The following is a 144,179-nucleotide window of genomic DNA, read 5'->3' on the forward strand; positions in this document are numbered from 1 at the left end:
ACAATGATGGGAACCCTTAAAATTCGTATAAAAAACTGAAATTACAGTTAGGCTGCTTGCATATTTCACAACTATATGTTTTCCAATGATCTATTAACCTAAACTAAAAATTAAATACACATTAATTCATCAACAGTGATATAACTTCAAGGCTGAGAAAAATGCACTAATCACAAAGAATTTCAATTAAATGATATCAAGGAGTCCAGAGAGAAGAAATATTTCCTGTGGGAGAAGTTCTAATTATAAATAACTGTGTATTGGTTTAAAGACTAACATACACCTAGCTTTACCAACACTTGTGAAAAAAATTACACATTACATACTTTGTTCAAAGCCTAATATGAAAATTGTAACAAATCCTCTACTTAAAAAAAAAAAAGTGACTACCTGAAAAAGATTCATAACATCTCATTAACAAAGCAAAACTGTTAAACTGAAAAGGTTCACCTGTTTCGGTCTTCAGTTACAAACAAAAAAGCACTGATAATTCACTATAACAGCTTCTTAAACAATTAAAAAAATATTTTGTCAATTGAAAAAACATCACTGAATCAATGAGCTTTTGATCATTTTATTCACAAAATATAAGCGAGACTTACATCCCTTTCTGGTGAAAGTTTTCAAATAATTTTATGGGTAGGGCCTTGAGATGTATCAATTATAAAACATGTTAAAATGAAAACATTTTTTAAATTTACAAATACAAACCAATACTTTATACAAGAATTCTCTATAAAGTTCGTCAATCAAAGTAAAAAATAATTTGTTTCAACTGAATATATGGCATGTCCAGTTTATGTCATTTTGTAGAATTATTTTTGTTTTGCTGGAGACTTTTCTCTTCGCCGGTCCTGATTTTTCTTTGATTCTCTGGATTGTTCAGAGTATCTGCTAGATTTTTCCCATCGTCTATCGGCACCATTTTGATATCTATCTTCATCACTTCTTGAGCCTGAGTGCTTTCTATTCATTTCCCTTGACTTTGATCTATCTTTTCTTCTGAAATTTTCACCGTCTTTATTTCGGTGTGTATGCTTCTCATTTTCAGAAAAAGAATTTCTTCTCTCTCCTCTCTTCTTTTTGGGATCACCATGCTTATTTTCCAAATCTATATGCATTTCTTGGTCTCTGTCATTCGCAACTCTACTGTAGTTATTTCGTTCAGAAGGAACATCTTTGTCTGATGTGTACTTTGTTATAGGATCTCTCCAATTTGAATCTCTTGAATTTTGATCTCTGTGTTTTTCTGACCTTCCTTCTCTCTCAGTCCTTGTTTCCTGGTGCCCGTGTTCTTGTCTTCTTTCTTTTTGTTTCCTATCATTTGTTTGCTGGTTTCTGATCAATTTATCTACCTCTTTACTTCTGGTCTTCCCATGTCCCTTCTTTCTTACATCATTAGCTGCGTGTGTAAAATAAAACACAGTTAGCTTTTATTTCAATCTTAATTTCATAATTATAACAATCACATTTACTGATACAGTGTAGGTTTACTAACTCAGATAAACTAGGTGCAAAGCCAAATTGATTGAATAGAAAGTCTGATGACACAGTCTTACCAAATGCTTAATTTTATTTTATTTTTTGAGACAGTTTTGCTCTTGTTGCCCAGGCTGGAGTGCAGTGGCGCAATCTCGGCTCACTGCAACCTCCGCCTCCTGGGTTCAAGTGATTCTCCTGCCTCAGCCTCCCGAATAGCTGAGATTACAGGCGTCTGCCACCATGTCTGGCTAATTTTCGTATTTTTAGTAGAGACAGGGTTTCTCCCTGTTGGTCAGGCTGGTCTCAAACTCCTGACCTCAGGTGATCTGCCTGCCTCGGCCTTTTAAGAATATACAATATTTCAGGCCAGGTACAGTGGCTCATGCCTATAATCCCAGCACTTTGGGAAGCAGAGGGGGTGGGGGACAGATTGCTCGAGCCCAGAAGTTGGAGACCAGCCTGGGTAACGTAGTGAAACCCCTTCTCTACAAAAAATTCAAAAATTAGCCAGCTGTGGTGGTGTGAGCCTGTAGTCACAGCTACTTAGAAGCCTGAGGTGGGAGGATCAATTGAGCCTGGGAGGCAGAGGTTGCAGTACGCCAAGAATGCACCACTACACCCCAGCCTGGGTAACAAAGTGGGACTCTGTCCAAAAAAAAAAAAAGGGAAGGGGAGGGGAGGGAGGAAGGGGAATATATAATATCTCAACATTAGTTACCAAAGTACTGTTTTGATCTTGAGATTTAAGACAGTAAACAGAAATTTTATAGCAAATGTAAAAATTTTAGAAAGCGACTCAAATGGTACATTTCTACTTAACAAATTGAATCCAAAAGCTGAAATTCCAGCCCATAGAGTGTTATTAATAGGACTATTAAGTCAGATCAAAATACAATGATCTCCCAAACTAGCATTCACTTCCTAAACATAGTAGGAGTAGAACAACTGGGTTTGCTTAACAGCATGAACATGTATTTCTCAATGAAAGGCCTCTTCCTGCAAAAACAATAGTTCTCCCCTCTGTTACTATCAGAGAGGCACTAACTGCACCAACAAGAGCAGATATGTTAAGATTTACAGTCATGGGCTTTATTAGAGCCACAAAGTCTTAGTTTCTATAGAAACTCTTCTGAAAAGACCTCAAACAATTTGATTTTGCTGATGTAATCACAACTATAAATACAAAATGGTTATACTGAAATAACCACTTTAAGCAATAAAACAAATTTAATCAGTTTATCTGTTATTTAATTTGGGTGCACAAATCAAAGATGCTAAGATAACAAAAATTTCTGTCAAATTCATACATAGGCAAGAAAGAGAAAATATGATAGAAAAGTGCCTCTTGTCATCCTAATTCTACCTAAATCTCACTGTACCAGCCTCTATTTCTTCCGCTAAATGCATATCTTTGGCACACGGTACAGTCAGTTGGTTTGCCACTAAGGACCTATTTCTCTGGTTCCTATCAAACAGCTCAGCTGAGCTGCAGCTACCCAAGCAGAAACCATCTGGCTCTGTGCTAAACCAGCATCCCCTTGATCCTACTGTACACCACTGTCGGGCTTTACTGATACTAAAACCCAGCCACAGAACAACAGGCAATCTCTTCTCGTTTGCTATGTTTGCATTATAATTTCCTAATTTTGGGGCAGTTCATGCTGCTTTTATGCTATTTAATATTTTATTAATAAAACAAAGTTCTCTACTGAAACTGTATGAGAAGGCAAATTAATTTTGAATCAGCAAGCTTCCTTACTGCAGCAATTCATGCTGTGTTATCATCTGTTCTCAAAATGGATACCATGAAATAACAAATTCTGTAGAATATAAAAATGGTGAATGTTAAATGAACAATGTTTGTACACTTCAATTCATGAATAAAAGTTCCTGTAAGCAAACAATCTTTCTCTGATAATAAAAAAAAAAAGCCCCACAATTCTGGATGTCACACAGTATGTAAAACACTTTGAAACATAACAAGCTATGGAACAAAGGTGTAAAGATTGGCCTTTCAATTTAAGGCTACAGAGGAAAGTATTGATGCCATATTTGATGAAATATTGCATCCAAACAAAACAAAATGAGAAATGACATGCATGTAGGATAAGCAGACAATCCCTTACTTGGACCAAGATACTGTAATGAAAGAAAGCAGAGCTGACCTTGGGTAAAACAACACAGATCTTTTCAGAAACTGTGAACCAGATCAAACTTTGAAAACATCTTTTACTATAGCATTTCCACTTCCAGGTAGGATAGAGAAGACTGTGGCAAACCTGTGCTCCTGCTGAAAATAACTAGAAATGCCAGATATAATTTAAAAATGTTGCATTGAAAAACGTTGAAAAGCACACAGAAATCAAGTTGAAGGAACTCCTAATTGCCAAAGCCAAGACGATTTGAACAAAATAAATGACAGTATTGGACTTTAACCCACAGGATAAGATAAATAACCGTGAGTCTATATTGATATATACAGTTGACTAAATAAATAAATGAGGGAAGCGGGACAACACTTTCTTATAGAAGAAATACAATTACTAGATGTAGAAGAAAACAGACAAATAAAAAATCACCATTAGGAAAACACCATAGTAAAAATAAGCGTTGCAGACAAGATCCAAAGATGGCTGTTAAAATTAGTGAGTAAAAGCTGGAGGAAAAAGAGATTTGCATAGTATCAAGTTACCTCCCTACAAGACATTTTCACAGAGAAAAATAGTTTCCCTGAACACATCCAGTGGACACCACCTTACTCAAGTGATCAAGGTTGTCACCCAAAATAAAATTATGAACCTCTTGATAAGATGCACTAAGAACAACACATTGTTTCTAATGTACTCTTGCCAAAAATGTCTAATCTCATTCTAATAAGGAGAAAACATCAGACGAAACTCCATACTGAGGGACAGGTTACAAAATAAGTGACCAGAGGACTTCAAAAGTGTTAAAGCTATTAAGAACAAGGATAGCCTGAGAGGAACTATCATAGAATGCAGAAAACTGAGAATACAATTAAATGCTAGCAGAATCCTGAAATAAGAAAAACGACATTAGTGGTAAAACTGGTTTTCAAATCACATCTGTAGTCTAGTCAACAATGCTGTTCCAATGCTAATTTCCTAGTTTGATAAATGAACCAGTGTTATGTAAGATGCTACCAGTAGGGGAAGTTGGAATGAAGAGTATATGGAAATTCTCTGTATCGTTTTTGCAACTTTCCTAAATCTAAAATTAGCTCAGAACAAAAGGTTACAGTTACAAAGTAAAAAATATAAAGGCATCAGAGAGCTAGTGGAAAAACAAGGACCAGAGGGGCCAAGATGCAGGAGAAAGCAGAAACACTGAGAAGTAAGTGATGTTCTACAGCCACTTTCTCCCTGGGAGCATCTGCTGATTCAGGGATGCTACTGAGGGACAGAGACACCAGAGGTCTGGTAGCCTTGCAGGGCTAGAGAGACAAGAATGGGACTGGTTATTTGCAATAATACATATATGTACAAAAGATATCATATCTAGAATATGTAAAGAAAACCTACAAATCAACAGAGAAAACAACTTAATTAAAAAAAATTGGTAAAATACTTGAACAGCCACTTGACAACAAAAATCCAAATGGCCAATAATGGATAAAATGGCATTTAACTTCTTTAGTTGAAATGCAAATTAAAACTAAAACCACAATGCAGTACCATTACACATCCACCAGAATGGCTGAAATGAAAAAGACGGTCAATTTGAAGTATTAATGAGAATGGGAGCTACTGAAACTCTTATACATGGCCGGTGGGAGTGTAAATAGGAATAACCACTTGGAAAACTGACAGTATTCACTAAAGCTAAATATATGCACATCTTATGACACACTGACTCCACCTATAGGTACATACCCAGTAGAAATGTGAATAAATAAATAAGATCATCAAAAGATATGTACAAGAATATACATGGAAATATCACTTGTAAATCTAAAGTCTGTTGAGCAAAAATGATAAATATATATTGTGGTATATTCATATAGTAGGAAACTACATAGCAATATTACTGAATTAACTATAACTAAATGCAGTAATGCATCTAAATCTCACAAAGATAATAAAACCAGACATAAAAAGGAGTCCATAATACATAATGCTAAAGGTAAAAACAGGCACAATTAATTTATGAAATTACAAATCAGAATAGTAGCTGCCATGAGGATGGAAGGAGTAGTAACTGGGAGAGGAAACACAGAGAACTTCTGGGGTACCGGTATATCTTGATCTGTGTGCTAGCTATGAGGATGTGTTCCCTTTATAAAAATTCATATAGCGTCTGAAATCCACATTGAATGTATATATCAATTACAAACAGCTTTAATATTAAAAGTAAAAAACTAAAATTTATTTAAAATAAAAACATCAGGATAGCTCCTATAAACTAGATTACAAACATTATGAATGGATGGTTCATATCAGTCATCACTCAGATAAGTATCTGCGAATGAAATATTTTCATTTCTATGATGAGGATGTCAAAAGGTAATCCCAGCATTATAAATGTTGTATTACAGACTGCAAGAATGATAGATGAGACCATTTGTATTAATTGTGGCTTTTAAACAACTGATCTCTAAAACAAATAAGCAATCAAATTATTTTCTTCCTTCATATATATCAGCAATATATTTATTAGAAAAGAGCAAGCCAAATTACAAATAAGCTTCAATACCTGAGGCAGAGCTATGACTACTGATGGATGAAGAGTCGCTCTCTTCACTGGAAGACTCTGAACTGCTATCACTGCTGTCAGAATCAGAGTCGGATGAGTCAGACTCTGAAGAGGAGGACGCTGAAGAGGAAGAGGATGGGGAGGATTTATTTTGCTCAACATCTGGTTTCTGCGCCACAATGACCTTTGGTGTATTTTTGAGATGCTCACGCAGTTCATCCCTAATTTAAAATATAATCTGTTAGATTCTATTTCAAAGACAATTATGAGATAATTTTATAATCTGAACATAAATTCTGAGAATAATCCTTACGTTAAACCTCCAAGACCTATAGAAGTAAAGAAGTTGATGGCAAACCGAGTGTTTCTTGGATTATCTCGGGGTAATAATCCTTCAAAGAATGGCTGTAGAGTTCTAAAAAGGAAAAAAATAAACAAAAGAGAACACATTGCTTAAAGATAAAAAGGTAAAATCCTTAGTCATTTTTCAGATTTTTCATATATTAAATTACTAAATGAAATACAACCAAGTAACTAGTTGATGTCATTTATTAGGTTAGGCTACGTGCTATCTAAATGAAATGAGTAGGGTCAAGTAATAATGTACCAAACTTGATTTCTATCATTATACAATGTAGGAGGTTTTTAAAAAACTTTTTTTACACACACACATATAGAAAGATAAATATATACACATATATACACGTGTGAATATATATAGTGTATATATATATATACACATATATACACGTGTGAATATATATAGTGTATATATATATATATACACACACACATATGTATATATAGTGAATATATGTACAAAAAATTTTAAAAACCTTCTCTGTTGTATGTACACGTACACACACATACATAGAACTGTGCCAAGTACTGGGGGAGAGGTGGAAGTCATCAACAAAAGGGAGAAATCAAGGATGAAGACCATATAATTACAATACATATGGAGTGAGACAACCAGAAAGACACTAACAATACAAGGTGGTTTTGGACATTTGGTTTTCAGCACCACACCGAGTAACTACTCAGTGGAGTCAGAAAAAAACTTTCTCACAGAAAAAGGTACAATATAAGAAGAATGATTAAGAGTTTGCCAGATAGATCAATAAGACAGGAAAATGCCAGCAGTGGAAACTGAGGTAAGGAAGCATGAAAGAGCCAGATGTGTTTAACAAGCTTGGCAGTGTTGGTATGGCTGGAGTGCAGCTTGCTGAAGAGAGAGAAGATGAGCCTGGTCAAGTAGACAGGGACCAAATAAGTAAGTATATGAAGCCAAGAGAAGTGGATGGAATAGTCCAGAGACAGTGTGTGGAACCCAGGAACACTGAAGAGGCAGGCTGAGGAGAAGACTGAGAGAGGAAGTGAGAAGAAAGTGTGGAGCCACAGTGAGTAGGTAGTCAACTGCATAAGTGAGGCAGAGAAGTGAAGAGGCATGCAGCCTGAGAAAGACAACTGAATATGGCAGGTGGTCACTGAGAAATCTGAAAGGATGATTTCAGTAGTGTCAATGGAGTAGAAGTCAATCTAAGTGGCAATCTGAACAAACAGGAAATAAGAAAGGTGAGAGAGGATTACATAATAGTCCTGAAATAAGGCTCTAGTTCTATGTAATAATTTGAACAATTATTAATAGATGAAATATATACTCAAAACTGTCCACTGATAATATTAGTTATCATTCTAAGGCTTAAAATTAGGGTAAAAAGAAAATAAAATTATAAATATCACTGGAGAATTCAAGGGAGCATACAAAAACAATTCTGTATTTTCTAAGAAAATCTAAAAAGGCATTAATTTGAACTCCACTTAAACTAAAAACCACCACTAAAAGTTGCATGTTGTCCTGTGTGACATACATGAGATTCACAGTGATTAATGGATGAAGAAAGTCTCAGGGGGCTTAGCTCTTGTTTTTACAATCTCGGATGGGCTTATGTCTGCTACAATGGGAGAAAACCAGAGGTCAATAAGAATAAAAAGTGCTTAATGGCAAACTTACTCATCCTTTAATCTTGCATTAAGTTTAGGAAGACCCATGTATTCACACAGTTCCTGGAAAAATATTTTGACAAAAATTCTACTGGATGATGTAGTGGTTTCTTCACTCAGTTTTATACATTCAAGAACCTGAAAATTAAAATAAAAAAAGACAAGTATATTTTAATTTATAAAAGACAGGACAGAGTGACCAATATTTGTAGGTTTAAGTGTTTCTCAAAATTACTGTTTATTCCCATCTTCCACCAGAGTTATCTCTGAATATCTCCCCTTATGCTGACATAAAGTTTAAAACTACTTCTCTATACTAACTTTCAAAATGTTAAGATGCTACAGAAATAGATTTCATTCTCTGTTTTGAGTAACGTGCTTTTTATAGCAGGGAAGATATCCTTTCTTGAGCATATAATGGTAAAGATTACTAGCTCCTAAACCTTACTCATCAAAATGTGGTGTATATGAAGGTTTGGGGCAAAATGCCACTTAGCACATTAGGCTACAATTTTGTTTAGCACATATAATATACGATTAAAAAAAAAGACAGAAAGTATAATGGTTTATTCTGAATATTAAGACTGTGGCTTAAAAACTGAAATGCCTAAAGAAATATTTTTAGGGCAAATAAAAATAAAAGTAACCTCTAGTTTTTATGGGTTATGTGTTTGGGGGGCCCATTAGTTGGTTAATTGTTTAAAATTCTCACTTCATTTTCTTAAAGAGGGGAAAAAAAGAAGTCAAAAATTATTATAATTAGTCTCCTAGGTTAGATTACAAATGCCTATTAATGTAGCTGGACATACTTGGTACTTAAAGTACTATAAAAATCTAACCAATGTTTTTAAGTTTGAGATATTGCCTCATTCTACCATTAGTAGGATGGCATTCTACAAGATAATCCTGTTCTTTCCTCCTGGATGTAATTTCTCTTCCTTCTCTTCTCTCTTTCTTTCAATTCCTTTAGTAATTTTGCTTTTCTTAGAATCTAAGACTTTTTATTTTGTATCATTGCTATGGGCATATCTTACCTCTGGTCTTATACTGTAACCCTCTTGAATGGAGGGGCCATGTATAATTCACTCTGAATACACAGCACCTCTCTCAATGACTCAGTATATAAGTGGTGGCTAACTAACACTGGTTGAATAACAGCTGTAAAATAAATGCCAGCTTAATGAACGCCTTTCAAATTTCAATCCAGTGCACATTTCCCTATCAAGAATATATCTTTCTTTGTTCTATGACTATAGGATATCCTCTCTATAGCTTACCTAACTTCAATGTCTGCTAAAAAGAACACATCCTTCTAGAACAATCATTTTTTCTCAAACCCAACAAGAGGACCCATGGAGAGTTATTCCCTCAGGAATCAAGGGAGAGTAATTCAGAGACACATTTACCACCAAAATAGTGGCATATGTGGATGTGAGTGTGCATGCATGTGTGTGTACACAGAGGAGATTAAAACCTGCAGTACTTTTCCTGAAGACACTCCTAGCCATCACTATTGAGACACTGGCATGTTTGGACTGTTAATATAATACAAAGATAGTATTTCTTGTATATTATTTACCTAGCTTTCTGATTCCTTATAACATGATGATAATCTCAAAGACAGCAGTTCTACACATTTCATTATAGGATAAATATGGCTAGCTTATACGAAAATCTATTTGAGAACAGGGAATTAGGAAGGAAGTATAAATATTGACCCATGTACTTACACTCCATGGAAGTGAATCAGTGTATAAAAGGTGAGCAAACATCTTAGCAACATTTCTCAATTTGTTTGTTTCCAAGCGATGGATGGTATCATACTGTTCTTTGAATATACCTTCAAAGGATTCCATATACTCTTTCTTTAGCATGCAAAATCGCTAATAAATAAAAAATCAGTACCATTAAAAATTTAATGTTAATACAATTATGAGCATATTAATCCTAAATTTACTGAATCAAAACTTTATTAATATGCTTTATATTTTCAAAGAGCATATATCACTAAATCCTTTTGTGCCATATGATGCTTAAAAAAGAAGTTAATATATATGGTTTCTAATTACCTGAGATTTACATGTTAAAACAAAATCATACATGTAGCTGATCACATGAGGGTAGAGCTTAAAGAAATATTTTAGATCATGCTTTAATTGTGCTGCCTGAACATGTACTTGACTTTAAACACTGCTTTGAGATTTTGAAAAGACAGCATTTACTTGTCGTCTATTGGGAAATTATTACAAATCATGGAAAATTCCAAAAAGCTCTGGAAAAGTGATATGCAAAGTTAAAGCACTGCAAAAATGAAGTAGAAAAAGAGGAAGGTGAAGAGAGTGGGAAACCTGAGGAAGGAGAGAATAATTTGCTTTTAGCAAAAGTGGTAATATGTTGTTAAATGAGACCAGACCATAAAGCAGAAATCATTAATTTACAATATTCGTTTTAAGAATTCCCTCAGTAGAGGCTGGAACTCACCCCAGCTAATAAGCCAAAAAATTTTTCGTATGTCCTCTGTTGGGCACAGCAATCAAGTATCATGTTGCAGAGTTCTTTCTATTTGGGAAAAAAAAATACATTAATGATTCAAAACACAAAGAGACTAAATATTGTATAATTTACCAGTATGATAGTGTCTGCCTGCATTTTTAAATAAGGGTTTAAAACAGTTCAAAAATTTTGTAAATAAAATAAAAACCTCAATCTATGTTAAACTCATACTTTTTTACAGCCTTGGATATGGCTGACAGCTTCCACAGTCATTTATGCTAATTACATTAATTATAAAATTCTAAATTCATGATAAGTATGAACCACATCAAGAAAATCTAGTATAGGAAACAGACATATGAGGGAGAGATTTAATACACTGCATTCTTAAAGGATTCTATGCAGAATTCTTTTAAATATAGACTCACCAACACAACATCTAACAATTCAGTTACATATGTCCCAAGGATATGAACTCAATTGCTAAGGAATATATTTAGCATGGAAAAGGCAGGTCATTATTAGTCTTTACAGAGGCATAAGTAGGTACAACTTCAACGTTAACATAAAGTTAACGCTGATAAAGAAACCTCAAAAAACACCTCTGCGGATGAATTTTCTCACCTCAAAATAAATGTTATTCATATAGACCTATCTATATGGATCTATACAAATAAATGGAATCATTCCATAACTGCTAGTGTATTGTTCCAATTAGCTATTCAGGTGCCATGTAAACCTCTCTGAAAATTCTGTTAAACTAATGGATAAATGCCCAGTCAAGAAATACTATCATCACAGATGATTTCTACTTAACAAATTAGTTTCTTAATTAATATATTAATTCCTGAAATAATTCAAATGAAATATGTATTGATTATAGCAATGTCATAGATGAAAAAACTCAAGCAACATAAGGTGAATAGAGACAAAATGAAAAAAGGTGTTAATTCATCTACGATCAGTGTAATCTTTTCTATAAAGATTTATCAGAAACTTAAAACAATTTTCCAAATAGAGTAACTGTAATATACCTGCTTTGTGCAAACAGAAAGCAAGCATATAAAAACGTGTTGCTTTTTAATTTTTACCTTTATATTTTCAATGAACAATTTTGACATTTTGTCATATTTACTAACACAGGATATAACCTAACTAAAAATAGTAAATATTTTTAAAAAATTATATAATTAAGTATTTACTGCATATGTTAACAGTATTGTCAGAGACTCCAGAGGAGGACTTAGAGCAAGAGGTAGGAAGGGAACCTTGGAGAAGCACAGAACAGATACTCTAGAATTATGCTGTTCAACATGGTAGCCGCTAGCCATTATGGCTAGTGGCTATTTAAATTTAAATTATGTTAAATTATACATAAAATTAAAATTTTAGTTCTTCAGCCACATTACTAGTCATATTTCAAGTACTCAAAAGCCACATGTGACTAGTGACTACTGTACTAGAAAGTGCAGAATATAAATACTTCCATCAGTACAGGAAGTTGTATTGGACAGCACCACTTTAGATACTGATACTCAAGGAACAATCTACTCAAAGCTCAAAGGCCTCACTTTACAACATAGGGCTGGCTACTTTCAGATGCCATTATATTGTGCTATATATAAATATAAATATATATAAAAATAAAGATAAGTCTCAAGTTATCTCAAGTTATCTCCACTAAATATTTATAAATGTGTAAGTTCTGAAAAGGTGTACTTTATCAAAATTTCATAAAGTACTAAAAACTAAAAAAATAAGGCTTTTCTAAATTCTACCAAATTATGTTAACTTCATATATGAAAATTCACTTTCAACTTTTTTTTTTTTACCAACATTACATTTTATAATATAACAGTTAATCAGGTTTTAAACAACAAAACATGGTAATATGCTGATAGCACTGCTATGCACTACTTGCAAAACAAATTACCTTCTTCCCCAGACTAAACACAATTGTAAGAGTTATTCCCTCTAGCTTATAAGAATTAAATATTTTAACATTTTAATTATTACAGCAATTTTAGGAGTCTTTTGAGTACATGAAAATAAATGTACTAAGATACTTTTCCAAATATTATCAAAATATGCTGAGGTTATTTCTGGAATAACTATCTTCTCAATGAATATTAATACAATTTATAATGGCTTAATTATCTTCCTCAAATAACATGACAAGATCATACAGTAATTTCAGTGACAATTATAATTTTAAAGGTTTTAATGTATTAATTTCCTTCCAATGATGGCTTATCAAGCGTGGCCAGTGTACAAACAAGCACACTATTACTAATATACCAATAACAAAACTTTGAAAGGGAAAAAAAGGAATCTTTTACATTTAAAACGATAATTTTTTGTCAAAATTCCGTATCACTATATTTCAAGAATTAATCTATATTCTAGAACAAAGACTGGCAAATCTTTTCTATAAAGGGCCAGATAATAAATATTTTAGGCTTTAGAGTCCATATGGTCTCTGTCAAAACTACTTATTCTGCGGCTGTGGTGTGAAAACAGCCCATTGACAATATATCAATGAATGAGTCTTGCTATATTCCAATAACACTTTATTCATAAAAACAGGCAGCAGGCCTCCACCGCAGGCTGCCAACCTCTGTAACACATAAACATTTTTAAAGGCTTTGGACAAAGAATTTATATCTAACAGTAACTTAGCTCCGATAATCAAGAAGACCTAGAAGAACTAGAAACTGAACAGCCCATCAGAGCTGATACATTCACTCTGGCATCTGTGCCCGGTTTACCACGTTTAAAGCAAAGTGAGAAAAATACAATCACCAAAGCTATGGCTCAGTTTCTAAGGATGTAATATCTAGATGGGAAGGAAGCAATATATATAATATACATTAGAAAAAAAAAACAGAAGAGCAACTTTATCTACTTAATCTGATCTTCATTATCCTTGGCATTAGGGTTCTCATACTTTGAAAAGTGAAGTATACCAAGCTGTAAGACAGTGAGTCCCATGGAGCCAAGATGGAGCTATCTTGTGGTGTGCCTGACATATAGTATCTGCTGAATACATTTTCATTAAAGGAATTAATGAATGAAGACTGGGAGTGGTGGCTCACGCCTGTAATCCCACTGCCTTGGGAGGCCGAGGCAGGCGGATCACCTGAGGTCAGGAGTTTGAGACCAGCCTGGCCAACATGGTGAAACACCATCTCTATTAAAAACACAAAAACTAGCCAGGTGTGGTAGAGGGTGCCTGTAATCCCAGCTACTAGGGAGGTTGAGGCAGGAGAATTGCTTGAACCTGGGAGGCAGAGGTTGCAGTGAGCTGAGATCATGCCACTGCACTCTAGCCTGGGCGACATAGCGAGACTCTGGCTCAAAAAAAAGAAAAGAAAAAAATTATATAAATTTTTCTACATCCAACTAGAGCAATGTAATATGTGCTGTGATCTTTAACATTTCTACTGCAAAGAATGCGTTAGTCACAAGCTCGCCCAACCTGTGGCCAACAGGCTGCATGCAGTCCAGGACAGCTTTGAATGAGGCCCAACACAAATTCATAAACTTTCTTAAAACATTATGTTATTTTTTTGCAAATTTTTTTTCTTTAGCTCATCAGCTATTTTTAGTGTTAGTGTATTTTATGTGTGGCCCAAGACAATTTTTCTTCCAATGTAGCCCAGAGAAACCAAAAGATTGGATACCCCTGCAGTGCATCCAGAAGATGGACCACATAATCCATTAAAGAACAAATTTCCTACTATATTTAAGTCAAAATTTGATTTATAGGCAACAACTTAGAAATTCTACATAAAGTGCAGTGTTTCCGAGACTCTCTTTTCACCACATCTCATTTGAGCAGAAAATTTAATTCACTGGAGTGAACAATACATCTGAAACACCCTAAGCTTTGTGTTATCTTAAAATGATATAAAACCTACATTAAAAAATAAATATTTAGTACTGAGGTATTGCTTCAATCCACAAAACTTACCCATTAACAGCCTTAAACATTTTTAAAACCAATATATACATTTCCTAATAGAAAAAGTATTAACATACTGTTTGGCTTTCAGGAAACTCCATTTTCAGCAATTTGTGAGCACATTCTTCAAAATCTAAACTGTGGAAATGATCACAATAGGTTAAAAGCTTGCAACATAGACTGTGCACTCTTATACACAAGAATCTTACTTTAATAATGGTTTTAAATCATCTTTTTTAACTGTAATTTCATATTGTTGTACTGTGTATATAAGGAAAATATAGCTCTTAACTCTAGAGATAAGTGCCAATACATACAACATGGATGAATCCTTGAATTATGCTAAGTGAAAGAATCCCGACACAAAAGACTACATATAGTATGATCCCGTTTATACAAAATATTCAGAAGTGACAAATCTATGGACACAGAAAGTAGATTAAATGAGTAGAAAGTGACTGCTAATAGGCTCAGGGTTTAGTTTAGAGTAATAAAAATGTTCCGGAATTAGACAATGATGATGGTTGTACAACTTTGTAAATATAATAAAACCACCTGCAGTCATGCATCGCTTAATGACATGGTTATCTAATGAGAAATGCATTCTTAGGAAATTTTTTCATGTGAGAACATCACAGAGTGTATTTACAAAAACCTAGATCGTACAATCTAATATACCTAGGCTATATGCTATGGCTGTTGCCCCTACGCTACAAACCTGTTCAGCATGTTACTGTACTTCTGAATACTGTAGGCAACTGTTAACACAATGGTAAGTATTTATGTATCTAAACACACCTAAACATAGAAAAGGTTTAGTAAAAATATGGTATTATAATCTTATGGGACCACCATTGCCTATGTGGTCTACTGTTGACTGAAAAACCATTATATGGCGCATGACTGTAAATTGTACACTTTAAAAGGGTGAGTATCATAGCATGTGAATAAAATCTCAATCTTAAAAAGGCAAAAATAAAAATAAAAAAGAGGTATATGCACTGAATTGTATTACTTTCTCAAACCAACCAACTTCAAGCCATAACTAATCAGATAAAAGGGTTTCCATTCTATGTGAGTTTCTTCATTTTAAGAAACAAAACACATGATGTGTAAGTTTCTCTCATTTCTGCAATCAGATAATGCTTATCGAATGTTTTCCCACTACAAACTGGTCACTCAAATATGACGGTAGTAAATTCTTAAGTGTTAGCAATATCTTTTCCTTCAAGCATTGGAGGATAATAACTGTATATAATGAATTTATTAAATGTTCTGACTTGATAATCCCATATTACAGCACAAATCTAAGTACTCTAAATCTGGGTAATCAGGTCCAGATCTCAAAGAGTGCTTCCCAATGCTCAAGGTTTTAAAGAGACATAGCTGTTCTGTTCTACAATTAGTTGTTAAATAAATCTAAGAAAGAAAAAAATCAATAACTCTATTCAAAAGCTTAGATAAAACAACAGGTAGAATGGTAAACAATGAGGACAAAAAATAAAAGCTTTTAAAAGTTAATACTTTAAAAAAATAATTACAACTACCTAAAATTTTTAAGAAATACATTCTTATTCACAAATGTACACGTAAATTACAAACAACTGGAGGTAAAAACACCTAAAGGATACTATACTGATTTAGGTTTATACACAGGATTTCAGAAGGATTTAGAGACAATCTAATTTGACTCTCATTTTTATAGATGAGAAAAATGAGACTTAGGTATTAGTATTTGAAATTTGCTCCTGGCCACATCGTCCCAGAAGTAGAACTTGAACACAGGAATATTTACACTTTCTCACCCAATATTTCATAAGAAAAGGCTATAGTTAATACTTAATTTGAAAAGTCATTTCTTGAAATGTATATCACGTGCTTAGAGAAGCCAGGAAAAGTCCTAATTGAGACAGCAGCAACCACAGGTCAAGTTTCTCTGCTTACATTAAAATCTCAGTGTGGAAGAGTGAATGATATATTATTCTATCATAACTCTATCTACTTTTACTAGACATTGCCAATTTCTTATATTTTTCTATACTGCTTCCAAGAGGTGAAAGGCGTACCAGGAGTTCAGCATAACATTAGTGCTTAATCACTACTTTTACAAGGTAGCTTGGTTCATCCTAAACACAGGGCATCTACATTTTATAAATAACGCATATAAAAATAGTAAATATAAAATAACTTGCAAGAAAAAAATATGCTTTTACCCAGTATTCATATGAACAGAATTTAAAATATCATCAGTATAGTTCACCTAGGAGAATTAGCAAACTCAATTTGTTAATTGTTTATTGATTCAGAAATAATGCTACTATATTTGCATTTCTGTGGAATGCCCACACCCTTACTTTTGATAATACAGCATAAAACCCTCACTAAGTAATGATTATGGACTTAGTTTTGCAGTTCATCTATATTCCTCAGCTTCCATTACTTAGAGGGTTTCCTAAGCACAACAGGGTAATAATCCAGGATGGTACAAGGCAATGAAATAAAAAAGAAACCTATCAGGAAAGAGATTATATAACAGATAATATTAAACAGTATCTAACATTAAGATTAAAATACTAAATGGTAATTGATACATTTTAATAATACAGCAAAACCAAAAACACTTAAAACAGATGTGACTTTTTCTTTTCCAGCTTTTTTAAAAAACGAAATTAGTACTGAGACAAAATCCTGAAATTTCTGAAAAAACAGTCAAGTAGTTGATGAAGAAATGTTACTACTTTTCTTTTATCTACTAAGTGAAGTATCAGGGAGAAAGTTAGCTATATGACAGTCTGTTTTTCCTGTTCTTGTTTTATTTTGAAAGTATTTAATGACCCCCCTATTAAATGAATTAAATTTTCTTGATATTTTAGTTCTCATCTTAGGTTGCTAAACCAAATGAGTTTCAGGTTTAACACAAATTAATAGCAATTGAGGAGAGGGTAAAGAAAAAAGAAGACATTTACTGAATTACTGTCTTCTTTACGTGATGCCAGACTCCAAGTTGTGTTTACAAATGGTTTTGTTGATGTGTCCAATATCAGAAACTCTAAACAGGTGGGGACATGGTAGTCCATCTCCCGCTGATGTTACAACTTCAATAAAATAAAATCAGACTGGACTATCGTTTAAAAGCAAGAACAAAGAGGAATGTTTTATTTTTAATAGCAAAGGCAATTGTGTAGCTTAATGTTTTATGCATATAAAAAAGGGTATTTAAGGAGCCATAACAGAAGGAAGATAAGACTACTGGTGAGATTAGTCAACAAAAACAAATTTAAAAAATAAAATTTCCACACAGTTCAGTTGCCAGAACTTCGTTTTTGTTCACAAGATTTTCAAAAGTGGACTGTTTAAGATGCCCTCATAGCCACCTGGCTTGATTATTACATCCTATTCCTGATTTTTAGCCTGGTATATAATAAACATAAACTTCCCCTTAAGATAATCACTGTTGATATGTTAACATATTACTTCTAGAATCTGCCTATTTTTACAGTTAAGAAAATACTACAAGCACAATTCTATATAGTTATATAGTTTTTATCCGACTTAATATTACATCACACTGTTTGCTCACATTTAAAACAATTCTCTATTAACCTAATTTTCAGTGGCGGCATAGACTGGACATTTTGATTATTTGTGGTAGAAAATAAGATTGTCTCCATTTTTTTTTTTTGCACTAAACAATTCTGTATATAATTATGTGTCCATATTTATATCTTTAGGAAATACAGTAATAAAAACAAGGGTCAAATAGCATGAACAAAAAGCCCTTGATTCACATTATGTAGCAGGGTGGCTATAGCAAATAACAATGTTGCCAGATTTTGAATGTTGTTACCATAAAGAAATGATGAATGTTTAAAGAGATAGATATGGTAATTACCCTGATTTGATTATACAATGTATAATCACCCTTACGGTATAAATATGTACAATTATTATGTGTCAATTATAAATAAAAATTAACTAATTAAAATTAATAATGTTTAAAAAAAATAACAAAAAATCCCCACAGAAAATCAACATCTAAGACAGGAGTTACTGCTACTAGGACTGACACCACTATGTAGTAGTGGCTATTACTTGTTTTTTAATGCTTTAATTTTTCAAGTCTTTTGTGTGATTCAGAGATTATCAAGGTTATGTTTCTTTTAAATAATTATTCAAAGAGCTCCACTGTAACTCTTCAAAGTTAATGTAACTGCAACACTAACACAGTAAATCTGCTGCTCACAACTGATGACTGTTGGATTTCTAAAAGGACAAACAAATGAAAGGTCAAACCCAAAGAATATTTACCTCTGACAAAATATTTCTCACTTTTCACTTTAAGTTTATATGAAAAAATATTTAATACTTTTTATGTGAAGAGAAAATAAGTAAGGATAAAGCAAAAAAATTCCCAACCAATGTTTTGCTGTTTAACATTCCTCTATTTGAAGATAAACCTAAAGCCAAAAAATGTTCAGACTGAAAACAGATGACTCCTACTTATGAATCATTACTGCTATTACATCATACTAAATGGAAATATACTAAACCTAGTAATGAAAGAAAACTGAGGAAACATTTCTCCTCCAGTGCAAAATGTAAACAGTGTGCCTATTAAATCAATAGGTTGATTCACATACAAAGTACCAGATGCACTAAGATTTAACATCCTCATTTATTTCTCTTCAAAACCAAATTCACATCCTTCAAAGGGAATAGGTTTTGTTTTCATGACATCACATCACACTACTTCTTACTTAGCATTACTTCACAGAGTCCTCAAAATCTTCCTAAGTCTAATTCCTACTTCTGTTTATACTCATTGACATCTGCAGAGCAAATCACTGTCCAACAGTCATCACAACAGTGCTTCTTTGCCTAGAATCAGAACTAGAAACCAAATTTTAAAAATGTTAAATATTATATTTTCATTATAAAATTGGGTACTCTGCTATCTTGTAAAACAGAATTATTTTCAAGTTTTTATTAGTGGCACTTAACTATAAGAAATGATATAGCTAAAAAACCATCTAATTAGGTAACACAATTAGACCTTCCCATTAAGTAAAAACAATTTGCCTGTAAAGCAAAGAACCAACAGAAAGGTACTACGAGCTTGGGCATGGGATGGGGGAGAGAGTCTAAGAATGCTGAGATGGTGTCCAGTTTTCTGTTATGAGACCCTAAAATGTATCCCTGATCTCTTTACCCATCCCTTATCAAAAACAAAAAAAGGATGAATTGAGATATGATGCCTTACCTTGACTGAATAGCAAGATAAATTGTACGACGAAATGAGACCAGGTTAATTTCTGTTTTGTCATGAATAGTTACTTTTTGTCCTGAAAGAAACATAACAAAATTACACAACTGCAAAAATAAATGTGATGAAGTTAAAATGTATCTCTGTACAGCATTTTCTTCAAAAATCTATTTAGAATCAATACAAATTTAATAATATTATCTTTTTACTGTGTAAATTAGTATTTATAGAATTGAAAGTAACTATTTCAAGTCTTTTGCTATATCACAATGTTAGCTCAAAGAAGTCCAGAACCAAGCCAAGAAAACTATTTTTGTTTATCTGTTATCTGCTCATTTAGACACTATAAAAGGCTGCACTCATGCTGTTGTTTGGTAAAATATTATTTCTAGAGTTATAAACCATATCTTGATAATTTAGACGCACTATATAACTCATGTGTAAAAATTCAGTTGCAGAGAACACTAGATCATCACGACAGGCTGGATGAGTCCAACATAAATACATATATTTGTTAAAATTTTCTCTTATTTAATGCATGAAAACTTTCCTTATAAACATTTAATAGTTTTTATCTGAACAGTAAAATGTAGTACATGGATAGAAGATAATTTTAATTAAAAAAGTTGGAAAAAATTAAATCTATTTTTACAAAATATGTTATAGAAGAACAATTGTACTATAAGACAGAGTATTTATTATGCCCTAAAAGGCAAATGTATACTTTTAATATCTTCACACATGCAATACATGTAAATAATGACCAGTTTATTTATGTTCTGATGTATTTATTAACTGTGCCTTAACCAAAGTAAAGTTCCGAGCTTATTTCTGTGAAATAAGGTAATCAAAGCTGAAGAGGAAGAACATACTACTTCTGTGTAAATATAGCTTTTGGCATCTTCACTCTATTTTGCCAAAATGAACAGCAAATATGCAGTCACTCTCATTTGTCACATTCCTGCCAGGGCTACATAAATCACATGAACTCAATAAGAAAACATGTTTTTCGTTGTCTAGAATATAATCAAAGGCATAATATACTAAATTAAAATTGTGCTGATGTTAAAAAATGAATTTGTTTAATACTTTTTGAGCAGTTTCTCAGTCTTGGCAATACTGGCATTTTGGGCTAGATCATATCTTGTTGTAGGGGGCAGTCTTGTGGTTTGTAGGCTGTTTAACAGCAGCCCTAGTCTTCACCCACTAGACGCCATCAGCAGCCGTCCTTGCTCTCCCCAAAGATTGAGAACTATTGTTTTAGAAGATTACATTAGAATTAATTTTAGAGTATCTTATAATATTATTTGAATATGCTACATGTTTACCTTCTTCATCTTCTTCTCCCTCTTCCTCTTCTTCTTCCTCGTCCTCTTCACTACTCCCAGCATCCTGGTCTGTGTTCGAGTCAGTATCTCCCTCATCAAGAATTTCTGTAAAGTACAAAGTAAGTTTAGGAAAAAAATGTGCAAGTCATATACACGTATTTCATTCTGAGAAGATAAATTCTCAGTTCGTTGAAATCCACTGTGGTGTAACAGTTTGCTAGCCAACAAAGATAACCACCAAGCCTCGTGTTATTGCCTAGGTTGTCAAAAAGCATTATAACTGATTTGACTAAAGAGAGCGTATGTATCACTCTTCTGCCACATAAAAAGTGCGCATGAAACAAGGAGATGAGAAAAACAAAGAAAAAGTAGACGATCGTTTTTGAAAAGAGCAAGAGCACTGGCAAATATTAGGAATAGAAGTTAGTATATGGGAGTCAAAATATTGTTTCATCATCAGAAAGAAGACAGTCCATTACAAAAAGTTAAGGCTAGATACAGAAAACAAGAATTTAGGCTAAGAATGTACTTGGAAAGACAAAGAAGGGAGAGAAAATAATTGCATAATTTAGTGTTCACTTGAAATAAATAGTAATGAGATTTTTATTAAAATACATAACTCTAAATTGAACATTACAATAAATTCAAAGACTTTTCATATATAAAACAGAAACAGAAGTTTAAAAGCCTTTAAGACAACTGATAAGACAAGCACTGTATTAGATGATCACTTTTAAAAATACAAATGATATATTCAGAACTGGATGAAAATACTGATGTATATGAGACTACATAAGGCCAGTCATTATGTTAAAAGCAAACAAATGACAAAAACTAAAATTATATTTTGCCCAATGGTGCTCTGTTAGCCTGATAAAAGACTTTGCATACCTGACCAACTCTTTACTTTCGCATTTCTATTATAATCAGAGGGCTTTTAATACAAAGTTCTGGGACCAATTCACTTTAAGAAAAATTCTTAGCAGAGAACTTCACATTATGAGACACAAATCATTTTACAAAAATGAACAGTAGTCATGCAGCCCTTATCTGACATATAAATCTCAAGAATATTTCAAACAAATGTGAATTCAAGAGATAATCTGAAGTATCTAGTTTATTACTATGCAACATGGCTTAGACAGACTTTTAAAAGAAACTATTTAGTATTCAATAGTAGGAAGACAGGCATTCCTGCTGTTTTCCCAAATGCTGTTAAGATCTAAAACACAAGTACACCTGGGTCAGTCGAAGGTGCTAATTACTAAAGCTGTGCCCACTTCCTGCTGGGGCCATTTTTTTATGCCAGCTCTAGAAGAATGTTTTACAAAACAATGAAGGTCAAATGAATTGTCTAATCATTTACATCATCCTCTTCTCATCTCTCCACTTTAGACTCTACTTATTAGAATCACTTAGGCAAGGACAATTGGATTTCATTAACTGAATAAAGTAGTGGTTTCAAAGCATGGTCTAGCAGTCCATGGGGGATCACTGAGACCTGTCAGGTGGTCTGGAGGTCAAAACTATTTTCATAATAATACCAAGACAGTATCTGCCCTTTCACTGTGCTGACATCTGTGATGATGATCCAAAAGCAATGGAGGTTAAAACTTCTGTAACCTAAGCACTAAACAAGGCATCAAACTTCACTAGTAATCAATGTATTCTTTACTGCCGCCCTCTTGAAGTAGAAAGCCAGTTTCATCTGAGAATGTCCTTGATGAATTTTATTAAATCTCAGCCCTGAATATAGGACTTTATCCTAATCTGAGTGATGAAATATAAAGTTCATATATATAGCCCTTCTGTTAAAGACATATATATATATACAATGGTGACAGTTATGTCAAGGAAAACCACTTGTGTGACTGCTTGCTTTGCAAGATGAATTAGCTATTTTTTTCATTTTTACTTGAAAAAAATGGCCAACTAACTATAGTTGTTAGATTTGGCCAACAATTTCTCAAATGCAAACAAACTGAGACTGTCACTTTGGGGAAAACAACTAACAATATCTGCGACGATGATAACATTAGGGTTTTCAAGAATTTTGAAAAACCTGTATCCATCTCTGTGAGCTTGAGAGTTCCCCGATACTTAGATTTTTTTGGACGAGAGCGGTGGTAATATTATTAAATGTGCTATCTAGGTATTACATCAACATGTTAATTTGATCTTGATAATATTAATGTTAACATTTAAAAGATGTGCATAACTCAGTGAATTAGTATTTTCTAAATGACTAATGCAACATTACAAAATCATGCATGAGTAAAAGATTTATTTAAAGTGACAAATGGATTCTAATGCAACACTATCAAAGTTCATTGATATTGTTTCAGAATTCACACTGCAATTAATCTTAAAATTACTAGTTGTTAAATATTGGCATTTATCGGAAAAGGCTGTTAAAATATTGCTCCCTTTTTCTAACTACATATCTATCTGGGGCTAGATTTTCTTCACATACTTCAATTAAAACAACCTACTGCAATAGATTGAATGTAGAAACAGATATGAGAGTCCAGCTGCTTCCCATTAGGCCAGACAGTAAACTTTACAAATAAAATTTTATAAAATATATATATAATACAAAATATATAAAACATCATTCTCACTAAATTTGTTTTGTAAAATAACAATTTTTCTTTTTTTTTTTTTTTGAGATGGAGTCTCGCTCTGTCGCCCAGGCTGGAGTGCAGAGGCGTGATCTTGGCTCACTGCAACCTCCACCTCCCCAGTTCAAGCGACTCTCCTGCCTCAGCCTCCTGACTCGTTGGGATTATAGGCATGCACCACCACACCCAGCTAATTTTTATATTTTTAGTAGAGACAGGATTTCACTATGTTGGTCAGACTGGTCTTGAACTCCTGACCTCGTGATCCGCCCACCTCCGCCTCCCAAAATGCTGGAATTACAGGCATGAGCCATCATGCCCGGCCCGTAAAATAACGATTTTCATAAAAATATGTAATTTATGTTAACATATACTAGGTTTGCTATTATTCCGAAATAATTTAATAAATATTCTTTTATATTGTTTTAACCTTTAATATAGTAAATAGCAATAGATACAACCCACATAAAAAGAAGCTCTTTGGAGTTGTCAATAATTTTCAAGAGTGTAAAGGGATCCTGAGACAAAAGAATTTGAGAACTGCTATAATAAAAGAAAGTACTACTTTCCAGGCATTGGCCAACTGCCTAGATGCTAAAGAAATGGATAGAGAATTCTCAAGTTTAAAAAAGAAAGAAATCAAATCAGGTGTATCTAAGAATTTCACAAAAAACATTTGGCATTTTTCAGGGAGACTGTAGGAAAAGAGGTTCACAAGAAAAGAAGGCAAAATGGATCTATGGAGTTCTCTGTTTGGAAATGAAATTATAACAGAAAAAAAGAATCTGGCATATTACAGTGAAAAGCTCCTAGGAAATCAGCATCTAAGAAGAGAAACTCATTATTATTATTATAACAGATTTTTAGGATAATGCATAGGAATGGAAGATTTCTCCCAATTTTACTTTTCATTTCAACCTTCTACTTCTAAGCACTACTGAACAATGGGATGCAGACAGAGACAGAGTTCTAGGTTTCTGCTTTCTCTGTATATGAGACTACATAAGGCTGGTCTTTAAGTTAAAAGCAAACAAATGACAAAAACTAAAATTATATTTTGCCCAATGGTGCTGTTAGCCTGATAAAAGATTTTGCAAAGCTAACCAACTCTTTACATTTCTATTATAATCAGAGAGCTTTTAATACAAACTTTTGGGGTTTAATACAAAGATAAATATTTATTGCTTCCACAGCAATAAATACTTCTCCAGTAAAATTACAACTCAAGAGAAATAAGCCCATAAAATTATTATGTAAGTAGGCCTGAGTGTTAGCTTTAGGAGGAAAATAATACAAATGTGAAAATAGTAACTAATAATAGCTAATAATAGCTATCATTGTAGATGATAATACACAACACTGTGTTTTATATATCCTTCCATAAAAAGGTAACATTTAGTCTTCCAACAAACAAGTAACTTGCTACAGGTCACTCAGCTAGTAATGTCAAAGATAAATTACACATCAAAACCTGTCCAAAATTAGTGCTTACAATATACCAATGATGTACAAATGAAAATGATCAATTTATTTTATCAGAGAGGCACCAATACTATGATTCATCCTACCAGAAGGATATCAACCTGACCTCAAGAAACAATGAAGTATATAGCACTTTACAATAAAGTATACCACTTAATTGAATACTAAACTGGGTGGCACAGAATGTAAATGGTAGAGAAGCTAAATAAAGGCAACCACTAATCTACGAATGTTTCTTAAGATGGGTGAGACGTAAGTGTTGCATAGTTTAGAGGGAAAGAGGAAAGAACAATGGGGTAAGTAATTCAGAATGAAGTAAAAAACCCTGGGCAAGCACCAGGAAAAAAATAATGCCCGAGGAAACAGCTAAGAGAATAACTTTATAAGACTAGCGATTCATTAGGTGGGGATCTCTAAATATTTCCTATCAGTATTACATAACTACTTAAATTGCTTCTACTTATCCAAACTAAATTATTTTATAAAATTTTACATACCTTTCTTAATAGCTTTGTACTTCTCTTCATTCTCCATAAAATTAGGATCCATCTTGAAAACATCTAAAAAAAATTTAAAAGTTAATGTTTATTTTCTATATTTACATTTGTTGGTAAGCCTCTTTCCAACTAACATGCCCCGGACTTACTAAGAACATCTTCTGGATTATAGTCATCCTCCAGAGGGAGCATATGGGTGAACTGATCATCTTCTTCCACCAAATCAAGACCTTCTAGGATAATGGGGTGGTCCTTGAATCCATCTTTCCGTACAGCAAACATCACTTCAATCATATACTGAACTCTTTTGTCAATTTCAGACTCATGCAGAATGTTTCGAAGGCGTTCAAATATAGCTAAAGGTTAACAGAAAGAAAAGACAATAAAATAAGCAATAAATATTATAATAAAAACTTAACATCAAACTATGAATGTACACTTACCATTGATTCCTCTTGGTGACACTTGTGTTAATTTGAGGCCACATTCCTTAAGAAAACCAATAGCTACTTCAACGCTATCATCTGTTGGTCTTTCCAGGAGCAAAGTGAGCATCTCTAAGCATAAAACTTCGTGTGCCTTAAATAAAATACATATACAAGGAAGAAACAAAATGCTTTTACATACATTAAATTATTTTTATAATTTATAAAAATTAGTAAATCTGTTTACAATAATTATATTGCACATATGATGGGCAAAGTTTTATAAAGCATACTCCAAATATGGGATACAATTTTTCTATCACTTTTATTATCTATCTACTAAGAATTTTCAGATGACTGTTCCAAAAATCTTAATTTTCTATGATGAATACAACTATTTGAATTATCTTCAGAAGAAATATTCTTAGCCATTATGTACGGAAAGTGTCATAGATAAAATATGTTAAAAATCATATACTACTTTCTAATAAGGTAATTATTTTCATAATTACTACATAAGAAATAGTAATATGACTTATAATACCCTTCTCCATGATCACAATTCTTTATATACATTTCCCAATTCATTCTATCAGCAACTCTATTAGACACAAATAGTCCTTAAGTTACACGAATACTAATTTTATCAGAAAATATCTTAACAACTTCTGGAACACAACAGTTTTGAATAGTCTATCTTTTTTAAAAAAATTAAATCAAACTATTACTGGCCACGTTCAAAAACTGACATTTATAAACAATGCCAGGAAGAGTGGGAATAAAATTCTATTGAGAAGCTTTGCTAAGAGAAGAAAACAAACTACAAAGAATGTTTAAAACACCATACATATGCCTTTCTAAAGTCAGACAGTGATTTAAGATGGTGAGGAAAGAAGTTTAAATCTCAACTCAGGAGATATCTTCTTCCAGCTGTGCACAACATCAAAGACACCCACTACTTCTTTTTACTAGGGGAGGAGGGGTGTCAAACAGTCTTAGGTCAGTGTCCTGTACCACAGCTGGAAGATGCAAAAAATTTATCATATAGAGTGTTTTATGGCAACGCCAAAAATCTCTAGTCTAAGTGTAATACACATTTAAAAACGGAAATATATCTCTGTGGTTACAGATGTGAAATTAAGTTTCCATGGTCTTAAGTAGCAAGTTATCACTGTAATAATATGATGACTAATTAGGTCAAAATCTAAAAGATTTCTAAGAGTGAAAGAATTTTCATGTAAATAAGAATCAAAATATTTAATATTAGTGAAATAAGACTAAGCATGACTTTAAAATTCTTCCTGTTATACATGATATTAAATTGGAAATGATAATATATATCTGAAGGAAACTTTTGAGTATGAGCAAGAACAATTTTACCACTTTCATGGTTAAATAAAAGCTAAATCAAAACCATCAAATAATGAATATAAAATAAACACAAACTGAATAACGGCATGATAAAATCACCTGCATTTGAAACAGATTAAAATCGATCAACTCTATTCTATCAAGTGATTCTAAAAATATATGACTATACCTGTGTGGTTGCAAGGAATAGAGGTTTTTGTAGAATATCAGATATTTATTAGATTCTCATGAACAGCAGGGAATGAAGTGGAGGAGATACCAACTTTATTGTTTTATAAAAATGAAGGGAATGGTTCTTCAAAGGAATGGTTTGCAGTCAAGTAACCATGTATAGTATTAAGTCAGATTAATTTGATAAATATCTAAAGTGTTTTGATCAGCATCAAAGTGTTATGTTAAAGAATATTAAATACGGCCAGGCGTGGTGGCTCACACCTGTAATCTCAACACTTTCGGAGGCCGAGGCAGGTGGATCATGAGTTCAGGAGATCGAGACCATCCTGGCTAACATGGTGAAACCCTGTCTCTACTAAAAATACAAAAAAAACTAGCCGGGCGTGGTGGCAGGCGCCCGTTGTCCCAGCTACTTGGGAGGCTGAGGCAGGAGAATGGTGTGAACCCAGGAGGCAGAGCTTGCAGTGAGCCAAGATTGTGCCACTGCACTCCAGCCTGGGTGACACAGCGAGACTCCATCTCAAAAAAAAGAAAAAAAAAAAGAATATTAAATATATTTATTACAGTTTTAAAATGAAAATATCATCCAACATATTTATCCCAAGGACTATAAAGCAAAGCAAAAATAGAGAGGTATCAGTGAAGTGGCATCAACCCTCTGGTCTAATGCCACTGAATGGGACCAAGTATTGAAGATAATTACTTACCACATTTTGGTTAATAAGATGCGCCACAAATTTTGAAGCAGTCAGGCAAAGTTGCTGAAAAATAAAGGTGGAAAGTTAACCTATAAACTAAACCCAATTTTCATTTATTTACATAATCTATGGCCTACTAACATCATCTATTTAAAACATGTACCACACAAGTATAATTTTTACATTATAAGAAAGTTACAAAATAAAACACATGAAAGAGTATCCCTTCTGGTTAAATAGTTATAGTTCTACAGTTATAGCCATCATTTTTGTGGCTCATCAATAGTGGCCAGGGATATTTAACAGAACAAAGAAGTTCTCATGAAAGACAGTTTTTAAAAAGCATTATGTTATGTAGTTGTGTCAAAATCAACCTTGCTTACTTTTGTTGATACTGGTTTATTAGTTTGTTCCTATGTATCATTCTACTTACAAGCCATTCATATATACCTTGTCATTTCTTCGATAGCCTTTTCGAAAATTAAGAATTAACCTTTTGAGGATTAATTCTCCAATTTGTGGAAATTTTGAGTTGATAATTGCCACTAATGCTGCATAAACATGGGTGAAGATTGGAGAAGCACTCTGTGCTTGCAAAACAGACCTGGACAGCAGTCCTCTGTTTAAAAAAGAATTTAAAAAGGAGTCAACAAAATCACCAAATTAATTAAACAAAACAAAAACTACTAAAATTCAGTAATATTTCTCTATAAGTAATCATAAAATCTAAATCAGAACTAACTGGAAAGAGTTTGTCTTACTAACAAATAAAAATTGTTTTTCAGAAAACGAAATGTGAATTTGTGATTTTGTAAAATAGAATGAAGATTTTACTGCAATTTATCACCAAAATTTTACTCTCTACATATAATTCCTCTTTTCCCAGTCTGTTATATCTAATCATGAATTTGAGGCTTTTAAGGTTCATATAAATAATTTCTTTAACATTTTCAAAAAAGTAAACAAAAGCAGACCTGTTTCAAAAGTATAAAAGGTAGACAACAAAAAGTTTCTACTACAGATCTGTCATTTTTATAAAATTAATTTTATGATTAAAGACAAATTTGGGTTTAAATCTTTAAGTCTAATTTTAGTAGAATAAAATGAAGATGTGGAATACTCCTGTGAGAAATAAAGAAACAAATTAAAAGCAATGCCAGATTAATGCTAAAACAGTAACAGGAAATTAAAAGGTACCTACATGTAACTCATTTTGAAAATGGTCATGTTTCTCTATGCATTTGATGAGGAAGGGGAAAGGCAAATTGGGCAAACTAAAGTTATTTTTAGCAATGTAATGACAAGTAATTATTGGATTGCCAAAAGTCAGGAAAAAAAGTCTTAATGGTAGTTTTAGATATGACAACTGAATCACTAGAGTGGAAAATGAGAAAAAGGATGCAGCTTATAAATTATAGTATCTTTAGCAATCCATAACTCTTCTAAGTCTACTTTTTTTCTAAGTAAATTGGAGAGATCTCTGCCCACTTTTGAGGATAATGGCTGTCTCTTGATCAACTTTCTCTACCTCTAAAACTTGCTGCTCCTACTTTATACCCCCACCTTTTTTGGAGAGGTTGGGGAGAGACAGGGTCTCACTCTGTCACCCAGGCAGGAGTGCAGTGGGGCAATCTTGGCTCACTGGAAGCTCTGCCTCCTGGGCTCAAGCAATCCTCCCACCTCAGCCTCCGGAGGAGCTGGGACTACTGTGTGCCACCACGCCCAGCTAATTTTTGTATTTTTCATAGAGACAGGTTTTCACAATGTTGCCCAGGCAACTCCTGGACTCAAGTGATCCTCTTGCCTCAGGCTCCCAAAGTGCTAGGATTACAGGCTAGGATTACAGCGACCGTGCCTGGCCACTACATTCCATATTTTTTAAAAGATGAATCATAGTCATGTAAAATGACATGAGAAAACAGCCCTCAGATTTTAAAATAATAAATACAACATGGAATAATTCTATTTTCTGACCCTTTTAAATATCACCAATTGCTTAAAGCCACATATTATAGAATACAGTGATTCCCTTCTGCTTTTCTAAAATGTATTGCTCATCTTTCCCATTTCTCTCACATTCCCATTTCACTCTCACTAGAAATTAAATTGGAATAAAGGCCATATATGACGAACCCATAGCTAATATACTCAACAGTGACAAGCTGAAAGCTTTTCCTCTAGGATCAGGAATAAGAAAAGGGTGCCTACTCTTTCCAATTCTATTCAACATAGTACTAGAAGTCCTAGCCAGAGCCATTAGGCAAGAGAAAGAAATAAAAGGTATCCAAATCAAAAACAGAGAAGCCTGTTTGCTGTAAACAGGATCTTAATACAGAAAACCCTAAAGACTTAACTAAAAAATTGTTAGAACTAATAAACTAATTTAGTAAAGCTGCAGACACAAAATCAACATACAAAAATCAGTAGTGCTTCCATATGCTTACAATGAACTCTTTCTGAAAAATCAGGAAAACATCCCATTTACAATAGCTATGAAAAAAAAACTTAGGAATAAATCTAACCATGGAGATGAAAGATCTGTACACTAAAAACTACAAATTGCTGATGAAAACATGGAAGAACATGCATGACATCCCATGTCCATGGACTGAAATAATATGTTAAAATGTCCACAGTACCCAAAGCAACATACAGACTGGACTCAATCCCTATCAAAATTCCAGTTACATTTTTCACAGAAATAGAAAAAACAATCCTAAAACTCACATGGAACCACAAAAAACTCCAAATAGCCACAGCAATCTTGAACAAAAAGAACAAAGCTGGAGGCATCACACTCCCTGACCTGGAATCTGCTACAAAGTTATAGTAATCAAAACAGAATGACAATAGTATAAAAACAGACACATAGAGCTACAGAGAACAAAGAAACCAGAGATAAATCCAAACATTGGCAGTCAACTGATTTTTGACAAAGATGCTAAAAAGACACAATAGGGAAAAGACAGTGTCTTCAATAAATGGTGCCAAGAAAACAGAATACCCAGATGCAGAAGAATGAAAATAGACCTTAGACCCACAGCATATACAAACATCAACGCAAAACAGATTAAAGACTTAAACATTAGACCTGAAACTGTGAAACTACTATAAGTTTCTAAAAGAAAAATACAACGGAAAAGCTCTGAGACACTGGTATAGTTAATGATTTTTTGGATATGACCCCTAAAGCACAGGCAACAAAAGCAAAAAGAGACAAATGGGATTACATAAAACTAGAATGCTTCTGCACAGCACAGGAAAATATCAACAGAGTGAAGAGACGACCTACAGAATGGGAGAAAACATTTGCAAACTATACACCTGATAAGGGGTTAATATCCAAAACACATTAGGCATTCAACTCAATAGTAAGAAAACAAATAACCCAATCTACAAAGTGAGCAAACAATAAGAACAGACATTTTTCAAAAGATGTACAAATAGCATATATATATATACATGAAATGCTCAACCTCACCAATTATCAAAGAAATACAAATTAAAACCACAATGAGACATCTCACAACTGTTACAACGGCTGTAATAAAAAAGATGAAAAACAGCAAGTGTTGCCAAGGACATAGAGAAAAGAGAACGCTTGTACACTGTTGGCAGAAATATAAATTAGTATAGCCATTATGAAAATAGTATAGAGGTTCCTTAAAATATTAAAAACAGAATTACCAGCCAGGTGCCGTGGCTCATGCCTGTCATACCAACACTTTGGGAAGCCAAGTGGGGAGGACTGCTTGAGCTCAAGAGTACGAGACCAGCCTGGGCAAGATGGCAAGACCTCATTCTCTACAAAATATTAAAAAATTAGCCCAGTGTGGTGATGAGTGCTTGCGGTCCCAGCTACTTAGGATGCTGAGGTGGGAGAATTCCTTGAGCCCAGAAATTCAAGGGGGCAGTGAACTATGACCATGCACTGTACTCCGGCCTGACAATAAAGCAAGACCCCCATCTCTAAAATAAATCAATATAAAAAAAATTTTTTTTGATTGTAACTACCATTTGATCCAGCAATCCCACTATTGGGTATATATACAAAGAAAATGAGATCAGCATGTTGAAGAGGTATCTGCACTCCCACATTTATTGCAGCATTATTCACAATGGTGAAAATATGGAAACAACTAAAGTGTCTGTTGTGAATAAATGGATAAAGAAAATGTATACATGTATAATGGAATACTATTCAACCATAAAGGAAATCCTGTCATTTGGGAAAACACAGATGAACTTGGAGAACATTATGCTAAGTGAAATAAGCCAGGCACAGAAAGACAAATAATGCATGACCTCACTAATATGCGGAATCTTAAAAAAAACTGAACTCATAAAATCAGAGTATAAAATGATGGTTACCAGAGGCTGGCGGTTGGGGGAATTTAGATGTTGGTCAATGGACACAAAATTTCAGTTAGGAGGAATAAGTTCCAGAGATTCATTCTACAATATTTTGACCATAGTTAATAGCCATATATTATATACTTGAAAGCTGAAAACAGAGTAGATTTTTAAGTGTTCTCACCACAAAAAATGACAGGCATGTGAATGCATGTTAAACAGCTTGATTTAGTCATTCTACAAAGTACATATATATCAAAACATCATGATGTATACCAAAAATATACACAATTTTTACTTGTCAATTTAAAAAAGAAATAAAAAAATTAGTTTGAGGTAGTATATTTTAACATTCGTTATTCCTCATGAGTTTAAATTATTGGAGGCATTAATGTCTGCAAAAACCATTATGTGAAATCAAAGCTTCTCAAAAAGCAAAAATTCCATACAACCTCTAACAGCAAGGCACAAGTTATTTCTTAGCAGTCTATATTTTTATAAGTCCTGCATTTTAAATAAATATTCTCAATGACCTTTGAAATGAAGTAGCACAATAAATCAATGATTATTGTTCATGTAGATATTATATTCCTTTGAAAAAATTACTTAGAAATACTACAAATAAAATAGCTGATACTTACCTTCCTCTAACTATATTTTCTTGAAGAAGCTCTTGAATAATAATACTTATGTTGGAAATGTTGACTTTGTTGATAAGGCCATTAATTGACTTCTTTAGGGCCTCCCAACTCATCCTCTGGTATGCTAAGCTAAAAAGAAGTGATTTTAATAAAGATTAAAACTTAATTACAATAATAAGAAGCTATAAGAACATAAAAACTACATAGTGTTCCTTAATTTTTAACATTATTTTCATGAAATGACCCCCAAGTACAGTAAAATATATGATGCCTATCAGGATAAATAGATTATATCCTGAACCATATTTGATTTTCTATACATATGCTTAAGTATACACCATTTTCCTTTAATAATACAATAAGATTATGTAAGGATATATAAGGATAACATTTTGTTCTTATGCCTAGTACATTTAATTTATTAGTCAAATTCAATAAATCCTTATTTTACATATAATGCTTGATTTAAACTTGTCTTTAATGGAAACCTTTAAAATAAGTGCAATTAAAAAAAATTTAAATGGTAACATGAAATACCCAAATATAAGCCGCAAAAAAAATTTGTATGTCCCTTCTCATAAAAAGATGACAGAGACAACAAAATTAAATGTTTTAAGCCACAAAGAAATGGTAACTACAGGAAAAGGGAGTCACATGAAATCATGGGGCTGAATTACCATTCAGTGTATTTTAAAGACAATCTCTATGTTGATGTAGTAGTCCTACAGCTATACCAGTTGAATGTTAGATAGCTGTACTGCTTTTTACCCTAGATTTTGGGGAAATTACTTGGCCTCATTGAGTTTCTTTAGGTTGAATCGGACAATGTCTAAGATCTTTCAATGCTCTACAGTTCTATGGGTTTTGTAACTGCTTTTCTGTGGAATCTGATTTCAGCTGCAGGAAGTCTTAACCTTTTTTCTTCCATACATGTCTCTCTCGGGAAGTCTGGTGAAATCAGTAGACTTTTTGGGATGATATATACAATGAATAGGATTACAAAGGATACGAATCATACTAAAATTCAGTTTTTGAAACATGAGAAGAACAAAAGTTTGATATAATATTCTATGTGCTTCATAACACATTAAACAACAAGAACTGGCAGTATGCTTAATAACTACTTAAATTTCTAAGTAGCATGGCCATAATCCGTATCATGAAATATCTGTAACAGACTGTCAATACTCTGATCTATTGCCTACATTCTCAAAAGAAAAAAAAAAAAGCTAAACTTTAGAGAACAGTAAAAATAAAGATTCAATTTTTTCCCCAAACACATTCATGGACTGATTGCTTGAATTCTATTCATGGACCTCTTGAGGGGCTTCTAGGTTAAGAATCCCTGTTCTGGAGTGGTACAACAAGGAAGGTTGGTGAGAGCAGTTCCTGGTGGGAACGAGTATTGTATCACTGACATTGTTTAGTATTGCTAGCATGGTGAGGATAAAAAACAGACTCACTTTGCAGTTAATTTTATTTTGTTTCTAAATTCTCTATAAATTATGTACCCCCTTACTGCCTGTACCCAAGGTGGACTATTCCACTGTTTCATAACTCCAACCTTTTGGTATCCCACTATCTCTAGACACAAGATGCATGGCTTAACAAGTGGCCTGATTAATAAGATGTTGCTCATATACAATCACCACCTATCTTATTAAACTAATCAAACGGCTACATCAAATACAATTATACATCCTAATTAGGAAGCCCACAATTCACGTATCTACTGAAAGCAAAGACTATGGCCTTCTCTTACAGATGTCTACTTCTCCTTGTGCCCTTTACAGCCTACGAACAGACTTCAACAGTATATAAAATTATCTTAAAGGAATCTGCTTTAAATTGCATGTATTGCTGACTCTCCTGTTCGCTTTATTTAAAAGGAAGCAAGACTTGGACTGACAAAGTTTCTAGTCTTTTACAATCAGGATTGCTTTGGACTGGACTGGAGAAAGTGAATACCTTTCAGTAATGCTGCCACTACTGCCTTGTGCATGAGCAAAACGTTTACATGATAATGAAGGTCCTACTAACCACAGAAGCCATCTCCAAATTCCTTTTCAACCTAACACTTCAAATATCACTGCCAAGCGCTAAAATATGACACATAAAGAAAAACTTATTAGTTTTGAATTTAATGTCATCAAATACCCCTTTCTGGCTCTTAAATTCGGTTTTAATTTATTTCAAATCTTCATAGCTTCTTTTAGATAAATGACATTTCTTATTTTTTTTTTTTTTTTTTTTTTTGAGGCAGAGTCTCTCTCTGTTGCCCAGGCTGGAGTGCAGTGGTGTGATCTTGGCTCACTGCAAGCTCCGCCTCCTGGGTTCATGCCATTCTTCTGCCTCAGCCTTCCGAGTAGCTTGGACTACAGGCACCCACCACCACGCCTGGCTAATTTTTGTATTTTTAGTAGAGACAGGGTTTCACTATATTGGCCAGGCTGGTCTCGAACTTTGGGAGGCTGAAGTGGGCGGATCATGACATTTCTACTTCAAGTTAATCCTTGAAACAAATTTAGATTTAACTTAAATAAGCTTCTCAAGCACTTTTCAAATTGCTATTAAAACGCTCATGAAAAGATGTGGAAATATTCCTGTCTGGCTCACCTTGCATCTGTTTTTCTTAAATTATAACTATTAATACCTTCTATCCCAATCTTTTAACTAGTTATCTGGCAACTGAATAATCATTTCAATCTGGGACCATACTTTCCCTAGTTATCAACTCATCCTATTAGAGAAAAATATCTTAAAAACTTAGCTGTACTTTCCTAAATAGCTCCTCACCATCTCAATTATTCTGAAAAGGGAAGGAGTGTTTTAAGTGTGACTGTTCATATATAAATTTTGTCTGTCTGCCTTAGAGTAGCAAAAATGTATAGTCTAATATATCATGATCTGAAGAAAATGTACAAAAAGAGATAATTGCCAGCTTCAGTTTTATACATAAGTACAGAGGTTGGCAAACTACACCCATGAGCCAAATGCAGCTGACCACCTGCTTTTGTAAATAATGCTTTATTGGAACACAGCCATGCTTATAATTTTCTACACAATGCCTATGACTATTTTCACATTTCAAGAGCGGAGTTAAGTAGCAACAACAGAGACAAAATGACTCACAGTGTAAAATATTTACAGTCTGGGCTTTTACAGAAAAAGTTTGCTGACTCCTGGTTTACAACAGGAAAAGTCAATTTTAGAACTAAAATGTCAGTATTACTCTTTTCTACAAAAAACAGACATTATCAATACGAATGCATCCATGAAACTATGAAAGGAACAATAGTTTGAAAATACTATAAAAAGGGTAAGCAATCTTTTCCTCAAACTTTTTAATTCATTCATGCAAAAAAAAGAAAAAAGAAGTAATGCGCTAATATAAGGGCACGTAGTGTGTGGCTCTCCAGTGGAGCTATAAAGTAAAGAGGTCTCTAATTTGAGGTCTCTATCACTATAGACTAACGTAAATTCTCAAGAGCCAGGGTTAATTAAACCACAGTTGACTTATTTTTCAACGACAATTTCATGGCTTTGTATACTGATTGATATAAACATGCCTGTTTTTATCTGTAATCTGTTCCTGCATCATCCTGAGCTTTGCAGGGGGAATATATGCTCCACCAGTGCGAGTAAGAAGAGGATCCAGCTCATCTTTCTTTTTCTTTGTAGCAGGTTCATCCTGAGCAGAGGAACTCTGAGTTACTGATGTTTCTGGGTTTCTCCTCCCGGGAGATGGGGATTTCCGAGACCTTTTCCGATCCGTATCTCTTTCTCTTTCTCTGCGTTTTTCTCGGTCCCTGTTTCTGTAATATAAATTTTTTTAAGAGCAGAAAAGACAATATAAAATACACTCTTAGCAATTAACTGCACATAAATGAGTCAGACCATAAGTGGGTCCCACAAATTCAGACTAGGAAAAGTGGTCTAGAATGGTGACAAAGTGTTTCACAGAGAAAATTCAACAAATTAGGTCCTGAAGGCTTGACAGGATTTAGATTGGGGGCAAGTCGGCAGGAGGAAGGGGAGACGAAGGATGACATTTTGCAACTAGTAGAAGAGGGAATAATTATTGAAAGACTGAGCAGGGGTGTTAAGGTCAGAATGAGTAGGACAATCAGGAAACAAACGATTATGTGTCATGGTTGTTGGAAAGATGAATTAGAGTTAGACTAAAATCTTAAAACATATGTAAAGACTTTAAGGTTTTTATACTGGAGGTGATGGGGAATCATTAAAAGTTTCTCAGTAGGAGAGTGGCATGAAAAGAGTGTTTTAAGAAGACAAATTAGCCTGTGGTGTATATGACAAATTGTATAAAGGAGAAGAAACCAGAGTTAATCTCCAATAGTGGTTACTTTAGTTGTAAGACTACTACAGAATATAATATTTGAAGTTGTTTCTTGACAGAACTAATATTTTTCTTAGAAATCTCAGAATATTGGAAGCTTCTGCTTATTTGAGACAATGTGGGGGGAAAAATTTTTCTAGCCACAATGTCTTCCCTACTAATGCACCTGATTATCCTTTCTTAAGCTGAGGCTTTTAAAACAATCAAGGTACAGTTCTCTGAAACCATCAAGAACTAACGGGAAAGAGCGAATCCTTGCTTTTTGCTATCTTTCCCCAGAGCAAAGTTTATCCACTGAGCTGCTTTTTACATATACTGCCTTGGAAACCGAGATCATTCTGTTTGTGTTTTGGGTAACCATGAGTTATATATAATATAGTAAATAAAAGTAAATTTCATATTATCACTGCATTACCAGGAAACTGTGGGATAGATTTCAGCTAAATCTAAGGAGTATGTTTCAGATGGTCTTTTAAATATATAGTAATAAAACCTACACGGAGACTGAAAAGCAGTCATCTTCCCAGGTAGCTGTGGAGGAACAGATTTTTTTTGTTCATTTGTTTACTTTTATTTTAAGTTCAGGGGTACAAGTGCAGGTTTATTACACAGGTAAACTTGTGTCATGGGGGTTTGTTGTATAGATTATTTTACCACCCAAGTATTAAACCTAGTATTCATTAGCTGTTTTTCATGATCCTCTTCCTCCTCCCACCCTCCACTCTCCCTTCACCCTCCATAAGGCCCTAGTGTGTGTTGTTCTCCATGTGTTAATGTGTTCTCATAATTTAGCTCCCACTTATAAATGAGAACATGTGGTATTTGGTTTTCAGTTCCTGTGTTAGTTTGTTAAGGATAATGGCCTCTAGCTCCATCCATGTCCCTGCAAAGAACATAATCTCATTCTTTTTTATGGCTGCATAGTATTCCATGGTGTATAAGTACAACATTTCTTTTATCCAGTATATCACTGATGGGCATTTAGGTAGATTCTATGGCTTTGCTATTGTCAACAGTGCTGCGATAAATATACACATGCATGTGTCTTTATAATATAATTATTTATATTCTTTTGGGTATATACCCAGTAATGAGATTGTTGGGTTGAATGAACAGTTTTGAAACTGAGGTATAAGAGACTTAAATGACTCCTAGGGAGGATAGACAATCTGTATACACCAAGAGTGAACAGATGGGGGAAAGAGTGATTTCAAATATAAACCTCAATTAGTCACAAAGGCAGATGCTCTAAGTTCTCTGCACTAATTTGCAACTGAATTGCTTCTTCTTGTGAATATACATGTTCCAAGAGAGTAGCTACAGCAGGGATTTCCTGACATTGGTTATGATTCTTCTGAGAAACATTAGGTAAGAGAGCTAGCTGGCTGATAAAATCAGATCCCTACCATTATTGTGTTTGTTCCTTTATAGTGCAGAAGTAACAAAATATTCTAAAAGTCTAAATAGAAACATTTTTGGACTGTTAGCCTTTATGTTCTGCATAATACCTAGCCTGCTTACTTCATAGTGTGACTGTGTGGATAACATGAGACTTCATTTTCATATACTAGACCTAACATAGAGTTATACTGAAGTACTACAGTCAGGGATTGTGAAAAATACAGAGGCTTTGGAGCCAGAACTGAGTTCAAATTCCAGTTTCAACATCTACCAGATGTTTAAATGCAACCTCAGGTAAGCTACTTAATAAACTCAAAGCCATTTCCTTATTTGTAAATTGGAAAAAATAGTATCTAGTTTCTAAGAGTTTTAACAGTATTTGGGAAAATATACAAAAAGCTTAGCTTACCAATTATGGTTCTAGTAGTCATTCTCATTAAGGTGACAGCAGACAAGCCTGGATTTTGAAGGTTAATATAATCTGACATTATAGGATTAGGTATATACTAGAAAGTGATGAAAAGGAAATTTTTGGCTATAGATATCAAAGAATGTGCTTAGCTCCAAACTCCAAACTGCAGAGGAATTTGGTCAAAATTCCTGTAGGGGGTATAATATTGGTAGTAAAGGGGTGGATAATATCTGAGAGACATCAAAAAAAGATATTGATTTTAGTGAACAATAAAACATGAGAGTCAAGTTTTGGAAACTAGATGACTAATAAGGGAATATAGGAAAATCAGGAGAAAGCTGGTTTTATGAAAACAATGACAAAGGCAGGAAGATGTCTATGAAGGGATAATGAAAATGGCTGTTACAGAGACAAATCACAGTTCCTTTATAAAATACTAAAATAATGTTGGTTTTGTAAGATTAATTAGAAATACACTCAGAATCAACCACGTTGTTCAACAATAGTTTACCTGAACTCTTCCACTGTTTTCCATATAAAGTGCCAAGGGTTCACCGCTTATCACTACTCAAACTGATATGCTCAAGAAACTAATATTTTAAAGTTGTCATTTTCTTAGTATTTACTATGTTCAGACATGGTAGTAGGACAGACATTATTTTTAAACCTAAACAACCAGACAAGATACATGTTATCATCCTCATCTTATAGATAAGGAAACTGAGGCTCAGAAGAAGTTTGTTAAGAAATTTTACCAAATTTCTGTAACTAGTAACTAAAACTTGAACTCTAATCTGCATGAATATGGAATCTATTCTCTTTCTACTATGCAACACGGCCTCATTAAAAAGTGTAAAATACAGACATCCCAAAGTCAATTTCAAATGACCTGGAAATTGTCTGCATCACTACTCCTCTCCTAAGCAAAGATACACGCAAGTTAAGGAAATACTACCCATATAGTGACTTCTGTTTTAAGTACTTGAGAGTATTTCCATCTGCAGAATGCTAGTTAACATCTCTTCCCTATATTGAGCATCTCAAGTATCTGCCCCACTATTTTCTTTGAGACTACCATTACTTCTACCTGGAGAGTCTCTCCCCACATGTACTAAGTAACTTTTAATTCCATTATACTTTCTCCTGATCAAATACATACAGAGGCCCTTTAGTGAAGTTTTAAAGGGAATTATTAAAACGCCGACATCTTTCTAACACAGTAGTCACCCCTTATCTGTGGTTTCACTTTCTGAGGCTTCAGCTACCAGTGATTAACCACGGTCCAAAAATAAGTGACTACAGTACAATAAGATATTTTGAGAGAGGCAGACCACATTCGATAACTTTTATTAGAGTATATTCTTATAATCGTTCTATTTTAGTATTAGTTACTATTGTTAATCTTTTACTATGCCTAATTTATAAATTAAACTTTATCATAGGTATGTATGTATTGGAAAAAACATAGTATATATATATGGTTCAGGTATTATCCACAGTTTCAGGCACCCACTGGGGTCCTAGAACACATTCCCCATGGATAAGTGGGGACTGATGTATTCTCACTGTAAAAACTATTACTAATTTCTACAAGGGAGAAAAAGAATTGAAAATAAATACATATCAATAACAAGGGGTTATAATACTCTGCCTAGTTTTCAATGAAACATGAATGGCACTTAATGTCTGACTCTTCTTAAATATTACCCCCAGGAGTCTCCAAACACTCTAATTCCAATGTTTCTTGCTATCTGCCTTCCATTCAGTTCCCTTGCCCATTTCTCAACCAAGGAAATATTGCAAGTCTTGTTAGCCAGAGGAACAGGTGGGTAACCATGTTCTCTAAAGCTCAAGTAAGAATCCTTCACATGTACAAAAAAACTACAAATTGGAAACTTAAGTCTCAATGTCCCTCTGCCATTATGCAGGAAAGTAAATTTAGACCACTCTATATCATACAATATAAATTTCTTTCATTGAGTAAAGAATCTCAAAAAATAACATAAACCAACCCCTCTTGCGGTACAATACAATGAATGAGCTTGGGCTTTAGAGTCAGACAGACTTAGGCTTGCCACTATTATGTTTCAAAACATGAACAAATTACTAAACTTCTCTAGACCTCAGTTTCTTCAGCTGTAAAGCAGACCTACTTCACATATTTACTGCAATAAGAAGTTAATTCACATAAAGCCCTTATTAGAAAGCCTAGCACCTAAAAACATCCAATTAATGTTAGCTAGTATTATTTTTGTTTTTATTACAAATATAGCATAAAGAAAGTTTAAACAAATATAATTTTCTACAAGTTAGAAATTCCCAACACTAACCGTGACTCCATGCTACTATCATAAGAACGTCCTCTTCTTGAATGCTCATAGTCTGATCTGCTGTAATCAAAGTAATCTCTATCCCGGGGGGATCTTTCTTGTTCTTCATATCTAACATAAAATAAGAAAACCAAGTTGCAAATTAAAAACAACTATGTTATAAATATTTAGGAAAGTTATATATTGGTAATGGTAAAGCAACTCTATGACTGAACAACATCGTGTCAAACTGTTCTTAACAGCTCATTTTGCTAACACCCATTCATTCCATTAGAATTACAAAAGCTTTCAGTTTGTACACAGCAAAACAACTCCTAGGATTCACTTAACCAAACTTACTTGTTTAGTGAATTATCCTGATTCACTTTGTTCTCAGTAGGAGACATATATCTGGATATCATATATAGTTAGGATGAAAAAGGCTATCCTACAACTGACTCCTTTTGCTTAGTTGGCTTGTTTATCAAAACACTGAATGTATGAGACCAAGGTCATTGGCTGGCCTCCATAAGGATCAGTTTAATTCCATACCAAAAGACCACATTCATCAGCTGTTAATCTTGAAAATGCATTACTGGACAGCAATGAGAATGGATTGAAATTATTAGCAAACAAGGATGGATAGCATCAGATGTGTTATTTCAATCTTAAAAGTCAATAAAATCAGAGAACCTTAAGAGAAGTTAAATATATACATAATAGATACATAGTAACATAATCCATATTTTATATACACATCTACAATTAAGTTATACACACAAATACCTGCGTGTGTGTGTGTGTCTGTGTGTAAAGAGTTTTTTTGTTTGTTTTTTGTTTTTAAATATATAGGGAGTAGACAACTGGTGAAAGATAGTAAGTAATCATGAATCAGGGCAATTAACTTGATGTTCACAAAGCAAAGTTTTTATAGATATTTAGCAGAGTAGAATAAGAAAGTACATATGGAGTAAGGAAGCCTAGACAACTGAAAGAAAGTTTGAAGGGTGCTTCTTCCTTCATAAATTATTTTTAATGGGCATAAAAACTTTTTTTTACAGTCATTATTTTTAATAGACCATATGCTTAATGGTCTTTCAATGATCATAAATGAAATAATTGTAGTGCTAATATGAATTCATAATGCACATTAATGTTAACATTTTTGGATCGCTGACCTTAACATAGTTATAATATGATATAATCCAGCGGTCTCAAACCTTTTTGGCAACAGGGACTGGTTTTGTGGAAGACATTTTTTCCACAGATGTTGGGGGGTGAGGGGATAGTTTCAGGATGAAACTGTTCCACCTCAGATCATCAGGCATTAGTTAGATTCTAATAAGGAGCACACAACCTAGATCCCTCGCATGCGCAGTTCACAATAGGGTTTGTGCTCCTATGAGAATGGAATGCCACAGGTGATCTGACAGGAGGCGGAGCTCAGGCGGGAATGCTGGCAGGCCTGCTGCTCACCTGCTGTGCGGCCTGGTCCATGGCTCTGGGGGTTGGGGACCCCTGATATAATCTATATAAAAATATTTTAAAGATAATACAGAGCTATGTACATGTAAGAGATAATACTAACAGTAGCAAAAGCAGCACTTCTAAATAGTGTAATTTCAACTCAGTTTTCCATTTTACACTTTCATTCCATTAGTATTTGAAACATTAAAAATTACTCCCTTTCACATAAAAATTACATAATATCTGGAATTATTTACTAGAAACTCCTAGAAGAGTCATTTAAGGATGATTCCTCCTACAGCCCATTCAAGTAATATTGGTTATAAAACCATTAAAAAGAAGTTATCCACCCTAAAATTAGAAATCTAAGAGCTAAATTATTACATAAACCTTACTATAAAAATTTACATTGCATTCAGAGCATATTAAACTATTTACCTGTCTTCTGGAGAGGAGTTCCTCTGATATGAATTAAGGTTTTCCCTTCTGTCATGACCAGAAGAAGGCTTTAAAAGAGGAAAAGAAGGGGAAAACATTTCAAAAATTATTTATGTTAATAACACAGACTGAAATACATGGCTTAGAAAGTTGGAAGTACTTTAGAAATTGTATCAAAACATTTTTTAAATCATTAAGAATAATTAATGTAACCTAAACAGTCTATAAGATAAAACAAAATCTTCAGACCATCCCAGATAGGCCTGTCTGTGGCAGGCACCTGTTTTCATTATGGACCAAAAACTTCTTTTTTTTCTGTTTATTTTTATTTTTTATTTCCTTTTATTTTATTTTTTATTTCAATAGTTTTATGTGGAACAGGTGGTGTTTGGTTACATGGATAAGTTCTTTAGTGGTGATTTCTGAGACTGTGCTGCACCCATCACATGAATAATGTACACTGTACCCCAATGTGTAGTCTTTTATCCCTAACCACCCCCCTACTCTCCCTGACCCTTTCTGCTGAGTCCCTAAAACCCATTGTATCATTCTTACGCCTTTGCAGAACCAAATACTTCTTTCTAGCCAAAAAAATTCAAGGTAGAAAAAGATAATTCTCAAATTTTTGATGACATCTAGTTTATATTTTACTTCTATGTAATAAGTTATAATTTTTATTATTATTATTATTTTTTGAGACAGGGTCTTGCTCTGTTGCCCAGGCTGGAGTGCAGTGGCATGATCACAGCTCACTGCAGACTCAACCACCCAGGCTCAAGTGATCCTCTCGCCTCAGCCACAATATTGTACTTACCTCCTATCTCCTTTAGCTTATGAAAACCACAACTTTAGTACAGGGTAAAATAGCTGGAAGAAACTGACTCTAACATGTTTATAAAAGTTAATTTTTGTTTTCAACAAACATCATTTGAATGTCTGATATGTATTATACTGTGGTAGGCTCTAGGGACTCGAACAACATTACTTTTAGGGTATAAGCACTATTCCAAATTTTTTGAAAAACAATCAATATACAAATAAGTAACTTCATGTAACATGAGACTGACATGAGACAGAGATGTGAACCATCCAGTTTGAGACTACATCCTAATTAAAAAATCCAAATACATTAAGGAACCAAAATGTTTATCTCTGTATATAGGTAAAATTTTTTATATAACTGGTCAACATTCAAATATCGACAAGCCTTTTTTTAAGAATTAAAATAATTTTAATTAACCATACTGTAAAGAAAAATAGCATTTAACATACCTTAATCTTGAAATCTAAGATAAACTAAATCAAACAATGAGTAACAGTTCTGCAAACTTACATGCTTGCCTCCTTAATGAAGAAAGGATATATTTTAAAAAAGAAAATTATTCTGAGTAGAAATATAAGATCCAACTTCCTCTGATTTTATGACTATCTAATTAACAGCAGTTTGAGTCTAACATAATCACAAGTACAATGCAAAATAGTCTCATTATTGAATTTTTTGAATAGTATCCACTAACTAATCTATATAGCTGAATAAGCATGTAATCAAAATTGATAACTTAAAGTAACCATAGTTTAGCTGTTACTTTGCATTAAATTCAACCATTTTAAAATTCTGTATCTAATATAAGAAAGTTTTAAAAATTATTTCACTCATCAACACAGTGAAATAGAAATGTTCAATATATATGACATAGGTTTCTATAAAACTTCACATAAAGATCTTAGGTCAAATACAAAGCACAAGATTCATTCAATTCAATGGTAACATAAAATACAATATTTATACTGATCACTTATTATAAGACATAGTCCTTCCTGTGTAGACATTCTGAAAGATACAATAGATAAGAAAGGCCAAGGAGCTTATGATCTTGTAGAAGACAGAGAGGCTTATAAAGATTTCTATGATTGAACACATTAGATTATATGTTCCCCAGAATGAGAGTGAGTGAGTGAGACAGAGAGAGAGAGAGAGAGAAAGAAGAAGAAGGAGGGGGCAGGGAGAGGAGAGAGGAGAAGACAGAGAACAATAAAACTGCATTATCTCCTTTTTCTTTTACAAGGCAAAGAAAGTTATTTTGATTACATTAAGGAGAAGGCCCCAATTCTGTACTAATGATTTTTAACACATCTCCGCAACATCTGTTGTGAGCAAGAGGAAGAGACCAAAAATATTGAAGTTGTGAAGAAGGATTTCATAAATATGATCAAGTAACAAATGACTGGCACACATAGTAAGTGCTAACAGGAGATCTTGAGTAGGAAACAATCACTGTGGCATAGAGTGCTAAGGGATGAAAGTGGGAAAACGGGGACTTGAATTTGGCTTTGGTAGATGAATAGGATTTCACCAAGTTAAGAATCACTTTCAGGTATGAATCAAATATTAAGAACCTGAATTTCCCTATTTCTTGTATCACAGAGTTTAGATTGTAAGTCAGTGCAGTAGTTGAAAATACTATACAGTCAGAATTACCTTTAAAATTTTTCTAAATTGTTCATGAAGCAAAACAAATATGGTGACATCATGTAGTAACTCATAGTCTCCAACAACGTAGGGAGAGCAGTATGAGGAGACAAGGGGAACAAGAAGCCTGAGTCCAGTGGCTTTCATGATCCACTAGACTTTAAAAGAAAGAGGGAGGAGGTGCTGGAAGAGGTAGGGAGCTTGCTAAGGAAGCTACAGTGAGGTTCAAGGGAAAAACAGGGGATTCTCAGTTGAAGCCTTATGAACCTAACAGGTGAGTCCTCAGAACATCAAGGGAAGAGCTGAGTTTCACCTAAAGAAAGAATCAGCATCACCCCAGCTAGTGGACCCATTGTGGCTAACAGAAAGGAGATAAATGGAAGCAGACCAAAGAGAGCTGGCTGGTAGAGCCAAGCCACTAAGTGTGAAGGGCATGCTAAATGAAGCCACCCACGGGCAGGCTGGGGGAGAAAATGCTACAGGAGACCCATCTGGGCCACAAGAGGGAAGCGTGGAGAAGCAGAGACTAAGAGGAACCAAAAGAGGAGTCTGAGAAAGGCTAAACATTTCTCCCTTTGAGTAAAAGGAATTAGTCTAAAGATCTGAGCGCTCTTGTCTAACATGGCTCTGTCAAGAGCCAGTTCTGTACAAGGTCTCCTTTACGTCCCCAGCTCCTAACCCAGAATCTGCCACCTACTAGGTCCTCAATAAATTAACTGTTTAAGTAACAATGGACCAATGAGTACAAGTCTCAAAAAGGCTGATTTGAGAACAATATACAAGGGTTACTGACAGATGGAACTACCTCAGGAAACTGTGAGCCCCTTGCCAAAAGAGATATGCAAGCAAAGGCTGGATGTCTACTTAAAAGGGAGGCGGGTGACTGTCTTCTCACACTTGACAGAGGTTGGAAAAGATTGCAGCAGAGGCTGCCTTACTCTACAAGTCTATCAGTTCAGCTTAATAAGCACCTACTACAGGGCCTGCTGTCAAGGAGCTTGCAATCTACTGCTTCTCTTTAAAGAAGGAACTTTAGGTGTGTACAGCTGTAAGAGGATAGGAAGGGAGGAGTGCCTACATTTATAATCAAATAAAAATACAGTTCCCCCTTTACTGACTCCAAGGCCCAAAAAGTGATGTCCTGGTTTTAAATCCATGCAGTTGAAGAGAAAAGGAAGTTGAGTAGTTTGCTCTCCTGCCAAGTCCACTCACAGGCAGAACAGTTTTGAAAGCAGATGGAATTACTGGTCCCTATTCCTGCCCTGATCTCACCTCCTACAATTCTCCCCTTCTGATACCTGCTCCACTCTAGATTCTTTGCCTTTGCTGTTCCTTTTGCCAGGCACACTCTTTCCCCAGATATCAGCAAAGTTAACTCTCACATTTTCAAGTCTCTGCTCAAATGGCTATCTTTCCAATGGGCCCTACTCATCCCTCTAATAAAAACTGCAACCCCTCAGTGTTGAATCCCCCTACCCTGTTCTACTTCTTTTCTCCATAGGACAATTCTATTACTTAACATTCTAACATACTACATAACTTATCAAGTTTATAGTTCATTTTATCTCCTCCCCACAACAACTATAATGTAAACTCCATGAAAACAAGGATTTGTTTTATTCACTATTTTATTCAAAGTTCGTAGAACAATCACTATAACATCTAACAATCAATATAACATATAACACATATAACACTATTTTGTTCAAAGTTTTAGAACCATCACTAGAACTCAATATGCATTTGTTAAATAAATGAACGCACACTGTCTAAATACAGCACAGAATAAAGAGACCATCCATCTATTCATAAGAAATATCCAAGAGGCTCACGTTGTAAACAGATAGGCAGAAATTTCCCTGCACTGTTACTTGTTTTTCTTTTACATGTGATCATTCACATGATATATGTAGGCCCCTGACGCATGCATCCATGTGTATACACACACACACACACGCACACACACGTACACACACTTCTCTATGTTCTCAACTGCCCTCTTGCACACTAATACTTCCATATAGCTAAGTATCTACATTTAAAATTGTTTAAGTTAGATGGATGTATTAGATTGGTGCAAACAGTAATTGTGGTTTTTAAAACTGCAAAAACTGCAATTACTTTTGCACCAACCTAAGTGCCATTCTACTGTCTGGCTCTAATGTCCTAATTACATAAATGCATTTATATTTAAAGAACAGGTAATTGACTATAAGTTTACATCCTCTATTTTAAGTTTCAAACACTTACTTTTATCTGTGCCACACTACTTTTCATTTTCTGTTGCCAGTTGGTCCAATAAATCAAAGATTCTTCAAACTGGTCCAAATAACAAGTACCCAATGCTCTGAATTCCTTGACAGTTTATTTTTCTGGCTGCAAACATTACCTATAAAATATACCAAAGAAAGCTTTATTAACACTAATAAAGTGTGAAAAATGATGATATATTTTTTCTATACAATGGACATTTGACCGCCTTATTTTTCTTAATCCATAAACAAATATAATAAAAATTGTAAAAATCCTTAAGTAGTTACACATAATAATGTATACCTAACACATACAAGTAGAAAAAAAATCCATGAACAAGAGAGCAAATAGAAGGTTTTATTCTAAGGACCAAGGGGAACAAAAGTTAATTTAAAAAGGGATGTCCTATAACTTTATTAAAAATGTTCTCATAGTGAGGGAGATATATACCTACATCATAAAATAGTAGTGTGATATTATTAAAAAAAACTGAGGAAACGATAGAAAAGAAACTCTATATAAACTGAGTATAAAAATCCAATGTTTCTATACAGACTAACAATGAAATACCCAATATCCTTGCAATAATGACCATTAAGAAATAAATTTAATCCACATAGAAATTTAAGGTGCTAAACTACAATAATTATGTCTCAATGTGATCTATTAAAGGCACAAAGCTTCAGATATATGCGCATATGAGAACTAAGTATTTAGCTCAGAATAAACCTAGTCATCAGCATTAAATCTAAAATCTTCAGATGTGTTTTAATACTCTAAGTAAATTTTAGCAATTTCTGCAAGATGCTAAATTGATACTTATGTTCACAAAGAACTTGCATTCAAATATTTTATTGGAAGTACATATCTAAATGGTTTATAGTATAAGGCAAAGAAATCCCAAAAATAAAATAGAAAATAAATAAAAGGATTAAAAGATACAGAGAATGCAGAGAAAGCAACGTGCTTAGTAGCAAAATAACTAAATACAACTGGAAAAAAATTAATTTGAGTGTCAGAAAGGGTATAACAGATTATCTGGTCCAATTCCTTCTTTTAAAAGAGAACACTGAAAGCCAGATATCCTATTTCAATTATAATTATAATAATTAAATTATAATGCCAGCTAGACTTACAACTAGAAACCTACCATAAGGACACCCTGTTAAGTATTCCTTTCACTGGCACACACATACAAATAGTCTTGACATTATAAAGTGATACAGAGCTGCTATCATTTAATGCAGATGGGGATGTATACGAATTACTAAGTCAAGAAATGTCTCTATTACAATGATTGGCATGGTGTCAAGGTTAGTAAAGGCAAACTTATCAATCTGTAAAATATAACTACAATCTAAAGCACATCACTGCTTATGTACGAGGCTTACAGTTAAAGAGACAAATGTGTGTAACTTTACATAATACTCTTATTAACAGGCTCTTTCTTCAATTAGTTATTGCAGTTGTTTAGAAAGCTCAGCCTTGTTTTCAGCTGGCAAGTTGTCCCCAAATCTTTTCTTTATGTATCTTTTTAAAGTTTATCAGCACTTTGGGAGGCCGAGGCGGGTGGATCACAAAGTCAGGAGATTGACACCATCCTGGCAAACACAGTGAAACCCCGTCTCTACTGAAAAATTACAAAAAATTAGCCAGGCGTGGTGGCGGGCGCCTGTAGTCCCAGCTACTCCGGAGGCTGAGGCAGGAGAATGGCGTGAACCTGGGAGGCGGAGCTTGCAGCGAGCTGAGATCGTGCCACTGCACTCCAGCCTGGGCAACAGAGCAAGACTTCATCTCAAACAAACAAACAAAAAAAGATTACTCTGGGTCCTAAATCCTGATGCCCACAGACTAGTCTATCTAGGACCTTATTATGCCCACAACTATGACATCATTGTTTGAACTTAGTTTCAGAGTAACTTTTCCTACTGGATGCTATACCTTAGATAAATAATTGAGAAAATCCAGAATAAGTTACGTAAAACACTTCATAAAATCAGACTCTGTGATGGTAGCAGAGAGGAGAGGCATGCCCCTCTACCTTAAACAGTCTATTCTGATATCATGCAAGAGTTACCATCTTAATAAGCCTATGTTATCAAAAGTCAAATAAAAAACATGTTTCAAAGGCGAAAGAGAGGTTCGAGACTAGAGAGAATTACACTGTTTTCCTCTTAGAACTTAAATAATAAGGGTGTTTTGATTCCCAGGGCCACTGGGTAGTTTATGTAGCACTTCTGAACAAATTTTTTAAAACGGTAACTGAACTTCCACTTCTGAAATGGCTAGGAAGTTCCTACTGAACCTAATCCTTTCACAGGTAACAACCATAAACTCTTGATAAAATATACAACAACCACCTGAAGGCACTGGAGAATGAACAAAAGCAGGCTGAGTCTAGAGGAGAGTAGATGCCTTGAGAAAGGAGCAACATGAGTGAGTTATCCCATTTAATATAGCTTTAGTCTGAGGGCAAGCTGCAGTCTGTACCATGCAAGGGTGGCTAAAACTGATGAAAAGCTGCAGCCATTCTCATTTGAAGAACAAGAGGACAGAGTCGAGGCAACCACAGCTGCTGGAAACTGAGGGGGAATCCAGGAGGGGAGAGAGTCAGTGGAGGGGAACCCCATATGCTGGGTATAAATTGTTCCCACATCTCTGACTACCTCTGAACCAACACATGTACAAGACAGATTCCTGCCAAGAACTGAACTAAGATTTGAACTGCTGCTCAAGAGACTAGAGTTTGCAAATTTAAGTCCAACCAAGTTAACTGCCTAAAAAGTCACCACTCCTTAGAGGAATGTAAGGAAACCAAAATCTCTATAACATAAAAATAATATCCAGGAGACAATTAAAAATAACATTTAAAAAATGTGGCCCAATCTTAAGGGAAAAGACAATCAAAACAGATCAATGCTGAGATGATCCAGATCCTGGAATTAGTATATAAGGTTTTTAAAGCATGGTTTTTAAAACATATGGAATGATGCAAAGAAAAATATGCCTGGGAAATTTCAGCCAAGAGAAACGATAAAATAGAACCAGAAATTCTAAAACTGAAAAATATATGAAATAAAAAATTCACTGAATATGCTTAACAGTAGAATGGTTAATAGTTAAAGCCAAAGATAAAAATCCTGAGAGCAGAAAAGAAAAAAACAACATATTATATACAAGAAAATAACAATTCAAATTACTGTTGACTTCTCATCAGAAACTAAATAGACCATGTTCTCATTTACATGCAGAAGCTAAAAAAGTGGATCTCATGAAGATAAAGCAGACTGGCGGTTATCAGAGGCCAGAAAGGGGAGTGGGGAGTGGAGGATGAAGGGAAAAAAAAGGAGTATAAATGTATTTATTACCACTGAACTGTACCCTTAAACATGGTAAAGATGGTAAATTACATCTCCATATATTTTATATCAAAATTTTTGAAAAAGAAACTAGAGAGACTTGAAAATAGTGAAACAATTTTTAAAAGTGTTAAAAGATAAAAAAAAAAGTTAACGTAGAATTCCAGCAAAAACAATCTTTAAAGGAAGACAAAATGAAGACATTTACTGATTAAACAAAAAACAACAACTAAGAGAAAGAAACTAAGAGAATTTATCACCAGCAGACCTGCACTACAAAAAATGCTAAAATAAGTTCTTCAAGCTAAAGGGAAATGAGGCTAGATGGAAACTGTTTTTCAGAAAGAAATGAAGAATACTGTAAATGATAACTTTCTCAGGAAATACAAAATACTGTTTTATTTTAATTTATCTAAAATACATATGACTCTTTACAGCAAAAATTATGTCTTGAGGGGTTATAATATATATAGCCAGAGTATACATATATGTATAGTATATAGAACTAGCGACCAAAATGGATCTACACTATGCAAGGTTTTCTACATCTTTCATGAGGTGATACAATATCGACTCTAAGTAGCACATGAAAAGTTAAGTATATATATATATATATATATATATATATATATATATATATATATATACTGTTCCTTAGAGTAATGACTAAAAAAAAAAAAGTACAAAATATAGCTTAAAAGGCTACAAATTAAAATAGAATTTTAAAAAATATTTAAAACAGAGGCTACCCCCTCCCTCACCTGAGGATGAGAGCCCTGTAGGGATAACCCTTATCTCAGCTGGATTTTAGGACCATTTGCCTCAACAAGATGACTCTGTTGAAACCAAATTGCAGGACTCTTTCCAAAGCTCCTGTTTTAATGGCTATAAAGGTATAGAGAGCCATAAAACTCAAAACTTTACTTGACTTACTTTTGCTCAAAGATATTGGTATTTTTTTCCCTACCTCTACTAGCACAACCATTTAACATTTCTAACATATCCTTTATTACCTTTAAACCCAGTGTTATTTATACGTACATTTGTTCCCCAACAAATAATACAGCACTTCTGTTATTTGCCCAGCATCTTTCTAGGCATTGGATAGGCAGCAATGAACTACCGTAACAAAATCTGTTCATGTGAAGCTTACATTCTAGGTATAAGAAACAAATCTATAATGATAAACAAAACACTAAGCCACTCAAGCAAGGTGACAGGTTGGGCTTTTTTCCTACAGGTCAGTTTTAAATCACTACTTAACGGTGTAAAACTAGTTTGATGTCACTACATTAAAAACAACTTGAATCAAGAAAAAATGCATGACAGGAGAATTACTTGTACATATATTGGGGCCCACCTCTAACTTACAAAATCAGAAAATGGGCAGAAAGTGTAGGGGAAACCCATGCATACTTGTTTTATGAAAGTATTCCCAAGGTAACTCCAAAATCCAACTTTTCCCCAAGTCTCCTCAGCTTTTCAATTCTACATAAGAAACTTTGGTTCTCAATTTGTTCTCAAACCATGAGCCACTTAGGCAGAATATAGAGACCCCACAGCCTACCTACTTTATAGCGAAGGACTTAGTTGTAAATCAATTGGAAAGGGAAATAGAAAATCCAAATGTATTAATTCTTAATAACTCTTAGGTAAGAAGTGTTTTTTAAACCTGAGAAATTATGGCCACAATTTATAATCACTTATACAATCTTCCTCAATCCTCATAATTGCCCTGTTCTGGTGATTTTTTTTTTAGCCATGTTTTTCAGTGAAACAACTGAAGTACAGAGAATTCAAGCAATTTGTCCACGTAAATTACACCTAGTAAATGGCAGAAGCTAAACTTCAAAGCCAGGTTTATCTGATGCCAAAGCCATATATTTTGTCCCAATGAAAACGCCAACACTAACGAATTGAAGCCAAAATGGTAAATTATAAAATGTAAACAAGTACAGACTCTACTATCCAGAAAATTATCCTAGCCTAAACTGATCCATTCGTTCAAAGTTCCAGATAGCAAAGACTGTGATTTAATATAACGAAGCACTACTTCTTTCAAACATTCATAGTAATTTTAAGGATTCCTTTTTATTTAATTTAGCACACCTAGAATTCACTGTGACCAGGTATACTATGAGCAAAAAATAAAAATAAAAAATCACTTGACCCCATTGCACAAGATTTAGCGTTTTCCTTTGCTACTCTCCTGGAGTCTTACACCCGGTTCCTCTTCCTAACCTACTTACACATTTCAGAACAAGCAATTTCTGTGCATTTTGTTTCTATTTAAATTTACATATTTCAATTTACATATTTAAATTAATGAGTTTTCTTCTGATCGATATCATCTTTCCCCTTTCAACTTTCATCAGCAAATAATTTCTGGCAATAAAGTACAATCTGTGACATTTCCATGTCTCACAACGTAAGTGTGAAAATGACAATATGGTAAAGTAGACCACTATCATAGTTCTAATAAAAAATGAATAAAGTATTGTCATTGTCCAGATTTATGCAGAATATGCCTGTTTGGAAATTCTGAGTTCAACATATGCATGCTAATACTTACACTAATCGGAAATTCCTGAAATGAGAGCAATTTATCTAGAGTTTATAGCACTCTCTGCTCTTCTAAGCATCACTATGTGAATTTTATGGTGAATTATTAAATTTCTTTCCCCTTCTCACAAGAAAGCAACTCAACAAAACCACACCTGCTCTCCCGAAGAAAGGATATTTTCCAATAGGAGATATAGTATTCACGAGAGCACTATTAAAAAAAAGATAGTTTTTCTCTCGGTTTCATCAAGCATTAGAAAGCAAAATATTTAATAACATATATAAGTACTTCAGACTGTTAACCAGAAAATTGTGAATTCTGCAATTATCTCAAAAATTAAGAAAATGAGAAAATATTCAACTAATGGCTGAAATGCACTGCTTTCCAGATGATTTCCGTAGCAAAACACTTCTACCATTGTCACTTCGGTGTTCTCAGTCCAAGTTAGAGGAACTTGCTGAAACATATTGTCGTAAAATTGCTAAAGGAAAGGGGAATCAACAGTGAGTTACCTTTAGTTGGCTCCTCTGGCTTCTAAATAGTAAAAACAGGTTTGGTGAATTTCAAACATTTTAACAGAGTTCATATTTAAAACAAAAACAAAACCAAAACAAAAACCTTAGTTGCCCAATGGGGAAAGTGGTAATATTATACAATACAAAATAAAAAGTGTCTTAAAATTATTCTAAATGCCAAAATATAATGCGAGGGGACATAATGGAATTCTCAGAAAATACCTCAACAACAGCCAAGCCCCCAAGGAACGGATTTTCCTTTTCAGGGAACAAATAGGAGTAACAGATTGGCTTCGCTCTTGAACAATATAAAACAAGATTGCTATGTACTTTCCATATCTGTACTGAAGGAAAACTTACTTGTTCAGAAAAACCGTTTCTTGCTATTTTTTCCTGTCTTAATGTACATATTAGTGAAAAAATTGCCTCATGATATACCTCATAAGGCCAAAAAATTATAATTTGATGTCAGCATAGAATCACAATTTCAAGAAAATAAAAGGGTCAAAATACTCCTGTCTCTTTCTAGAAAAGTCACCAGGTACAGGTTGAAAATCCTTTATCTGCAGTTCTAAAATCTGTAAAGCTCTGAAAATACAAAGATTATTCTTAAGCATGTGGCAACTCACTTGAGAGCAAAACTTAGCATATACTGACTTGATACTTAATGTGACTTGATACAGTGCAGAAATATTAATGTGTTTGACTAGAGGATGTTACTCCAGACCCCAAAAGGGGGGATTACTTAATATGTAGTATAGGCACTGCAGTTTTCTAAAATCTACAAGATACTGAAATCAAAACACTTCTGGCTCCAAGAATTACAAATAAAGAGTTGCAGAGCTGTCCTCCCTTTTGCTTCATAGTCATTGCATATGCCAGGTGTGCTGACTCATAACCATTTGAATGACTAGATTGCCAGGTTCAAGTACAGGGCTAGAAGTTGTGCAGATAGTTCTGGACATTGTTTTCTGTTAGAAGTAAGTAATATAAAAGCATTTGACTGGTCTGCAACTCTGTGTGGAGAGTAAGACAGCCCAAATTTTCAGACACTTTAAGACAGTAAGACACAGATGAGTGAAAAAAAAAAAAAAGACATTTTAATGAACCCAGTGACACCATTATCTATACTGAAAACTTCACATTATAAATTGGGAGGTAGTATTACCCCCATTCATTTCCTGTATCATGAAGCTAGTCTATTTTAGGCTGTTTAAGTAACCAAATAAAGAGTTAAGTGACCCAATCATTTGGAAATACTATTAATTTTTTTATGCATAGGAAGATTCCCCAGTGTGCTTCTTTTCAACAGAACGCAGGATCTATGAGAATAGAAATTTGTCTATTTTTGTTAGTTTCAACATTTCAATAAGCTGTCTCTTGATTTACAGTACAGTATTTCCATTTAAGTTGGTTTTAAAGAAAAATTCTACATGTTGAACTTTTTAATGATTCATTTAAAAATAAATTATGACATTTATGGGGCAAATTCCCTTTATCCTGTCCCCTCCCTAGTTTTACTGTCTCATCCCTACACAGCTATTTTGTGATATGTAAGTTCACACTTGATGCCTCTAATTTTTTTTCTTTTTTTTTTTTTTCTTGAGACAGAGTCTGACTGTCACCCAGGCTGGAGCGCAGTGGCATGATCTCAGCTCACCACAGCCTCCACCACCCAGGTTCAAGTGATTCTCATGCCTCAGCCTCCTCCTGAATAGCTGGGATTACAGGTGCGTACCACCATGCCCAGCTAATTTTTTGTATTTTTAGTAGAGATGGGGTTTTGCCATGTTGGCCAGGCTGGTCTCAAACTCCTGACCTCAAGTGATCTGCCCACCTGGGCCTCCCAAAGTGCTGGGATTCCAGGAGTGAGCCACCATGTCCAGCTTGATGTCTCTAATTCTTAACCTCTCCTACCCACTGTAATTCAGCTTTCCCCTCCCACTACTCCACAGCACTTACCAATGTTACACAGTAACTTTTCTTCTTGTTGCTAAATCCAGGGGCAGCTTCCTTCTTTTATGGGACATTGCTCTAGCATTTGGCACCTAATCCCCTTCTTGAAGTTCTCACTTGTCAACTTACAGGGACACCACCTTCATTTGTCCATCCCTTTAATATTTACTATGCCTGAGAGTTTAGTATTTGCTCATGAATTTATGTTTTGTTCATTGCTACATTCCCAACACTAGAGGCTCTCAATACATATTTGTTAAATGGATGAATGAATAGTCCTTATCTTTTCTTTCTCCATATTCTCTGTGGAAGATCATCTCCATCCCCATAGCTTTAATTAACATGTGAAAACAACTTTTTACTCCAGCCAATCTTCTCTAGAGTTCCAAATCATGATGTCCAATTTGCTATAGGAAACCTCTAAGTGGATGTGCCAAAGGCCATCTGAACTAAAGAAATCCACAGTGGAACTAATTATTTCCTTCTCCCCATCTCAAACCAGCTCTTCTTCTAAGATATGACTTACAAAGCTTCCCAGGTGGCAATTTCCTTTTCCTTACTCCCTGTAAGTCACCAAATCCTACTGATTCTACCAAATCTGCCCATGTTTCCCCCTCATTCTGTCACTGTATATAGGAGGCTGGGGGAAGGTTCCATTTAGGCTAGGGCCATAATTGATATTTATATTCAGTGGCTGAGAAAAGCTGGGTGCAGTGGCATGTGCCTAGAGTCCCAGCCTGGGCAACATAGTGAGATCCCATCTCAAAACAATAGTAAAAGAAGAAGAAAAAAGAAAAGTGCTTACAGAGAAAATGAGGAAGTATGAAGCTAAGAGAAAGAAAGTACAGTCATGGTCTTTACTAAAGGCAGTGCCTATGTATGGTGGGGAGATATATACATTACACAACAGACAACGCATTGAGGACTCTGTCCTTGGGTAAAGAAGAAATGTCTAAGTGCTACAACAACGTCATAAACAAGTGTTACTGGAAAAGAGGGTTTGGGACATACAGAAAGAAGTAGGTCTTGAAGCTGAGTCTTAAAAAACAAGTAGGAATTATCCATATAGAAAGGGGAAAAGGTCATTCAGGAAATAAGATAAGCATGTGTAAAGACTCAGAGACAGAGAATTTGGGGATTTCAAGGTGTACATGAAAAACTGAACATGAATAAGATGGAACATGAGAGACTCATTAAGCTAAACTATGAAAGGCTCTGTATGAGTACACTGGATCCTCAAGGTTCTTGGTCACTGCTACATATCCAGAACCTAGGACAGTGTCTGCTACTTAATAAGTTCCAAATCTAAAATTAAATAAAAAATGGGGAGTGTAGATTTCTGCTGATTACTCCAATTTCTTCCTACATAGAACTTCCTATAATGCCATTTTGTCAACTTGTTCATCAAGGAATACAACAGCAGCCTTGTCTCACCTATTAACTCCTACTTCTTGGAAATACTAAGATTTCGAAGTCTTAGTACATCAAGACAACACTATCAGATGCCACCCCCTATTAGTCTTCACTCCATGTTAACCTGTGGAGCAGCTTGAAAACACTTCCTCATTGAGTGAGATGAAAAAAATACTAGTTCCTTTGCAGGCACTGCAAAAGGAAATCTGTCCCTGAAGGTGCAGTTCTTTTAACTTACAAAATCAACCCTAATTACTGAATATGCCATATGCCTTCATCACACATTCAAACCACTCTCTCCTGTCCCAAATCTGTTCCTCAGCTTGCCTAATTAAGTATATGGGTGAACACATTCTGCCAATTTTCAAGGCACAGCTTTGAAAGTCACCTGGTTATTTAATTAAAGAGCCATGTAGTAAACCACATTCTGGTTTAAAGAAAACTTGGAGGTGTTGGCCTCCACAGAGAAATTTAGCCCCTAGACATGTAAGCACTGCATTCTACTACAGAGGCTCCTGTAGCCAGGTCTAAAATAAAGCTATCCTTACAAACTATCTCAGGAAGGACTCACAGGGTAACTTTTCAGGTGGAAGTGCTGAACTCTGTCTAGCTCCACCCATTTATAAGTTAGGCTGAAAGACAGGTTAAACATGAGTCACCACTGAGTTCCTCCTCCCCACTAGCTAACCCATTCCACAGGAGTTAATATGTCCCAAGGCCAAGGCAGCCCATACCCCGTTTTTGGTATCCGTTCACTAGGAAAGACTTATTAACTTTATTATATAAAGGCTGGCTATAATCCATGCTTAAAGTTTGCACTTTGTTGTAGGCATTCAAATGTCTCTTCCAATGTCCACTTGGGAAATGTATATACTGAGAAAAAGTATAAGTCTGGGAGTTTGCTGAAACTAGTATGCTCTCTGGCTTTATTGTTCCACCACCCTCCCATGCTCAGATAAACAGAAAAGTAGGGAAATTCAACAAGGGAGGCTTCAAAGTTATAAGCGGGATGCATAAATGTATTACCAATAGCCACTTCCTTCTTGGACTAGCTCCAGGCACCATGAACAAACCATGACCAAGTTAGGGATATGATGAGTAGTACAAAATTCCATTTAAATACAAGTGGACAATAAATTGAAAATATTATTCAAGTTAAGGCATGGGCATCTGAAATACAAAATGCGTCACTGTGTTGTCTTTTGGGTGGTCTCAGGTACAAGCCACTGTAGGTCACTCAACAATGTGCAATCATTGGGAAGGAGAGTTAACTTCCTTTTTTCTTCTTCTTCTTTTTTTTTTCTTGAGACAGAGGCTCACTTTATCGCCCAAGCTGGAGTGCAGTGGAGAGATCTCGGCTCACTGCAACCTCCGCCTCCCAGGTTTAAGTGATTGTCGTGCCTCAGCCACCCGAGTAGCTGGGGCTACAAGCGCACAGCACCACACCCTGCTGATTTTTTTTTTTTTTTTGTATTTTTAGTAGAGACGGGGTTTCACCATGTTGGCCAGGCTGGTCTATCTCAAGTGATCCGCCCGCCTTGGCCTCCCAAAGTGCTGGGAATGCAGGCATGAGCCATCGCCGCCCCCGCCCCTCGCCCCCCCTCCCCCCAGGAGAGTTAACTTCTAAAAATTCAGCAGCTGGGAAAGCTAACAGAGCTAAGAAAGCTGGCTTAGAAAAACAATTAGGTAGTCTAGGAAGTGTCAGAACTCCAAAAAGTGATTGGAGGTACCCTATCCAAAGCAGGGAAGGATGTGGTGGAATAATAATAAATACTGGCTGGCCATGCATCAAGTACTTAGGAGCAAGGAGGGCAGCAAACATGATTCTGAGGACAGGGGGAGGATGAACCATAGCATGCCCCTAAAGGATGAGCCAGAGCAGAAGTTCTCAAACTAATTGGCATGAGAACTACTCGAATGCTTTCGGAAAAAAAAAAAAAAAGAAAGAAAGACAGACAGACAGACTGTTGGGCCTCCATTTCCACGTTTCCGATTCAACAGAACTGGGTGAAGCCCAGTAATTTACATTGCTAACAAGCTTCAAGGAGATGATGCTGCTGATTCAGAAGACATTTTTGGAACCAATACACCAGTGTATTAGATCAAAGTTCTTGGCCTTTAACTTATAACCAAGACAGTCTCAGAGCCCCAGTCAACTGAGTTGGGAAAGACTCCATTAAAGTGGCATGGACACTTAAAACTAGGACACTAGCCGGGCGCGGTGGCTCACGCCTGTAATCCCAGCGCTTTGGGAGGCCGAGGCGGGTGGATCACAAGGTCAGGAGACAGACACCATCCTGGCTAACACCGTGAAACCCCGTCTCTACTAAAAATACAAAAAATTAGCCAGGCGTGGTGGCGGGCACCTTAGTCCCAGCTACTCGGGAGGCTGAGGCAGGAGAATGGCATGAACTAGGGAGGCGGAGCTTGCAGTGAGCCGAGATAGCGCCACAGCACTCCAGCCTGGGCGACAGAGTAAGACTCCGTCTCAAACAAAACAAAACAAAAAACAAAAAACAACTGGAAGGACACTTACAGGTGGAAAGGCAACATTCAGAACCAGAGAACAAGAATTGAGGAACAGACAGAACTCATCAACTGTATCATAGTAGTAATTTACAATAATACAACGCTAACACTGTGCTCAGTGCCTCATCTGCATTATTTTTCTTTATATTCAAAAAAAGACAATACAGTGAGGCAGGTATTGTATTACTACCTACATGTTTCCAGATGATGAAGCTGACACTAGAGACTTTAGGTAACTTGCTCCAAGTGATAGACCTAATAATAGCTGGATAAAACTGAAATCTTTGGTCTACTAGTCCATCACCCAGGACCAACACAAGTGGCTTTCCTCCACCTACTGATAACGCCTGTAACAATGCTTCTCCTCTCCTGGTCAAAACCACACTTTCAATGTCAATTTTAAATCTGCCCTTCCATAGTAAGATGATAATTTATGTTAACTCCTGAATTCACAAGCAATCCTAAAACAAGGGTAAGTCTAAATACAGATAAGAGGTAGGTTAACTGATCTGCTGAGAACCAAGTTTGCTTGCTTATCTGCTATTTCGAGTCTCTGCACATCTAAAAATGCAAAGGAAACTCTTACCTAATTCTTGCATCTAGAATAGCCTTTCTCCAAATCCTGCCTTCTCCACTTACCTCAAAAGAATTGTTAGGATTAAATGGAAATAGGTACTGTGGTTTTTGCAGTTAAACTCAGTGAAATTAACTATTATATTTCCGTTATATAATGCTGTGTTGTAGGACCCAGAGCTCGTTAGAGAGGTGGAGCCTGGAGACCCAAGTTTGGCAGTTATTACCTCACTGGAGATAGTTCAAGTTATGGAAGGATCAAGAATGACAGATGAAGCGGGCACATGAGAAGCGAAGTGTCTTCAAGACTAAACACTAGACACTATCAGTATTTACAGGGCATATAAATGAAAAAGAAGCCGCTAATGAAATTTAAAACAAATAGTCAAAGGGATATAATGCCGGCAAGAGGCATAAGAGTGCAAGTAATTCAACTAACTTTTAATCAACCAGAGCTCATTAATCCCACTCCCCTGGCCCTGGGACTCGGGCACTAGGAAAAGGGCTTTGGCAAGCCCCAATGGACTCCAGAGGCTCTAAGTATAAAACACACTGCACAAGAAACAACACAGCACCAGCGTTGGTGCAGGATTTCAGACAGCTCCAGGAACTTCACAAGGAAGGTCAGCCGGTCCGCTCAGGCAGTCAGTTAGTTCATGGCAGCCCATTCCCTCCCCACCTGCTTGGACCTAGCCGCTCTCACACCCCTCTTGCGGGCCCGAGCGTAGAGAGAAGACCCACGCACACTCCAATGCCGCTCACAGCCGTATCAGTGAGCCCGCACCCACTCCTGGGGGTCTTTTACTTCCCACCCGATCCGGCGACCCGCCACCCCCACTCCGCGTCTCTGCCTGCGGGGACTCCACGGAGTTCGATAATTACCTAGAGCTCCACCGCGCCGCCATTACACCGGACGTACGTCACTTCCTCTTCCCGAGCACCGACGGTAGGAAGAAGGCGAATAGTGAAATACTTAAAAACTTGAGGCTCAATTGGCTTGACACGTTATCCCTTTAATTTATTTCAAATACCATATCATAATACCAGAGTCAAAGTAGTCGATCCAGGCACACTGTCTTCTTGCCAAAATGGCGACAAAAAAGAGAAGTTGGCATGAACTACAAAGTCCGAAATCCAGCGCCTGTGCTGACGGAAATGAGGAAAGCATAATTGTAGTTTAGCGTGAAATGGCGCGGTGTACGATGGGAATTGTAGTTCATACAGATGCGCGCCGGCGAGTTAACATCCACGCTGCTCACTGGCAGCCTAGTAGTGTTCAGGGTCTAGCCGAATTTACTTTAAAACTATTTCACTGCATTTTGGGGAAATTTTTTTTAAAAAAGCAGTCAGTTGTCACTTTTCTTGAAAAATCTTAAGAGAGAGATTTTCCTGAGACTTTATAAGAGTTTGACCAAGAGTTAAGTGCCTAATAAATTCCAAGATATCCAGGCCACGAGAATGGGAGAATATTAGATCATAAGTAGAGTGAAATAATGAGGAAAAACTAATTCTATAGAGACTGTGTTGCCTCTCTTTTAGGTTAAGGTACCAACTGGTATGACCTGAGAATAAAGAGATTGCCTGCCTGAGTAGGAAGTAGCAGTTTGTACAGCGTGCAGAACTAGAGCATCAAACAAACTGTTTCTTTAAACTTCACTTTTCACTAGTAACAAAACCTAAAAGTTCAACTACTTGCTATTTTGGAAACTCTCTTCCTAAAGCAAGAATATCTTTATGTTATCAAATCTTTCATAAACCAGGCCTGGTTTCTCCACACACTTCTCTATTACAGTTTTAGGGTGCTGTGCTTCCACTCCTTTCTGGAGGCAGAGTGTGACGATTAAGAATAAAAACATTGCAGTTGGACTACTTATTTTGAATCTTGAGTCCTTTTATTATTTATGGATGATTGGGGCAAGTAACTTCACATTCTGTGGCCGTTTCCTGATCTGTTAAATGGAAATACCAATAGTATCCATCCAGGCAGTAGTTTGTTTTTTTTTTTTTTTTTTTTTTTTTGGAGACGGAGTCTCGCTCTGTCGCCCAGGCTGGAGTGCAGTGGCGCGATCTCGGCTCACTGCAAGCTCCGCCTCCTGGGTTCACGCCATTCTCCTGCCTCAGCCTCCCGAGTAGCTGGGACTACAGGTGCCCGCCACCACGCCCGGCTAATTTTTAGTATTTTTAGTAGAGACGGGGTTTCACCGTGTTAGCCAGGATGGTCTCGATCTCCTGACCTCGTGATCCACCCGCCTCGGCCTCCCAAACAGGCAGTAGTTTTAAGAATTAAATTAGTTGATTCACAAGATGCATTTAAGATAATTGCTAGTATACAATAGTGTTATCTATTTTATTTCATATTTAAGATATTTGGCCATTGTTGATGGTGCATTTTGGTGCACCAATACAGGGCACAGGAGATGGATCTGGAGATGAACATTCGTATTCATATATTTAAAAACCCACAATACTACCGGTGATGGTTAATTCTGAATGTCAACTTGATTGGATTGAAGGATGCAAAGTATTGATCCTGGGTGTATCTGTGAGGGTGTTCCCAAAGGAGATTAACAGTTGAGTCAGTGGACTGGGGAAGACAGACTCACCCTTAATCTGGTGGGAACAATCTAATCAGCTACCAGCGAATATAAAGCAGGCAGAAAAATATGAAAAGGCAAGACTGGCCTAGCCTCCCAGCCTATATCTTTCTCCCATGCTGGATGCTTCCTGCCCTCAAACATTGGACTCCAAATTCTTCAGTTGTGAGACTCAGACTGGCTCTCCTTGCTCCTCAAGCTTGCAGACAGCCTATTGTGGGACCTTGTGATTGTGTAAGTTAATACTTAATAAACTCCCCTTTATATATATATATATCCATATATATAGATATATATATTAGGATATGTATATAAGGATATATATAAAAAATAGGATATATATACGTGTGTGTGTGTGTGTATATATATATCTATATATCTATATATCTATATCCTATTAGTTCTGTCCCTCTAGGGAACCCTGATGAATATAGTACCTCTACAACTGTCAACAGAAATAGGAAAGTTAGGGTTGAGCAGAGGAGAACTAGATGGAGCTGGAAAAGAATGGATTTGTCAGTTGGGTCCTTCAGGAAGCAGACACTGAGAAAGAGTTATGAATAAAAAAGGTGAAAGGAAAATGGAGGAAATAGTAGCTCCAGAATAAAGATGAAGAGGCCTACAATGGGATGAAATGGCTAGGCCCTTGTACCAGTTTTGCTCAGTCACTGGCTAGAGCCACCCCAAGAAGAGTGTGGCCTCAACTAAAAACCCAAGGTGGACATGAAGATGTCAACAGTTGAAGGCTGTCACCTAACCACACTGCTTGCAGCTAGGCTACAAGCAAGTCCTTTCTTGAAGAGATATCTGAGCAGCATCCCTCTGTGCCTGTCACAGTCTCCATACACCCAGTCTCCATACACCTTTCAGGAACAACTTTTCCAGGGTTCTAGTGCACATTTCTTCCTAAAAAAAATTTAGAAGTGGCAAGTTAGTGAGACAAACTACACTCCCCATCTTTGGGTCCTGAGGCCACACTGAATCCATTGCCTCTCTTCTCCACTATTCATTCTAAATTTCCCTTGCTGTCAGCTACTGCTCTACTGCTCTCTGTGGTCAAACTGGTGGTGTAAAAATCCTAATTCCTGGGAAGTCTGAGCACCTGGTAGTGATCTTCTTTTCAGGCAGGTGCTGCTGCATTTTTTCGTTGATGGTCACTGTAAGGTAAGGGATTACCAGGAGATGCTAAAGTGGATCGCCTAAGTACCACATATATTCTTACTTGCTCCCATTGTGTAACAGCAAGCATATCTCCTCCTGCTGTTTGGATTTAGCTACCTCTGACAAAGCATTGATTCCTTTCTTGCCTACTAGCCCCTGAACTCTAGAAGTCCTGTGTTTCCAGGCACCTGCTGAGCTTAGTTCAGTGGGACACTGTGTCCCCTAGCAAGAATATATCACCTTTGAGGATTAGGACCACCAATTCCACAGAGCTCAGAGTTGCAGGAATGGGAAATACTATGTCCCACAGCAGGTCATTGGGAAAAATGGTGAGTTAGGTTACATTCCTGTTTTCATCCCTTGTTTCCTGGATCCAAGTGTTGTTCTTACTAGGGACCCTGCATCCTGAGAGACAGTATCTCATTCTTGCAGAATATTGTCTTCTAGCTGATACTTTAACTGAATCTTCAGCAGGTCATTCCAGTGCTCTATTAGGCCACCAGCTTCTGGGCATGCAGCATGTGATACATCCAGTGGAACCCATGGTCACAGGCTTGTACCACCTTTGCTATAAAGTAAGTCCTGCTTGGATGTTATGTTGTATTATATTCCATACCTGTGGATCAAGCACTGTGGAAGTCCACAGATACTGGTGCTGGATGAGTCTTGGTGAGTATAAAATGTGAATGCATACCCCAAATAAATATTCCCATAAAAATGAACTGCTAGAATGGAAAGATCTCAATGTAGTCTACTTACCACCAAGTGTCTACTTGATCTCCTAAAGATATAGTGTCAAATTAAGGACCAGTTTCACAGGTTAAGCATTCAGATGAGGCAGTAAGTAAGTAGATCAGCTGTGGTAAGAGGGCTTTGTGCTGATGGACCTGTGCATATATTCCATTTTTGCCACCCTGGCCATTTTGTTCATGTGTCAATTTTACCAGCACTGAGGTGGCCACTAATAAAGACAGGTTGACATCAACTAACTGAGTAATTTTTCTACTTTTTTTTTTAGTGCTTACTCCATAGATTATACTTTCTTGTGGACATTGATGTGTGATGAAAATATCTTCACACTTTTTGCTCACACCAATGTGTATATCCACATTCCCCTAAGACCCTCAGGACTCTTTATTTGTGATCTTCTAAACTCATTATTTTCAGGCCTCTGACCAGCCAGCCAGGATGTTTGTCATTTCCTGTAAGTATATTTATATTTTAACCCCGGGCAACTTCTCCCTCTACAGAAAGTGGATGACAAGGTGCATCATCCAAAGCTTTGCCCACTAGGAAGACTGTTTCTCTCCACTGTCTTCAAGGCTATTCTTTAATGAGATTGTAATATAAGCTGCTGCCCAGTGTCAGCTTTCATCCACATACTTGGGCAACCCATTCATAAACTAAGCTCAGCCATTTTTTTTCTTTCTTTAGCTTATTGATCAAGACCACACCTCTGCTCCATATGGTCACCAATATGAGCTGAAGGAGTATTGATGCAACTCTAACAGTGATGTCAGAGTGTATGCTGTCTAATCCTATAGATTGATTGTGATCTTCTTTGTGCTTCATCCCAAATGTAATTCTTTTATCTTACGATGGATTACAGTTCAGCTTCCCAGAACTTATAACCTGGTGTGTCCAACAAGCCAATTTTTTTTTTTTGAGATGGAGTCTCGCTCTATCGCCCAGGCTGGAGTCAATGTACATTTTGTTTTGTGTCACTTAGTGTCCCACAGTAAGCATTTCCTCTTTACCAGTAGCATTATAAGGGCCATTTTTCGAAAGACTTGCAGCCTTCGTCTAGATCCCCAGGCACCTGAACTGTGATTTTCCCACTGAGATTTCTATAAACTCCATACTACATCTTTTTCCACCAGTGACACCTCTAACATCATAGGATCTGCCAGATCATATAGCCCAGTGTCGAGGCTATTTTCACTACAGCTCAATCCTGCTGTAGAACCCTTTCCTGTGCCAGGCTGCAAAATTGGCAGCTTTTTATGTCACCTGGTTTATGGATGAGAAAAATATTTCTAGGTGTAGAGTATGTGGCTTATAGAACCCAAAGCAGCCTCCTAGGCATTGTGCTTTGTCCTTTTTCATATTGGAGGTAAGATGCTGCCATTTGTCTTGTATTTTGGAGGGGATATACTAGCACTCCTTTGAACAATGGGCCCTTAATGTCTTTAATAAAGAACCAGGTCCCTCCATGATTCTTCCAAGGGTTCATTTCTCACTCTCTGGAGCACAAACCTTGAGCAGGCTAATAACCTCTTGCTAAATGTGTTTGATCAGCATGATGTCATTGATATAATGAATCAGTATAATATTCTACAGGATTTCCAGATGATTCCTATCTCTTTGGACTGTAAGTGTGAGTAGGAAAGTTAATATAGTCCTGGGGAAAAGTTTCAATGTATATTGATATTATATTTCATATGGACATGAACTATTTATTTCATATGGACATGAACTATTTTAAATTGTCTTGCTTGATTGGGATAGAAAAGAATGAATTCTCCAAACCGATAGCTGCATACCATATACCTGGAGCCATATTAGCCTGCTTTATCAATGATACTATGCTTGGCATGTCAATCGCAACCGGGGCTGCTACTTTGTTAAATTTTTGGTAGTCTACAATCATTCTTCTATTATAGTTCATCTAGTTTCTGCAAAGGCCAGACTGTTGAATTAAATGGAGATATGATGGAAACTATCAACCCTGCATCTTTTTTTAAATTTATATTTTATTTTTTATGTATATTTTATGGGTATCATTAATCTGCACCATTTTCTAGGCACATTGTATTGTTTTAGATGTTGTCTCTTGGGCAAGACAGGCAGTTTTAAAGACTTCTTTTTAGCTTTGCTCACTATGATAGCTCTTACTCCATAGGCCAAGAACAATACATGGAAGTTGCTCCAACTGTGAAATATGTCAGTCCCAATTAAACACCTGAAGATGGGGTAAATGTCCACTGGGTTGATTTGTGAACCCAGTGGACTCATTGTGAGCAGACTCTGAACAGACTCATGGACATGACTCATGGCCTCTGTATGCTTTCATTCCAAAAGGAGAGTCATGATGTTTCTTCAGATCTTTAGGTATCAGTATTAATTCTGATCCTGTGTGCAATAGTTCTCAGGAAGTGTGGGTACTCCTTTTCCGAATGTACGGTCATTCAAGTACGTGGAAATGGATCTCTTTGGGGAAGGACTAGGGGAATCATTACATGTCATACTTGACTTGATATCACAGGATATTTCTTCCTGAGACCCAGACAAGTCTCGATAGCTTGACAACTGGCACAGATCCAGGAAGTGGGCAAGATATTGTGACTTTTTATTGGTGTGACCACCCTCAGCCTCCTGTTCATCCATTCTTTCCTTTAATTGCATGTATCAAGGAGCATCCTCATTGGAAGCCCATGTATTTTGCTCCTAGTGACACTATGTTTTATTAACTGTCTTCACAATTCTCTTTTAGCTGCTGCTCTGACATTGTTGGGCACAATGATAATTGTGACCCAACCCACCCCCAGCATTGAGGATTAAGTTTTACTTCAACCTCTCTTGCTCTTGGGCTCCATGATCCTCATTGTTACTAAGGAGCCAAGTTCTATGACAGCCTCTCCTACAGTCAGCACTGACCTGTTGAGAAGAGCCAGCGCTGGATGTCTTGGTGATGTTGGTGCCCCGCTTACTAGCAAATTCCTGATGACCTTGGGGAATGATGTGTCCTCATGGCCTCCTGTGGAAAATAATTTTTTCTAGTAGGCTTTCTGATCTCACATCCACTCCAGCATGTCCGCTTTCCTGGTCCTCTTACTGCCTTCCTCCATTGTCTGCTATGACAATTTAGGCATTTCAGTTTTCCTCAGCATGGGCCATCACTTTCTCCAGGTGTCTAGAGGTACCCTAGCAGCAAATTTGCTCTACCTCCTCAGATCCTTTCCAGCGAGTTTAATCTTATATCCCAAGAGAGTGCCCCAATGTCAATAAATTCTTATTTATCTGGTATTATGTTCCAGTACTATTTACCAGTGAAGTATTTTAGCAGCTGGGCTACTATATTGTGCCAGGGACTAATTGTGCCCCATATGCCACCTGCAGTGGGCTCTTGTTTGTCATTCAGATAATGAGGGGTCCAGTGTCAAAGTCTCAACTTACCACTTGTTTTTTTTTTTTTTTGAATCATTCCTGGAATCACTGTATCAATTGGATCCTCTAAGAAGCAGATAGTGAGATAGAAACAGGGGTGTCAAAAGTGTATTAGATAGTAATACCTGTGAAAGGAAAAGACAGAAAGCAAGATTGAGCAGAAAAACTCAGCAGATCATGATGAAATCTGACAGGTCTTTGAAAGCCCAACAGAGAGGTCCAGAGTAAGGACTGCCTGTTAGAAGAGTCTTACATTGGGTGAAATTTTAGACCATTTAATATAGTTTGGATGTTTGTCCCCTCCAAATGTCAGGTTTAAATGTGGTCCCCCTTCCCCGACCAAGGTTGGAGTTGGGGACTGATGGGAGGTGTTTGGGTTATGGCAGCAGATCCCAAATGAATGCCTTAGTGCCCTGCCCACAGAAATGAGTGAGTTCTTGCTCTGTTAGTTCATGTGACAGCTGGTTGTTCAAAAAAAAAAAAAAAGGAGTGTGCCCCCTCCTGCTCTCTTTTGCTTTCTCTCTTGCCATGTAACCTGCCTGCTCTCCCTTTGCTTTCTGCCATGAGTAAAAGCTTCCTGAGGCCTCACAAGAAGTCAAGAAGATGCCCGTCCCCTGCTTATACAGCCTGCAGAACTGTGAGCCAAATAAACTTCTTTTCTTTATAAATTATCCGGTTTCAGGTATTCCTTCATAGTGATATAAAACAGACTAACACATCATTATACCACATTCTTGCTTGGTCTTTGGCTGGGGTGACCCCAAGAAGAGTATGACCCTGGCCCTGAGGCAGATCTGAAGGAGTTAACAGCTGGAGGCCACAAGTCTGAACATCGGAAGGGTGCATTTCTATGCCTGACACAATAGGTATTAGCATAGGGAGATACTAGAAGTAATTAGATATGTTTGGTATGCTCCACATTTTTAAACTAGCTCAACACTATTATAAGAGTTGCATGGGAAGAACCGTCAAATCGGAAGAGATACTCAGCCTCCCCTAGGTTCAGTTAATATAAACATTTCAGAGATTTTAGATTTTAAGGGAAGACTCTGGAGAGTTATCACTGCCCTCACTGTTCATATTAAGTTCTCACTTTATAGGAAGTGTTGATTAAACACTTATGAAATGCTAATGGAAAATTTTATTCCAACTCATTCTGATAGTATTGGTATTACAATAAACCGATCACAGCTATTCAGCCTAATTCTCAAGCAGATTTCTGTTTCCGTCTGAAGCTTGCCTAAAACAACAGGCTAGGCTTTGTTTCTCCAGAGAATATAATCTCAGAGCGCTGCAGAAAAGACTGTGCTAGATACTCTGAACTATGGATATTTCAAAGAATAGTCTTGAGTATAATCTTCCAAGATAAGATTGCTTAGAAAACTTTCAGGCTGTGCTAGTGGACAAAGTCAGGATTTCCAGAACCCCTTTCTGTTCAGAAACAGTTATGCTTTATCAAATCCAACTGCTTGATCCAAGGCCCAGTGGACTAAGAATTAATTACAGCATACTTAAGCTAATGAGGGAAATTTTAATGTGGTTTATTCAGAATATTTTTGGCATTAATTTTATGTTCTATTTTTTCATAGATACATAACAGATTCTTTTTCTTCTGAAGCTATCTTAAATCCTCAATTAAGTAGACTCTTGGTGTTTTGGGGTTTGATTTTCACTGACATATAAGAATTGAGAAAATTATTTTTACAAGTCTCTTTACTTTTTCATAGCAATATAATTTTTGCATAGGATAAATAAGAATATGTCTTCATTTTTACCAGGGTATAATTGGACAAATCAATTTTGCAATAAGACTGTATTTGAAGTGTTACATTTGAAAATAATTCTCATTTAAGTATATATGAACAAGAGTTGACTTTATATGTGGAGACCAGCTCATAAATGACACCAGCTGTTGTCATTACTGGGAAGGTCAGTAAGCTGAATAATGACCATTTCCTTGGAGACCAGGGCACCCAGGGACATTGAACTCATCAAAGAACTCTCACTAATCCCTTTTCCTGTAAAGTTCAGATACTACTTTGGAGAGGAGGCAGGAAAGGATGGATTGGACACGCTAGAAGCTTTACTGAAATACCTCAGCATCAGTTAGAGTTTTTGTTGTTGCTGTTTAGTGGGGAAGGCAGTACTTACCCTCAAGGGGGTGTTTGGAAATGTATAAGGTCAGTTAAGGTTGCCCCCATGCCAGGAGAGGCAGCTGCTGCCATTTTGTAGGGGAAGGAAGTAGGGTAAGGGAGAAAGTATGGGTGCTAAATGTCTGTGCAGCTCTAGGAAGAAATGTCCCACCCAGTATGCCCCTTAGGTTATCATAAGGAATATGGAAAGGTGCTGTTAAATCTTACAGTCCATTGGATTTAGGGAAATGGGTTAATAGATTTCTTTTCCTCCCCTTTGCACAACCCAGTGGGTGGAGCTCTTAAGGAAGATAGAATTGTTTAAACGAAATAAAGAATTACCTTTGTGTCCCAGATCCAATTTGTAATATGGCTGGTTCTGTTATTTACAGATATATTTAAAAGCACGATTAATCCAAATGCAATTATATCCATATTTTTTAAAGCTGGGAGTATAGATTCCTAGAGGGAACAAAACATACTCTTCAATTTTTTTTTTAAGATATGTTTTTTTGCATGGCACCTAAATTTCAGAGGATCGCGTTAGTCACACTGAAAAGCTAAAACTTTGACTCACTGATTTGTCACTTAATTCATATCATATGTTGAATGTTTTAATGAGTCTCCAGTGCTTATGCAACCCACATGTAATAACTTAAAAGTGCTCTTGGAACTATTTCTGACAGTTTCTACAAAAACACTTTAATTGGGGTAGCCAACAGCTTTTAACTGCCATAGGGGATGTTTTGATATGAGAGGTGGGTGGGAACAAAAGCAACAACAAAAAACCCACTAAGAAGGTTCTCTTGCCTCACCCCTAGCCCACCCCTGACCTGTGCTTTTCTTCCTGATGCTGTTTCCAAAAAAACAGTCCTTCTCAGACCAATGTTAATATTTCCAGAAAGTAAATAGTGCCTTCTTCTGTAAGTGAAAGCACAAGCAGGAGAAAACAGTTCACAGGAGAGAGAAGGTAGAAATGGAGATGAAAATAGATTTAAGGGTAGAAAAGAGCAAAACGGAGTGTGGAAGCAATGAAGAAGAAGAAAGTGGAGAATGAAAACAAATGAAATGGTAGGAAGAATTGACATTTCTGAGTCACAATCCAACAGGAATGATCAATAATGATCTTGTGGTGCAAGCAAGAAGACAGGAATCTTTGTTTAGTACCTTAGAGTTGATTGTGTTATATGCTGTGTGCTAGACTCCCGGCACCACCTGGGCCCCTGGGAAGCAGAGGCAGCACACTAGGCCTGGCTGTAAATGTTGGTCTCTGTGAGGGAAGCCAAGGGGACCGATTCCCAGTGGCACATGGTGGCTGTAACATGGTGTTCAATGCCAGGTTATCTAAGTTTAAATTTGTCAACTGTATTAGTTATTGGTTGCTGCACAACACATTAAAACAACATTTATTATCTCACAGTTCCTGTAGAGTGAAAATCCAGGTATAGCTTAGCCGGGTCCTCTGGCCCACCCTTGGCCTCTCACAAGGCTGCAGTTAAGGTGTGGGCCAGGGCTTTAGCCACCTCAATGTTCAACTGGGAGGGGATGGCATCTGCTGTAGTCCATATGCTTGTGTCATCATAAAATTCACATGATGACATGCTAACCCCCAAGGTGATGGTATTAGGAGGTGGGGTCTTTTGAGAGGTGATTAGGTCATGAGGGCCAAGCCCTCGAGAATGGAATTAGTGCCCCTCTAAGAGAGGCCCAAGGCAGCTTGTTTGCCTCTTCCACCATGTGAGGATGCAGCAAGAAGGTGCCCTCTATGAGGAACGGACACTCATAAGCCACCAAATCAGCTGGTGCCTTGATATTATATTCCCCAGCTTCCAGAACTGCGCAAAATACATATTGTTGTTTATAAACCACCCAGTTTAAGTAATTTTTGTTTTATCAGCCCAAACTAAGATAGCTTTCAAGTTCACTCATGTGGTTGTTGGCAGGGCTCAGGTTCTTGCTGGCTGTTGCCCAGGGACATTGGCTCCATGCCACTGATGTGGACCTCACCCTAGGACAGCTCACAACATAGCAGCTGACTTCCATCAGGGTGAACAAGTGAGAAAGGGCATAGCCTAGTCTCGAAAGTGACATCCCATTATTTTTGCCATATTACATTTGTTAGAATCAAGTCACCAGGGTCAGCCAATGTTCAGGGGTAGGGAATAACCCAAGGGCATGAATATAGTCACCCTTCTATAGTCACTCGTTCTGTATCTGTGGATTCAACCAACTGCAGATAAAAAATATTCTTAAAAAAACAAAAATAACAGTGCAACAACAAAAAATAATGTAGGTGGGCACAGTGACTCATGCCTGTAATCCCAGCACTTTGGGAGGCCAAGGCAAGTGGATCCCTTGAGGCCACTCTCTCATCCCCTGGATACTATGAACCATATCACAGTGGGGTGTACACCCCCTGTGATATGGGGAGTAATATCACCCTCTCCCCATCTGGATATTACGAACTACATCACGGGAGGCGTGTACACTCCCCGTGATATGGGAAATAAAATCACCCTCTCCCCCCACTGGATATTACAAACCATATCACAGGAGGGTGTACACACCCCGTGATATGTGGAGTAATATCACCCTCTCCCCCCACTGGATGTTACAAACCATATCACAGGAGGGTGTACACCCCCCGCGATATGGTGAGTAATATCACTCTCTCCCCCACCAGATATTACAAACCATATCACAGGGGGGTGTACACACAGGGTATTTACTCTTTTGGGAGTAATATTATCTCCCTTCATGGATATTACAAACAATATCACAAGGGGATATACACCTTCTGTGATATTGAAAGTAATATCATCCTCTCCCCCCTGTATAATAAAAACAATATTACGAATATTATCACAGGGTGTACACATATGGTGTACATCCACTGTGACATTAGAGGTAACATCCCCCTATAATTATGAGTAATATCACAGGGTGTATACACATGGTGTACACTTACTGTGAAATTAGGAGTAACATCCCCCTAGGATACTAGGAATAATATCATAGGTTGTACACTCACAGTGACACTAGTAGTAACATCCCCCTATAATAGTATGAATAATATCACAGGGTGTACAGCTCCTATGACATTACTAGTAACATTCCCTTAGGATATTATGAATAATATCACAGTATGTACACCCCCTTTGACATTAAGAGTAACATCCCCCCAAATATTATGAATAATATCTCAGGGTGTACACATTGTTTGACATTTGGAGTAATATCTCCATAGGGTATTAGGAATAATATCACAGTGTATACACCCCCTGTGACATGAGGAGTAATACCTTTTTAGGATGTTACGAATAATATCACAAGGTGTACACTCCCTGTGACATTAGGAGTAACATCCCTGTAATATACTATGAATAATATCACAGGGAGTACACACCCTGTGACATTAGGAGTAACATCCAAGTAGGATACTATGAATAATATAACAGGGTTTACACCCATGTGACATTAGTAGTAACATTCCCCTAGGATATTACAAATAATATCACAGTGCGTACACCCATTGTGATATTAGGAGTAATATCTTCCTAGAATATTACAAGTAATATCACAGGGTGTACACCAACTGTGATATTAGGAGTAATTTCTCCCTTGGATGTTATGAATATCATCACAGGGTGTACACACATGGTGTACACACACGGAGATATTAGAAGTAATATCTCCCTAGAATATTATGAAAAATATCACAGGGTGTACACCCACTGTGATATTAGAAGTAGTAACTACCTAGGATATTATGAATAATATCACAGTGTGTACACCCTCTGTGACATTAAAAGTAACAAACTTCTAGAAAATAACAAATAATATTACCATGTGTACACCACCTGTGACATTATAAGTAATATCACCTTAGGATATTATAAATAATATTACAGGAGGTACATTCTTTGTGACATTAGGAGTAACATCACCCTTGGATATTATGAATAATATCACAGGATGTACACCCATTGTGATGTTAGGAACAACATCCCTCTAGGATATTACCAGTAATATCACAGGGTGTACAGCTTCTGTGATATTAGGAGTAACATCCATCTAGGATATAAAGAATAATATCACAGAATGTACACTCCCTGTGACATTGGGAGTAACATCCCCCTAGGATATTACGAATAATATCGCGGGGTGTACACACCCTGTGACATTAGGAGTAACAATCCTCTAAAATATTATAAATAATATTACAGAGTGTACACCCCCTGTGACATTAGGAGTAACAACCTGCTAGGATATTATGAATAATATCACAGCATGTACACTCCCTGTGAAATTAAAAGTAACATCTCCCTAAGAAATTATGATCAATATCACAGGTTGTATACCCCCTGTGACATTAGGAGTAACAGCACCCTAGAATATAATGAATAATAGCACAGGTTATACATCACTTGTGACATTAGGAGTAATATTCCCCAATGATATTATGAATAATATCACAGGGCGTACACACACTGTGACATTAGGCATAATATCCCCCTAGGATATTACTGCTAATATCACAGGTTATACATGCACCGTGATATTAGGAGTAATATCTCTCTAGGATATTATGAATAATATCACAGGGTGTACACTCACTGTGATATTAGAAGTAATACATCCCCAGGATATTATGAATAATATCACAGGTTATACACACAGGTTGTACAACCACTGTGATATTAGTAGTTAAATCTCCCTAAAATATTACGAATATTATCACAGGGTTTACACATATGGTGTACACCCATGGTGACATTAGAAGAACATCCCCCTATAATTATACAAATAAAATCACAGGGTGTACACACATGGTGTACACTTACTGTGAAATGAGGCATAACATCCCCGTAGGATTTTACAAATAATGCCACAGGGTGAACACACATGGTGTACACCAACTGTGACATTAGGAGTAATATCCCCCTAGGATATTACAAAAAATATCACAGACTGTATACACATAGTGTACACCCACTACGACATTAGGGGTAACATCCACCTAGGATATTACAAATAATATCACAGGGTGTACACCCACTATGACATTAAATGTAACATCTCACCAGGATATTACAAATAATATCACAGGGTGTGTACATACATGGTGTACACTCACTGTGACATTAAGAATAACACCCCTCTAGGATATTACTTTTAGTATCACTGGGAGTACCTACACATTGTGTACACTCACTGTGACAAAATTGTGTATGCATCCCCTCATCATTTAGGGGTTTTTTATAGAGGCTTCATTACATTGGCATGATTAATCAAATCATTAGCCATTGGCTATTAACCCAATATCCAGTCCATGTCCTCTCCTTGCAGGTTTCAGATGGAACTGAAAATTCCATTTCTAACCCAGGCTTGGTCTTACTGGAGACCAGCCAAATCTTGAAGCCATCTGGTGCCTTCCCTTCAAGTCATGTCCTTAGCATACAAAAGACACACTCTTCACTCCAGAGAGTCCAAGAATTGGGGACAAAGAACAAATATCTTCCTAGGATACCACAATAGGATAAAGAGAAAAATCCTACAGGTACAGAATAGAAATATCAGGTAACCTACAAAGAACAAGAATCAAAGCTGCCTCTTCTCTATGGGCCTAAATAATGGAAAGCAGTGAAATCAGTTCATAAGACTTCTATGAAGAAATGTTATGATGCCCCAAATATATATCTGTTCAAGTTGTATTATTGAATGAAAATTATAAAAGGCATTTACAGACCCAGATTTCATGAAATGAGTGCAAAATTTTCAGTATCCACATTCTAGGATTGCACTTATACATCTGTTTTTCTGGCTTCCTATTAAGAAAAGAGCTCGTATATTCCAAATAGTTGATTTTCTTCATACATGTACACAATTATAACATATATCAAATTATTTGTTCCAAAAATAAGAATAAGACTTTGAGGGAATAGCTAAAGTAATAACATGCATTTTAAACACATCGATTGACTATTTTAATAGGAACTTATCCATTATTGCTGCTTTTTATGGATTCTGAAATTATATTTTATTCTAATTTTAAATAAATGTTTTCAGGTTTACGGAAGAATTACAAGACTAATACAACAAATTCTCACATGCTTTTAAAGAAGCTTGTTTTATCACATTTGCTTTCCCTTCTCTCTCTCTCTCTCTGTGCCTCTATGTGCACTTGTGTGTGCATGTGTGGACACACACACATCTGAATCATTTGAGAGGAAATGATTATTATTGACTATAGTCAGTAATAATTTAATGTATTTAATATATAATAGTAATTTAATATTAATTGACTACAGTCAATAATAATTCTCTTGTGCTGTCAAATACTACATCTTATTCATTCTTTCTAATTTTTTTGTACCCATTAACCATCCCCATCATCACCTCCCTCCTTACCCTTCCCAGCCTCTGGTAACCAGCTTTCTATTCTGTATCTTCATGAGTTCAATTGTTTTGATTTGCATATCCCACAAATAAGTGAGTACATGCAGTGTTTGTCTTTCTGTCTACCTGGCTTATTTCACTTAACATAATGACCTCCAGTTCCATCCATGTTGTTGCAAATGACAGAGTATCATTCTCTTTTTTATGGCAGAATAGTACTCCATTGTATATAAGTACATTTTCTTTATTCATTCATCTGTTCATGGACACTTAGATTGCTTCCAAATGTTGACTATTATGAACAATGCGGCAATAAACATGGGAGTACAGATCACTCTTCTCTATATTGATTTCCTTTCTTTCGGTTATATACACCTAGCAGTGGGATTGTTGAATCACATGATTGTTCTATTTTTAGTTTTTCAAGGAATCTTCAAACTGTTCTCCATAGTGGCTGTACTAATTTACATTCCTACCAACAGCGTATGAGGATTCCCTTTTTTCCACGTCCTCGCCACCATTTGTTATTGCCTGACTTTTGAATAAAAGCCATTTTAACTGGAATGAAGTGGTATCTTTTTGTAGTTTTGATTTGCATTTCTCTGATGATCAATGACAAGGACTTTTTCATATGCCTGTTTGCCAGTTGTATGTCTTCTTTTGAGAAATGTCTATTCAGATTTTTTGCCCATTTTAAAATAGGATTTTTAGAGTTTTTCCTATAGAGTTGTTTGAGCTCCTTATAATATATAAGGAGCTGGTTATTAATCCCTTGTCAAATGTGTAGTTTGCAAATATTTTCTCCCATTCTCTGGGTTGTCTCTTAATTTGGTGATTGTTTCCTTTGTGGCACAGAAGCTTTTTAACTGGATGTCATCCCATTTGTCCATTTCACCTTTGGTTCCTACACTTATGGGATATTTCTCAGAAAATTTTTACCCAGATCAATGTCCTGGAGAGTTTCCCCAAAGTTTTCATGTGGTAGTTTCATAGTTTGAAGTCTTAGATTTAAGTTTTTAATCAATTTTGATTTGGTTTTTGTATAGGGCGAGAGATAGGGATCACGATTCATTCTTCTGCATATGAATATCCAGTTTTCCCAGCATCATTTGTTGATGACACTGTCTTTTTTCTAATGTAGGTTCTTAGCACCTTTATTAAAAATGAGTTTACTGTAGGTGTGTGGATTTGTTTCTTGGTTCTCTGTGCTATTCCATTGGTCTGCATGTCCATTTTTATGCCTGTACCACACTGTTTTAGTTACTATACCTTTGCAGTGTACTTCGAGGTCAGGTAATGTGATTCCTCCAGTTTTGTTCTTTATCCTTAGGATAGCTTTGGCTATTCTGGGTCTTTCGTGACTCTGTATAAATTTTAGGATTGGTTTTTCTTTTTATCTGAAGAATGTTGTTGGTATTTTGATAGGGATTGCATTTAATCTGTAGATTGCTTTGGGTAGTATGGACATTTTAGCAATATTAATTCTTCCCATCCAGGAACATGGAATATCTTTCCATTTTTTGGTATCCTCTCCAAGTTCTTTGATCAGTGTTTTATAGGTTTCATTGTAGAGATCTTTCACTTTTTCAGTTAAGCTGATTTCTAGGTACTTAATTTTATTTGTGGCTACTGTAAATGGGATTACTTTTCAGATTTTTTTCATATTGTTCATTGGCATATAGAAATGCTACTATTTTTTGTTGTTGCTTTTGAATCCGATCTTATCAACTGCAAACAAGGATAATTTGGCTTCTTATTTTCCAATTTGGATACCCTTTATTTCTTTCTCTTGTCTGATTGCTCTAGCTAAGATTTCCAGTACTTCATAGAATAACAGTGGTTGAAGTGGGCATCCTTGTCATGTTCCAGATCTAGGAGGAAGAGCTTTCAGTTTTTCCCCATTCAGTACAATACTAGCTGTGGGTCTGTCATATATGGCTTTTATTAAGTTGAGGTATGTTGTTTCTATACCCAGTTTTTTTTTGAGGATTTTTATTATGAAGGGATGCTAAACTTTATCAAACACTTTTTTTTTTAGCATCAATTGAAATGATCATATGGTTTTTGTCCTTAATTCTGTTGATATAATGTATCACATCTATTTATTTGGGTATGCTGAACCATCCTTGCATTGCTGAAATAAGTCCCACTTGGTCATGATAAATGATATTTCTAATGCATTGTTGAATTTGGTTTGCTAGTTTGCTAGTATTTTGTTGAAAATATTTGCATCAATATTCATCAGAGATATTAGCCTGTAGTTTCCTTCTTTCCTTCCTTCCTTCCTTCCTTCCTTCCTTCCTTCCTTCCTTCCTTCCCTCCTTTCTTTTTTTCTTTCTTCTTTCTTCTTTTTATGTGCTTTTTTCTGGTTTTGCTACCAGGGTAATATGGCCTCATAGAATGAATTTGGAAGTATTCCTTCCTCCTCCATTTTTTAAAACGGTTTAAGTAGGATTGGTGTTAGTTCTTCTTTAAATGTTTGGTAGACTTCAGCAGTGAAGGTGTAGGGTCCCAGGCTCTTCTTTACTGGGAGAATTTTTATTACGGCTTTAATTTCATTACTCGTCTGCCTAGGTTTTGGATTTCTTCATGGTTCAATCTTGGTAGGTTGTATGTGTCTAAGAACTTATCAATTTCTTCTAGATTTTTTAATTTATTTGCATATAGTTGCTCATAGTAGCCACTAATGATCCTTTAAATTTTTGCAGTATCAGTCATAATGTTTCCTTTTTCATCTCTGACTTTATTTATTTGGGTCTTCTTTCTTAGTTACTCTGGTTATTTCTTCTTTGTTATTCTGGTTAAAGATTTGTCAGTTTTGTTTATCTTTTCAAAAAAACCAATGTATGTTTTATTGATGTTTTGTATTTTTTCTTCATTTTAAATTTACTTATTCCTGCTCTAATCTTTAGTATTTCTTCTACTAATTTTGGGTTTGGTTTCCTCTTGTTTTCTCATTCTTTAACATGGATCTTTATTTAGTTGAAGTTTTTCTTCATTTTTTTTACTGTTGGAGATTATAACTACAAATTTCTGTCAGTATTGTTTTCACTGTATCTCACAGGTTTTGATATGTGATATTTCCATTATCATTGATTTCAAGAAGTTTTTCAGTTTTCTTCTTAACTTTTTTATTAATCAACTGGTTATTCTGGAACATATTATTTAATTTCTATGTGTTTGTATAGTTTCCAAAATTCTTCTTGTTGTTGATTTGTAGCTTTATTCTATTGTGGTTACAGAACATGCTTGATATTATTTCAAATTTTTTGAATGTTTTAAGGCTTGTTTTGGGGCCTATCATATGGTCTATCCTTGGGAATGATTCATGTGCTGAGGAAAAAAAATGTGTGTTCCGTAGCCATTGGATGAAATGTTCTGTAACTATCTATTAGGTCCATTTGTTCTAGAGTGCAGATTAAGGCTGATGTTTCTTTGTTGATTTTCTGTCTAGGGGATCTGCCTAATGCAGAAAGTGGAGAGTTGAAGTTTCCAGTTATTATCATATTGGGGTCTGTCTCTCTCTTTAGCTCTAATAATATTTGTTTTATATATCTGGGTAGCCCAGATTAGGGTGCATATATATTTACAATTGTTATATACTCTTGCTGAATTGATACCTTTATCATTATATAATGGCCTTCTTTGTCTCTCCTTACAGTTTTTGTCTTGAAATCTGTTTTGGCTAATATAAGTATAGTGAATCTGTTCATTTTTGCCTTCCATCTGTATGGAATATCTTTTTCCATTTCTTTATTTTCAGCCTACATGTATTTTTATACATGAAGTGTATTTCTTTTAGGAAACAGATCATTGGGTCTTGTTTATTCATCCATTCAGCCCCTCTATGTCTTTTGTTTGGAGAGTTTAGACCATTTACATTCAATTTTAATTGACAAGTGGGGACTTACTCCTGCTACTTTATTTATTTATTTATTCATTTTTTTTTGTGGTCTTCTCTTCCTCTTCCTTCTTTCCTTCCTTTCTGTCTTCCTTTCAGTGAAAGTTATTTTATCTGGTAGTATACATTAATTTCTTGCTTTTAATTTTTTGTGGATTTGTTGTATGTTTTTTGGCTTGAGATTACCATGAGGCTTGCAAATACTATCTTACAACCCATTATTTTAAACTTATGACAACTTAACACTGATAGCATAAACAAGAAACAGTCATGCAAAAAGAAAACTAATAAAAACTCTACAGTTAAACTTTGTCCCCCTACTTTTTTCATTATTGTTTTTCCTTATGTCTTATTGCACTACGTCTTGAAAAGTTGTTGTAGTTATTATTTTTTGATTCATTTATCTTTTAGTCTTTTAAGTCAAGAGAAGTTTTTACACCACATTTACAGTGTTGTACTACTCATGTTTTACTGTGTGCTTACTGTTACCAGTAAGTTTTGTGCCTTCAGACAATTTCTTCTTGCTGATTAACATCCCTTTCTTTCAGATTGAAGAACTCCCTTCAGCTTTTCTTGTAGAATGGTCTAGTGTTGATGAAATCCTTCAGCTTTTTTTTTCTTTTGGTTTGGGAAGGTTTTTCTCTTCCATGCTTAAAGGATATTTTCACTTGATATACTATTCTAGGGTAAAAGTTCTTCTCTTTCAGCACTTTAAGTATGTCATGCCACTCTCTCTTGGCCTGTAAGGTTTCCACTGAAAAGTTTGTTGCCAGACATATTGGAACTCCACTGTACATTATTTGTCTCTTTTCTCTTACTGCTTTTAGAATCCTTTCTTTATCCCCCTACCCCGCTTTGGGAGTTAGATTATTAAATACCTTGAGGTAGTCTTTTTGGGTTAAATATGCTTAGTGTTCCAAAACCTTCTCGTACTTGAATGTTGATGTCTTTTCTCTAGGTTTGAGATGCTCTCAGTTATTATTACTTTGAATAAACTTTCCACCTATCTTTTTCTCTACTTCCTCTTTATGTCCAAAAACCCTTAGATTTGTCCTTTTGAGGATATTTTCTGGATTTTGTAGGAATGCTTCTTTTTTCCTTATTCTTTTGTCTCCTGACTATGTATTTGCAAAAAGCCTGTCTTCCAGACTACTAATTCTTTCTTATGTTTGATCAGTTCTGCTATTTAGAGATTCTGATACATTCTTCAGCAAGTCAATTGCATTTTTCAACTCTAGCATTACTGCTTGACTCTTTTTAATTGTTTCATTCTCTTTATTAAATGTATTTGATAGAATTCTGAATTCCTTCTCTGTGTTATCTTGAATTTCTTTGAGTATTTTTATATCTTTTTATATTTAGAGATAGGATTTTGCCATGTTATCCAAGTTGGTCTTGAACTTCTGGACTCAAGTGAAAATAGCTGTGTTTTATCTGTCTGAAAGGTCATATATCTCTGTTTCTCCAGGATTGGCCCCTGGTGCCTTATGTAGTTTATGTGGTGAGGTCATGTTTTCCTGGATGGTGTTGATACTTATAGATGCTCTTTGGTGTCTGGGCATTGAGGAGTTATGTATTTATTGTAGTCTTCACAGTTTGGGCTTGTTTGTGCCTGTTCTTTTTGGGAAGGCTTTCCAGGGATTTGAAGGCACCTGGGCCCCAAGCCCAGTAAGTAATGCTGTGATTTTTACAGACTCATAGAATTTCTGCCTTGGTGGCCTTGGATAAGATCTGGAAGGATTCTCTGGATTACCAGGCAGAGACACTTGTTCTTTTTCCTTTTTTTTTATCCCAAAATACACAGATTCTTGCTCTCTGTGCTGAACCACCTGAACTGGGAATGTAGTGATGCAAGCACCTTTATGGTCACCACCACTGGGACGGTGCTGGGTCAAACATGAGACCCTCACAGCACCGGGCCTTACCCGAAACCCTTCACTTCGGTGTGGCAACTTCCACCAAGCCCTTGGCATGTCCAGAGATGTGGTCTGGGATTGGAGTAAAAAACCTTAGCAATTTATGTAATGTTCTATTCTACTGCGGCCAAGCTGGCACTCAAACCACAATATAAAATTCTTCTTATTTTTACTCCCCTTTCCACAGGCAGAGGAGCCTCTGTCACTCTGTGGCCACCACCACCACTGGTCCATAGGAGATTTTGCCAGGCCAGTGCAGACATTTGCTTAAAGCTCAAGGGCTCTTCTGTCAGCTTGTGATGAATGCTGTGAGGCCTTGGACTCACCCTTCAGGGAAGTGGGCTCCCCTCTGGCCCAGGGCAGGTCCAGAAATGCTGTCTGTCTAAGAGCCAAGGCCTGGACTTAGCAACCCCAAGAGCCAGATTGTTGCTCTACTTTACTGTGGCTGACCTGGTACTTAGGGTGCAAGACAAAGTCCCCTCTACTTTTCCCTCTGCTTTTCTCAAAAAGAAGTCTTTCACCATAGCCACCACAGCTGAGAATACATGGGTCTCCCCTGATTTTGTACATCTCAGAGCCCATGGCCCACAGTGCACTCCCTGGGTATCGCAGGTGGTTATTCAGGGCTTAAGGGCTCTTTAGTCAGCAGGTGGCAAATCCTGCCACAACTGGTTCCTTCCTCTGAAAGCAGCAAGTTCCTCTATGGCCCAGGGTATGTCTAGAAATATTTTCTGGGAGCTCAGTGCTGGAATGGAGGCCTCAAAACTCTGCCTGGTCCCCTGTCCTAGCTGGTGTCCAAGATGTAAGACAAAATCGTCTTTATTCTTCACTCTCCTCTCTTTAAGCAGAAGGAAGGAGTCACTTTATTGCTATGAGCTGTACTGCCTGGGGTTGGGGGAGGGGTAGCATAAGCCCTTCTTTGGCCATGCCACCTGATACCTCCCTTGGTCATGTGCTACTCTCATTCACTGGCTCTAAGCCCAGGCTAACAGTAGGAGTTCCCTAAGAATTGCAGACATTGTGTCCTAGAATGCACTTCAAGTTTATCTAGAACTCCAGAGCACTTTAGCCCATGGTGGCATAATGGCAAAGTTTGCGAAGAAATTCAAGTTATGACTGCTGGGATGGGCAGTTTCCCTCTGGCTAGGGCTGGTCCCACTTCTCTTTTCATGTGGGGGCACTGGCTGACCCAGCACAGCTTTATTCTCTGCTGTGACAGGGCAGCAGTAAGTTCAATGTAAATTCCCCCAGCTGTGGCACTTTCCCTCCTCAATGTACACAGATTCTCTCTCCATACCATACAGCTGCTATCAGGGGATGGGGGAGGGGTGGCATTGATGATTCAAGACTCTCTCTCCTGCCCACCTCAATGAGGGCATGATATGAAGTTAAAACCAGATACTGTGGTTGCTCCATGATATGGAGTTAAAACCAGGTACTATGATTGCTCACCTGATTTGTGGTTATTGTAATGGTGCTTTTCTGTGTACAGATAGTTGTTAAAATTTAGTGTTCCAGCATGTGGGTGGTGGGGTGGTGAAGAGTGTAAGCTTCTATTCTGCCATCTTGCTTTGCTCAAGCCTCCTTTAATTTAAAGTAGTTTCTCAGTTTCTTTTCCTTTTTGTCTTTCATAACATTGACATTTTTGGAGAATACACACTGGTTATTCTGTAGAATGCCTTTTAACTTAAATTTGTCTGGTGTTTTGTCATGATTAGATTCATGTTATGTATGCATTTTTTCAGGAATACCACAAAAGTGATTAATTGTTTTCTCAGTGGATCATATCAGGAGGCATATGAGGCCAATTTCATTGGAGGTAGTTTTATTATAAAATAAATATTGACTAAATTAAGTAGTCTATTCATTCACATAGTTGACTTACCCTGGTGCAAGTTTTTTGTTTTAATCTTATTGTTGATTGGTAAAAAATAATTCATGAACTGGCATTTTGAGTAGCACTTTTACAATATGAATTTGTTAGTTATATTTTCAATGTCTACTTACCAACTTGTCCCCTTCACAATAGTCGTTAATTTTTATTTGGGGATTGCACCTTTATCTGGGGACACTAACTCAATCCATCACTCTACCAGAGGGCCTATGATCAAGACTAGACCAATAAAAGCATTGCATCCCTCTGGATACTTGTTTTAGTCATGGAATGTGACCAAACGAGTCCAATCACAACAAATCTTGGGATTTGGATGGAAACCTTGGGGCAGAGATGCTATTTTCTTGTGGACAATATGGTAGAAATGTGAAGTCTAGAATTTCTGCAGCCATTGTTACTCTGGGGTCAACCTGAGAACAAAGGCCATTGAAGGAGGAACAGTTGAACAAACTGAAGAGACCAGAAACATTGTTAGCCTTCTGAATGTGGAGATTAACCTTGACCTGTAGCATGCTGCTGAACTGTCTAGCAGCAGTTCTAAACGAAGCTTTGTACTATTCACTATGGGAAGAAACACTGCTTGTGTTGGGGGCTGCTGTCACCAGCATTTAGTTCCTAAGGCCAGGGATGGTAAATATTTTGTGATGTAAAGAATAATTAGGAATAATAAAGAATTACTTCAGAAAAAATGTTAATAGCATGTTCCCCCATTAAGAGATACTTTTTAACTTTTTAGATTTAGCTTTAAATTTTGAATTATTTTGGGCTGGACTCAGCGGCTCACATCTGTAATCCTAGCATTTTGGGAGGCTGAGGCAGGAGGATCACTGGAGCCCAGTAATTCGAGGCTGTACTGAGCCATAATCATGCCACTAGTGACAGCCTGGGTGACAGAGACCTTGTCTCTAACAAACAAACAAACAAGCACACAAAAACCAAGTGTGGTATTGGCAAATAGATCAATGGAATAGAATACAGAACCCAGAAATAAACCCTGGTTATATAGTTGATGATCTTCAACAAGGGTGCCTAGACTACTCAGTGGGAAAAGGACAGTTTCTTCAACAAATAGTGTTGGGAAAACTGGGTATCTACGTGCAAAATAATGAAGTTGGACTCCTCTTTTACATTATATACAAAAGTTAATGGAAAATGGACTACAGACCTAAATGTAAAATCCCAAACTATAAAACTCTTATAAGATAATGTAGAGAAAAAGCTTTGTAACATAACACTGGACTTGGCAATGATTTCTTGGATATGTCCCCTACAAAGCACAGACAACAAAAGAAAACTAGGCAAATAGCACTGTATGAAACTTAAAAACTTTTGTGCATCAAAGCACACAATCAACTGAGTAAAAAGGCAACTGGCAAAATGGGAGAAAATATTTGCAAGTTTTATGACTGTTAAGAGGTTAATATCCAGAATATATAAAGAACTCCTACAACTCAATAACAACAAAAATCAAATAATCTGATTAAAAATTGGGCAAAGATCTTGAGCAGATATTTCTTCAAAGAAGAAATACAAATGGCCAACATTCATATGAAAAGATGCTCAATTATCACTAATCATCTGAGAAATATAAATCAAAACCACAATGAAATAATTCCTCATACCTATTAGGATGGCTATCATAAAAAAGATCCCAGAAAATAACATATGTTGGAGAGCATGTGGATAAATATGAACCCTTGTGCACTACTGGTAGGATTATAAAATGGTGCAAACCCTATAGGAAACAGTATGGAGGTTCCTCAAAAATTGAACTACCATGTGATCTAGGAATCCTACTTCTCAGCACATATAGGAAAGAATTGAAGGCAGGGTCTTAAAGAAATACTTGCAAACCCATGTTAATAGCAGCATCATTCATAATAGCATAGAGGTGAAGTAACCCAAATGTCCATCAACAGATGAAGGCATAACCAAAATGTAGCATATGCATACAATAGAATATTTTGCCTTACAAAGAAAGAAACTTATCATATGCTACATCATGGATGAATTTTGGAAATATCATGTTAAGTGAAGTAACCAAGTCACAATAAGAGTCCACTTATGTGAGATATTTAAAGCAGTAAAATTCATATAAATAGTACAATGTTGGTTACCAGGGATTAAGGGAAGAGGAAAAGCCACATTATTTAATAAGTACAGAGTTTTCAGATTTGCAAGATGAAAAAGCTCTGGCAATTTTTTCTGCAACAATAAGAACATACTTAATACTACCAAACTGTACACTTAAACATGGTTAAGATAATACATTCTAGGTTTAAGAGCTATTTATAGATTCTGATGTATTGATTTAAGATATGCTACAGATCATTTCACAACTAATTTTGACCATAAAGACATCTTCAAATCTTTATCTGATTTATTTCTCCTCTAGTAGGAAGTATACAGTATTTAGCTGCAGAAGGGAAAATAAAAACAAAAAAGCAAACAAGCACATGGTTTATTTCCAGACTGCGTTAGAAAGTGACTTGACTAAATCAAGCCCCAGCTCTCTCTGACGCTAGCTCTTTAAAACTTAACTTTTCAAGGGTACACGGTAGGTGCATAAAGAATCAAAACCTATCTTCTTTACCATGCCCCATTAGAAAATTTTTGTCACTAGGTGTGTGCCATTCCATTATAGGTACAGTGCAGTTTCATAGAGTTGATGTGTGAAAGAAAATGAGGAATAAAAAGAAATGTAAATTGAGAGAGAACCAAAACCACATTTGGCAAATTAAACATTTAGAAGACATCTCTCAACAATTTCATTAACATGTTTTTCTGACCTCAGTTAAGTTGCATTTTCTTTAGTTGTCAGCTGAGGATAACTTGGTCTTTCATTTGCTCCTTTTGTTTAGTTTTTTTTTTTTCTGCTTTGCTTATTCATGAATTAATTCAGTAGGGATGGGGTGCCTATAATCCAGTAATGAATTTCTAGCGTATCTTTAATTTTTAAAAATATTTGTGTCACATAATGCAGTTTGAAGGTTAAACAGTACACCAAAAAGCAAGGAATGACCAGAGATATTCTTTTACTATGAGCAAAGTTGAGCAACTGTTGCTTATTTATTGTCAGATGTACTCCAGCGATTGTCCTGTTCTCAATTTTCTTCTTCTCAATTTGCACAGGGAGCTCTATTGGAACTATTCCATTAGGTATCATACAGGGTTGGAGAGTGAGAGGGAGTAGAGAGGGTATACATGTAGACTACCAGTAGTGTGTGGTCTGCCTCTGGTATTTAGAACAGAGAATAAATCTGCCTAGTTACTAGGGAGCAAGCAACATTTCTTGAATGGTTCAATGGTGCCATCACTGACGTTGTCAGTTTACATTGAGATTTCAGAATTTCAATGTAGAAAAGTTTTTTGATTACTTACTATTGTTAGGCATATTCTTGGTTTTCCTTATTAAGAGACAGGTAAATTTATTCTTCCATGTTTTTACAGATAAGGGAACTCACGTTCAAATAGTTAGGCAACTTGTTCAAGATCGCACAACAAAGTAAATGAAAGATAAGGGGTTTAGATCCCTTATCTCTCTTAGCTTTCTATCTTTGTGATTGGCCAAATTAAAAATATTGAAACAGCTACAATTTTACCTCGAGGAAGAATAATTTCCTATACCATACCTAATTGCACTTCAGCAATCCTTAGAATGGTCCTTTAATTCATTTTTTCTTGACACAAAGATATTTGCATGAAAATGAGCTAATTTCTTAGTGGCTTATCTGCTCACATTTTCCTTGTTCTTAATATGAAAGTACAAACATCAGTGTATGAAAGATACCAAATAAAGAATTAGTGGTCAGAACCTGGAAGAGAAAGCAAAAGCTAAAAGTCCCTGGAAACCAAAACGTGAGTTAAGAGGAATAGCATTGAAATCAGTGAGGCTCTTTTACTGGCAAACAGGGTATGAGCATGTGCCTGTAGGGAACAGCATGGTAAAAGTAGAGACATTTTAAGACTTTGTTAGTTCCTAACACTTACTTTTGGAAATCCTGCCTCGCATTATATCAAACTCACTTAAATGTGCCCACATGCCACATTAAATGCAATATCTGTGCAGTGAACAGAATGTAAATGCTTTTTATAGTTTTGTTTTTGAAATTGTTTAATTTATAGTTAGTTCCAATTTCTAAAGAATCATTGTGCTTACTGGGGAATTATTTTGAAATGAGATAATTTGACCTGCAGATTTCTCTCCAGGGTAATGAAATTGTTAGTAATATTAAATTTAATGAAAGAAACATAGCATTCCTTTTGTAGATATATATTTTGCTTTGTGTTTGAAACCAATAACTTTTTAAAAAATAGAGCACTGCTTTTTAAAAAGCAGCTTTATTAAGATGTCATTCATATACCACACAACTCACTCATTTAAAGTGTACAATTCAATGATTTTTAGTACATTCACAGATACATGAGATCATCATAACAGTCAATTTTAGGACATTTTAATCACCTCAGAAAAACCCCCTGTGCTTTAGCTATTATTGCTTTCACCCTCCATCTGCTCTCCAGCCCAAGGCAACCACTAATCAACATTCTATCTCGATGGACTTTCCAATTCTGGATATTTCATATGAATGAAAATATGTAATATTTTTGACTGACTTCTCTTACTTAGCATAATGTGTTCAAGATTCCTACATGTTATAGCATGTATCAGTAGTTCATTACTTATTATGGTTGAATGATGTTTCATTGTATGGATATATCATATTTTATTTGTCCATTCATCAGTTGATGGACATTTGAGCTGTTTCTGCCTTTTGGCTGTTGTGAACAGTGCTGCATGAACATCTGTGTTCAGCTATTTGAATACCTGTTTTCAATTCTTTGGAGCATATACAAGGAGTGGACTTGCTGTGTGATATAACTATGTTTAAATGTTTGAGAAAATGCTAGGCTCTTTTCCAAAGTGTCTGCACAATTTTACATTCTTACCAGTAGTGTATGAAGGTTCTGATTCTTCCACATCCTTGCCAATGCTTGTTATATTTGGCACTTGATTCTAACTTCCCAGTGGATGCAAAATGGTATTTCACTGTGGTTTCCATTTGCATTTTCCGGATGAGTAATGTTGTTGAGCAACTTTTCAAGTGCTTTTTGGCCATTTGTACATCTTCCTTGGAGAAATGCCTATTCAAATCTTTTGCCAATTTTTAAATTGAGCTATTTGTCATTTTACTATTGAGTTGTAAAAGTCCATTGTATATTTGGCATACAAGTTCCTTATCGGGTATATGATTTGCAAATAATTTTTCACATCCTGTGGTTTGTCTTTTCATTTTCTCAATGGTATCCCTTGAAGCACAAATGTTTCTAATTTTAATGAAGTCCACTTTATTTTTCCTTTTGTTGCTTATGCTTTTGATGTCATATTCCAAGAATCTTTGCCAAATCCAAGGTCATGAGGTTTACTCTTTGGTTTCTTCTAATGGCTTTGTAGTTTTAGCTCTTATATTGAAGTCTTTATTTTGAGTTAGTTTTTGCATATGGTGTGAGGAAAGGGTCTAGCCTGATTCTTTTGTGTGTAGCTGTCTAGTAAATCCAGCACTCTCTTTTGAAAGTACTCAAATTAAACGGTCTTGGCATCCTTGTTGAAAATCAGTTGACCATAGATGCATGATTTTATTCTGAACTCCCATTTCGATTCCATTCATGTGTATGTCTGTCCTTTTGCCAGCGTTAACACTGCTTGGTAGTAAGTTGTGAAACTGGGTCATGTGAGAGCTCCTACTTGTTCAAGATTCTTTTGTCTATTCTGGACCCCATGTAATTCCATATGAATTTTTAAAATTGGTTTGTCAGTTTCTACAAAAATGTCAGCTGGGATTATTATGCAGATTGTGTTAGAAGTTGGAAGATCAATTTGGGGAATATTGCCATTATAACACTATTGTCTTCGAATCCATGATGTGAACCTTTTTCCATTTATTTGTATCTTCTTCAGTTTCTTTCAAAAATGTTTATGGATTTCAAAGTATAAGTTTTGCACTTATTTTGCTAAATTTATTCCTACATATTTAATTATTTTGATGCTATTATGAATGGAATTGTATTCTTATTTTCATTTCTGGATTGTTCATTGTTAGTGTGTAGAAATAATATTGATTTTTATATATTGACCTCATATCCTACAACCTTGCTGAACTAACTTATTAGTTCTAGTAGTTTTCTAGTGGATTTCTTAGGACTTTCTGTACACAGCATCATATCATCTGTGAACAGAGATAGTTGTACTTCTTACTTTCCAATCTGGATGCCTTTTATTTCTTTTTCTTGACTAAATGTCTTTACTAGAACCTCTACTACAGTTTTCAATGAAAGTGGTAAAAGCGAATATGTTTGTCTTGTTCCTGATTTTGATATTATGATATAATAAATATATATTGGTCTCTGCCCCTGGTTCCCGACATAGAGCTCCAAAACCCTTGTAGGTAGGGGTATTAGGATAACCTTTTGTTCTAATATTTGGTCTTTGACTCCAGTTCCTGACACAGAGTTCCTAAGACCTTTGTAATTTCCTGAGTGATAGGAGCATGATATGGTTTGAATGATGGTGTCTCCTCCAAAATTCATGTTGAAACTGAATCCCCAATGCAACAGTATTAACAGGTGTAACATTAGGAAGATGATTAAATCATAAGAGATCCACCTTCATAAATGGAATTAGCACCCTTATAAAAGGCTCTTCTACCCTTCTGCCATGTGAGGACCCAGTGTTTGTCCCCATTTTTGCCTTCTTTCTCTTCTTCTCTTTTTTGCCATTCTATCTTTTGCTATTTGAGGATGCAGCAAGAAGGCCCTCATCAGACACCAAATGATGGTGCCTTGATCTTGGACTTATCAGCTTTCATAACTGTGAGAATAAATTTCTGTTTTCTTTTTTTTACAAATTACCTTATCTGTGGTATTCTCTTATAGCAGCACCAATAAACTAAGGGCATCTGATACAGAGCTCCTACATTTCTTGGAATGTCCTTCAGGGTAGGAACATCTTTTGTTCTAATAAGGCAGCTCTTACTGAGCTCCTTGACAGCCTCATGATGAGAGTTGGTTGCCAGGGGAATCAGCCTTATGGTTAGAGAGTTGGAACTTTCAGTCTCATTCCTTAGCCTCTTGGGAGGTAAGAGGGGTTGAAATTTGAGCTGATCACCAATGGCCAACAATTTAATCAGTCATAACTATATAATGAAGTTGCCATAAAAACCCAAAATACAGGGTATAGAGAGCTTCTGTATTGCTGAACACACAGAGGTCTCAGGAAGGAGGTATGCCCAAAGGGCCCATGAAAGCTCTGCATGCTTCCCCGAACCCCATCCCTTGCCCTATGCATCTCTTCATCTGGTCATTCATCTGCATTCTTTGTAATATCATTTATAATAAATGTAAACCTAAGTGTATCCCTGGTAACCTAAATGAGTGTTTCTGTGAGCCTTCCTAGCAAATTAATCAGATCCAAATTGGGAGTTTTTAGGAACCCTAATTTATAGCCAGTCAGTCAAAATAGGTGATAGCTTACTAGTTGCAATTGACACCTGAAGTTGGGCGCAGCTAGATAGTGTCAAAATTGAGATAAATTATAGGACACTCAGTTGGAGTTCGTTGGAGAACCCGTTGTTGGGGAGAAAAGCCACACACACTTTGGTGACCAGAGTATTGCACTCTGTGATGAGTTACGTGAGAATAGGATGAAACTTTTCAGTTTTGTTTATCTCTTACACTGATTTTAGGGGGAAGACATGTAGTCTTTTGATATTATGTATGATGTTAGCCAAGCTGTATAATTTCTGTAGATGCCCTTTATTGAGTTGAGGAAATTTCCTTCTATTTCTTGTTTGCTGAATGTCTTTTTATGAAAACGTATTGGATTTTGTAAAAACGGTTTTCTACATTTATTGAGATGACTATGTGATTTTTAAAATTTTACTGATATGGTGCATTATATTAATAGATTTTCAGGTGTTAAGCTAACTTATTAATTCCATGTGGTTATGATGTATAATTTTTTATATGTTACTGGATTCAGTGTACTGGCATTTTGTGGAGGATATCTGCATTCATATTCACAAGAGATATAACTCTGTAGGATTTTTTTCCCCCTATGACGTCTTTGTCTGATTTTGGTATCAGGGTAATACTGGCCTCATAAAGTGAGTTGGGAAGTATTCCTCTTTTTCTATTTTCCTGGAAGTGTTTGTGAGGAATTAGTATTAATTCATTATGTGTTTTGTAGAAATCACCAGTGAAGCCATATGGATCTTGGCTTTCCTTTGTGGGTAGTTTCTTGATTATTAATGCACTCTCTTCACTTATTATAGGTCTATTCAGATTGCCTATATGTTTTTGAGTCAGTTTTGGTAGTTTATGCCTTTCTAGGAATTTGTCCATTTCATCTAAGTAATCTAACTTATTGGCATACAATTGTTCATAGCATTCCTTTAGAACACTTTTTAATTTCTGTAAGGCCAGTAGTAATAGCTCCTCTTTCATTTATGATTCTAGTAATTTTAGTCTTTTTCCTGGATTTATCTATCTAAAGATTTATAAATTTTGATTTTTATAAAAAAACAGGTTTCAGTGCCATTTATTTTCCTTATTGTTTTTGTATCCTCATTTTCCTAATTTCTACTCTGGTCTTCATTATTTCCTTTCTCTGCTTGCTTTAAGTTTATTTTGCTCTTGCTTTTCCAGCATTTTAGGTGAAAGGTTAGGTTTTTGAGTTGAGATATTTCTTCTTTCTTAATCTAGGTATTTTTAGGCATAAATTTTTCTCTAAGCACTGCATTAGCTACCTCCCATAAGTTTTGATATGTTATATCTTCGTTTTCATTTATCTCAAAATATTTTCTTATTTATCTTTTGATTTCTTCATTGACCTATTGGCTATTTAGGAGCATGTTGTTTAATTTCCACATATTTGTGATTTTTCCCAATTTTTATTGTTATTGATATTTACTTTCATTCTGTTTTGATTGGAAAACATACTTTTTTTATTTCTACCTTTGAAGTTTTTTTGAGACTCATCTTATGGACTATCCTGGAGAATCTTCCATGTGCACTTGAGAAGAATGTGTATTCTGGGCTGGGCGCAGTGGCTCACGCCTGTAATTCCAGCACTTTGGGAGGCTGAGGTGCGCGGATCACGAGGTCAGGAGATGGAGACCATCCTGGCTAACAAGGTGAAACCCCGTCTCTACTAAAAGTACAAAAAATTAGCCGGGCATGGTGGCAGGTGCCTGTAGTCCCAGCTACTCGGGAGGCTGAGGCAGGAGAATGGCGTGAACCCGGCAGGCGGAGCTTGCAGTGAGCTGAGATCGCGCCACTGCACTCCAGCCTGGGCAACAGAGCCAGACACCATCTGAAAAAAAAAAGAGAAAAAGAAAAGAAAAAAAAAAGAAGAATGTGTATTCTGTTGCTGCTGGATGAAGTGCTGTATAGACATCTATTGAGTCTGGGTAGTTTATAGTGTTATTTTAGTCTTCTATTTTCTTATTAATCTATGTGATTGTTCTATCCAGTATTCAAATTTGAGTATTAAAGTCTTTATCATTATTGAATTGTCTGTTTTTCCTTTTATATCTGTCAGTTAATAACTCTTTTATATTCCCACTTTTCTTAGGTCCTTACATATCACAGGCCATGGTCACTGTGCTACCTAATAGGAAAATGGTGCAAGCTAAAATGTCCCCACCGGCAAGGCCTGACTATCTCAACAGATATAAAACTATTTTGTGAAAGTTATTGCTGCTGAAACTTCTGAATTTCCAGTGACCTAATTTATAATCTAGTGATCAAAGGGGAGCCCCAAATTCTGGTTGCAAGAAGAAAGGAAGGAGAAAGCTTTTTTAGCTTACTAGAAACTAAAAACCAGAAGACATTCTATGTATGAGCTGGGGAAAAAAGAGAGAGAAAGATTTATTGCTTCGATATGATATGTGGAAGCAACAAATAAGAAAAGAACAAGAAACAATTACAGAACAATGTAATTTATTGTTAGGGGAAAGAACCAGATAACCACTCAAAAGCCTTATTTGCTTCTATCAAACCCACATACCCTCTAGTCACTATTTCCGTACTTAGAGTCTCAGGAGACACAAAAATGAAAACACTCCTAGTCAAATGCACTCTTCATTTCTAAATAGGGTTTCTATGCCAAATCTTTTTTTTCCACTTTTTTTTTTCCAGATGAGTTAGACATACATACCCTTTTAAAAATAATCCTTAAATTACCGTAAGAGTCAGGTCTGGGCATCCCCATACCCTGGTCTCCTCAGCTAACTACAGTCAGGGTTGTCCTGAAACAAAAGGCTGGGTTACCAAATGTTTACCAGGAGAGAATAAAAAGTGTTGGATGTAACATCACATTCCTATAATCTTTTAATTCAATTGATAAAGAATTCCATCTGCTTGTATTTGGGAAAGGAGTGAGTTAAAGGGATCATTTCCTGGTGGTCTCACTGTGTACTCTTTGTGAGCAGCTTTGTGCCTTGGCACATAACTGAATCTTTGCTTCTGGCGTTTGAAGTTGGGGGTTCTTGGTCACCAACTTGGCAAAGGTTCTTGTGGAAAAATACTGGGATCTTATGAACTTGTTTTTAATGTATTTGTGTTTAATAATAGAATCACAGAGTTAAAGTTAAGTTAAAATTAACTTTAACTTAATACTAATAACAAATTTTAAGCAAAAAACATCTAAAAAGAGTAGAATATATAATAAGTTTTTGATTAGAAGTTAGTGTGAAGTGAGAACCTCAGTAATGCAGCCCTGCTTGAGGTGGGCTAATCAGATGAGGACATTACACAGGAGGACTCAGCCCACCAGGCGACATTAAGAGAGATTTGAGTACTGAGTGGTCTTCACAAAGAGACAAAGCAAAGAGTAGATAATATTTTCAGGGGGCCAAAAAACCTTTTGCATTTTCATAAATTTGCTTACAGCCAACTCTGCCTTGTTGACATCAAACTGAACATCACAATTTCTGGATCTTAGGACATATAAAAGTCAAAATATTATATTAGCTAGTTAATTTTTAAGTAACATCACTTGTTACTTTGGGACACTTTCTCAGATTGCATCATCCATGACAGCAAGTAATGGTAGACATTTATTACTTTTAATGATCCAAATGAGTGTTCCATGTACTCCCCATGCTGTTCCCCAGGGTTACTCAGAGTAAGTCTTTGGGAATACAGGGATTCTATGGAACGTTCACTTTGAGTTGCCTGTAGGGCTTCCTGGTTTGAGAAATGAGTCTTTAGAAACCTAGCAATCTTTAGAGACATTTTTAATTATCTGATTATAGCAAGAATTCTAGGAGGAAATATCCTTTGTAGTACTCTAATTACCCTTAGAATCACAATAGAGATGGTATTGATTATAAAAGGTAAAAATAATACCCAAAGATCTGTTCCTAAAGCCCCAAATGCTCCTAGAATACGTTGTCCCACTCCTTGAGGACAAACAAATTAAAGACCAGTCTTCTGAGCTTTGTCACCAGAGTCTGAGCCTGCATTGAGGCTGATGAAGTTAAAGATGTTATGATTTACAGATGAGAATGTTGAATCTTAGTCAGGTTAAGAGCCTGAGGTCTCCAAATGGCATAACTCAGGGTTTTTGACTGGACTACAGTTTTCTTTCCACTATGTTATGACTATTAACACTTTATTATTTTATGTTTCATTTATTTTTTTTAAAATGGCTGTGGTCAAGGGAATTTCCCTACCATAACACATGAAGTTAGTCTGATTTGAGTCAAAGGAATGAAGTCTCAGGAAAATTTCCAAATAGAAAAGCAAGAGAGAGAGAAAAAAAGAAAAAAAAAGTAGATTAAGTATTATATATCAAAGACTTATTTACAATAAAGAACCAATAGATACCTGAGAGTTGTTTTATTAAATATATTATGTTGGTGCAAAAGTAATCATGTTTTTTGCCATTCAAAGTAATGGCAAAACTGCGATTACTTTTGTGCCAATCCAAATAGATTTAATTTAAAGATCTACAGGGACTTACTGGAAAAAAGGTCTTGCCTATCATTGAATTAAAAAGAGCCCTCAATAAAGGGCATCCAAATCAGTAAAGAGGAAGTCAAACTGTAACTGTTTGCTGATGATATCATTGTTTACCTAGAAAACTCTAAAGACTCTTCTAGAAAGCTCCTAGAACTGATAAAAGATTTCAGCAAAGTTTCTGGATACAAAATTAATGTACACAAATCAGTAGCTCCTCTTCACACCAACAGTGACCAAGATGAGAATCAAATCAAGAACTCAACCCCTTTTACAATTGCTATGAATAAAATAAAATAAAATACCTAGGAATATACCTCACCTAGGAGGTGAAAGACCTTTACAAGGAAAACTACAAAACACTGCTGAAAGAAATCATAGATGACACAAACAAATGGAAACACATTCCATGCTCATAGATGAGTAGAATCAATATTGTGAAAATGAACATACTGCCAAAAGCAATCTACAAATTCAATGCAACTCCCGTCAAAATACCACCATGATTCTTCAGAGTTAGAAAAAACGATCCTAAAATTCATATGGAAGCAAAAAACAGCTTGCATAGCCAAAGCAAGACTAAGCAAAAGAACAAATCTGGAGGCATCACATTACTTGATTTCAAACTATACTATAAGGCTGTAGTCACCAAAACAGCATGGTACTGATATAAAAATAGGCACACAGACCAACGGAATAGAGAACCCAGAAATAAACCCAAATACCTAACAGCCCCAACTGATCTTCGACAAAGCAAAAAAAAAAAAAAAAAAAAAAAAAAAAAAAGAAAAGAAAACAAACAAAACCATAAAGTGGGGAAAAAACACTTTATTAAACAAATGGTGCTGGAATAATTGGCAAGCCACATGTAGAAGAATGATGAAACTGGATCTTCATCTCTCACCTTATAAAAAAATCAACTCAAGAATGGTAATATAGCTTGAGCATTCCTAATCTGAAAATTCAAAATCTGAAAAGCTTCAAAATCCAAAACTTTTTCAGTGCCAATTTCCCATCCTCCTGCAGCTGCAATATATCTTTTCTCACATGCCCAGATTTCTCTACACAAGGGGGGATGAAAAGACAAAGGGTAATAAAATGTTATGTGTGCAGGCCAGACACGCTGATGTCCTACATGAGGCCAAGACCTATGTGTATTACTCACTGTTTTTTTTTATTCTCTGCTCTGTGGTTTAAAGATACTGTTGAAAATGTCAAAAGGCCTACATAACACCCATAGAGCAGTGAAAATGTTCCAAAGTCTGAAAAAATCCAAAATCTAAAACACTTCTGGTCCCAAGCATTTCAGATAAAGGATACTCTATCTGTAATAGCCAACAATTATTGAATGCATATACCATGACAATTATTTGCTAAGTCCTTTTTGTGGATTGTGTCTTTTATTCTAATAGTATCCCCATGAACTAGGCTATCTAATCATCTTCATTTCAAAGATGAATCTGAGACATAGAAAGATCAGTGACTTGTTTAAGGTCACACAGCTAGGAGTGATAAAGCTGGATTTGAGTCTAGATCATCTGAGTCTAAAGCTTCATACTCTTAAGAACTGTGAGTTATGATACCTTTATTTATATGTTTATGGATTTATATTTATGTGGTCCATTTGGAGTACTTCTTCTTAAATGATCTATTCCTATCCTTTGCTCTTTGTTTTATTTACATAACAGCTTGATCAAATTTTATTACCTAAGTAAGAGTGATACTTCTTGATTGTGTTTCCAATGCCTTGGACTTGTAGCACATCAAAAGACCAATTTGTAGTGGATTAACATGAAATGGCTTTCATAATGTTTAGACATTTTCTAGCTTATAAAATTATTGTGTTGTAAACTATTAGGAATTACTTCATATATTTTGTGTTTTCATAATGGAGAAAATTCTGGGTCTTCATTCTCAGTGTTCCCAAATAGTAATTTAGAAAATGCTTATGAGATTTTAAAAATGAATATTTAGTGGTTAAGTCTACTTAAGATATTCTTAAATAAAACACTTAAAACCCCACAATTTTATTTTTTCCAAGGATACGTAGTTGCTGTGAATATTTTAATCTTTGAGAATATTGCATAATTTTAACTGGCAGAAAACATAAATGTACCAACCAAGTTAAAAATTATGAAGAGAAGCTTCCAAGAAAAATTGTCAAGCTCAGATGTTGACTTCCTTTATCCTGTTGATACAGTAAAGGTCATTGGTTCCAGTTAATATGACCTGGTTAGTTTTACAGAAATGAATGTTACAGACCAAATCCTGCCCTTTCTCTTCACTTTGTTGCACTGATTTGTTTACTGGTTAACATAATTTTTGCCTTTTGCTGTTTTCACTATTAAATTGGTTTTTCAAAGGAATATGGAAAAATTGCTTGACTTCAGTAATGTAAACCAGCCAGAACACACACACACACACACACACACACAAACACACACATATGTGCACACACACACGTGCATAGCCTTCTGTCTGAAGCCAAATGAATATTTCAAATGTTACTCTCAGTTGTTTGAGTCTAGAATTATATGACAACAGAAACTGTGCTATTAAGACAGGAAGTAAAAGAGGAAACCTTTGCTAAAGCAGTGGCTAATTATGTAATTAAGTAGTGGAACATTACTTTGGAAATGCTTAGTTAACATCTCTGCTATGATGTTTGCAGAATGTCTGCCATAAATGTAGGTGAGACCACGAAACATTTGCTTGGCTGACATAGGCAACACTGGACTTTGGCCCAAACAGTTGATGGATGTCCTGTTCATAAGAGTAGATACAGATATTGCCCCTCAGTTCAGGTCTCTACCTTCCTACATCAGCCCAGGCTATTCTGTCCCCTGTGGCTTTCCTGTCTCTAGCTTTCTCAAAATTGTTTCATCCATTGTTCATTCTCTGCGTCTTTTCAGGTAGGTTCCATGGAGACAGGAGGAGAAAGATTGAGGAGATGTAGGGGAAAGTAAGTCTGTAAGCTACTGATGCAAATGTTTCCTTTCCTACCCTTATCCTCTCTCCACCTCGGGGTAGTTTCAGAGTATTCCTCATCACCTCTCCACAAGTCTCCCTTTTGCCTGTTCAGCTTCCTAACTACAAACTATGCCTCATCTGCTCTTACGAAATGCTTGGGGATTCTTCTGAACATGAGGCAAATTTTACTACATAAACCTTCCATTATCATCTGCATCATTATTATCTTTGCTACTAGAGTGGAAGCAGAAGAAAAAAAAAACCCTAGATAGATAGTAAGCAATTTTTTTAGTCACATTTTACCTTTAATTACCAAAACTGTGAGAAAAACCATAAAAATAGCTTCATGCTTGCTTTAAGACAAGGAGAATAGGGCAAATGCTGTGAGATTACTAAATTTCTCATTTGATGAGGGAAAGGCTCTAGACAGAAGCAAAAGATGTGGTATTAAATGTAGAAGTAGCCTGACCAATTCTTGAGGCTTTTAGGAGGTGATAGGGCACTGTCCAAGATGGTAACCTCATTTATCATCATTCCTAGGAGCCTCTGATTTCAGTTAACAAGATCTCTATCAAGCCACCACATTCTGCTGGAGGCCCTCCCTAGCCCATGAGAACTGCATCAGGTGCTTGGATCTAGGAGTAGGAGAAGGTCCTAGGGAGAAAACTGATGAACAACAGCTGATTTTACTGTGTTGCTGTGTTTCATTTGGCCAATATGGTGTCCTTTTATTTGTTTTATTACTTTGAAGGATTTTAGGTGTAGAATATGCACTCTTCAGTTTACCACTCTCCCCACCACTCTCTGGTGCCAAATACGTTACAGTTTCAGTTATTTATGTTGGTTGCCCAATGTTGAAGACATTTATGATTCTGATTACAATTCCATAGCTGGAAAAGCAGTATAGAGAGGCGCATTCTTACTTCCTCCCTGGGTTTACGTAGAGTGGGGTCTTTTGTATCCCTATATTGAGGAAGAGGGGAAAGGGCTGCTCTCTGATGCCCCTTAAGTGTTGTTTTATTGTTACATTTGCCTTTCTTCTTATTATTATTATTATTTATTTTTAAATAGAGATGGGGTTTCACTGTGTTGCCCAGGCTGATCTCAAACTCCTGGGCTCAAGCAATTCTCCCTCCTCAGCCTCCAGGGTAGTCGGGACTACAGGTGCATGCTACCAGGCCCAATTTAGTTTTGTTTCTAATTTTGTTTTTCTTAAGATTAACTCCTATAGGTAGGCTCATAGACTACATTCTCAACCATGGTCTGTCTCCTTTCACACCCAAGCCTACATTTTGCTATACTAACAAATGTGTTTTTCTGCTATACTAAGTGTTCATGCTGAAATGCTGAATACAGTTCCCCATAGAAATGTGTGTGTATTTTTATATACTTTCTTTTGAAAAATCAACAACAAAATAGAGCAATATAAATTCTGACACACCCACATTTCCCTGACTTCATAAGCTTTTTTCTTTAGCAAAAACAGTTCAACTGAAAAGAACTTATTTGTTGAAAGTTGTAGTTTTAGATTGATTTGTGTTTCAGTAAAAGATAATATTTGTTAATTGGGGTTCAAATATGTACTTTTTTCTTAATGTATTATCTATAATTTTAATGTAATAAACAGAAAGTATTACTATAAGAAATTTAAATCTTAACCTCATTTGTTTTGTAACTGAAAATGTAATCTATTTTCTTTTTACTGCTGGCTATTAACTGGTAGATTTTGTGGATAGTGTGACTGTTTGGCTGCAAACAAAAAATGAAAGATAAAGAACTTAAAAAAGTCTAAGAATAGCGTAAGAAGAAGTCTTCCTTCTTTCCTAATTTCCCTGTAAAAATCAACAAAGCAGTGAGCTGTCTTCATTTCCAGGGAGAAGTGAGAGAGAGCTAGACACAGTTTGAAGAACCATATGATCCAGCAATCCCACTTCTGCATATATATTCAAAAGAATTGAAATCAATGTCTCAAAGAGATGCCTTCACTCACATGTTCATTGCAGTATTATTCACAATAGCCAAGATATGGAAATAACCTAAGTGTTGACAAATAAAGCAATAAGAAAAATGTGAAAGGTACACACACATACACACTAAAACACACACACACACACTAAAACACACACACACACAGGAATATTATTCAGCCTTAAAAAGAAGAAAATCCTGCAATTTGCAACAATATAGATGAACCTAGAAGACATTATACTACCAACCAAAAAACCCCAGGACCAGATAGATTCACAGCCAAATTCTACCAGAGGTACAAAGAGGAGCTGGTACCATTCCTTCTGAAACTATTCCAAACAATAGAAAAAGAGAGACTCCTCCCTAACTCATTTCATGAGGTCACATCATCCTGATACGAAAACCTGGCAAAGACACAACAAAAAAAATTTCAGGCCAATATCCCTGATGAACATTGATGCGAAAATCCTCAGTAAAATACTGGCAAACCGAATCCAGCAGCACATCAAAAAGCTTATCCATCATGATCAAGTTGGGTTCATCCCTGGGATGCAAGGCTGGTTCAATATATGCAAATCAATTAATGTAATCCATCACATAAACAGAACCAATGACAAAAACGACATGATAATCTCAATAGATGCAGAAAAGGCCTTTGACAAAATTCAACAGCACTTGATGCTAAAAACTCTCAATAAACTAGGTATTGATGGAACGTATCTCAAAATAAGAGCTATTTATGACAAACCCACAGCCAATGTCATACTGAATGGGCAAAAGCTGGAAGCATTCCCTTTGAAAACTGGCACAAGACAAGGATGCCCTCTCTCACCACTCCTATTCAACATAGTATTGGAAGTTCTGGCCAGGGCAATCAGGCAAGAGAAAGAAATAAACGGTATTCAAATAGGAAGAGAGGAAGTAAAATTGTCTCTGTTTTCAGATGACATGATTATATATTTAGAAAACCCCATTGTCTCAGCCCCAAATCTCCTTAAGCTGATAAGCAACTTCAGCAAAGTCTCAGGATACAAAATGAATGTGCAAAAATTACAAGCATTCCAATACACCAATAATAGACAGAGAGCCAAATCATGAGTGAACTCCCATTCACAATTGCTACAAAGAGAATAAAATAACTAGGAATACAACTTACAAGGGATGTGAAGGACCTCTTCAAGTAGAGATACAAACCACTGTTCAGGGAAATGAGAAGACACAAACAAATGGAAAAACATTCCATGCTTATGGATAGGAAGAATCAAAATTGTGAAAATGGCCATACTGACCAAAGTAATTTATAGATTCAATGCTATCCCCATCAAGCTACCATTTACTTTCTTCACAGAATTAGAAAAAAACTACTTTAAATTTCATATGGAACCAAAAAAGAGCCTGCATAGCCAAAACAATCCTAAGCAAAAAGAACAAAGCTGGAGGCATCATGCTACGTGACCTCAAACTATACTAGAATGCTACAGTAATCAAAACAGCATGGTACTGGTGCCAAAACAGATATATAGACCAATGGAACAGAACAAAGGACTCAGAAATAACCCCACACATCTACAGCCATCTAATCTTTGACAAACCTGACAAAAACCAGCAATGGGGAAAGGATTCCCTATTTAATAAATTGTGTTGGGAAAACTGGCTAGACATATACAGAAAACTGAAACTGGACCCCTTCCTTATACCTTATACAAAAATTAACTCAAGATGGGTTAAAGACTTAAACATAAGACCTAAAATCATAAAAACCCTAGAAGAAAACCTAGGCAATACCATTCAGGATATAGGCATGGGCAAAGACTTCATGTCTAAAACACCAAAAGCAATGGTAACAAAAGCCAAAATTGACAAATGGGATCTAATTAAACTAAAGAGCTTCTGCACAGCAGGAAAAAAAAAAAAGAACTATCTTTAGAGTTACAGGCAACCTATAGAATGGGGGAAAATTTTTGCAATCTATCCATCTGACAAAAGGTTAATATCCAGAATCTACAAAGAACTTAAATAAATTTACAAGAAAAAAACAACCCATGAAAAAGTGGGTGAAGGATAGAGATAGACACTTCTCAAAAGAAGACATTTATGCGGCCAACAAACATATGAAAAAGAGCTCATCATCACTGGTCATTAGGAAAATGCAATCAAAACCACAGTGAGATACCATATCATGCCAGTTAGAATGGGGATCATTAAAAAGTCAGGAAACAACAGATGCTGGAGAGGATGTGGAGAAATAGGAACACTTTTACATTGCTGGTGGGAGTGTAAATTAGTTCAACCATTGTGGAAGACAGTGTGGCAATTCCTCAAGGATCTAGAACCAGAAATACCATTTGACCCAGCAATCCCACTACTGGGTATATACCCAAAGGATTATAAATCATTCTACTATAAAGACACATGCACATGTATATTTACTGCAGCCCTGTTCACAATAGCAAAGACTTGGAAGCAACCCAAATGCCCACCAATGATAGACTGGATCTGGATAAAGAAAATGTGGCACATATACACCATAGAATACTATGCAGCCATAAAAAATGACGAGTTCATGTCCTTTGCAGGGACATGGATGAAGCTGGAAACTTTACCATTCTCAGCAAACTAACACAGGAACATAAAACCAAACACCACATGTTCTCACTCATAAGTGGGAGTTGAGCAATGAGAACACATGAACATAGGGAGGGGTATATCACATACTGGGGACCGTTAGAAGGTGGGGAACTAGGGGAGGGATAGCATCAGGAGAAATACCTAATGTAGATGACGGGTTGATGGGTGCAGCAAACCACCATGGCACATGTATACTTATGTAACAAACCTGCACATTCTGTACATGTATCAGAGAACTTAAAGTATAATAAAAGTAGAGCAGAAAAAAATAATAATGCATTATATATGTACTTGAAATTTGCCAAGAAACTAGGTCTTATGTGGCCTCACATACACAGAAAAGGTAACTATGTAGAAATTTGTTAAAGGATACCAAATTATAGATAGATAGGAGAAATAAATTCTGGTGTTCTATACCACTGTAGGATGACTATAGTGAGCAATAATATATAGTTTCAAATAGCTAAAGGAGGATGGTGCATGTTCCCAACACAAAGAAGTGATAAATGTTTGAGATGACAAATGTGCAATAACCTTTATCTGATCAGTATATGTATCAAAACATCACCATGTACCTCATGAATTGTACAATTATTTGCCAATTTAAAAATTTAAAAGGGTAACTATATGAGGTGATGAATATGTTAATTAGCTTGATTGTGGTAATCATTTCAGGGTGTATATGTATATCAAAACATCAGTTTATACACCTTTTGCATATATATGTATAAACACACAATTTTTATTGATGAATTATATCTCAATACATCTGGGGAAAATTAATTATTTTAACATTTGAGGTGAAAATGCAATAAAAAAATTGTGTGATTTTTGTTGTGCCTGTGAATAATATCCAGTAGAAATCAGTAATAACTGAGACAAGTCATGAGTCATGAATTGATAGAAAAACTTTAGTTTCTGAAGATCACAAACCCAGTATGAGAATGGCTGTTCAAATAAAAAAAGCAAATTGGCATTTGTTTACATTCTTCCATTTTAAGTAGGATCAAGTTTGGACATTTTCCCCTTTTAGACTATGATAGCTTTAAATTAAATAGCAGGAAAAGCAAAGCATAAAATTTACAGCAGAGAATATTCTTGGAAACTGATACTCTTCATCAACATCCTGTTCAATTTGAAAGTAAATGTTTTAATTGAGTGAAAAATCAATTAAACATCCATTAAGGAGCTGCTTCAGAATACTGCATCATTAAGTAATAGCAGTTGCTGATTTTTTCTTAACCACAGTGGAAAATGTGAACAAGAAATTGAAGTAAAGGGGACATTTCTGAATGATGTGGTTGACCTATGAACCCTACTCTGAAGTTGTTACAATTCTGTCCAGCTCATTTATTATACTTATTGCAATTTTAGTGGCCCTTAATAGTAGGGAGGAGAAAGACTGGGAGGGATCAGAACAGGAAAAATATATCTGTCTTTTGGATGGTGGAACATAAACTTTTTTGGGGCTATGGATCCTAAGAGACTTTGATCAAAATGCATTTGCATATGACCTAAACTATCCATACATAAAATCAATACTAGGGGTTGAGGGATTGCTTGAAACTTATTCATGGGTAATCTAAAGCTTTTAAGACTTTGTCTTAAGACCATTTGCTCTATGGTTTGCCTTTAATCTGGGAAGTTTGTTGGGAAAAAGCTGAGTGTTGGGAGGGAAACTGAGGCAGGGCTTGCATAATGTCTTTGGAATGTTTCTAGACTTGCTGGCTCCTTGTTTCTAGCCTTCCTAGGCTCCTATTCCCATTATCTCAAGTAGCAGAACATGTTCCTTATAAATGCTAAACCATCACAGCTGTAAATCATGTGCTTAATCAGCGTGCCCTTTTGACCTCCACGTTCTCACCACCTGTTTCTTTGTTGGGTTACCAATAAATACCGTGGGCTCCCAACGCTGCAGGCCTTCACAGCCTCCGTACAATAGCGATGGTCCCCCAACATCCCACATTTTTCTTTCTCACTGTTTTCTCTTTCTCTGTCTTTTTCTCAATCCTTTGACTCCGCTGGACTTTGTCACTCCGACGATCTGGTGTTGGGTCTGATCACTTTAACATTCCTGGCTGCCCAATGTGGGGCGACAAAGACCCTGGTGAAGGAATGCTATGAGCATGTGAAAGCGGAGAATATCTAAAAGAAGCTCAGTGGGAAAGCTGAGCACTTGGAAGAAGCAGGGTAACAATGGGACAAAGTAAAAGCAGACATTCTGCTTAAATTTCTTAAGGCATTTATTATGAAGAGGGGGAGTGAAAGTTAGTACTCAGAACTTATCACTCTTTCCTACAGTAAAAGTTTGGCCCATGGTTTCCAGAACAAGGGACTATGGAGTTGGGTGAATGGGAGAGAATTGGAAGAGACTTTAAAAAGGCGTATGAAGAGGGAGCAGAAATTCCAGTTTGTTTGGTCAATGTGGACACTAACAAAGGCAGCTCTTGAGCCATTTCAAACATGATGAGGTAGGCTCAGATGAGGAAGAGGAGGATAAGTGTAAAAAACTACAGATTCTTAATGTGAGGAACAGGAAACGGAGAAAACTAAAAAAGGGAAACTGAAAAAAGTAGGTCTTACTAGACCGTCGGCTCCACCTGCTGAATTAAGTGAAAGGCCACCCCTCTCTCCCCATAATAGGCTAGAAGATGAATTAGCTAGAAAACGTACTGCTCCTATAGTTGCAAAATTAAAACCTGGAGCAATTGGTGGTGCTATACAAAATTCTACTCAAAAGGCTACAGCTGAGGGACACCTCGAAGCATGCAATTTCCCGTAACTACAATCCAGCAGGGAGGATAGCAAACGTCCTTCCACTGTGTTTCCAAAATCCATCTACAAATGAGAAAGATACACAAGTAGTTAAAGGAATAGGGTACGCTTTTTTTCTTTAAAAGCCAGGGTAAATTTAAAAACCTATAACTGAAGGTCTCCGTGGCCCTGTAACACTCCAGTACTACCTTATCAGTGTAAACAAGGCCGAAAGCACTGAGACCACGGACAACCAATAGCCTTCCTATCAAAAATCCTTAACCCAGTAATCCGCGGATGGCCCAAATGCATTCCATTGGTAGCAGCAACTGCTTTGCTAACAGAAGAAAGTAGAAAAACGTTTAGTGGAAACCTCATTGTGAGCACACCTCACCAGTTCAGAGCTATCCTAAGTCAAACAAAAAGGTAGCTTACTAACTCAAATCTAAAAGTATAGGGCTATTCTGTTAGGAAAAAATTTAACATTAACCACTGAAAATTCCCTTAACCCAGCAGGTTTTGTAATGAGGGATTTAAATTTTAATTACCATACAAAGGCCCGACCAGACCTAGGAGGAACTCCCTTCAGGACAGGACAATAGATGGTTCCTCCTGGGTGACAGGGGGAGGGGGTGAAAACACAATGGGTATATTCAGTAATTGATAGGGAGACTATTTATAGAAGCAGAGTTAAGAAAATTGCCTAATTCGTCTGCTCAAACCTGCGAGCTGTTTGCACTCAGCTGTTTGCCCTCAGAATCAAAAAACTTTCAATCCTGACTCATAAAGGTTACCTACACCCTCTGAAATGAATTTGCCTAAGAACTGTTCATGGGAATGAATCTTCATGGGGCAGCTGGGTGGGTATGAAATACTCAAGAACCCAGCCCAGCTCTAGGACTCACCTGTGAGCGCAAAGGCAATGTTGGGCATGCTGGTAAAGGACCACTAGAATCTAGCAGCCTGGACCCATTTCTTTGTGGTCGAGAAAGGTGGGAAAACAGGTGCGGGACTGCTACATTGGTAAGCATAACTAATCTGATAAGCAGAGGTCCATGGGTGGTTACGCACCCTGGAAAGGAATAAGCATTAGGACCGCAGGGAATGCTCTAGGACTAATGGTCATTGGAAAACGACTTAAGGGTGCTGGCATCCCTGTTTTTTCAGATGAGAAATGTTCCCCACAAGGCAAAAATGCCCCTAAGTGTATCCTGGAGAATCGGCCCAGTCAGAGTGTAGTACCTTTTTCCCTCTCAGACTTTGAAACAAAATAGACCTAGGTAAATTCTCAGATAACCCTGATGGCTATATTGATGTTTTATAAGGGTTAGGATAATCCTTTGACATGGAGAGATATTTAATGTTACTGCTAGATCAGACACTAGCCCCAAATGAGAGAAGTGCCACTGTAACTGCAGCCCTGAGTCTTGCGATCTCTGGTATCTCAGGTCAACGATAGGATGACAACAGAGGAAAGAACAATTCCCCACAGGCCAGCAGGCAGTTCCTACTGTAGACCCTCATTGGGATGCAAAATCAGAACATAGAGATTGGTGCTTGTAGACACTTGCTAACTTGCGTGCTAGGAAGGACTAAGGAAAACTAAGAAAGGAAAAAGTCTATGAATTATTCAATGATGTCCATTATAACGCAAGGAAAGGAAGAAAATCCTGCCTTTCTGGAGAGACAAAGGGAAGCATTGAGGAAGCATACCTCTGTCACCTGACTATGTTGAAGGCCAACTAATCTTTAAGGATAAGTTTATCACTCAGTCAGCTGCAGACATTAGAAAAAACTTCAAAAGTCCGCCTTAGGGCCCGGAGCAAAACTTAGAAACCCTATCGAACTTGGAAACCTCGGTTTTTTATAATAGAGATCAGGAGGAGCAGGCAGAATGGGACAAACGGGATAAGAAAAAGCCACCATTTTAGTCATGACCCTCAGGCAAGCGGACTTCGGAGGCTCTGGAAAAGGGAAAGACTGGACAAATTTGAATGTCTTTAATAGGGCTTGCTTCCAGTGCAGTCTGCAAGGACATTTTCAAAAAGATTTTCCGAATAGAAATAAGCCACCCGTGCCCCTTATGTCTGCACACCTTATGTCAAGGGAATCACTGGAAGGCCCACTGCCCCACGGGGACAAAGGACCTGTGAGTCAGAAGCCACTAACCAGATGACCCAGCAGCAGGACTGAGGGTGCCCAGGTAAGCACCAGCCCATGTCATCACCCTCACAGAGCCCTGGGTATGCTTGACCATTGAGGTCCAGGAGGTTAACTGTTTCCTGGACACTGGCACGGTCTTCTCAGTCTTACTCTCCTGTCCCGGACAACTGTCCTCCAGATCTGTCACTATCTGAGGGGTCCTAGGACAGGCAGTCACTAGATCTTCCAGCCACTAAGTTGTGACTGGGGAACTTTACTTTTCTCATGTGCCTTTCTAATTATGCCTGAAAACCTCACTCCTTTGTTAGAGACATCCTAGCAAAAGCAGGGGCCATTATACACTAGAATTAGGAGAAGGAAAAAGGGTAAATATACATGCAGACTCTAAGTATGCTTACCCTAGTCCTCCATGCCCATGCAGCAATATGGAGAGAAAGGGAATTCATAACTTCCGAGGGAACACCTATCAAACATCAGGAAGCCTTTAGACCCCAAAATTCTCCTTACCTCTGAGTCTACTTCCTCTGATCCCTGCCTAAAGATAATTTTATGGGGAAGAGGATTTGCTTGCATCAGGTGCCTGTGTGGGTTCCCACCAAACATCTGAAGATCTATCATGAGCCACAGCATCTAGTGGACCCACCTGTACAGTGCGAATTTGAAGGTTTGAAAAGCCTCGATTTGCTTTCTCTATGCCTTCAGTTAATCAGAAAAGGCCTGTCCCTCATCAGTGGCCGCCTGGCTACAACCACAAGTTTTTGCTTCTATTTCAGTAGATTTACTAACGTGGAGATTGAGGGTATGCTTTTGCCAGGAGATGAATGAACCGTGTGGATGACCTCAAGATGTGTACGACCATGGAATTGGGGAGACTCGGGGGGACCCATGGATCCCAACCATGGACCGGGTTCTCCCCCAGTATGAGCCATGAGACAGTTGAATCTGAATGCGAAGACGGAACAAGGACTGGTCCATTAAGCATTGTGACTCTGGTCAATGTTTTCTGACTCCTCTCTACCATGAATACAAGAGACCATAATAGTTAGGCAAGAGTATCATTGCCCCTATTCAGCATTTGAAGAAGTTACAGAAGACGGACCTTCATCCTTCTGCAACCCCTAGGATTGAGGGTCCCCTTGTAGAAGGCAAAGGGGCGGGGAGGGAGGTATGTGGGAAGCATTCAAACCAGAGTGACTCCAGTTTGAATAAGGGTTATAAGAAAAAAGCTGGGTCACCGGCAATTAAGGACTGCACAGCCTGCAATCGCCTTGCTAACGATTGCTAGTAATGTAATGATACCTTCCCCCTTACAAAAAAAAAGGGCATGTTGGGGGAAAAAGCTGAGTGTTGGGAGGGAAACTGAGGCAGGGCTTGCATAATGTCTTTGGAATGTGTCTAGACTTACTGGCTTCTTGTTTCTAGCCTTCCTAGGCTCCTGTTACCATTATCTCAAGTAGCAGAACATGTTCCTTATAAATGCTAAGCCATCACAGCTGTAAATCATGTGCTTAATGCAATGTGCCCTTTTGACCTCCACGTTCTCACCACCTGTTTCTTCGTTGCATTACCAATAAATACCATGGGCTCCTAGAGCTCGGGGCCTTCGCAGCCGCCATACAATAGCGGTGGCCCCCTAGTGTGCCACCTTTCTCCTCCCCGCCCAATCCTTTGACTCCGCTGGACTTCGTCACCCCTACGACCTGGTGTTGGGTCTGATCACCCCAGCAAAGTTGGTGGTCGAATGCCCAGCATACACTCGGGCTGCATGGTGGTCTATTCGGGAAGATGGAAAATAGTGGCAGGACAAGGTAGGCGGTGCTGACATGCATAGCTAGACATGTGTGACAAATTCTCTAGATCATATTCCTAATCAGACTACAGACTGCAGCTGAGAGTGGAGGAGACTGGGCTCCATCTCTAAATGAGCAGCTTCAAATAGTTAATTATTAAACAGTTCAAAATTATTAAACAGGACAGCCCTAATAGTTGACTAGAATACGAAGCAGGAAATTGAGCCAAATCTTCTAGCCTGGGCTAACCCGGCAAGGATTTGGAGAGTATGTGCTACCTGGAGGGCAAATGAAGCTAAAGGTTTTTGCTGATCATATACCATGCTTTTGGCAGCAAACTAAATTTACAATGATGGATATTCTTTTAGCAATTTATGCCCTGGTTATACTTGTCTTGGTAATTCCTAAGCTAAAACCTATAGGTAGTTTCAGAGACTGCAGTTCAGCATGGCTAAAGATGAGAAGAGTTACTGGTGCTTGTACATTTTATTTCTGGATATGCACTTGGATTCAGTTGTATAGAAGGTTTGGAAGTAGCTCTCCCCCTTACATAAAAGGCCACACATCAAGCTACTTCATACAGAAATGGTATGGTAAGTGCTGCTGTACTCCTTAGTTGAAGAGCGGGTTAGACCTCGTTATATTATGCTGTTTCCCCGCAGATTCTCTATTAACCGAATTCTTTGGCATGATCTTTTTTTCTCTTCTAAGTGATTAAGACTGCTTTAAGGAGAACATATATATTTAGTATTTCTTCTTCCCTCTCAATGACTGACATCATCGGACCTATCACCTGAGCACGGTCTGACTCAGTGTGTCATCTGGCGTATCCACACCTGCCACACTACAGCCTGGCTCTCATGCATGTAAGTCCAAGAAACAGGTTGTCTGAATCGCAGCCATGCAAACAGTTTCCTATTCATTCAAATAACACCTGAGATTCGCATGGATTAACATTCGGATGACAGAAATCTAGTTCTTATTCAAGTAAAGAAATAAGGACTAGTTCATTTTAACCACAGGCCAGTGGAAGATTCCCATCTCATTGGAACTAATCAGTGTCCATTATTTTACCAAAGGTTTTTCATCTAGCCTTACAATGCATTTAAGCCAAGGTCCTAGTATCTTTACAAAGAAAACATCACGGGGTGTTGTAACACTGTTTCTTATTTAAAGATTGCACTCAACTAATTAAAAAGTGTCCTAAAATGTTCCCTCTGCTCACTGCACTGGGAAAAATCTACTTTTGGAATATATAGGTTCATCTTAACTCATACCATACCTACTTGATCCTCCACGGACTCATACCCCATTCTCTTGGAGAATTGAGTGACAGTCATCTTTCCAGGATTGATTTTGGTCAGTAACTCTATGCTCTGTGACCTGAGGGAGGTTGTTGGGAGGAGACGGTGGGAGTCAGGATGCAGAACATGAGGTGCCTGTAAATCTCATCTTTTCTGGGAGTTGATGGCCTTGTCTCCACATTAAAGTGTGGATGCCTTGCAGGGAACTGCTATCTGCAAGTGCAGATCTAGAGATAGTTGACAGAGCACTAGTCACAAACAAGGTGGCTTGATGTAAGTTTCTTTGTGTAGCGTAAGCTGGGTAGTCTTAGAAAGAAATCACTTTATTACTGTAAATGCTGAATCATAAATATAAGCCTTGACATAACCCTGAAGTTCTTGAACTCTTTTCCAGGCTATGCCTAGAAAAAATTGTGGGATAGAGCAGGTTAGTGTTCAATGCCTTCCTGTTTTTCTATTCCCAGTCTCCTCTCCCCTTCACGTACCCTGAACCACAAGTCTTTTTTCCTTATCTCCATCACATCCTATATCTTGCTTTTTAAAGTCAGAATCATATTTGTATTAAGTTTAAAAAAAACTGACTTTTGCTTCTAGCTAAGGTGAAGTAACAGACTTGATTTATAGTTATGCCTGAAATAAACTTGGAAAAACATGAAATGTTTTCTCAAGACATCAGATGATACAAGACATTAATTTCTGAGAAACGGGAAACAAATGAGGTGAACCCTACAATTGCCCTAATTTACTGCCTTGAGAGAGTGTCCAGGTCATGGCATGCTGGGAGGTGGAAACTTGGAATAGCCTGGCCGACTGCCGAATTGAGGAATGAGAATGTTTGGTTGCCTCTATGACTGAGGATGCTGTAGACATCTAGTGGACAGCAGTTGATGGGATAGTCCTGAACAGTTTTTCTAGCGGAATTGTGCAGGTGCCATTGGTGAGAAACAGATAGATGCTCACTGCTGAGAATGCCAAGGAGGGTTAGCAAATGTCTGAGACTCCATACTTTGACCCTGTGACACTGAGGACAGAACAATTTCCAGGAACCTGAGCAGCATACATACTTAGAGAAGAAAATATTCTGACATGGTGCATAATTTCACCGGTCTAAAGGCTTCAGGGGGAATTTTGTTTAGGGTGTTGTAAAAACCCATGACCTTGGGGCACCCTTTTGTTAGTAATACATTCTGATCTCTTTTTGAATTTTTTAATTTTATGCTGGCATTGCCTTTTGTGAACAGGCATCTTTAAATAAACATGGCTTTAATCTGGTTTCATGAAACAGGAGTAGGATTCCTGCAGATGAAACGGCAATTCAAAGTGCAGTCTGTCCACTTTGGAACATTTTATTTATAAGTAAACACTTTGTTCTCTTGGTGACAGATAGAAATTCTTCCTATTTTATGACCATATTAATTAAGGAAGCAAACAAATCCCCTCAGTTATACTGGAAAATAAGTCTCTAATTTCAAAGAATAAGAATCTTGTCATACAACTTAGTAGCATAGGTAGAAATCAATAATTGTGTGTTAACGGATTCAACATGTCAATATGTTGATCTAGTCAACAAAATTACTTTTGTAAATAGATTGCCCTTGCTGAGTAGAGCTGAAGAAAACTGTTGGCAAGTAAGCACTTCACTTTCTTCTCTTGATCATTGCTTTTTGAGTGTGTTCTGTGGAGAGGACAGTACTCTGGCAGATGGGAACCACACTCTGCCTCTGCGCTTTACCTCCTTTGAGTTGCTTTCAGTTCATAAACGTAAAGTTGCAGGAGCTGGAGAGGCTGATTCTTAAGTGGGTTTGGTGTGGAAAGAGTATAGGGAGGGAAGTATCCTGGGATAGAGTGGAATTTGGGTCTTGGGAATAGCTATGGCACCAACATATGGCCCTGCACAAATCACATGACCCATTGGGCATCAGTTCCTTCATCTGTGAAATAAATGTATTTCTCTTTGAGCTCAAAGGTTTTTTCAGCTATAATTTATGAATGTAGCTGTTTGCCCCAAGGAATGAGTTTTCTCAACTCTGAAAGCAGAATTTATGTGCTAGGCAGAGAAATTTTACTTTACCTGCCCTGATTCTTGCTCTATGCTACTGAGCAAAGTGCTAGGACATCTGAAATCATCCAGTATTTATTATTTTCTCCTAACTTTTTCCCTGAGTGCCAAGATTGTTCTAGATTCCTTGGGAAACTTTTCAAAAGGCTGAAGCCTCTTCAGTTCTAATTATTCATTCAATACAATGTATGAACAGGCCCAGTGTTCCATGTTGTGTAGATAGTTGCTCATGCAGTTGTATTTAAATTGGAGTTCTGCTGCAGCTGGGCTGGAAAGTCCAAGAAGACCTCCCTCACATATTTGGAGACTTTAACAGCATCCTAGCAACAATGAGCACAAAGATTGAATGTTTGTATGCCCCCCGAATTTATAAGTTGAAATTCTAATCCCCAATATATTAGGAGGTAGGGCCTTCAGGAGCTAATAAGGTGGAGCCCTCGTGAATGGGATTAGTGCTCTTATAAAGGTACCTCAACAAACTTTCTCATTCTCTTTTTACCATATGAGGATGCAACAAAGAGATGGCAGTCTGCAGCCTGGAAGAGGGCCCTCACCAGGACCTGACCATATTGGCACCCTGATCTGACTCCCAGCCCCAAGAACTGTATGAAATAGATTCCTATTTATAAGTCACTAAGTCTATGGTGTTTCGTTATAGATAGAAGGCTGAACTGACAAAGGCAGATGCCTCAAGTCTTCTGCACAGGGCCTTCCTGTCCAGCTAGGTAGCTTGGACTTCCTTAAAGCATGGCAGCATGCTTCTAAGAGTGTAAAAGTGGAAGTCATGGGTTTCTTAAAGCCTGGGCTCAGGGCTGCAAAGCATCACCTTCACTGCATTCTATGGTCAAATAAAGTCACAAGTCTATCCCAATGTCAAAAGGAGGAGAAAAAAATTCTACCTGTTGATTAAAGGAGCAAAATAACATGTCCAGGGAGGGGAGAATTGATGGTGGCTCTCTTTGGGACTACCTGTCACAGTCACGTGGATCTATATCCAGGCGTCTGGTTGATAGCTTGGGACTCATATTGGAGTCCCAATATGAGTAGGATCAGCAGTCAAAGAGCAGGTCATGGAGCAGAAGAGAAGGGGAGGACAAGCTGAAACTCATTGAAACCTCTGCCCATCACTGCAAATAATCATTGTCAGCTTCAAAGAGCAATAGCTGCTGATCCACTTCCACTTCCCAAATCCCATGCAAATACCTCGCTTGGCCAATTCTAATCTGGGAACATGACTCTAGCTTAACCAAGTTAAAAATAGAGTGGTCCAGCACACTATTCAAAAATATGGCATCTCTCTCCATTCAAGTGTTGTACTTTTATACCATTTAGAAGTGTTCTATTAGTTTTGTTCCTATAACTTTCTTTTTATTCACACATGTTTAAAAAGGTTTTGTCTTTATTGCTTCTGTGAATGGCATTTTTGTTATGTAGTGCCATTCAAAATGTATATAACTAAGCAGGTTATTAATTATGGTCTTTTCATCAATACAGTTGTATTTTCTAGGCAGACATTCATGTGTAGACATTGATGTAAATAAATTTCTAAAGTCTGGATACACTGGTTACCATTGCCAAGGAAGCCCTCTCCTTAAGATTCATGCTTTATATGGCTCTACCTATCTCAAGAACACACAAGAATAAATTTACTGAAGAGCTTATGATTGCCACGTCACTTGAGATTCTACACTCAATGCTGATTTAGTATAATCTGTGAACTTAAATGTCCATGTCTTAGCCCATTTTGTGTTGCAGAATACCTAAAGCTGGGTAATTTGTGAAAAACAGAAGCCTGGGCCTATCTCGTAATTTATGAAGGAACGAGGTTTATTTAGCTTACAGTTTGACAAGTTGTGAAATACAAGATGTGAGGTACTGGCATCTGCTCAGCTTCTGGTGAGGTCCTTAAGCTGCTTCCACTCATGGCAGGGAGTGGTCGTGTGCAGAGAGATCACCCAGTGATACAAGCAAGAGGGAAACCAAGGCTCATTACAGTTAGGTGAAAGTACACAAAGATGGGCTTGGCACTAAATTCATCTGTCTAGATGCTTATACCTCTGAAAAATTGACAGTGGGCAAACCTTGTAAAGTGATTAGTTGCAGTTGTGTAGTAATAATTTATAGCAAAGAATCTTAGGCTAAGGATGTCATCAAAGAGTACTTCAAATGCAAGAAGTGAACAAATAAAAAGCTCATATTTTTTTTAAAAAGAAACTGAAGCCAAATTCTTTAACACCCACTCTTGGGAACTTGTCTATTCCTGTGAGGGTAGGAACTCACTAACCCTGTGGGAGGTGTATTAGTCTGTTTTCATGCTGCTGATAGACATACCTGAGACTGGGCAATTTACAAAAGAGATTTAGAGGACTTACAGCTCCACGTGGCTGGGGAGGCCTCACGATCATGGCAGAAGGCAAGGAGAAGCAAGTCGCGTCTTACATAGATGGCATTGGGCAAAGAGAGCTTGTGCAGGGGAACTTCTGTTTTTAAAACTATCACATTTCATGAGACTCATTCACTATCATGAGAACAGCCAGCAAAGACCTGTCCCCATAATTCAATCACCTCCCAGCAGTTCCTCCCATGACATATTGGAATAGTGGGAGTTACAATTCAAGATGCGATTTGGGAGGTCAAATCCCCTCCATATTGGGAAGGCATTAACCTAATCATGAGAGATTCAAACAACTCCCACCAGGCCCCATGTCCCGAAACTGCCACATTGGGGTTTGAATTTCAACATGAATTTTGGTGAGGACAAACCACATCCAAACTATAGCAGCCCACTTTTCTAACACAATTAGAGATATGCTTCTCCTCAACTCCTGCCTCATGTCTTTGAAACAAAAGTCAAAGTTCTGAGGATTATGCCACTAACATTGAATGGACACTGCTTTGGCGTGAAAGCCTTTGAACAATGTAAGTTCTTGGTCATAGGACACATTAACTAAAATCTTTTCTGTCATAACATATAATTGCATTTTGTGTAATGAATTATTTATCAGTACCACTAATCACTGAGCATCTGTCTTCTTTTCATGTTCTCTCATTCACAGTTCTGGAGGTACTTATGAATTAGCACAATGTTTGCTATAGTTGCTGATGGCAGCTGGAGGGATACTACAATATTAAACAATTCATATTACTCTATGTGTAGATCTAGATATAATGTGAAAACTAATATGATTCTTTACATCAGCTATTGCTTTAAAAATAGTGAAAATTGCAATTAAAATGTGATGAGTTGCAATGATGAAAATAAGTATTTTCTAGTATTGATACTAATTTGTGATATGTGATCCATTACAATGTTTTAACATAATGTGGAGAATTCACATTTCTGAATCCAAACATTGTTTTAAGATTTTTGACACTTCCAGTTGCAGTGAAATTCTCCAAATTGAAATTGTTGAAAAAAAAAAAGAAATCTAAGATCTACGGTGACTCAAGGAAGGTTGTCTAATTTGGTATTACTGCCAATAGAATACAAATTAAAGTATTAAACCTAATGTAATTAGTAACTTACTGAAAAAAGGGAATGAATTTTTAGAATAAATCCATAATTTATAAACTATATATTTTTATTACTCATTTAAATCTTATTTCACCAATAGAATACCAAGATAGCTGTATTAATAAGCTCAACTGTCTTTGATATTTTGATAACTTATAAGTTATATAAAATCATCTATTTACACATAGTTTATATTTTTTGTTACCAGAGCTGGTAAGTAGATGGGACTCCAAAATAGGTTCTAAACTATGGATGCCCCTGTGAGCCACTTTTAATAAACTAAAACATTGTGTTAAAAAGCACCCTAAACCAGGAACCTCACTCCCTTGGAGTGGTATATTTGTCAAGCTATGGGATAGAACATATTTGAATTAGCATCATTTTAGTTTGATTTGTAACTCCTAATTATGTAGTCTTGTGGTCTATAGGCCTCATTTTGTTCTTTCGTTTTAATACCCACAATGGTGAAAGCCTGGCCAAAACCAAATTAAAGTCACAATAGTTAAATTCCTGTGTTATTCCTTAATATGATAGAAACGCTGTTGATTTCATAATTTTATCTTGGTTATTCTGTGACTTGAATTTATTTGGTTAATTTTTTAGTCAGCAGGATTATTTAAGTAAATGTTTTAAAAAGAGTTTATAATTTCTGTATTACCAGATATCTGGGAATCTTTTTGTTATCACATATGATCTCTTGTGAGTCCATTGAATTCTTGTTTCATTATCTTTTTCCCTAAAACATTCCAATTGCTCTTATATTTGAGGAGATATTAATATCAACTTTATTTTTTTTTTCTATTTCAATTCATTCAACAATTACTGTGAGCCTACTATGTATAGTGTAGGTAACTGGATCTCTCCTTGGATTCTTGTGATTTTGATAGTTAAACATTGTCAAAATCTTTTTTATCTCATTCTGAGTTTAAAGAGAATTTCTTCAAATGATCTCATTCTCGTTTGTGGCATTTCTGCAATGTGCAATCTGCTTTTTATTGTCACCATAATATTTCAGCTCTTGCCTTTCATTTAAAAGCAGCTTTTCTTGATAGCAGAATGTGTGTTCCTATTGTAGATGAAATATCTCCTTAAATAGCTTTGGGAACATTGATATTTTTAAATTATGATTGGAGACTATGTGCTTTATTCCTCATCCATTCAAATATTTACTGAATACCTATTATGTCAAGTATTGCTCTAGGCACTGGGGATATGTCAGTGAACTAAAGATAGTCTTAAATCCCTGCCCTGAGGAGCTTATATTCTAATAGAGAAAGAAACATGATGAACAATAAACATTTTTTTGAGGGTTCCATGATCACTCAAGTTTCTCTTGCTTGGAAGACTCAGAGGACACAGAGGTAATTCTATTCACAGCTATGGATTCATATCAGGATCTGCAAGAAGAAAAGACAACAGTCAGACCCTGTAGGAGTTCAGACACAGCCTCCCAACATTCTCTCCCCTAGGGGTTGCCTAGTGGGAGGGGTAGAATAGGTGGGAGGTACAAGGTGTTACACAGGACCCACTTCCTGCTGTAGCAATGAAATGCAGCAACACATGCTGGGTGGCATTGTTTCCTCCCAGATAATCCCACTTGAGACTGAGTGCAGAGTTTTTATTAGGGGCTCATTATGTAGGCATTCTTTGCCTGTGCAACCAGCCACAATTACTGAGATTCCAGACTCCCTGAAGGAAAGTAGATGTTCACCATAAATCATTGTTTTTACAAACAGCTCAGGCAAACGGAGCTCAGTGCCTCAGGCTCACAAAGCAGCCTTGTCAGTTAGTAAAACAGCATTCAAAAATTCAAGTTCCTAGGCTCAGCCAAGGGTTAGCCCCCACCAAGCAAGTCTTTCTGAAGGACAGTATCAGGTCGTCTTTGTCAACTGTTTCCTGTACAATAACATAATATTACAGTTTAATATAATGTCATGAAACAAAGCAGGATAAGAGGGCATTGGAGGTGCCAGGTGGGGAGGCAGTGGGAGATTATAATTTTAGATAGCCTTTCAAGGAAGGCTTCTTTTGAGAAGTTTACTTGAACAAAGGCATAGAGGAGGTGAGGCAGTGGGCCATGTGGATAGCTACAGAAAGAGCTGTCTACAAAGGAATCATGGTGGGAAACATGCATGCTATGTTCAAAGTTCCTGGAACAGAGTGTAAAGGAGATGTGGTCAAAAAGGCAGAGTTTTGATTTTCATTTAATGAAGCTTTTCATATGCTAGTGTTTATCCTTATGTGGAGATGTCTATTAGTGGGAATTACAATTGGTTCTAGTGAGATTGTGTGACTTTCTAATGAAAGTTTTAGTTCCAAACAAAGAAGAGGAGAAAATTTTACACTTAACTTTTTTATTTTGATGGATTAAAGGTTGTTTTGCCTAGACAGTGAGGGGGGAGAATGAGATTGGGGGCTGTTTGGAGCCAGAGGCGGTATCATTAATGCATTACTTAATTGTTATGGCAAATGAGATCTCTTTCATTGCCTTCCCCAAGTGGGACCCCCAGCACTCCTTGTGCTGACTCCCATTGCGCTCTCTGGAATTGAAGGAGGGCTGACCTTTGCCCCTCAAAACTGCCCTTAGGACCAGTCCTCACATCAAGTTCCTGAGCCACAAGATTGGAGTTCCAGTGTCCTGAGGAAAACATAGACCTGGTCAGAAAATGAGTTTCAGATCTCTGCTTATTTGTGCCAGTCTGGAGTGAACTAGGGTAATGCCCTGTTTCTCTCATTGGCAACACTGCCCTCATTTGGAGTCTTTTATGGCAATTCCCTTTTGGATTTCAAGATTTACATTTTAACATGGGTTTTTCAGCCAGGGCTGGTCTGTAGGTGACAATCTTCACCTTTAGGATATATCTAGGAACCTCCTTCAATAGATGGGTGTAATGCTATAATGGGAAGTCCTCTAAGGGTGGAATCCTCACCTGGAGGGAGTGCTGTAATGAATAATGCCTGCTGTGGCACAGGGGGAAAGAACAGGTATTCATCATCTCTGTTCAAGGCCTATTAAAAAGCATGACTACAATTGCAGTTGCAGGCACTGTTAAAAGCAAATTGAGGAATTCTGAGAACTAGAGAATAAGCTATTGTGGTAGTCCTCAAATGATACCATACAACCACCATTACAGTATTATATCTAAGTTGTGTATAACACCAGCAGCAGCACTAAGCTTTTTTGTAGTTAGTTCAGAAAGCCTTGATTTCATATAACTGGACCCCATCACCCAGTAATTGGGAAAGAGATCTAAGTCCCTGCAACCACTAAGGAATAGCACAGGGCTCAAAGAGAGGCAGTTTATAGTGATATGTAAGAGATCTAGAAGGAAATATTAAAAACCAGTAGTAAGTCTGAGATTTTGCTCTAGTTATCTGTAGTTAGAAAGCACTTGGGAGAAATTTGGGTTAGAAAGAACAATCCTGGGGACACATGTTTATGGTAACCTAAGTCAAGTGCATAAGTCTTAAGTTTATGCACGTGTCCTAACTTACAAGCCCCTTAAGGGCTGCGACCGTGTGTTACCTTTGTTCCGGTTCCCAACCAGGGCCTCTGTGGGCAGTCAATAGACATTTGTTGAATGGTAAGTTCTTGTCAGTGAATCCCATGGCTTTTAAAGTTTGAATTAATAGCTTGGTTCAGGCATTTTTTCCACATAGAGTTCAGAAATATACTATGGAAAGATTGTTGCTCCCAGGTCAGCCTTTTTAGTCACATCAATAAATAGTATAGCACCAAGATTTTAAATGTGAAGTCCCTCATCAGAAATTTCTGGAAAGTAACGTATCCCTTGCTGGAAAGTTGTGTTAAATGAGAATTCAGTTTTGGCACTTTGCTGAAACATAATGTTAGTTTCCTTTTCTCCTTTCAAACATGACAACTTATGAAAAAATATAGCATAATCTACAAGACGAGAATAAGATAATAAAATTCAAAATGGCTTGAAGTTTATTAAGGTTGATTACTCTTGCCTAAAATATACTTTTGTTTGTCTGTTTTAAAGTAGTTCAAATGAAGCTAATAATCTAAACTTTTTCAATTCATTTTGGCACAAATAGAGATAGTTTGCTTGTTATATCCTTACTCTCTGGGATCCTATTTTCTAGTTTAGTTTGACTCTGGAAAAAGCTTTATGGTCTAATCTAATGTGCCTTTTGAGAACTAATAGGAAACATGGATTTCAGAGAAGAATTCTGTGAACATTTTGACCATTAGTTCTGCATTACTCTTAAAAAGACACTAGTATGTATGCAAATCTTAAAGATAATTAAAATGTTGACCATTTCCTAACATTTGTAGGATTGACAGAAAATTATACTGATAATAAAAAAATATGGTTCTTTTTGCTTTTATGTCATAGACAATATGCTTCTTTATTTACAGCTAGGAAAATACAACATAAGCTGAATGGCACAATTTCTATAGATATTCAGCCTCTGAAAGAACATCTTTAGCTCTTAGAGCTATCATATAGGACTAATTTTTATGGAGCTAGCTCCTGATTTTGCATATGCACCAAACACCAAGAAGTGAATTATTGAGAAATATAGATAAGGAAGTTTATTCAGCTTTAATGAAGCTAGTTGCCCTATACTTAGTTTTCTCAATAGTAGTTTTATTATGGGGGAAAAGGCCAAAGTAAATTTATAAATCAAACCATAAAGTCTACTGTGATGATATTGCTACTTCATATATAGAGTAGTAAATACTAAAGATTTTTAAATTTCATTAAACCATTATTCCTTGGATTTTTCTCTAATCCCTAGCATTTATTTCAACTCTGAAATTTTAGCAGTTTTGAAACTTAGTTGAGAGGTCTTAATTTTATTTTTGTTTGAAAATATTTTGTTTTTGGACAAGCCTCTGGCAACATCTGAGGCCAGAATGGGAATATGGCAGAAATAAATTGACTTAACGTATAAAAATCTTAAAAGACTTAATACATTTTTCAACTTACAGTATCTTAAGGAAGTATTTCCTTCAATTTGTAGAAATGTCTAGTTTGAAATTATAGATTTAAAAAATTTTAATACTCATGATAAATGTGAAACATATAATTTAATGCTGAATTGATGTTCTGTTAGAATAGCTGAAGACCACAGGCAAAAACTGGAAGCATTCTTTGAGAACTGGAACAAGACAAGGAATGCCCACTCTCATCACTCCTATTCAACATAGTACTGGAAGTCCTAGCCAGGACAATCAGGCAAGAGAAAGAAATAAGACATCCAAATAGGAAAAGAATAAATCAAACTATCTTTCCTCTGACGACGATATGATTCTATACCTGGAAAACCCTTAAGACTCTGCCAAAGAACTCCTGGAACAGATAAACAACTTTAATAAAGTTTCAGGATACAAAATTAATGTACAAAAATCAGTAGCATTTCTACACACCAATAACGTTTAAGCTGAGCCAAATCAAGAAAGCAATCTTATTTACAGTAGCCCCCCCCACCCCACACAAACAACTCCAGGAATACATTTAATTAAGGAAATGCAAGATCTCTACAAGGAAAACTGTTGAAAGAAATCACAGAAGACACAAACAAATGGACAAACATTCCATGCTCACGAATTAGAATCAATATTATTAAAATGGCCATACTGCCCAAAGCAATCTATAGATTCAAACATAATTTTTTTACAGAACTAGAAAAAACTATTCCAAAGTTCATATGGAACCAAAAAGGAACCCTAATATTGAAAGCAATCCTAAGCAAAAACAAAGCAGAGGTATCACATTACCTGACTTCAAATTATACTATAAGGCTACAGTACCCCAAACAGCATGATACTGGTATCAAAACAGACACATACACTAATGGAACAGAATGGAAAACTCAAAGATGAAGCCGTACACCTAAAACCATCTCATCTTTGACAAAATTGACAAAAATAAGCAATGGGAAACGACTTCCTAATCAATAGATGGTGCTGGGATATCTGGTTATCCACATGCAGAAGAATGAAACTGGACCCCTACCTGTCACCATATTCAAAATTAGCATGGCTTAAATATTTAAATGTAAGCTCAATATATAGGAATCGTAGAAGAAAACCTAGGAAACACCATTCTGGACGTTGGCCTTGGGAAATAATTTATGACCAAGTTCTCAAGCAATTGCAACAAAAACAAAAATTGACAAGTGGGATCTAATTAGATGAAAGAGCTACTGTACAGCAAAAGAAGCTATTAGGAGAACCTACAGAATAGGAAAAAATATTCGCAAACTATGCATCTGACAGAGGTCTAATATCCAGAATCTATAAGAAATGTAAACAACTCAAACAAATCAAACAATCCCATTAAAGACAGGCAAAAGACTGAACTTCTTAAAGGAAGACATACAAGCAGCCAATGCCCATGTGAAAAAATGTTCTACATTACTAATCAGAGAAACGCAAATCAAAGCCACAATGAGATCATGTCACACCAGTCAGAATGGCTATTATTAAAAAGTCAAAAAATAACAGATGCTGGCGAGGCTGAGAAAAGGAAATGCTTATATATTGTCTATGGGAATGTAAATTAGTTTAGCCACTGTGGAAAGCAATATGGAGAATTTCTCGAACTTAAAACAGAAATACCATTTGACCCAGCAATCCCATTACTGGGATCTAAAGGAAAATCATTCAACCAAATCTCAATCTCAATCTCTCTCTCTCCTTTATTTACAACAGCAAAGACATGGAATCTACCTAGATGTCCATCAGTGGTGGATTGGATAAAGAAAAAATGTGGTATATGTACACCATGGAATACTACACAGCCACAAAAAAGAAATCATGTCCTTTGCAAAAATATGGATACAGTTGGAGGTCATTATCCTAAGTGAATTAATGCAGGAACGGAAAACCATGTAACACATACTCTCACTTATAAGTTGAGAGGTAAACATTCGGTACTCATGGACATAAAGATGAATAATAGACACTGGGGACTACTAGAGGGGAAATGAGGGGGAGAAGGATTGAAAAGCTATTTGATACTATCTAGTCTCAGTACCTGGATAATGGGATCAATCATATCCCAAACCTCAGCATCACACAATATACCCAAATAAGTCTGCACATATACCCGAATCTAAAATAAAAGCTAAAATCATAAAAAAACTCAAAGCCCTCTTAAAATGGTTGTAAGATTACCTAATAATACTCCAGTGCATTACATTTCTGTAAATTTTAATGAAAATGTCAGCAATTGTAGTCAGAATCTTTTTGTTTTTTGCAACAGAGTCTTGCTCTCTTGCCCAGGTTGGAGTGCAACAGCACCATCTCAGCTCACTGCAACCTCTGCCTCCCAGGTTCAAGCTATTCTCCTGCCTCAGCCTCCCCAGTAGCTGGGATTAAAGGCTCCTGCCGCCACGCCCGGCTAATTTTTTGTATTTTTAGTAGAGACGGAGTTTCACTGTGTTCCCCAGACTGTCTCAAACTCCTGAGCTCAGGCAATCCACCCGCCTCGGCCTCCCAAAGTGCTAGGATTACAGGCGTGGGCCACCACGCCCAGCTGTAGTCAGAATGTCTTTAAAGCACATGCAATTTCTGTTATGTTATGAAACTTCTCAAAGTCATCTCATTAAGTCACAGTGGAGGGATTGGAGCCAGCTAAAGTCAGAGTTGTGAAGTTCTGCTTAGAACTTCTATATTTGGTTCTCCATTTACTTTCTTGATGGCAGTACACCCACACTCTTTATAGGCATATAATGCTCATATATAGCCCTCTATATAAAAATCTGTTTGCAGATAAGAGACAGCCATACTTTTATTTAAACAAACTGGTGATTTATTGTATGCCTTTGACAGATATTATAAAACAAGTTTTCTTTGCTGCTATTGGTGATCATAGAAGGCAGATATCTAAACATATAAGACCTTACACTTTGCATCAATCTGATAGCTGCTTTCATAATATTGTAATGAATTGATGAACCAAAGAAAGACCTTGTACATTATCTAGTTCAGTTCCTTTATGGGGGTGAAGGTGGTGGGCAGTTGGTGAGTGGGGGTGTAGAGGACCCTAAGACCCCAGAACAACGCACTTTTCCCAGCCTCAGAGGTGTAGTGGCAGTGAAGGATTGGAATCCAGGCTACCTAAAAATATTAGTCCAGAATTCAGCCTTGTGATAAGTAGTGTAACATGTATTTAAATGTACAGGCTCTGGAGGTAGACCTTCTAGATTTAATTTTGGTTCCATCCAGCCCTTGCCATTTATTTAACCTGTGCCTCAGTACGAGCATCTATCTCACAGTCTTGGTGAGAATACATGAGCTAAATGAAGCTTAAGATAGCCTGGCATAGTGAGAACTCTATAGATGTTAATGACACCATGTTGCCTTAAGAAGGCTGGTCTGCTTTGCTATTTGACCTATATTTAGAATCATTTAAGCTGTTGATAGTTTCATCTCATGCTATAGTGTTATGTATTCTACTTTTTCAGGCCATTAGAGAGGTTATTCTCATTGGCTTATGACTCGACCCATGAATAAAATGCCATTAGGGCTGCCATAAAAAGTATTGGGCTATATATCTTTGGTAGTTGTGTATAGTAAACTGAAGTTCCTATAATCCAGTGCTTTAAAGCTTGGAGTAGGGAATTCTTTGCAAGGATTCCTGCTGCCTGTTTCTGGGGAAACAACCATTTTGTCTACTTGATATTTCCCAAATGGACTCTATTAACATGTTGAGGTAACACTTTATTTTATTTTTTTGTTTTTTTACACCTAATTGCTACTGCTGTTGAAGCAGCAACATGCTCCCTAACCTCCTTCTAGCATGAAGACAGCTTTATGCTGGGGCCAGAACTACGTATTTGTTTTTTCTGTTCTGGTTGGTAACATTCCATCTCTAGTGCTGGGTTAACCCATGAACATTTGATTTTAGGAATTATTCGTGTTTCCAGAAATGTAAGACTGACTTTTTTCAATAGCTGTGAGTTATAGTTGAACATGGAGGCTAAATTAATGATGTCAAGATCAAAATAAAAGGTGTTCCTCACTACCTCAGTGAATTACATTAGTCTGTGACAGTGAATTTTTTTAGAGAAATACCGTCCCCTTGTGGTATAATGTGGTATACCATTGGATGAGGATAATTTAAGAAATAAAACGTTTGTAAATTCTCAATTCTCTGTAAGTATAGCAAATCCCACTTAGTAAGAACATTAAATAATGTATACTGTGTGCAGTACTTTTTTCACATGTTAACAAGTAATAACAGAAAAAAGACGAGTGTCCATTCCCCAGCATCCTCCTAAAAGCTAAATCTTTATAATATTTAATATTTATAATTTAATACTTAGTATTTAACTTTTGCCAACTGGTGAAAATTTTTGTCAGTTCTATGTTTTCCTGATTAGTTGTGAAGTTGAGAATCTTAACATCTATTTACCATTTATTTTCTCCTCTGAAAATTGCTTGTTCACTGCTTTTGTTCTTTTATCTATTGAGTTTGTTCTTGTCTTTTTCTTGTTGGTCTATAAGAGTAGTTCTTATATTTAGGGTTTTAACTTTTTGTATTTTATGTATTGTAAATCGTTCTTTGTTTACTTGTTTTAATGTTTGTGAGATCCTTTTTTGGACAAGAAGTTAAATATTTTTTATATTCAAATATGTTAATCTTTCTCCTTACAAAAGCTGTGTTTTCATATTCCCTAGGAAGCTCTTCCCCATTCCATGTTTATAAAATTTTCATCCAATGTGTTTTATAGTTTATGGTTTCTTTTGCTTTTCTTCCCAAATGAATGGCTAATGGTCTAAATAATGTTTATTCAGCAGCTTACCTTTTCCACACTGATTTGAAAATGTTACTAGTATCTCAAGATCTAAATTACCCTATAATAGTTTTTAGATATGCTTTTTATATCTTGTGGGCAAGTTTGTATTCTTTGTTCCTTTTAAAGAAGTATTTTGGCCACCCAAGTACTTCTTCTTTCTATATAAATTTTAGATTCAGATTATTTGGTTTTAAAACATCCTGTTAAAATCTTATTCATATTGTCTCAATTGTTAATTTGGCAAGAGTACATATTTAAACCATTGAGTCTTCTTATCTAGAAATTTGGTATATATCTTTCCATTTATGTTCTTGGTACAATTGAATATCTGCTGTAAAAACATTAGTTGTCTACCCCATGCTAAAAAATAAATTTCAGATATAATAGGTAAATATAAGAGTGGTATGACCTGTCTTCACACTTTTTATTAGAATCTTTCTTAGATAACTTATTTTTATTCTACTATCCATTATATTAGCTATTATCTATTCTAAAATAGTGGCACCTATTTTGTTATTTTATAATTGACCATTGTTAATATGTTAGAGATCTATTGATCTTTAACATTTTAATCTTTATTGGTTCCCTACAGAACTTTCTTCTTAGTTTTTATAATTTCTTGGCTGATTGTCTAAAATTAATTCTTCCATAAATAATGGTATTTGCCTCTTCTTTGCAATGTTTTTTTTCTCTTGCCTCATTACACTGGGGACTTCTAATATAGTTTGTAAAGCAGTGTTGCTAGAAATGTTCCTGATAGTTATTAAATTTCAAGAGGTGGGTGGATCACCTGAGGTCAGGAGTTTGAGACCAGCCTGGCCAAAATGGTGAAACCCTGTCTCTACTAAAAATACAAAAAAATTAGCCGGGCGAGGTGGCGGGTGTCTGTAATCCTAGCTACTCGGGAGGCTGAGGCAGGAGACTCACTTGAACCTGGGGGTCGGAGGTTGCAGTGAGCCAAAATCACATCACTGTACTCCAGCCTGGGTGACAGAGCAAGACTCCATCTCAAAACTAAAAAATACTCCATCTTGTTTAGGGCTTTTAATTTATATTTTACCAAATTTTATTCTATTTTTTTGAGTCAGTGTCTTGCTTTTTTGCCCAGGCTGCTAGAGTACAGTGGCACAATCACAGCTCACTGAGGCCTTGATCTCTTGGGCTCAAGTGATCTTCCTGCCTCAGCCTCCTAAGTAGCTGGAACAACAGACACACACCACCATGCGTTCTTAAATTTTTTTTTTTTTTTTTTTTTTAAGAAATGGGGTCTTGCTTTGTTGCCCAGGCTGGTTTCAAATTCTTGGCCTCAAGCAAACCTCCTGCTTCAGCCTGCCTAAGTGCTGGCATTATGGATGTGAGTGTATTTTACTGAGAAAATTTTTAACAAATTTTATTAAGCTTTTTCTTGACATACATGATTCCATTTTTTTGATGCTTTAGTATGATATAATCAATTACATTAATAGTTTGGCTACCTTGAACCACCCTAGCATTTCTCGGATAAAACCCAAATAAATGGTCCAGATAGATTTTTAAAAATCTGCACTTTGGATTTGATTTACCAATAATGTGATTATCAATTTTGTACGTATGTCCTTAAGTTAGCCACCTTGTTTTGAGCTATCTTTGGGCTTCACCATAAGGATTGTGAAATACCTTAAAGAATGCTTTAAAAAGGTTTCTATTTTATACTCAGAAAAAGTAAGTTTATCTACATAGAAATTGTTTCTTGAAAATTCTTAAAACTATCTGAGCTTTTTTCCTTCATTTGAACATTTTGCAGTTTTTCTGATTGACATATTCAGAATTTTTTCATTGGATTGGCATAATTTTGACAACATATGTTCTTACAGAATTTTTTTCAAGTTAAAATGTTTTACTACTATTACAAATATATTATGTCTGCAGTTTTCTTTTCTTTTGTGTTCTTAATATTATGTATTAATGTTTTTATTCTTTTTATTTTGATCCCACAGGTAAGGATTATTTTATCCAGCTTTTTAAAATGTGGCTTTTGGCTATATTGATGTCATTATGTCTATTTCTACTTTTATTAATTTCTTTACTTTTTTAGAACTTGTTTTGTTATTAGTTATTAGCTTTTTAAGAATTTTATTTTTCATTTTGATTTGCAACAAGTACAACTGAGGCTATCTTCCACAGATTATTGCTTTGACTTACATCCCACAAGTTTTGATATGCAGTGCTCTTATTTTGCATTTTTCTTTCCTTCCCCTCTCTCCCTCTCCCCTCCTTTTTCCCTCCTTTCTTCCTTTCATCCATCTTTCTATCCTCTTTCCCTTCATTCCTTTCCCTTTCCTTCCTCCCCTCCTCCCTTCTTTTCTTCCTTATATTTTTAGAGTGAAGGAGGCTTATTAGGGAGTGTCCTTGGGATCAACACGTGCAGCAGGGAGGGAAGGGAAGCACAAAAGGGTAGAGGGAGAAGTTAAGCTGCAACGCAGGGCCCTAGCTGTCCCCCCGGGGAGCAAAAATGGTCTGCTAGAGTTGTCCCAAGTTTGGCCAAAATGACTGAGCCATTATATTCCTGCCTTGATCAGTCATCAGGTGTGGGCTGTTCTTTGACCTTGAGCAAAGTTCTTTGCTTAACCTGAGGCGCTCTGTGAAGGGGCTGATAGATTAAAGCTGTTCACTGACAGCTATCCAGTAACCAGCGCTTCCTTGAAAGAGACTGAGAGTGCATCACCATGTCTACCACAGTTTAAAACATGCTTAGCATTTGTTTTGCTTACCATTTCTTCCGATGAGACTCCTTCTTGAAGTGCATCAATTAGAATTTCCTTCAGTAAAGCTACATTTAATCAAATATGTTTTATATCACCCTCATTCTCAAAAGGTAGTTTGGCTGGGTACAAAAGTCTGGCTAGGTTTTTTGTGTTTTCTCTTCTCACTTTGAAGATGTGATTTCATTATCTTCTTACTTACATTGCTACTATTTAGAAATTCTGGTCTCTTTGTCATTTCTTTTTAGCTAAACTATTTTTTTCTGGTTGCTTTTTTGTCTTTGGTATTTTACTGTTTCACTCTAATGTGTAAAAAAAAAATTAACATTTCCTCTTATCTGATCACATTTGTCCCTCCTGCATCTGTATTTTCCTCATTAAAACAATTTCCAGGCATATGTTCACCTTTTCATCTTATTACCTATGTCTTTCTATTTCTTTGCTGTCTCTATGGCTCTTTCTCTCTGTGTGTTTATCTCTTAGTAACTTTAAATTTATGAATTTGTTTTAAACTTCAGATTCAGGAATACATGTGAAGGTTTGTTACATATGTAGACTTGTTACTGGGGTTTGTTGTACAGATTATTTCATCACCCAGGCATTAAGCCCATTACATACCCAATAGTTATCTTTCAGCTCTTCTCCCTCCTCCCACCCTCAACCCTCCAGCAGACCCCCATGTCTGTTGCTTCCTTCTTTGAGTTAATAATTCTCATCATTTAGCTCCCACTTACAAGTGAGAGCATGCAGTATTTTTTTCTGTTCGTGTTAGTTTGCTAAAGATAATGGCCTCCAGCTCCATTCAGCTTCCCCCAAAAGACATGATCTTGCTTTTTATGGCTGCATAGTATTCCATGATTTATATATACCACATTTTCTTTTTCCAGTCTGTCATTGATGGGCATTTAGGTTGATTCAACATCTTTGCTATTGTGAATAATGCTGTAATGAACATTTACATGCATATGTCTTTATGGTAGAATGATTTATATTCCTCTGGGTATAAACCCAGTAATGGGATGGCTGGGTTGAATGGTAATTCTGCTTTTAGCTTTTTGAGGAATTGCCATACTGCTTTCCAAGATGGCTGAACTAATTTACACTCCCATCGATAGCATATAAGTGTTCCCTTTTCTCTGCAATCTTGCCAGCATCTGTTTTTTTGCTTTTTAGTAATAGCTATTTTGACTGGTGTGAAATGGTGTCTTATTGTGGTTTTGATTTGCAATTCTCTAATAATCACTGATATTAAGCTTTTGTTCATATGCTTGTCAGCCACATGTATGTCTTCTTTTGAAAGGTGTCTGTTCGTGTCTTTTGCCCATTTTTTTAATGGTCTTGTTTTTTTCTGTTGTGAATTTCAGTTTCTTAAAAGATGTTGGATATTATTTTGTCAGATGCATAGTTTACAAATATTTTCTCCCACTCTTTTGGCTGTCTGTTTACTCTGAGTTTCTTTTGCTGTGCAGAAACTCTTAAGTTTAATTAGATCTCATTTGTCAATTTTTGCTTTTGTCATGATTGCTTTTGGTGTTTTTGTCATAAAATCTTTGTCCATTTCTATGTGCAGGATCGTTTTGGCTAGGTTGTGTCTTCCAGGATTTGTATAGTTTTGAGTTTTACATTTAAGTCTTTAATCCATCTTGAGTTGACTTTTATATATGGTGTAAGGAAGGCATTCAGCTTCAATCTTCTGTATATGGCTAGCCAGTTATCCCAGCACCGTTCATTGAATAGACAGTCTTTTTCCCATTGCTTATTTTTGTCAGCTTTGTCAAAGATCAGGTAGTTGTAGATTGTGTAGCCTTATTTCTGGGCTTTCTATTCTATTCCATTGGTCTATGTGCCTGTTTTTTCTTTTGCTTGTTTTTGTTTTTCACCACTACCTTGCTGTTTTGGTTACTGTAGCCCTGTAGTATGGTTTGAAGTCGGGTAATGTGAGGCTCCCAGCTTTATTCCTTTTGCTTAGGATTGCTTTGGCTATTTGGACTCTTTTTTGGTTTCTATATTAATTTTGAAATAGTTTTTTCTAGTTCTCTGAAGACTGTCATTGGTAGTTTGATAGGAATAGCACTGAATCGGTAAATTGTTTTGGGCAGTATGGCCATCTTAATGACATTAATTCTTCGTATCCATGAGCATCAGATATTTTTCCATTTGTTTGTGTCTCCTCTGATTTCATTGAGCAGTGTTTTGAAATTCTCATTGTAGAGATCTTTCACCTCCCTGGTAAGCTGAATTCTTATGTATTTTATTCCTTTTGTGGTGGATGGGATTGCCTTTCTGATTTGGCTTTCAGCTTGGCTGTTGGTATACCTTAAATTTTGATGTAGCTCAAATCTCTACAAAAAATCGCAAATAGTAAAATTCACTCTTCTCTACTCTTTACCAGGCTTCAATAATTGCTTATAAATTTTTACTCATTTGCATTATCATGAGTACTTTTTTGTCTTTATTTTTGTGTATATATGTGTACATATGTGTCTGTATTTCAGTTACTATACGTACGTTTTCCCAAAGTTTAGTGACATTAAAAATCATTTGTTATACGGATTCTATGGGTCAGAAATTTGTGTAGAGCAAGAGGACATCTGTCTGCCCCATGACGTCTGCAACACTCAAAAGTTCGATGGTACAATTCTCTGCAGGTTTGCTTACTCATATGTCTGCCAGGTGATGTTGACTGAAGGCTGGTGACTACTCAGTTTCTGTCCATGTGGGACTTCCCATGTCATTCTCTCTTTATCTAAGGAATGAGTATATTCAACTTGGATTTATTTCTATTATGTTTTTCCATTTCCTTCTTCCTAAATTTCCTTCTTATTTGCTTGCCTTTTGTGGATTGATTGTGTTTTAATTACATCTGTTAGAAAAACTTCCTCTGGCTGTTTGAAAGTTATATGCTCCATTTTTCTTTTAGAGGTCACCCTAAAGTTTTTTGAATACACATAAGATCAGTGCATAAGCTCATGATTCTCTAACGTGGTCTAAAGTTAATCTAAAGAAGAGCATGTGCACTTTTTCTGTCCTCTTTCATCTCCTGCTTCCTATTGCTGTTAAGATCATCTACAATTGCCGGGCATGGTGGCTCATGCCTGTCATCCCAGCACTTTGGGAGGCCAAGGTGGGCAGATCACAAGGTCAGTAGATCGAGACCATCCTGTCTAACATGGTGAAACCCTGTCTCTACTAAAAATAGAAAAAATTAGCCGGGCATGGTGGCAGGTGCCTGTAGTCCCAGCTACTCGGGAGGCTGAGGCAGGAGAATGGCATGAACCTGGGAGGTGGAGGTTGCAGTGAGCCGAGATCGCACCACTGCACTCCAGCCTGGGCGACAGAGCGAGATTCCATCTCAGAAAAAAAAAAAAAAATAGACCAGATTATCCATAATTCTATTTGCATTGTTATACTTTAAGGTTTGTTTTGTCTAGGTTAAGTACATATATTCTGAGCAATTTTAGAAGGATTGATAAAATAGCCTAAAACCCAAAGAGTTCTCAGAAGTCATTTCTGAGCCTGGGGTGCCCTAGTAAATGGGTGCCTTCCATTCGTAGACAGGCTGAGGGGTAAAGCAGGAACTTTGACTTTTCAGTTGCCAGAGTCAGTTTCATTGCTGCAGCCTTCTATTTTCCTGTCAAATATCTCTAGAGATAACAGTCTCTTCAGTAGTGTGTACAATCTTCCAATTGCCTTTGTAAAAACCAGTAACCCTTATGTCACTATAGTCTCTGTTAGGTTTGGTTTATTTCATAGATTTCATGTTTTAGAGAAACATTTGTAAACCTTTGATTTAAGGGAGAAACTATACCACAGATGGAAAATAAGTTATTTTAGTAACATGGTGATAGAAGCTCAGTTCACTGACTTCTGTGTCCTCAATGTTAAGAAAATTTCTTAAAATTTATCCATGTTAGTTTTTTTATAGGTAACAGAGGAAATAAAACACCCTACCTCTGATGATTGTTACATAGAAATAATGTTAAGCATAGAGCATGGAATAGAGTAGATGTTCAATAAGTGGTTGTTTTCACTATCTCTTATTCTAGTATTTTTTTTCTCTTGAAGCTTTTAGGATTATTTATGGTCCACACTTTAATAATTGCTTGAGAGTCAATCTGTTGAGAGAACGTTGGCCTGGGATACGTGTGTATATAGATAATTCTTCAACCCTTGATCTAGAGAAGAACTGTTCTTCTATAGTCTAATAATATAAAAATTATAGAATCATAGAGACCATGAATTTAGGAGAGTGAAAGCCCATATTAGAGATTTAGCTTCTCCTCTTAAATTTTCCAGTGTTCAGTAATTTTAATGTCATCTTAATGGTTTTTGGCACTACACCTAATAGTTACATTATTGTGCAATATTTCTTTAAACTGACCTTAACTTATTTTGTTACTTTGCCTTAATAATACTCCTAAAATTATAAGTATGGCATGCCTGATAAATATAAATATTTGTGTATGTATGTAAACGTACTTATATTTATATATTAACATTTCTGATTATATTTATATATCTTTGTATTAGCTATAATACTTTTTATTTTACTGGTTATAAATTAAAAGTATAGAACTTATAACCAGTAAAATAAAAACTTTTCATTTGTGTATCACCTAAAATTATATTACAGCATAGTTATGAGTGCTATTCTTATTTTGGGAGGCTACATCCTAATGAGTGGAGTACTCGCTCTCACTACATTCTGTGATTTGTTAAAGGCTTGAGTGTCCAACTAAACAGCTAACTCCTTCCCTCCCTTCTTTCTCAACTACAGTTCATCTCAACTCCCACATACTCATTTGTCTACAATTTAGAGCCCTGTACTGTACTTGCCAGATGGTAGGTACACAACGAGTAATGGGTGAATAATGAACTTAATGCTTTTCAAAAATAATTTGAAGCATCTAATTCTATTTAATTTGACTTTCCCATTTTTATTTACACTTTAGCCATTTAAAATATGGCAAATATGTAGAGATTAAAATTGTACCACGTACATAGTATACTCAGCTTATCTGAAAATTATTTTTTAAACACAACAAAATCCAATTGCGTTATTTTTTGTAACTTGAGGATGTTGATACTCAATGACATGAAGTAATTTGAGAGACCTCAGATGCATTAGTACTATAGCTTGATTTTGATTGAACGTAGGCAACTTGACTATTAATCAATTCCGAAATACTTGTAGATATTTCCCAACCACCAGCTTGGATATTAGGAAGGTTATTACCTGTTGTCCATTGTTCACTCCCTCTTCCATTCTCTCTCCAACACAATTTCCCCTCCATGTATTCATACACATACCACACTATGCATTCTCCATTACTCCTGGGACTTCAGCTAGATACTGTGTGTAATCACACAACATATTTTTCAACAGATAATAAAATACGCCATGGCTCATTTTTCTAATTTAAGGTGCTACTATATTTGCATATTTTACAGTTTAATAAGAAGTCATATACTTTGTATTTATATTACATATTGCAGAAGCACAGCATACTTTGTTCATGTTGATTATAGCAAGTTTGGATTTCATAGTCAAATAAGGATTACATTAAGACCTCAAGAAAATATTTCATTGGCTTTGTATTTGAAAGCCCTTTTATATAAACAGATTTATATCTGGTAAAAGATGGAAGGTTCTGATTGCTTTTCAATCAGATGAGAGCAGTATGCACTTATTAATACTGTGTAATCTGTTAAGCTGTTCCCAGCTTAACCCCATTGAGCCCAACGAATGGAAATACGTTCCCCTTGGAAGAGATGACTGTAATTTATTCTAATGCTAAGGGCAAATTTGCACCATGGCGTCCGGTATAGAGAATTTCACAAGAGAAGCCATCTTTGTTAAAATATGTAAAATTCCTTCATTCCTTTCATTGATTAACCTGATGCTCTTTTAGTTTCTACAAAGGACTTAAGCCTCTGTGAAAATTACGGCTTAAGACTTTTCTCCAGAATATTTATGATAGATTTGACAAAACAAATTATTTCTGAAAGTAAGAAGGAGGGATACCCTCTGCAAAACAGAAGTTTCTTACATATACAGTTCCTCATTTTATGTTTACCTGCTTTCGTTGCAGGCACAGATATGGATTTTTCCTTCTAATTCTCCATCTCACATGCCTGGGTATGCTTGTGTGCCCACGCATACCACTACCACCCTCTCCCTCTCTTCCACTTGCCTCTTTTTTGGTCTATTGGTCATTGGTCTTTGCTTTAGGTCCTTTCTGGCCTGAGATCTGTCATTTAAGACGTATGTTTACTACTGGTAACACATACATTTATATGTATATGCTCACCTTCTCTGCTACTCCTTCCCTTTTGTATAATTTTATGCTCCTACAAACAATGTAAGACAGTTCTGTTTACTCTGCATTCTCACCAACATTTGGTGCTACTCTTTTTAATTGTGGCCATTCTAGTGTGTGTGTAATATATCTTATGGTGGTTTTAATTTGTATTTCCCTAATGACTAATCAGTCTTTCAGATATCTTCCTTGTTAAGTTTCTGTTCAAGTTTTTTTTCTATTTTTATATAATATTTTGTGTTCTTTGTCAGATACAGCCTTGAAAAAATATTTGAAATACATGTGACCAGTCTACTCTTTTGCTTAGTCCAGTGACAAATAGAAATTTTAAATTTTGATGAGGTATAATTGATCATTGTTTTCTTTTATGGATAATGTTTTCAGTAATTTTAAAAATGTCTGTCCCAAGCTTGTGGAAGATAAGTGATAATGTCATTTAGAAGATTTATTGTTTTAGCTTTTATATTTAAGTCTGTGAGCCATAACAGTTTGTCATAAATGGTATAGATTAGGGGGTGATTCTTTTTTTCCATATGGATATCTATTTGTTCCAGCATCATTCAGTGAAAAGGTTCTACTTTTCCTTTGCCATTTGTTGAAAATCAGTTGAGCATATAAATATGGGGATCTTTTATTCTATTTGGATATTTGTTTAACTCTACATCAAGAACACTGTCTTAATTATTGTAGCTTTGAAATCAGTAGTCTTGAAACCAAATAGTAGGAATCCTCTATTTGTCAGGATGGTTTTGTTTTATGGTACAATATAAAAGTTCCATATACACTTAAAAAGAATGTGTATTCTTTATTTGTTGGATATCATTTAGGTTAAATTGGTGGTGCTTTTCAAAGTTACTTTTATCCTTACTATATTTTTGGTCTATTTAAAAAAAAATTGATTGATAGAGGAGTGTTCATCTTTTTCATTTTAGTCATTCTAGTAGTATGTAGCATTATTTTATCATGGTTTCATTTTGCATTTCCGTAAGGACTAATGATGTTGAACATCTTTTCACATGCATGTTGGCCATTTTTCTTCCGTACCACTGTTTTAAGGAAAAATTTTGTTTGTGAATGAGAAGAACCTGGTAGCCTTAATTTCTCTCTTCTTTCTGTCAATATTTTAGCTTCCTGCATTCCTTAGCATACTGCACATTAGAATGATGCCACCAAAGAAGAAATAAAAAAAAGGAAGCTCTATGCTGATATAGAATTAATTCATAAAGCCTGGGGTGGGGAAGTTAACCTCTGTACACAAGACTTTTCTGATTAATAGATAGCTATAGATCCTGTAGTCCTTGAGGGATTGGATCTTATTATACCAGGTGTAAAACTATCACTGCTCTAGCTGCATCTTTACAGAATTCAGGTCTTAAAGTCTGACATTCTCTTAAAGTCTGTGAATGCTCACATTTTTAACAAAAAGGTATGAAATGGGTTCTTATATTACAAAGAGTGCTTTGTATTATTTTAAAAATATAGTTTCTTAATGCAGTATGTTGTTCCCTGTGAGGTGTTTTTATTGGAAAATGTTAGATCCATTTAAAAAGATTTATAAGATGCTGTTGTAATAGTGTAAATGAGAACGTCTAGGAGGCATTTTCCATTTTCACAAGTTTAGTTCTCATCAGATAACATTGTGTGACAATATATTATTTTTGTAATATTTCCTATTAGGAAATATTAAAAGGAAATATTTCCTTTTATTCACACAAACATGAAAGACATCAAAATAAAATTCAGTGAAATTTTAAGCTCTCCTTGTAGAGACATTTCTCTAGATATATTTATTTTCTTGCAATATATGTTAACTTACTAAGTTAACCTTAGGCAAGTAAACCTGATACATAGGCTTGGGTTTCTTTTAAAATAAAGTATAATAGTATTAATCTAGTTCAACAAAATTCTTGTGACAGATGGTAAGAAAATAGTATGAAATTTTCACACATAAGGTTTACAGCTGAGCCAGAGATGGGTCTCTCATAGAGTTTTATGAGGCATCCAACTCAGATTTTTCCAGATGCATTGGAAAATCAGTCATAAATATTAAAAAAAATTTAAAGACTCTGAAATAGGTCCCCAGTCTCAGCCCTGATTTTCACTGGGGTTCAGGAGCTTTTTGTGAATGAACTTGGATCTTGGCCATGAAAAAGAACCAGATATCTACGAAGATATGTCTGATGAAAGAGGCTGTGCGAACAGAAGTTAAATTACTACAGAGGAGGACAAAGAAACTCCTGAAAGAGAAATTGTGCCATCTAGGTTTAAGAGTCTGGCTGGGAGGGTCAGATGTTATGAGGTTCTGAGATTTAGGAAGAAGCTGCTGTTCAGGATCCATTAGAAAGCTGCTCTTAAACACCCCCTGACTCCAACGCCTCTTTGTGCTTCTCCAAAACCTCAAAAAGAGGGAATTATGTTCTTAGAGGCCCTCTGGAAGAACTGGACATTAGGAAAGAAGGAATGGGGAGAGACAAGACTATGTGCTGCAAGCGGGGATCTATCAGCCCCTGTGGAAAGCTAGAGGAGGGAACGCGTGGGACTAAGTTTAGGTGAAGGCCACGCTAAGGGTGACTGTATTTGTTTGCTAGGGCTGCCATAGGAAAATACCACAGATTGGGTGGCTTATACAATAGAAATATACTTTCTCACAGTTCTGGAGGCTAGAAGTCGAGGATTAAGGTGTTGGCAAGGTTGGTTTCTTCTGAGGTTTCCCTTCTTGGTTTGTATGTAGCTATCCTCTTTCTGCTTCTTTCTTTCCTCTTGTCTGTACTGTAATCTGCTTTTGTTATAAGGATACCTTTTGTGTTATATGGATTAGGGCCCAGCCATATGACCTCATTGTACCTTAATGAGTCTTTAAATGCTCTAACTCAAAATACAGTTATGTGTAATGTAACAATCTTTCTTTTGGTCAACAATGGACCACTTATGTGATGGTGGTCTCATAGGAATTTTTCAGCTCCATTATAATCTTATCGCCTAGTGACATTGTGGCCATCATAACTCAATAAATCACTCACATATTTCTGATTATGCTGGTGTAAACAAACTTACTTCACTGCCAGTTGTAAAAAAATCATAATACATACAGTTAGGTACAGTACATAATACTTGATAATGTTAATAAATGACAATGTTACTGGTTTATGTAGTTACTGTACTACTTATTATTTTAGCTTGTTACTCCTTCTACTTATGTGAAAGTTAAGTGTAAAACAATCTCAGGCAGGACTTTCCAGAGTTCTTCCAGAAGAAGGCGTTATCATCATGGGAGATGACAGCTCCAAGTGTATTATTGTCCCTGAAGACCTTCCAGTGGGATAAGATGTGGAGGGGGAGACAGTGATATTGATGATTCTCACCCTGTGCAGGCCTAGGCTAACATGTATGTGTGTTGGTTTTTAGCAAAAATGTTTAAAAAATAAAAAATTAATAGAAAAATCTGATGGAATAAGGATATAAGAAAATATTTCTATATGGCCATACAATGTGTTTTAAAATTTTTACAAAAGTTTGTAATGTAAAAAATTTACAGTAAGCTAAGGTTAATCTATTCTTAAAGAAAGTAAATTAAAAAAATTAAGTGTAGCCCGAGTGTACAATGTTTATAACATCTACCGTAGGGTACAGTAATGTCCTAGGCCTTCACATTCACACACCACTTACTCACTGACTCACCCAGATCCACTTCTAGTCTTTCAAGCTCTATTCATGGACCTATACACTGCCGTGTAGAGATGTACCATTTTTAAACATCTTATATCATATTTTGCTGTACCTTTTCTATGTTTAGATACACACATGCTTATCATTGTGCTACAATACCTACTGTATTTAGTAACATGCTATACATGTTTGTAGCCTGGAAGCAATAGGCTACACTATAGAGCCTAGGTGTAGGCTTTACCATCTAAGTTTGTGTAAGTACACTCTAGGATGTTCACACAATGATGAAATCATATATTGATTCCTTTCTCAGAATGTATCCCCATCATGAAGTGATGCATGACTGGACAGTCACATTCTGAGGTACTGAAAGACAACTTCAGCAAATGAATTTTGGGTAGACATTGTTCAGCCAATAAAAGTGAACTTGGTGTGACATCAGCAGCCATATTAAACGGCCAGTGCTTTATACTGGCAGTAATGATCAGTTTAGCAACAGCAGGAACAGTTGAGCAGTGGAAACTCATAGCCTATGAGGACTTCCTTGCAATTTTCCTGGAAAGATACAAGAGAGAGGATCATGGCCCTGCTCCTTGGCAGATGAGGCAAATGGTCCAACTTAGAGGCAAATTGTGAAAGTGATCCTTCTAAGGATTTGTAATGGATGAGTTCTAGAGTTGTTTAGGTTACATACAAATGCTGGTTACAAAATTATGTAGATAACACTTAATATAATGTCTTAGAATAAATGCACTGAATGTCAATGAAATTTAAAAATCAAATTTAAAGATTATTTCTGTTTGCGTTAGTTCTGAGTTGGAAGTATCCTTAGAAATTTTATGAAATTTTCATAAGTGTTTCATATATATAATTTCCTTTTAAGATGTCTGCATGGAAGGCAAAGCAGCATTCTGGGTATTTAACAGACTAAGACATAGAATCTGAAAGAAGTTAGAATGATCTGACTTTGCCCTAAAACCAAGAAACAACAGAGTTGAGACTTGAGTGTTTTGAAACACTGCGATATAGAAATACATAGGTAGAATGAACAAAATGAGGGAAAATGATCACAGATGACTACAGAGTATATCTAGACATTAAAGTGTTTTAGAATAATCCTGTTTACTTACATCCAGAAAATGAAAAGTTAGGAATTTTGGTGAAGCTTGTTACATACGCTTTTTATAAAATTTCCATATGAATGTGGTGTTAGGTCCTGTGAGATGTTTTCTTTCCCTCCCTTCCAATTCAGATTAGCAGGAAATGTATATCATTGAGAGCTAGTTTTGAACTCTTCTGTTTGTGTGCTTTATTATTTGCATGGATTTTTCCAAGTACTTTGAGGCACCTGGTAAGTGGTGCCTTACAAATAAGGTGAGTGTTGCCTAATGGTTCCATGCAGAGATGACTGGCAGACATGATTAGCTAGCCCTCTGTATCTGGGATCTGCATGCACAGATTCAACAAGTCATGGATCAAAAATAGTCAGAAACAATACATATTTTCAAGTGTCTCTGTATTTTTTCTATCCCTTCAGTTTTGTTTTACCCAAAATGCTTAACTCACTCATAACTGATGGATACCTCGTGTAATGCTTTGTGACTCACACTGACCAGATAGTTTAGATGTAACACCTCATTCTGCAGTGGCTTTGTTCTGTTCTGGGAATTGCAGGCTTTTCTGACCAAGCTTCCCTAAAAGCAGGATAAAGAGTCTACTCCAGGTATAATCAGGGAGAGTAAGAGTTCAAAATTATTTAGGGGACCATTAATGAACCTAGTCCTGAACCTTCACATAGTGAGACCCTGGAAGCCCTACCAAGCTGTTTGATTTACAGACTCTTGAATATACATATAAATTACATATAATTTTCACATTTATTTATCAAGTATTTAGTGAGTGCCTAGTAAGTGTTGCCCTAGGATTAAGTATTTATTTTTTCTCTATAAGTCTATTTTAAATCTCTGTGTCCATGGATAATATCTATGCTGGTGGCATCTAGCCTTCAGAATAAAAAGCTAACATAACTTTATAATTTAATTTAGCTGAGTGTTTGAAGATCCTTGGAGTCAGAAAGCATTAGATTAGTCCTGGAAATGGGAGGACTAATAGAGCCATCTTACAAACTCAAAAGTATACAAATCATATGTGTACATCTGTCTTAATCTATTCACACTGCTACAACAAATATCCTAGACTGGGTGGTTATAAACACCAGACATTCGTTTCTCACATTGTTGGGGGCTGAGAAGTCCAAGATCAAGGCATCAACAGATTTGATGTGTTTTGAGGGCCTGCTTTCCAGATGGTCTTTTTTGTTTTTGATTTCTGTTCCTGTGTTAACCTCACATGGGGGGGAAGGGAAGGGGCTCTCTGAGGCCTCTTTTATAAGGACACTATTTCCATTCATGAGGTTTCCATCCTCATGACCTAATCACCTTCCAAACGCCTCATCTCCAAATAATCTTTCACAGAGTTTTTGAGTGGACCTGCTTACCCACTACTCACAGCAAGAAATAAAACTTTACCAGCACCTAGAAGCACCCCTGCCCTGTTCTAGTCATTAATTGTTCTGCAAACATAACCACTATTCTTTGTTCTCATTACTGGATAGCACAGTGTTACGTTGTATGAATATGCCATAATTTCTCTAGTGTTTATAGACATTTGAGTTCTTTTGGTTTTTGGCTACTGTGAATATTGTAACTACAAACATTCTTTGTATAACTTTTGGTGAATATGTGTGTGCATTTCTGTTAAGCTAATGTACCTAAGAGTCATGTTTATGTTCAGCTTTGGTAAAGATTACCATT

At 36.3% G+C, this 144,179-nt stretch overlaps 1 protein-coding gene across 1 annotated transcript; it reads right to left on the minus strand.

Moving 5' to 3' along the window:
• Positions 1-558: 558 nt before the first annotated feature.
• CWC22 (CWC22 spliceosome associated protein homolog) lies at positions 559-62,721 on the minus strand. Its single transcript, XM_004032877.4, has 20 exons — positions 62,410-62,721; positions 48,617-48,755; positions 43,897-43,964; positions 42,013-42,123; positions 37,079-37,324; positions 33,510-33,638; positions 28,966-29,134; positions 28,525-28,578; positions 26,291-26,426; positions 25,997-26,203; positions 25,848-25,910; positions 21,248-21,352; positions 19,917-19,998; positions 14,734-14,794; positions 10,681-10,758; positions 9,930-10,082; positions 8,210-8,337; positions 6,509-6,610; positions 6,196-6,416; positions 559-1,402 (listed from the first exon to the last, which is right to left on the minus strand). Exons 2-20 carry the CDS (start codon positions 48,641-48,643, stop codon positions 816-818), a joined length of 2,727 nt encoding a protein of 908 aa, XP_004032925.2. The 5' UTR covers positions 48,644-48,755; positions 62,410-62,721; the 3' UTR covers positions 559-815.
• Positions 62,722-144,179: the final 81,458 nt, after the last annotated feature.

The sequence above is a fragment of the Gorilla gorilla genome, chromosome 11 (genome assembly GCF_029281585.2).
Source record: "Gorilla gorilla gorilla isolate KB3781 chromosome 11, NHGRI_mGorGor1-v2.1_pri, whole genome shotgun sequence".
In the NCBI taxonomy this organism is placed as follows: domain Eukaryota; kingdom Metazoa; phylum Chordata; class Mammalia; order Primates; family Hominidae; genus Gorilla; species Gorilla gorilla.

What these genes read in the sequence shown, in the direction of transcription:
- CWC22 (XM_004032877.4), bottom strand. Translation starts at nt 48,643, where the DNA reads ATGAAAAGTAGTGTGGCACAGATAAAA. An exon ending in GCTATCGAAGAAATGACAAG is followed by an intron (nt 28,579 to 28,965) that starts GTATATATGAAT and finishes TTTATTTTTCAG; the next exon opens with CAACTTTGCCTGACTGCTTC. An exon ending in TAGTCATAGCTCTGCCTCAG is followed by an intron (nt 1,403 to 6,195) that starts GTATTGAAGCTT and finishes TTACACACGCAG; the next exon opens with CTAATGATGTAAGAAAGAAG.